Source organism: Anolis sagrei, chromosome 6, assembly GCF_037176765.1.
Source record: "Anolis sagrei isolate rAnoSag1 chromosome 6, rAnoSag1.mat, whole genome shotgun sequence".
In the NCBI taxonomy this organism is placed as follows: Eukaryota; Metazoa; Chordata; class Lepidosauria; order Squamata; family Dactyloidae; genus Anolis; species Anolis sagrei.
The window spans coordinates 11501327-11625384 of NC_090026.1; the positions used below are offsets into that span (position 1 = coordinate 11501327).

A 124058-nucleotide genomic window follows, 5' to 3' on the forward strand; every position below is an offset into this window, starting at 1 on the left:
GTGCTGTTGAACATGTGCAAAGTGCCTTGTGGACTTTTGGGGCAAGGCTAGGGGTTAAAGGGCAATGCAATGGGATAGAAATCCTCCCCTGCCTTAAGATTAAGCGGCTGAGGTGGGTGGGGTGGGGGAGGAAGGGGTCTGGGGCTGTTAGGAATGGTGGGAGGTGAGGTCCAAAACACCTGGAGGGCCCCAAGTTGGCCCTGAGCGAGTGGGACGACAAAGGAGCGCATCCTCCTTGCCAAACTGGGACAAGTCGGGCAGGAAAGGGCTGCAGTAGAGGAAACAGCCAAGGAACGGGGGAGGAACGGGGGAGGAACGAGGGAGGAACGAGAGAACGCCTTCTCCCCCCGTGAGAGAGGCAAACGAGGCCGGCTCCTTTCCTTCCTTCCATCGCCAGCTCCTTCCCCCTGCTCCTCCTCTCCGCCTCCCATCCGTCAAAGCGGGGAAGAGGCGGATCTTGCTTGGGAGCCCCGCAGGCGTGCGCCTCTCGCCGGACAAAGAGCCCCAGCCCAGCCCCAAAGAAGGAAGGCAAGGCAAGGAAGGAAGGAGGAGAGATCCCAGGCTGGAGGTGAGTTCGGGAAAGAGTCGACCAGAAAGCGGGTGTTTTTCTATTGTTTGCGTCTTTGTGTCGGGTCAGTGAGACTTTCTGCTAAGGTGGAAGAACACACACCACACTTTTCGCCTTGATTGACCACCACCCGAAGATCTATTGCTTTCCAACCCAGAGGTGGATTGATATTGATGGGGAGAGAGTGCCATTGAGCATGTGCAGAGCGCCTTGAGAGGCTGAATGAGTCTCCTCCAAAGGAGAACTACTCAGGCAGGGTCAGGGACTAAAGAGCCACACAGAGGAATAGGAAAGCTCCTCTGTGGCCCCAATACTGGGAAGCTGTACTAGAAACTTGGCTTTTGTGTATCTGTGTTGTTGTTTGTGTGTGTGTTTACTTACTTACTTACTTACTTACTATATTTGTATATACTGCCCTTCTCAGCCCTTAGGTGACTCAGGGCGGTTTACAATGGCAACAATTCGATGCTCAAAAACACCACAAAACATTTAAGAACATTGACACATAATATAAAACCATAACAAGAATACTAAAAGCATACATCATTTGCGTCTGCTAATAAAAACATTGTCCCATCTCGTCGTCCGGACGTTCCAATTCCTATGTCTTTTACGTTGCATTTTCAAATGCTTGCTCAAACAACCAAGTCTTGACTCTCTTCCGAAATGTTAAGAGGGAGGGAGCCAATCTAATGTCCCCAGGAAGGGCGTTCCATAGCCGAGGGGCCACCACTGAGAAGGCCCTGTCTCTTGTCCCCACTAAATGTGTTTGCAATGCAGGTGGGATCGAGAGCAGGGCCTCTCCAGATGATCTTAAAGTGACTTTCTGGCATGGGAGCAAAAACATGCACACAGAGGCACACATGTCTTCTCGCCCTGAATGCACACCAACCAAAGATCTTTCATTTTGTACAGATCTAGTATATCTATATCTACATCTGTATCTATATCTATCTATATATTTGTTTGTGTGTGTTTGATTTACATGACTGTCTGGTAAGGGAGCAAATACACCCACACAGAGGCACACATGTCTTCTTGCCCTGAATGCACACCAACCAAATATCTTTGCACACCAACCAAAGATCTTTCATTGTGTAGAGATCTAGTATATCTATATCTATATCTGTATTTATATCTATCTATATATTTGTTTGTGTGTGTTTGATTTGTGTGACTTTCCAATAAGTGAGCAAACACACCCACACAGAGGCACACGTGTCTTCTAGCCCTGAATGCACACCAACCAAATATCTTTCATTGTGCAGAGATCTAGTATATCTATATCTATATCTGTATATCTATCTATCTATCTATTTGTTTGTGTGTGTTTGATTTATGTGACTGTCTGGTAAGGGAGCAAACACACCCACACAGAGGCACACATGTCTTCTCGCCCTGAATGCACACCAACCAAATATCTTTTGTTTTGTACAGATCTAGTATATCTATATCTATATCTGTATCTCTTTATATATTTGTTTGTGTGTGTTTGATTTATGTGACTTTCTGGTAAGGGAGCAAACACACTCACACAGAGGCCCCCACCGCACATCAACCAAAGATATTTCATTTTGTACATATCTATTAGTATTGTATGTGGAAAGTGCCCTTGAGTATGTGTAGATTGCCTTGGGTTGGCTCCAGTCTGCACTCTGCACATGCTCAATGGCACTCTGCCAGTGTTTGGATTACTAAGCCAGGGCTAGGGGCTCACATTAGGCTTCTAGATTTGCAGTGGAGCATCTAGACTTGCAATGAAGTATCTAGGCTTGCAAAGGAGAAACTAAACTTGCAGTGGAGCATCCAGACTTGCAATGGAAGACCTAGACTTGTATTGGAGCATCTAGATTTGCGTTGAAAGCATCTAGGTTTGCATTGGAGCATCTAGCCTTGCAGTGGAGCATCTAGACTTCCAATGGAGCATCTAGACTTGCAATGGAGCATCTAGAGTTGCAGTGGAAGAACTAGATTTGCAATGGAGTATCTAGACTTGCAATGGTGCATCCAGACTTGCAGTGAAGTATCTAGACTTGCAATGGAGCATCTAGACTTGCAATGGAGCATCTAGACTTACAATGGAGCATCTAGATTTGCTTTGGAGCATCTAGACTTGCATTGGAGCATCTAGACTTGCAATGGAGCATCTCGACTTGCCATGGCACATCTAGAAGAAGATCCAAACAGAAGGATGAGTGGGTTTACCATAATCCTGACTTGTGTGTGTGTGTTTGATCAATGCATTGACAGGAATATTAGTTAGGGAGAGTGCTGTTGAACATGTGCAAAGTGCCTTGTGGACTACTGAGGCAAGGCTAGGGGTTAAATGGCTATGCAAAGGGATATAAATACTCCCTTTTCTTCTTGGTACTGGGTAGCTCTATTTGAAACTTGCCTTTTGTCTGTGTGTGTGTGTGTATGTATGTATATATATATGTGTATGTGTGTGCCTGTTTGGCCTGTTTGACACATACATACATGTCTCCTTACCCTGACTGCCCATCACCCAAAGATATCTTGTTTTGCAGCACCACCGTTGGTTGATATGGAAGGGAAGATGGCCATTGAGCATGTGCAGAGTGGCCTTAGTGAGGCTGGGCAGATCTGCATTGGTGGGAAATTACTGAGCCGGGGCTAAGCTGCTAATCTGTGACTCTTGGTACCTTGCAGTGCAACCAGATGGGTTGGGCGAAGCTACCATAAACCTGACTTTTCTGTGGTTGTATATATGTTGATGTGTTTGATGTATTTGAGTTTTTCCTAAGGGAGAGTCCTCTCGCTCCGATTTCCTACCTCCCAAAGATCTCTCCTTTCCGGCACAGCAATGGGTTGACATTGGAGAGGGAGATAGTGCTGCTGGGCATGTGCAGAGTGTCCAGGCTGGCCCTAGTGAGTCTGCACTGAAGGTTAATGCCTGTCTTCTGGACCTTGCAAGGTTTAAACACAAGGACGGAAACATTCCTGCAAAGTAATATTTATCTATCTATAGTTATAAGTAGATATATAGATAACAGGAAGTGGTTTTGCTAGTTTAGACATAAGTGTACTAATCATGAAGTGGGGCTAGAGGTTGATGCCTGTCCCCTGGACCTTGCAAGGGCCATACAAAGAGCCGGAAATGTTCTCACAAAATAATATTTATCTATCTATAGATATAAAGTAGATATTTCGATACCAGGAAGTGGTTTTGCTAGTTTAGACATAAGTGTACTTGTGTTCACAATGTTCAACCGCGCAAGGACTCTGTTTTAATGCGGTTTGACACCACTTTAACTTCTATGGTTTAATACTGTGGAAAGCAGGGAGATGTAATTTGGCAAGACACCACCACTCTTTGCTAGAGAGGGCTAAAGACCTTGCAAAACATCCAACCCAATGTCACTTTTTTGCGGCTACTGAGCATGTCAAATTTTTACTGAGCGGCTTTGTGTAGGAAGGTTGGCTATGTAGACCAAATGTATCAAAACCAAGGCCCACGGGCTGCATCCAGCCTGTCATGTCAATTTATTTGGCCCTCCAGATCTTGGACAACAAGTCCTGTATTTTTTGTCATTACACTGATGTGGTAAAGGTAATGGTTTTTCCCTGACATTAAGTCCAGTCGTGTCCGACTCTGGTGGTTGGTGCTCATCTCCATTTCTAAGCCAAAGAGCTGGCATTGTCCATAGACACCTCCAAGGTCATGTGGCCAGCATGATGGCATGGAGCCCCATTACCTTATCGCAGAAGCAGTACCTATTGATCTACTCACATTTGCATGTTTTTGAATCGCTAGGTTGGCAGAAGCTGGGGCTAACAGTGGGAGCTCATGTTGCTGCCTAGATTCGGACCTGCGACTTCTCAGTCAGCAAGTTCAGCAGCTCAGCACATTAACCCATTGTGCCACTGGCAGTGATGTAGGCAGTGATGTAGACTATGCTTTTTAGAGGCTGACTTTCCACATCTCCAAACATTGAGATTCTATGAATAGGCTACAAACTGCTCCTCTGTTTCGCTGGTTTGGCTTTGACACAGCTTCTTGTTGACTTGCTATGTTTTGCTCTCCATACTTCTCTTTGTTGATAACCACAAGCCGAGTCTTCCTTGTTTGAAATGCTTGCGACCAGCTCTCATAATCTGCGAAACAGCGTTGCCAGCAACCAAGGGTGCCTCTGCACTGTAGAATTAATGCAGTTTGATATCACTTTAACTGGCATGGCTCAAAGGCTGTGAAATTATAGTAGTTGTAGTTTGGTGAGGCACCCGCAACCTTGTGTAGAGGAGGCTAAAGACCTTGTAAAGCTACAACTCCCATGATTCCATAGCATTAAGCCATGGCAACTGAAGGGGGAATCAAACTGCATTAACTCTACTGTGTAGATGCAGTCCAAGAAGGCTGGTGTGGAAATGAAATCTAACCCTAAACAGTATGATTTTCTGTGTTGTTGTAGGTTTTTTCAAGCTATATGGCCATGTTCTAGAGGCATTTCCCCCCTGACGTTTTGCCTGCATCTATGGCAAGCATCCTCAGAGGTAGTGATTTTCAATGGTCACCATTCAGTACATTGGCAATTCCAATCTTTATCTTCCTGTTCAGATTAGCCATTTGCCACTTGGATAATGCTAGTCCTGACTGGCTGCTGCGTCATTCACTGGGTCCCTTTGCTAGTCAGCTGGATGCCTGATAAAATCTAGATGACTTTGCCCTGCAGTTGCAACTTGCTGTGCCTGGTCATAAAACACATGAGCCTTGGGGGCAAGTTCCTATTGCGACTTTACTAGAGGCCCTGAAATGTGTTCTGAGAATCACAAAGTCCCCTGGATGTTCTTGGGCTGGAATTCCCAGCAAGGAGATTCCATCTGAACATGAGGAAGAACTTCCTGACTGTGAGAGCCGTTCAGCAGTGGAACTCTCTGCCCTGGAGTGTGGTGGAGACTCCTTCTTTGGAAGCTTTTAAACAGAGGCTGGATGGCCACATGTCAGGGGTGCTTTGAATGCAATATTCCTGCTTCTTGGCAGGGGGTTGGACTGGATGGCCCATGAGATCTCTTCCAACTCTTTGATTCTATGATTTCCCTAGGCTATGTTAGTTAGGGGATGCTGGGGTTTGTAGTCCAACAAGATCCAGAGGCTTGCAAGATTCCCTATCTACCCTAAGCAGAATGATCAGTTCTGAGTTCGGGGAAGTGTGTCAGCCAATTCCTTTTTTGTATTGTCGAATATTATTTGAGAACACAGAAATGCTGGATCACTCTCACAACCATCATGTCAGACTACAAAGAGAAGCCATTGAAATCCACAAGCAGGTGGACAATTTCAACAGAAAAGAGGAAACCATGAAAATGAACAAAATCTGGCTACCAGTATTAAAAAACTCAAAAATTACAATAGCAAAACAACAGAGAGGAAACAAACAAGGACATCTAATCACCTCTCAACAAAAGACTGCCCCAGGCACTGCCAGGCCATCAAATGCTAATCAAGGTGGTCACACCTAGCTCCAACAGACAAGAGTCCTTTGTCCCACCCGGGTCATTCCACAGATATATAAACCCCTTTTCCTAGTTCCAGCAGACCTCACTATCTCTGAGGATGCTTGCCATAGATGCAGGCGAAACATCAGGAGAGAATGCCTCTAGAACATGGCCATATAGCCCGAAAAAACCTACAACAACCCAATTCCTTTTTTGAAAGCTACGACATCCAGCATATCATGTACTGTCTGTCCACAATGGATTCTGTATACACGATTCCACCATCCATGAAAAAAAAAATCCAAAAGCAAATCTTGGTTTTGCCATTTTATATAGTGTACATCATCTCACTATTGTATGAGGGTTATCCAGAAAGTAAGGTTACAAGGCACGTAGCTCTTGTGGGCAATTTTCTCGGGGGAAGTTGGTATAACTGCTGTGTATGTAGTGGGAAGCCAGTAGAAGCGAACGAGCAGTGCCAGTCGTCAGTAGCTCATCAACTGGCATTGTGGCGAAGGTTAGAGATGAGCGTCCTCATTCTGTTTCCCTCCAAGTGCGAAATTAAGCGGCTGAGGGGGGAAAGGAAAGGGCCTGAGGCTGTTAGGAATGGTGGGAGTTGAAGTTCAAACATCTGGAGGGCCAAAGTTTACCCATGCTGGTGTAGATGCACGTGGTGAAGGTAGTCCTAAATTGCCTGCGGGTCTGTGCACACCCTGAAAGTCCCAAAACATAACATTTCCAACCTTTGGCTTTAGGAAAGGAAAGAGTGGTCTGAACTGTTTGAGGGTGAGAGTTCAGATTTGAGGGTTAAGAGATCAGATGAAATGACAGGAAACCTGGAGGCAAGACATGAGTCACTTTCTCCTGGACTAAAAGCAGAAACACGCAGGAGAAAAGCCTTCTTGCTGCAACTCTGGTCCTGAGCAGGTATTGAAACCAGGAAATATTGGTGACTAGTCATGGGCAGTGGCGCATTTGCAGGTTCCAAAGTTGCTAGTCTCGCTGTGTGTTTTATTTCGAGGAAGCAAAAGCAGAAAAACAGCTGAGCAAGTGCTGGCAGGACACATGTGCCTTGGAAACAGGTGGCATTAGTCTGTGGGTGTTGTGAGTGTGTGCATTTGCCCAACCGTACTGGCTTTTTGCTCTGCTTATGAGCTTTGCTTTGGAATGTGGTTGGATATCGTAAAAAACAGAAAGCAAAATCAGAACTGATCTGACAGGACTCTTGTTTACACTACATTACTGTTATTTAAATTCAGTTTTCCTGGATGTATTCACTGAAAGCACGTGATCATCCAGGTTGGTTGTGAACAACCATTATGACATATCAGCTTGCAGTTTCAATAAGATTGTTATGATGACCTTTGTCCATCATCCAAAACCTTTGGCCATAAATCCCACATTTATTGCGGAGTTATGTCTGCTTAGAGATAAGAGACAAATTTCTGTTTGGTATTCTCCAGACACACATAAAAGTACAAAGCAAGGGTGGGAGGGTAAGACTGCAATCTGGTGCAGAATTATAGACTCTGGGATGGTGAAGTGGCTTAAGAGTTGAAGTACAAACTCTGGAGACCAATGTACATTAGGCTTGTGCAATCTGGGTAAACCTTGACCCATTTCGTGTCCCGGCTTTCGGTGGGGGCCTCAATCCATTTTTGGGAACAATTTTGAGAGATATCTCTTTTTGCTTTGGTGTGCCGAAAGAGCAATTAAACCCTTGTGCTGGCAGGACTGACGACCAACAGGTCACAGGTTGGAATCCAGGGAGAGTGCCGATGAGCTCCCTCTGTCAGCTCCAGCTCACCTTTTGGGGACATGAGAGAAGCCTCCCACAAGGTTGGTAAAACATCAAAACATCCAGACATCCCCTGGGCAGCATCCTTGCAGACAGCCAATTCTTGAACTGTGGAATTGATGCCACTTTAAATGCCATGGCTCTATGTTAAAGGAATCAAGAGAGTTATCATTTTATAAGGTCTGCCAAAGAGTTATGGATCCTTCACCAAACTACACCTCCCATGGTTCTATAGCACTGAGCCATAGCATTTGAAATACAATACCGCCTGAGCTCTGTGAGTGCAGCATTTTTCTGAATGAAGCAGAGAGTGTTTGAGGACCGGGAAATCCGTAGGGATACCAAGGTGCTTGTTTATAAAGCTATTGTCCTCCCAAACCTGCTATACACTTGCAAGACGTGGACTATCTACAGATATCACATGCAACTCCTAGAATGATTCCATCAGTGTTGCCTCCAAAAAATCCTGAAAATCTCTTAGTAAGACAAGCGGACAATGTCAGCGTGCTGGAAGAAGCAAAGACCACCAGCATTGAAGTGATGGTCCTCTGCCACCAACTCTGCTGGACCGGCCACGTTGTCCGGATGCCTGACCACCGTCTCCCAAAGCAGCTGCTCTACTCTGAACTCAAGAAGGGAAAACGGAATGCTGGTGGGCAGGAAAAGAGATTTAAATATGGCTCAAAAGCCAACCTTAAAAACTCTGGCATAGACACTGGGAACTGGGAAGCCTTGGCTCTTGAGCGCTCCAGCTGGAGGTCAGATGTGACTAGCAGTGCTGTAGAATTTGAAGAAGCACGAATGGAGGGCAAAAGAGGGAAATGTTCCAAGAGGAAGCAGCATCAAGCCAACCCTGACTGGGACTGCCTTCCACCTGGAAACCAATGCCCACACTGTGGGAGAATATGCAGATCAAGAATAGGGCTCCACAGTCACCTATGGACCCACTGCCAGTGCACCGATCTTGGAAGACAATCCTACTCGGACTAAGGGATTGCCTAAGTGGAAAAGCGAGCCATAGCTTTTGTAGTGATGGTCTATTCTACAGTGGAGGTGGACCCTAGTAATTATCTCAGTGCTCTTTGTTTACTTTGAAGGGATTTTATACCCAGGGAAAGTTTTTGAAAGTGGCATCTCTTACTTCCACCTCGACTTCGTACTGCTATAAAACACATTGGCCAGTGTGCCTAACTTCACCCAGTGGTATGCCAACGGTTTCCACCCTTTCCGCTCTTCCATTTCATGCAACAGGTAGAATATTTGTTTTGGACGGAGGGAGATCCAGACGCACATTCCTGCTCAGACATGAATCTGGGTGGGTGCTCTTAGGTTAGGCCGCGCCATGGTTTCTTAAGATATCTCATGAAAGTATAAGAAGTGAACGAATTGCCCAATCCCGTCTCAAAAGAGCTTTAGAAATGGTTGCACCCTCCAGCTTGCATGAAAACACTTTCTCAGTCCTTGCAGAGAGATTTAAGTATGTGGCTAAAAAAAATCAGCTGGGTGTGAATAGGTTACCTAGGAATGACTCTCAGTGAACCTTTGGATGCCTTGCTTCCAAATCAGACTGGATCTACACTGCGATATAATGAAGCTGCCTACTCAATGGGTGCATTTACACTGTTGATTTAATGCAGTTTGGCATCACTTTAACTGCCATGTCTCAGTGCTGTGGAATCTTGGGAGTTGTAGTCTGGCGGGCAGCAGCCTTGGCAGAGAAAACTGAAGACCTTGTAAAACTACATCTCCCAAGATTCCATAGCCTTGAACCAAGGCAGTTAAAGTGCTATCAAAATGTATTAATTCTACAGTGTATCTGCATTATTTATTTATTTACAGTATTTATATTCCATCCTTCTCACCCTGCAGGGCACTCAGGGCAGATTACAATGTACATATTCATGGCAAACAGTCAGTGCCACTAGACATACAACATATATAGACAGACACAGAGGCAATTTAACATTCCAGCTTTCCAGCTTCATGAGGTTATGCTCGATTCTGGTCACAGTGGGAGCTGCCACTTCACCATCTATTTGTGACACCGAGTCCTTGATGGAGTACTTCCTCATTCTTACACATGCTGCTGGAAGGTTTTATGGTGTCGTAAATTAGTTAAATTAGCGTCCCTGCATAAAGCGGTACCTAAATTTCCTACTTGATAGATACAACTGTCTTTCAGGCTGCATAGGTCATCAGCAAGCTAGACTATTAATGGTCGGGAGCTCACTCCAACCCGGGCTGGCTTTAAACTCATGACCTCTTGGTCAGTAGTGATTTAATGCACCTGGCTACTAACTAGCTGTGCCACAACCCGGTCCATGATACTTGAGGTGAGATCTGGGAGATCTAACCCAGAACAGATTATTCTCAAATTATTATTGTTGTTGTATTGTCAAAGGCTGTCATGGCCAGAATCACTGGGTTGATGTGAGTTTTCCGGTCTGTATGATCATGTTCCAGAAGCATTCTCTCCTGACGTATGGCAGTCATCCTCAGAGGTTGTGAGGTCTCTAGGAAACTAGGAAAGTGGTGTTTATATATTTGTGAAATGTCCAGGGTGGGAGAAAGAACACTTGTCTGCAGCTGGCTACTAACTAGCTGTGCCACAACACGGTCCACGATACTTGGAGTGAGATCTGGGAGATCTAATCCCGAAAAAATTATTCTCAAATTATTATTATAATAATTATTATTGTATTGTCAAAGGCTGTCATGGCTGGAATCACTGGGTTGATGTGAGTTTTCCGATCTGTATGGCCATGTTCCAGAAGCATTCTCTCCTGATGTTTCGCCTGCATCTATGGCAGGCATCCTCAGAGGTTGTGAGAACTGTTGGAAACTAGGCAAGTGGGGTTTATATATCTGTGGAATGATGTCCAGGGTGGCAGAAAGAACTCTTGTCTGTTTGAGGCAGATGTGAATATTGCCATTGGCCATCCTAATTAATATTTAATGGCCTTGTAGTTTCAAGGTCTGGCTGCGTCCTGCCTGAGGGAATCCTTTGTTGGGAGGTGATTAGCTGTCCCTGATTGTTTCTTGTCTGGAATTCCTCTGTTGTTGTTATTATTTAACTGATGTGGAAGGTAGAAAGCAGGAGAACATATGGCATGTTTGAAGTTAGTTTTGGTATTTCTTTTCTGGCTTTTTGTATTTGTTAGGATGTTTGTCATACGATAACAATGTAATCCTTTTCAAAGACAATATTTTGACACTGCAAGAAAGCAAGTTTTAACTTGATGAGAGCAGCCCTCCCTTAAATAGACTCTGGGATGGAATTTGCATGTTTAATCAAATCTGTAGTCCGGGGAGTGTGTTTGCATCATTCAGTCTGCCTTTAGCCAGCTTGTTGGTGGCCCCTTCTGGCTTTCCGGGTAGCAGCAAACTCCTTCCTAAACTCTAAGTACATGTGTACAGCGCCTGCCTTCCTGGCTGCCACTCCCTTCCTTTCAAATGAATGTGAAAGCCCCTTTTTCCTTTGCTCTCCTTTGCCTTTCTGCCTGCAAAGGCATCTATCTGTCTGCCCATCCCTTCCTGCTTTTGTGCCGTGACCAAGCCAAGGAAAGGCAAGATCTCCTTCCACCAACACCACCCACCTTCTCCTTTTCCTGCAGCCAACTCTCCATCCCTTTGAAACAAGGAGGGGTTTGATCCATTGCCGAAAGGAGGACCACAGGGAGAGCTGGCTGGGGGCACCTCCGTTGCGGCAGCTTGCCGAATCCACCCCTTCGCCTCATCCTCCAGCAAAGAGAGAAAGCAAAGAGAAGCTGCTTCCCCCCCTCTTCTTGACAACTGTCTTGCTTTTATCTGCTCCTCTCTGGATTTCGGAGCCGAGGATGCAAAAGAGTCTCCGCTCCAAGGAAGAGAGTATTTTCTTGCAGAAGGTCGACTTAGGAAAATGCTCCAGAGGAACATCTGGAACTGAAGGGTAATGGATCTTTCTTGTCATAGGAGCTCAGGGAAAGGTGGGCATAACAAAGGGGATTTTTTGAACAATGGGAAGCTTATTTGGGAATGCAGGGAGGTTCATATTTAAGATCAGAGGAGAAACCAAGCAGGAATTTGGACCCATGATTTGAGGATTAGCAAAAGGACATCAGGTAATTAGTTCTGATTCCCCCCCCCCCCCCCCAAGATCTGTTTGAAGAAGTGTTTCCCAACCTGGGGGTCAGGACACCTGGGGGGGGGGGGTGTGATGTGGAGTTCAGAGGGTTCACCAAAGTACATCAGAAAACACATATTTCTGATGGTTTTAGGAACCCTTTTGGCAGAGAAGCTGAATATCTCTCTTCCTGTCCTTCTCTTCCTTTTTGGGTGTTGGTGAACTACATCTCCTAGAATTCAAAAACAGCCCCCCAACGCCACCAGTATTCAATGTTGGCCGTGTAGGTAGAGTGCCAAGCTTGGTGCAGATACAAGGGCTGGATTGAGAGCGCTCTGATTGTAGGTGAACTATAAATCCCAGCAACTATAACCCCGGTGGCGCAGTAGGTTAAAGCACTGAGCTGCTGAGCTTGTTGATCGAAAGGTCGCAGGTTCGATTCTGGGGAGCGGCGTGAGCTTCCTCTGTCAGCCCTAGCTTCTGCCAACCTAGCAGTTTGAAAACATGCAAATGTGAGTAGATCAATAGGTACCGCTCCGGCGGGAAGGTAACGGCGCTCCATGCAGTCATGCCGGCCACATGACCTTGGAGGTGTCTACGGACAACGCTGGCTCTTCGGCTTAGAAATGGAGATGAGCACCACACCCCAGAGTCAGACATGACTGGACTTAATGTCAGGGGACTACCTTTACCTTTACTATAACTCTCAAATGTCAAGGTCTATTTTCTCCAAACTCCACTGGTGTTCGCATTTGGGCATATTGAGTATTTGTTCCAAGTTTAGTCCAGATCCATCATTGTTTGGGTCCACAGTGTTCTCCGGATGGAGGTGAACTACAATTCCAAAATTCAAGGTCAATGCCCACCAAACCTTTCCAGTATTTTCTGTAGGTCATGGGAGTTCTGTGTGCCGAGTTTGGTTCAATTCCATCGTTGTTGGAGTTCAGAATGCTCTTTAATTGTAGGTGAACTATAAATCCCAGCAACTACATCTCCCAAATGACAAAGTCAATGCCCTCCCCCAATCTCACCAGTATTCAAATTTGTGCCAAATGTGGTCCAGTGAATGAAAATACATCCTGAACATCAGATATTTAGATTACGATTCATAATAGTAGCAAAATGACAGTTGTGAAGTAGCAATGAAAATAATGTTATGGTTGGGGGTCACCACAACATGAGGAACTGTATTAAGGGGTCGCGGCGTTAGGAAGGTTGAGGATCACTGGTTTAAAGAAATCTGCATTTTCTGCCACTTATCAAGCTGGATTTCTTTTCAGTAAATCAGAACATCTCCCCTTGGGCATGTAGATCTGATTTAAGGTTTCTTTAGGAATAGATTATCAAGACAATCTTCAAGAACTCTAGAAATGGTCTCCTTCTACTCAGGGGAAATCTGGGCTTTCAATGTATTGAGATGTAAGTCTCTTTCTTTCTTTCTTTCTTTCTTTCTTTCTTTCTGTTAAGATCTGCACCACAAAGCAAAATGACATGCCGCTTTCCTTTGTTCTTCCACCTTCTCCTGATAATCCTAAACTTCAGTAATATTGAAGGAGGGAGAGGGGAAAATGGATTTCCTTGTTAAGGAAATTATGTTGTGCATTTTCTTAAACTCTCTCCCTTTTCCAAGGCAGCTTAGTTCTCAGTTCTAGGATTGAGTGGGCGTATCAGAACTACCCACTTTCTAGGACAGTATTTTTCAACCTTCCTAATGCCGCAACCCCTTAATACAGTTCCTCATGTTGTGGTGACCTCCAATCATAAAATTATTTTTGTTGCTACTTCACAATTGTAAGTTTCCTACTGTAATTAACCATAATGTAAATGTCTGATATGCAGGGTGTATTTTCATTCACTGGATGAAATTTGGCACAAATACCCGATATGCCTAAATCTGAATACTGGTGGGGTTGGTGGTGGGGTGTGTGTGTGATTTTGGTATTTAGGAGTTGTAGTTGCTGGGATTTATAGTTAACCTATAATCAAAGAGCATTCTGAACTCTGGGCTTTATCGTTATGGGTTATTCTGAATTCAACCAGTGATGGAATTGAACCAAACTTGGCACACAAAACTCCCATGACCAACAAAAAATACTGGAAGGGTTTGGTGGGCATTGACCTTGAGTTTTGGAGTTGTAGTTCACCTACATACAGAGAGCACTGTGGACTCAAACAATGATGGATCTGGACCAAACTTGGCACGAATACTCAATATGCTCAAATGTGAACTCTGGTGGAGTTTGGGGAAAATGGGCAATGGAATTGAACCAAACTTGGCACACAGAACTCCCATGACCAACAGAAAATACTGGAAGGGTTTGGTGGGCATTGACCTTGAGTTTTGGAGTTATAGTTCACCTACATCCAGAGAGCACTGTGGACTCAAACAATGATACGTCTGGATCAAATTTGCCACAGATACTCAATATGCCCAAATGTGAACTTTGGTGGAGTTTGGGGAAAATAGACCTTGATATTTGGGAGTTGGCGTTCCTGGGATTTATAGTTCACCCACAATCAAAGAACATTCTGAACCCCACCAATGATAGAATTGGGCCAAACTTCTCATATAGAACCCCCATGACCAACAGAAAATACTGTGTTTCCTGATAGTCTTTGGCAACCTCTCTGACACCCCTCCCAGGGGCCCCGACCCCCAGGTTGAGAAACACTGTTCTAGGCAAAGGGGAAAGACGTACATTTCATCCCACATAAAAAGGACCATACAACAGTCTCCCATTGCAACAATTCTGGCTTCACCATGATGAAATAGTCACAAAGTCTGCGGACATAAAATATGTCCTGGATGAGACGCATGAGTTTTCTTTTTCTCCTGGAGTTCAATGCTTATTGTGGCTTTGCAGTTTCCCGCTTTATGTGGTTCCCAGTTTCGAATGATTCATCCAAACCGTTGGATTTCTTTCTTTTTTTCCAAATTGGAAAAAGAACACAATGAGTGTGCAGAGACTTCAATGCCAGCCTCGAGGAGAATGGGAATAGTTCCAGGAAGGAGAACAAACTGGATGGGATGTTGAAACCAAGAGTGTTTATGAGCATGTGCAAAGTAGCCAGCCATAGGTAGGCTTTTCCTTCAGTGGAAAAAATAATGTCAGATTTGTTGTCAAAGGCTTTCATGGCTGGAATCACTGGGTTGCTGTGAGTTTTCCCTCCTGACGTGATGTGGGTGAAACATCAGGAGAGAATGTTTCTGGAACATGACCATACAGCCTGGAAAACTCAGAGCAGCTCAATGTCAGATCTATTATCCTGATTTTACCAGTGCAAGAAACCAGTCACTGTTCTGTTTTTGTTTTTTCCTGAGGGGAAAACATTTGGCCACTCTGCGTATGCTCAAAAGCACGCCTGGTTATACCAGCATGCCTTAATTCCCAGATGACTTCTATTTGTGGCATAAGTTTTGGTCTTGGTGGATGCCATCCCTTCTTTGTTACTCTGTTGTCATTGTTGTGTGGCTACAAGAAAATTCTGATTTATACTGATGTAGTGGACAGCCTATAATGGTATTTTTTGGGGCAGAATTATGAAGAATTTTGTTGTTATCTTCCTCTGAGGCTGAGAGAGCGTGACTTTCTGAAGGTCACCCAGTGGGTTTCCATGGATGAGCAGGAATTCGAGTCCTGATCTCCTGAACTGTAGTCCAATGTTCAAACCACTGCACCAGGCATGGGGAAAAAATTGGGCCCTCCAGGTGTTTTGGACTTCAACCCCCACAATTCCTAACAGCCGATACTATGTATGCATATATGCAACTCTTTACAATTCCTCAAAAGAGATGCCACAAAGTTATAATTCCTTCAACTCTAACATGGAAGGAACCTGGGGCTGTTAGGAATGGTGGGAGTTGAAGTCCAAAACATCTGGAGGGCCCAAGTTTGCCCATGAACACAGCACTGGACCATATTATGGCTTTGTGTTAATCATAATTTAGAACCCAAATTGTAACATGCATATTGGGCAAAACCAAGAACTAGAACAACAAGGCACCTTAAACAAGGCTTTGGTGGCATGTTTATTTGACATCAGATGCTAAGAATGCTGTTTCAGTTGCCAGGCAGATATGTCCATATATAACAGGAAAGAAATGTAGAAACCAAATCTGAAGGAGTTGAAATGCAAGAAAGACAGGTTTAAATCGCTTTGTGAAAGCTCAGATATATATAAAATCATGACAGTGACTCTACTTTACTTTACTTTACTTACTTACTTAGGCGATCCCTCGTAGTCAGAGGATGATGGTCCTCCAAGTGTAGGAGGACCATCATCTAAAGCAGAGGACCATCATCTAAAACACTCTAAAGCAGTGTTTCTCAACCTTCCTAACGCCGCAACCCCTTAATACAGTTAATACCATTCCTCATATTGTGGTGACCCTCAACCATACAATTATTTTTGTTGCTACTTCATAACAGTAATTTTGCTACTGTTATGAATTGTAAAGGAAGAGGGACCGACCAGGGGCAAGATGGATGGATGGCATCCTTGAAGTGACTGGATTGACCTTGAAGGAGCTGGGGGTGGTGACGGCCGACAGGGAGCTCTGGCGTGGGCTGGTCAATGAGGTCATGAAGAGTTGGAAATGACTGAACGAATGAACAACAACAATGAATTGTAATGTAAATATCACATATGCAGGATGTATTCATTAACTGGAGGAAATTTGGCAGAAATACCTAATATGCCCAAATTTGAATAATGGTGGGGTTTGGGGGGGGGGGGGATTGATATTGTCATTTGGGAGTTGTAGTTGCTGGGATTTATAGTTAACCTACAATCAAAGAGCATTCTGAACTCCACCAATGATGGAATGAAACCAAACTTGGCACACAGAACTCTCACGATCAACAGAAAATACTAAAAGGGTTTGGTGGGCATTGACCTTGAGTTTTGGAGTTGTAGTTCACCTACATCCAGAGAGCACTGTGGACTCGAACAATGATGGATCTGGACCAAACTTGGCACGAATACTCAATATGCCCAAATGTCAACACTGGTGGAGTTTGGGGAAAATAGACCATGACATTTGGGAGTTGTAGTTGCTGGGATTTATAGTTCACCCACATTCAAAGAGCATTCTGAATCCCACCAAGGGTAGAATTGGACCAAACTTCCCACACAGAACCCCCATAGCCAACAAAAAATACTGTTTTCTGATGGTCTTTGATGACCCTTCTGACACCCCCTTGCAACCCCCCCCCCCCAGGGGTCCTGACCCCTAGGTTAAGAAATGCTGCTCTAAAGCATCCTGACATTGAGAAACTGCATGCAGTAGGTCTCCATTTAGGCTAAAGGTGAATGAATTCAGCGTCTTAGTAAGTGTTTTGCCCGATTTCCTTTTAAAGTAACATAATTCAGCTATGGGAAACTTGGGGCCCGTGATGGAGTGTTTGGAGAGATCGCATAGATATCCTACTAGTCTTTGAAAATTGCTATTTCTAATGTGAAATGGGGCCCATTTATTCTTTTATGGAGAGGCAAATCTATTTGTACTACATATGACTTCATTGCTGGCAGAGGATAGTCTATGACACATTAGACAATAAGATGGTGAATGGGTCTTTTATGTTATTTGGTGCTATGAGATTTGCATCTGGGTTTGTTGCAAAGTTGGTTGGATCTCTGTTGTATGATTTACTATTGATAAGAAGCAGCTGCTTCAGGTTTGCACTTTGAGAGTGGAAATAAGTAAAAGTAAAGGTTTTTACATTAGGTCTCATTGAGTCCAACTCTTGGGGATGGTGATCATCTCCATTTCTAATCTGAAGAGCCAGCATTGTCTATAGACACCTCCAAGGTCATGTGGCCAGCATGACTGCATGGAGCACCGTTACCTTCCCGCCAAAACGGTACCTATTGTTGTCCATAGACACCTTCTAGGTAACGTGGCTGGCATGACTGCATGGAGCACCATTACCTTCCCGCCAAAGCAGTACCTATTGATCTACTCATATTTGCATGTTTTCAAATTGCTAGGTTGGCAGGAGCTGTGGCTAACAACGGGAGCTCATCCTGTCCAGTGGATTTGAACTGTGACCTTCCAGTCAGCAAGTTCTGCAGCTTAGGGATTTAATCCACTGTACCACTGCACCCACCGGAGTGGAAATAGATATATTTCAGGGTGCGTCTACATTTTAGAATTAACACAGTTTGACCTCACTTTAACTGCCATGGTTTAAGCTCTATTTGCCTTTCCTTTAGTTAATGCAAGCTCTATTGAATGCAATGCAGACACCACAGGTATCTGTTCTGCTTCTGTTTTGCCATCCAGGTGTAAATAGTAATATATAAATAATAGAAATCACCACTATATAAAAATCATAATCAGGAAACAATGCTGACTGAATAATCCTTGCCATTTCCCTTCCATAATCCTTGAACCATTTCCTCTCTTCTGTACCAAGAGGATTCTAAGTTAAATTTTCCCATTTCCTGCGTCCGGAAAGACGCATTTCCTTTCTCGGTGGAAAAGGGCTTGAGGGTAGGATTCATGCAGAGACTATAGCCAGGAAGAAACTGGTCCTCACTGCAGGATTTTCCCCAAGGTTGGAGAAACCAGTTTCACCATTATAAGGAGAGAAAATACAGCAGAATTGGTTAAGGTATGGCTGTATCTCCCATCTTTTACATTCTTCAATGTATCTTCCTACTATATTGTCAAAGTCTTTCATGGCCAGAGTCACTGGGTTGTTCTGAGTGTTCTGGGCTGTATGGCCATGTTCCAGAAGCATTCTCTCCTGACGTTTTACCCGCATCTATGGCAAGCATCCTCAGAGGTTGTGAGGTCTGTTGGAAATTAGGAAAATGGGATTTATATATATGTGGAATAATGTCCAGGGTGGGAGAAAGAACTCTTGTCTGAGGAAGGTGTGGATATTTCAGTTGGCCACCTTGATTAGCATTTAATGGCCTAGCAGTTAGAAGGTCTGGCTTTTTAGTTCTTGGGGGAATCCATTGTTGGGAGGTGATTAGCTGGCCCTGATTGTGTCTTGTCTGAAATTCCTGTTTATCTTTCTACTGATGGCTTGGCTAGGGTTATAGAACCATTATATGATGAAGAAGAAGAAGGAGAAAAGGAGAAGAAGGAGGAGAAGGAGAAGGAGGAGGAGAAGGAGAAGGAGAAGGAGAAGGAGGAGAAGAAGATCTACTTTATTTTTCTAACCCCGACTTCCATCTCCCCAAAGGGACTCGGGGCAGCTTACATGCGGCCCAAGCCCAAGGCAGAATACAATTAAAAGCAAAGCAAAAACAATTAAGACAGCATAAAACAGCGTAAAACAACATAACAATAATAGCTAGCAACAACAATAACAGCAGACTAATTTTGGAAGTGGGGATGAAAACCACTACGTGAACTAGTTAAAGGATAAGTGGTTTAGTAAGGTGGACAGCAATGTATAACGGCATAGGAAATATCATGGAAACAGAGTAAATTAACAGGGTCAGTTAATATAGCATAGAATTAAAACAAAAAGTGGCAAAGGACCCCAAAGATCATCCAATCCAACCACATTATGCTAAGCACAATCAAAGCACTCCTGACAGATGACCATTGAGTCTCTGTTGAAAAACCTCCCAAAGAAGGAGACTCTACCATCTTCTGAAGCAACATATTCACAGTGCTTTCTATCAGGAAATGGTTGACTAATATTTGAATGGAATTTCTTTCTCTGTATTGTCAAAGACTGTCATGGCCAGAATCACTGGGTTGTTGTGTGTTTTCTGGGCTATATGGCCATGTTCTAAAAGCATTCTCTCCTGACGTTTCGCCTGCATCAATGGCAGGCATCCTCAGAGGTTGTGAGGTCTCTTGACAACTAGGATCATTGGGTTTATATATCTGTCCAGGATGGGAGAAAGAACTCTTGTCTGTTGGAGGTAGGCGTGAATGTTTCAATTGGCCACCTTGATTAGCATTTGATGGCCTGACAGTTTTTAGATGTAGCTTGTTACTGCCTGGGGAAATCCTTTGTTGAGAGGTGATTAGCTGTCCCTGATTGTTTCTTGTCTGGTGTTCTCCTGTGTTTGAGTGTTGTTCTTTAATTTTAGAATTTTTTAAAATACTGATAGGCAGATTTTGTTCATTTTTATGCTTTCTTCCTTTCTGTTGAAATTGTCCACATGTTTGTGGATTTCAATGGCTTCTCTGTGTAGCCTGAAATGGTGGTTGTGAGAGTGGTCCAGCATTTCTGTGTCCAGGATGGGTCATCAGGTGCTCTGTTATGGCTGACTTCTCTTTCCCTGTAATTTGAAGCCATTGCACATTAAGAAGTTCTGGATTAAGAGACTTGCAGAAAAGACCTACAAACTTTGATTTGCTACTGATAAACTTTTGGTTTTCAAAAAGGACTTACAGAGTTGTGCATTTTGCTGTAAGAACCAGTTGTTTATCCCACATAAGGACATTATTTTGGTTTAGACAATTGCATGAAGTATACTGTGTACAAACTGCTAGTACATTTAATGTTGTTGTACTATGAGCATAAATATGATATACATCCTTATGATTATATAACTGTATTACTTTTTGGTGTATAGTGGCCTTTCACCCTTGTACTTCGGTGAATCTTTGCTCTCTATTATAGAATTGGCCATCTGCAAGGACGTTGTCCAGGGGACGTCCGGATGTTTTGATGTTTTACCATCCTTGTGGGAAGCTTCTCTCATATCTAGGTTCTTGTGGGTTTATTGTGGGTAGGGAGGTCTGTTGGAAATAGGACAATGGGTTTATATATCTGTGGAATGGCAGGGGTTCCACAGATTCCACAGATATATAAACCCATTGTCCTATTTCCAACAGACCTCACTACCTCTGAGGATGCTTGCCATAGATGCAGGCGAAACATCAGGAGATATGCCTCTAGAACATGGCCCTATAGCCCGAAAAAACCCACAAGAACCTAGTGATTCCAGCCATGAAAGCCTTCGACAATACATTCTCTCATGTCCCCTCATGGGGAGCTAGAGCTGACAGAGGGAGCTCAATCCACTCTCCCTGGATTTGAACCGCTGAACTATCGGTCAGCAGTCCTGCTGGCACAAGGGTTTAACCCATTGCACCACCTGGGTATTCTCCTCGAGGTGATATCCTTTTATTTAAACATGCCATCTCGCCCCCTCTCAACTATCTCTTCTCCAGTCTAAACGCATCCAGATCGCTGAACCATTCCAAATAGGGATTCCTGGTTTCCAGATCTTTTACCATTTTGGTCACCCTCCTTTGGAACCCTTCCAGCTCCTCAGTATCCTTCTAGCATCTTGTCCACAGCTGGCTTTACAAGGGCAAGCTGCCCAGTGTGCGCCTGCTCTTTAATTTCCATGACCACAAAGGACTAGCAGCTTGTTCTTGGCAAAAGAGTGTGATATCTGGAGCCTTAGCATTTTGTGCATAATTTGTTTGGCACTGCTTATGTCTTAGGTCTTTTTGCAAACTGTTTTGTGTATCCCATGCTTTACTAGGGTGCATCTACATTGTAGAATTCATTCAATGTATTGTCGAAAGCTTTCATGGCTGGAATCACTGGGTTGTAGGTTTTTTCGGGCTATATGGCCATGTTCTAGAGGCATCCTCTCCTGACGTTTCGCCTGCATCTATGACAAGCATCCTCAGAGATAGTAAGGTCCTCACTACCTCTGAGGATGCTTGCCGTAGATGTAGGCGAAACATCAGGAGAAGATGCCTCTAGAACATGGCCATATAGCTCAAAAAACCCCTACAACAACCCAGAATTCATTCAGTCTGCCGTGACTTGATGTGATGGAATCCTGGGAGCTGTTGTTTTATAAGGCCCTTCGCTGCAAAAGAGAGACAGTGCCTCAGCAACCTACAACTCCCAAGATCCCAAAGCATGGAGCCGTGGCCGTGTAAGTGGTGTCAAACTGTATTGATTAAAAAGTGTAGATCGGTGGTTCTCAACCTTCCTAATGTCGCAACCCCGTAATACAGTTCCTCATGTTGTGGTGACCCAAACCATAACATTATTTTTGTTGCTACTTTACAACTGTAATTTTGCTACTATTAGGAATCATAATGTAAATATCTGACATGCAGGATGTATTTTCATTCACTGGACCATATTTGACACAAATACCCGATACGCCCAAATTTGAAAACTGGTAGGTTTTAGGGGGATTGATTTTGTCGTTTGGGAGTTGTAGTTGCTGGGATTTATAGTTCACCTACAATCAAAGAGCATTCTGAACTCCACCAACAATTGAACTAAACTTGGCACGCAGAATTCCCTCAACCAACAGAAAATACTGGAAGGGTTTGGTGGACATTGACCTTGGGTTTTGGAGTTGTAGTTCACCTACATCCAGAGATCATTGTGGACTCAAACAATGATGGATCTGGACCAAACTTGGCACGGATACTCAATCTGCCCAAATATGTACACTGATGGAGTTTGGGGAAAATAGACCTTGGCATTTGGGAGTTGTAATTGCTGGGATTTATAGTTCACCTAGAATCAAAGAGCCCCTTGAACCTTACAACGATAAAATTGGGCCAAACTTCCCACACAGAATCCCCATGACCAAGAGAAAATACTGTGTTTTCTGATGGTCTTTGGCAACCTTTCTGACACCCCCCCTCGTGAACTCCCCCCTCCCAGATTGAGAAACACTACTTTAGAGCTTCTTTGCAGCCTAGGAGTAAGAAGTGTGCTGCCTTTTGTGCTTCAAATTTCCTACTTAATTGGATCTTTCGTAATATATTTTTATTATGTGAAGTGCAGCAGTGAAAAAAAAAGGAGATGGGTGTGTATAACTCAAGGCAGCTTGCAATGTAATTAAAATTACGCAATAAACCTAGTTATCAAGACAGAATATAGTTGAATCCTTGGGAGATTGATGCTTGGAAAAAGTATATTTTCTTATATATTCCTGACCTAGATCTGCGTCCTGCTGTGTGGGTGCTATCAAGTTGCTTGTTGACTTATGACAACCCCATGAATTTAATAAGGTTTTCTTAGGCAACGAATGCTCAGAGGTGGTTTTGCCAATTCCTGCCTCTCAAATACAGCCAACAGCACCTAATTTTCCTTGGCATCACTGTATCCAAATATTAAGCAGGCCTGATCTTGCATTAGCTTCTAAGAACAAAGAAGGGTATTCTGTTCAGGCCTTTTCTCCAAATGGGGACATTGGAAATTGTTTAAAGGCTTTTTAATTGGTGTTTAAAACTGTCTTGTTACCACTTGTCAAGAGGTTTCCTATGACTTTAGTTTATTTATATTTTAACTGGTTAAAACTGGTTTTTTACATTGCTCATATGCATTCTGTTAATTAATTAATGGTTACTCTTGTAAATAAATAAAATAAAAGACAATAATGGGGAGAGCTATTCCAATGGCACCAGATATTTGTACCTGAAAAGCAGCAGATCTGACTTAGGAAGCTAAGCAGGATCATCTGTGGTTTATACTTGGATGGGAGACCACCCTTGAATACCGGGTGCTCATAGTTCTACACTGTAATATACATACTTACATATGTCTACACTGACACTGAGTTGGAAGAGACCGCAAAAATATTTTGTAAAATGTTGTAATTAATATTTTGTAAATAATGATACATTTAGCTGCAGTTTCCCATTTTTTTTATGTATGGTGCCTTTTGGGACACCCTGTCTAGATAATTATGAGTAGCAGTATATAGAGAGAGGCTGTTCCCATAGAGGAAGTGGGAAATTGTCAATAAATATAGTATTGTCAAAGGCTTTCATAGCCGGAATCACTGGGTTGTTGTATTTTTTTCGGGCTATATGGCCATGGTCTAGACTGAGGCATTCTCTCCTGACATTTTGCCTGCATCTATGGCAAGCATCCTCAGAGGATGCTTGCCATAGATGCAGACAAAAAGTCAGGAGAGAATGCCTCTAGACCATGACCATATAGCCCGAAAAACCCTACAACAATCCAAATATAGTATTATTTACAAAATATTCCTTACAAAATGTTACAAAATATTTACAACTTATTCTTTATGTGTTGGCCACCTCTTTCTGCACATACACACATATACAGTCTTCTCCTCTAACCGTGGCTACAATTTACCATTTCCCCTATGCATATTCCATGTATATATGTATGTTTTCTGGAATCAATGCATTGTGAAAGGAGTGATACTACTACCTATAAATATGATAAACATCCTGCAAATCTCTTGGGAAGACAGGCGGACAAATATCAGCATGCTGGAAGAAGCAAAGTCTACCAACACTGAAGTGATGCTCCTACGCCATCAACTCGTGGTCCGAATGCCCGATTGTCTCCCAAAGCAGTTACTATACTCCCAACTCAAGAACGAGAAGCACAATGTCGGTGGACAAGCAAAGAGATTTAAAGATGGGCTTAAAGTCAACCTTAAAAACTGTGGCATAGACACCAAGAACTGGGAGTCCTTGTGGACAACAAGTTAAACATGAGCCAACAATGTGATGTGGTGGCAAAAAATGCTAATGGGATTTTGGCCTGCATCAATAGGAGCATAGTGTCTAGGTCCAGGGAAGTAATGCTACCCCTCTATTCCGCTTTGGTTAGACCACACCTGGAATATTGTGTCCCATTCTGGGCACCACAATTCAAGAGAGATATTGACAAGCTGGAATGTGTCCAGAGGAGGAGCTGGGCATGTTTAGCCTGAAGAAGAGAAGGATGAGAGGAGATATGATAGCCATGTATAAATATGTGAGAGGAAGCCACAGGGAGGAGGGAGCAAGCTTGTTTTCTGCTTCCCCGGACACTAGGACGCGGAACAATGGCTTCAAACTACAAGAAAGGAGATTCCATCTGAACATGAGGAAGAACTTCCTGACTGTGAGAGCCGTTCAGCAGTGGAACTCTCTGCCCCGGAGTGTGGTGGAGGCTCCTTCTTTGGAAGCTTTTAAACAGAGGCTGGATGGCCATCTGTCAGGAGTGATTTGAATGCAATATTCCTGCTTCTTGGCAGAATGGGGTTGGACTGGATGGCCCATGAGGTCTCTTCCAACTCTTTGATTCTATGCTTCTATGGGAAGCCCTGGCCCTTGAGTACTCTAGCTGGAGGTCAGCTGTGATCAGCAATGCTGCAGAATTTGAAGAGGTACGAATGGAGGGTTAAAGAGAGAAACGTGTCAAGAGGAAGGCACAGCAAGCCAACACAGACTAGGACTGCCTTCCACTTGGAAACCAATGTCCTCGTTGTGGGAGAACATGAGGATCAAGAATAGGCTCCACATGTTGGCTTTGGAGGACCATCATACTCTGGCAATGAGGGATTGCCTAAGTAAAATGATAACCCCTTAAATTTCACAATTCCGTTTGCATGTCTTGCAAGCCATCTGTTCTCAACTTTCACCTGTACTTTATGGGAGGCTGCTTTCTAGAAGTGGTTTTGGTGAGCTGTAACCACACCAAGGAGGCTTTTCTGTTTGCAGTGCATGATCCCTGCAAAAGTGGATGGATCACGCGACGTTTCTAGAGCATGGCCCCAATTTCAGCGAAGGAGAAAGGCCTGTTTTCATCCCTCCCAGAATGAGGTCAGGACAGATTTGTCCTCTGAGAGTTGGAGCAAGCAGTTGAATTTGGGAGTGCCGTGAAAACAAATCTCTGGAGCTCCGACTCATAGCAAAGGCGTCTTTAGATAACTCGGAGTATCTCTTGAATAGGGCCAGATTTTGTGGAAATGCCGCTTTCTACCAGTTCATTTTATTGTTCCAGCCGTTGTCCACATAATGGTAAACAAAGTACACTACAACTCCCAGTATCCATCACTATTGGCCATGATGGCTATGAATGATGGGAGCTGTAGTCCAAATAATATTCTGAAGGCTGCACTTTGCTTGCCATGGTCTACCATGTAGTTTATTCTCGAAACTTTGACACTGGATGCATCTATACCAGGCATGGGGAAAGTTTAGCTCTCCAGGTGTTTTGGACTTCCAACTCCCAACATTCCTAACAGTCTCAGGCCCTTTCCTTTTCCCCCTCAGCCGCTTAAGCGGCTGAGGGGGAAAAGGAAGGGGCCTGAGGCTGTTAGGAATGGTGGGAGTTGAAGTCCAAAACACCTGGAGGGCCAAAGTTTCCCCATGCCTGGTGTAGAGCCAAACAAAAACAGCATCAAAAGAAACCTTAGGACAGTGTTCTCTCTTTTACTGCAACCGTATCAGTGAAAAATAAGCTTCTCATGTTCCCTCTCTATCTTCCCTTCTCCCAGCTAAACATCCCCCAGGAGGAAAAGAGGAAGGAAAAAGGAAAAAAGAAGGGAGGGAGGAAGAGAAGTATGGAAGGAAGGGTGGAAAGGGAATGGAGGAATGGGGGAAAGAAAGTAGGAAGGAAGGAAAAAGAGGGAGAGAGGGAAGGAGGGCGGAAAGAGGGAAGGAAGGATGAAAGGGTGGAAGGGAAGGATGGGTGGAAGGAAGGGTGGAAGAGAATGTAGGGAAGGGAGAGAGGGAGGAAAGACCAAGGGAAAGGAAGGAAAAAGAGGAAGAGAGGGAAGGAAGGATGAAAGGGTGAAAGGGAAGGATGGAAGGAAGGAAGTGGTGGAAGAGAATGGAGGGAAGGGAGGGAGAGAAGGAGGAAAGACCAAACGGAAGGAAGGAAAAAGAGGAAGAGAGGGAAGGAAGGATGAAAGGGCAGAAGGGAAGGATGGAAGTTAGGAAGGAAGGGTGGAAGAGAATGGAGGGAGGGAAGGGAGGGAGGAAAGACCAAAGGGAAGGAAGGAAAAAGAGGAAGAGAGGGAAGGAAGGGTGAAAGGGAAGGAAGGAAGTGGTGGAAGAGAATGGAGGGAGGGAAAGGAGGGAGGAAAGAGTGAAGGAAGGAAATACAAAAGGGAAGGAAGGAAAAAGAGGGAGAGAGGAAAGGAGGGAGGAAAGAGGGAAGGAAGGATGAAAGAGTGGAAGAGAATGGAGGGAGGGAGGTAGGAAGTTAGGAAAGAGTGAAGGAAGGAAAGACAAAAGGGAAGGAAGAAAGGAAAATAGGGAGAGAGGGAAGGAGGGAGGAAAGAGGGAAGGAAGGGGGAAGGAAGAAGGGAGGAAAGAGAGAAGGAAGGATAGCCTGGTGAGAGAGGAGTGCCTGAGAAAAGAGCCCAAGGGGCTGCATCTGGCCCCCGGGCCTGGGTGTGATAGACATTATGATAGAAATTATGACCCTTTAGGAGAGAAGGCTAAAGGCTTTGTAAAATTACTGCTGCCAGGATTTCATAGCAGTGAGCCATGGTAGTTAAAGTAGCGTCAAACTGCAGCAATTCTACAGTGCAGATGTTTGCTCAATTTGCTATGCATTCATCATATCGCTCTTCATATCACTAACAGAGAGGGAAACAGAGCGTGCAAAATGCATTGGGAGGACAAAACACAAGCAAGCGCCGCCAACCATTTGTCCCAGGAGTATTTAAAAAGAAGAAGAAGCAACCGCCTCCTCCCACCTACAGTTTGACAGATTGCAAAACTGCCTACTCAGCAGCTGACACTATTTTGGATTCGTCTAGGATCCCTGGGGAAAGTGGGGGAGAAGGGAGAAAGAGATCCATTTGGGGCCAAGAAGACAAAAGGGAGGGATAATTAGAAGAAGAAGAGGAGGAGGAGGAGGAGGAGAAGAGAGGAGGAGGAGGAACAACAACCATGTTTCAAGATTTAAAAGGCTGTCCCATTAAGGAGGAGGGGGGGAACTGGTTTTCTGCTGCTCTGGGGACCAGGACACAAGGGAGCAATGGTTCCAAATGGCAGTGAAAGAGATTTGACTGAAAAGATTAGGAAGAACTTCCTGAGAGTAAGAGCTGTTTAATTATATTTATTTATTTATGACATTTATATGCCGCCCTTCTTACCCCAAAGGGGACTCAGTATAATATATTGTATACACACATACAATATATTATATTATTAGCATAGTACAATATCAATATTTAATATTACTATATTGTATTATACCATTATGTTGTAATATTATTAGTAATATTACATGTAATATAAATATATAATTATATTATCATATTATTAGTAGTATAAGGAGCCCCCAGTGGTGCAGTGGGTTAAACCCTTGTGCCGGCAGGACTGAAGACCGACAGGTCACAGGTTTAAATCAGGGGAGAGCGTGGATGAGCTCCCTTTTCAGCTCCAGCTCCCCATACGGGTACATGAGAGAAGCCTCCCACAAGGATGGTAAAACATCAAAACATCCGGGCGTCTCCTGGGCAATGTCCTTGCAGATAGCCAATTCTCTCACACCAGAAGTGACTTGCAGTTTCTCTGCAAGTCGCTCCTGACATGACAACAAATTATTACTATTTGTTGGAGAGTGTCATAGGCGGCCTCGGAGTGTGGTGGAGTCTTCTTCTCCGGAGGCTTTTCCACAGAGGCTGTCTATCGGGAGTGCTTTGATTGTGCCTTTTTGCATGGCAGGGGGTTGGACTGGATGGTCCTTGGGAGTCTCTTCCAACTCCAGGATTCTAGGATTATATATCAGGAGTAAGCAGTACGGGGTCTAATGGATGCACTTTCTTTCTCCCATCCACCATCTCCTCCTGACCAAGGTTAACCCTTTTGGGATCCAAAGGTTTCCCATCTTTCCTTCACTTTCTGCCTCCGAAAGAGAAGAGGAAGGGGAGGAAAGGGCAGGGAGGGGGCTTGGGGAGAGCCCCTTCCTCCTGGCCAGCACATCCTACTCCGGCCTGCCATGCGGCCCCCAAGTTAGAAAGTTTGCACCCCAAACCACTGAACCTATTCTGGGAGATAAAGTTGAGAGCCTTAGATAACTTCTTCTCAGCCTGTACATAAACTTGGATTCAGCATCTCAGTGACAGCGGACCCACAGCCTCCCCTGCACGAAGTCTCAGTTCGGGTACGCAAGGTACTAACAGTATAGTGTTACCATAGCAACAATCACACTTTTATCAGTTTTCATGGAGCTAAAAGAAAGAGACTTGCTCCATCCATGATGCTCTTTGGAGGTGTTAATGAGATAATTAAAGGAGACGATCTTTCAGTGAAATATACGAAATGCTGATTGAGTATCCCTTATCTAAAATGCTTGGGACCATATACAGTGAAATATCTGTATATATAAAAGCATGATCAAAACTTTCAGGTATGAATGAAGTATGTATGAAGTATATATATCAGGTTCATATTCTGTATCTGAAGTACTTGGGACGGTGAGTGTTTTGGATTTCGGGATTTGGAATGTCTGTGTTTACATTTATGTGCATAACTAGCCGTCCCCCGATTTATTAAATTATTGTTATTACTAGCCATTCCTTGCCATGCGTTGCTGTGGCCCACATGGGGGTTCTGTGTGGGAGGTTTGGCCCAATTCTATCGTTGGTAGGATTCAGAATGCTCTGTGATTGTAGGTGAGCTACAAATCCCAGCAACTACAACTCCCAAATGTCAAGATTCTATTTTCCCCAAACTCCACCAGTGTTCACATTTGGGCATATTGAGTATTCTTGTAGAGTTTGGTCCAGATCCATCATTGTTTGAGTCACATTTTTATGTTTGCAACCTCCTAGGTTGGCAGAAGCTGGGGCTAACAGCAGGAGCTCACCTCGCTCCCCAGATTCGAATAATCAACCTTTTGGTCAGCAAGTCCTGCAGCTCAGTGGTTTAACCCACTGCACAACTGGGGGCTCTTTTGCAAAGTCTACTAGGGCTTTAAGGGCACTTCTTTTTTGACCTGGATGATGGTTGGAGTTTTTATGTACTGTAGGTACCTATCAGTGAGCATTAGTTTTCTGCAAACTATGTGACTCAATTGTTGATTTGGTTTGCAGATGACTTGGACATCTAGAAATTGCAGTTTTCCTTCGTTTTCTTTTTCCATGGTAAATTGGATGTTTGGGTGGATGTTGTTGATGTGGTCCAGGAACTTGTTTAGTTCTTGTTCTCCATGGCTCCAAATTGTGAAAGTGTTTCCCACATATTGGAATCATATAGTGAGCTTTTCTGGTTCTGTTTCCTGGGCTTGTTCCCCAAAGTATTCCATGTAAACATTTGCTATGACAGGGCTATGCATACGTTCTACCGTACTGATGCACCCATGGTTTGGCTCAAGGGTTTTATCAATCTTGACTAGTTTATGGACCTGGGTTTCCCCCCTTTCCCTGCCTTAATTATGTTCCTTGACCCTGTCTCTCGGCACAAAGCCCGGCTCCTCCACCCACTTGGTGGGCCCAAAATATCTAGCCAGCAGCTGACCTCCCCCAACTGTCTCCTGCGAGGCAGCTGTCATGATTTCATTCCCTCACCCATTTTCCTTGCCTTCATGTATGTGAGTGCATGTTCGCATGTTTACAACACTCCTGTTCCTTTCTGGTTTATAGCAAAAGCTAGGTGGGTGCCTCTGGAGGAACAGGTAAGGGGAGAACGGCGTGAATATCCCAAATTTTGGAATGCTGCAAGGAAGAATGGGATGTGTGTGTGTGTGTTTGCAAGGGTGTGCCAGAACCTGGAATACAGGCAGTCCCTCAATTATGAACAAGATAGCTTCTGTAGGTTTGTTCTTAAGTTGAATGTGTATGTTAGCTTCAGCCATATATCTACATGTTTATATCTATCTCTATATCATTTTGGATAGTATATGGAAGGACTAACACCCTGTGGTGTTTGTTTTGCTGCCTGTACCCCTGCTCAGAAGGTTTCCCCTCACTTTCTGTCCCTGTGATAATTGGATATTTACAAATTTAGCTTGTTGTGGAAACAAGGATTGGCGAGAAAGCCTCAGTGGAGACACCTTTCCCCCACGATAACTCTTTCAGGAGTGAATTTCACTTCCTAGAGGTAGATTCCTCTCACTTCCTGTTGTCTCATCCCCATTCTTAACTATGGCTCATTTGTAAGTCGGATGTTTGTAACTTGAGGTTTGCCTGTATGTCTCATCTGAATTTGAAATCCCAGCCAGGTTTTTCAAAGAAGGGTTGGCTCTGGGAATTAACCTTCTAATGTGGAAAAAGGAGGGTGGAATTTCATTTGCGGAGATGAAAGGCTAATAATTCTTTACTGCCTTACCCAGTTGAAGAGCCGAAGGACTTTATATAGAGCCGATAAAGTCCATTTCCCTGTTTCATGAGTAACAGGAAACTCAGCCATTGGGTTGGAGAATAACAGAAGCTAAACAGGGTTGTGACCACTGCAAAAGGCATTCCAGCCTTTTTCTCCTTCAATATCCTCCTTTGAGTCTTTAGCTGTCAAACCAAATGTGTAAACTTGGTTCAATTCACAAAGAGCACTTGTTCTTTTGGCAAAGTTATGCCTTTCCCTTCAACCTACAAGGCAGTGTTTCTCAAACTGGGGGTCGGGACCCCTGGGAGGGTCGCGAGGCGGTGTCAGAGGGGTCACCAAAGACCATCAGAAAACACAGTATTTTCTGTTGGCCATGAGGGTTTCGTGTGGGTTTCATTGGTGGGATTCAGGATGATCTTTGATTGTAGGTGAACTATAAATCCCAGCAACTACAACTCCCAAATATCAAGGTCTATTTCCCCCAAACTTGACCAGTATTCACATTTGGGCATATTGAGTATTTCTGCTAAGTTTGGTCCATTGTTTGAGTCCACAGTGCTCTCTGAATGTGGGCGAACTACAACTCCAAAACTCAAGGTCAATGCCCACCAAACCCTTTTAGAATTTTCTGTTGGAAGGAAGGCTGAGTCAAGCTAAGCTTGGTCCATTGCTTGAGTCCACAGTGCTCTCTGAATATAGGTGAACCTTCGCAGAAGCATACGAGAAGCTCGGCCTGTCACTGAACATTGAGAAAACCAAGGTGCTGTTCCAGCAGTCACCAGCCAATCCCTCTCCAATGCCAGTAATACAGCTTAATGGTGTAACATTAGAAAATGTGGACCATTTCCACTACCTTGGCAGCCACCTCTCCACCAAAGTCAACATCGACGCCGAAATATAACACCGCCTGAGCTCTGCAAGTGCAGCATTTTCCAGAATGAAGCAGAGAGTGTTTGAGAACCGGGACATCCGTAGGGAGACCAAGGTGCTTGTCTATAAAGCTATTGTCCTCCCAACTCTGCTATATGCCTGTGAGACGTGGACTGTCTACAGACGTCACATGCAGCTCCTGGAACGATTCCATCAGTGCTGCCTCCGGAAAATCCTGCAATGAAGACAAGCGGACAAATGTCAGTGTGCTGGAAGAAGCAAAGACCACCAGCATTGAAGCGATGGTCCTCCAACATCAACTCCGCTGGGCCGGCCACGTTGTCCGGATGCCTGACAACCGTCTTCCAAAGCAGCTGCTCTACTCCGAACTCAAGAACGGAAAGCGCAATGTTGGTGGACAGGAAAAGAGATTTAAAGATGGGCTCAAAGCCAACCTTAAAAACTCTGGTATAGACACTGAGAACTGGGAAGCCCTGGCTCTTGAGTGCTCCAGCTGGAGGTCAGCTGTGACCAGCAGTGCTGCAGAATTTGAGGAGGCACGAGTGGAGGGTGAAAGAGAGAAACGTGCCAGGAGGAAGGCGCATCAAGCCAACCCCGACCGGGACCACCTTCCACCTGGAAACCAATGCCCCCACTGCGGAAGAAGATGCAGAGCAAGAATAGGGCTCCACAGCCACATACGGACCCACAAGGAAATCCATAATGGAAGACCATCTTACTCATCCAACGAGGGATCGCCTAAGTAAGTAAGTAAGTAATAGGTGAACTACAACTCCAAAAATCAAGATCAATGCCCACCAAACCCTTTTAGGATTTTCTGTTGGTCATGGGAGTTCTGTGTGTCACGTTTGGTTCAGTTCCATCATTAGCGGAGTTCAGAATGCTCTTTGATTGTAGGTTAACTATAAATCCCAGCAACTACAACTCTCAAATGACAAAATCAGCACCTCCCCCAATCCCAACAGTATTCAAATTTGGGCATATTGGGTATTTTTTTTGGCAAATTTGGTCCAGTGAATGAAAATTCATCCTGCATGTCAGATATTTACATTACAATTGATAACAGTAGCAAAATTACAGTTATGAAGTAGCAACGAAAATAATGTTATAGTTGAGGATCACCACAACATGAGGAACTGTATTAAAGGGCTGCAGTATTAGGAAGGTTGAGAAACACTGCTACAAGGCAACTCTTCTTGGCAGTGAAGACATTGCTTCCAGTCCAACCTAGAAATCTATGGCTTTGGGACTTCATCAATGGAATTCAGGGCTAGGTACGTAACTTAAGTTCTCACTGTCAGGAATTTCTTCCTAATACTTAGGTAAAATATCTTTTCCTGCAGTTTGAATCCATTCTTCCATGTCCTAATCTCTAAAAATGCAGTGCTGAAGTTGGACCCTAGGTTGCAACATGGTGGCCATAACTTTTATACTGCCCATACTCTTGTTTTGTGCAAAGCAGCATTTTCCGGTACTGGGGTCAGACTCACCCCTCTCCCCAATTTCCAAAAAACGTGTTTCAGAGCAACCCTGTTGTGGTATTTTCCCCAGCTGGCAGCCATGAGAGCCGCACCCAGGCAAGGGTTGCCAAGCTGAAGAGCCTCTCTGGCTGCCAGCCCAGAGGGCCATTTGGAGCCGGCTGGGTTGCCGCGTGTGCGAATTCCCCAGAGGGCAGGATGTGCTGTCTTGCGTGTGGAGCTTGCAATGAATGAAGTTGTAGAGCCTTCGGCCCGGAGGATAGATGACGCCAAAGGCTGGAGTGCCAAGGGCTGTGTGCATGAGTTTGGAATGCTTCCGGAAGGAAGGCTGAGTCAAGTGGCCAGAGAGAGTTTTTTGCCTAACGGAACAAAGAGGTGAGATGGACACAACCGGTTGTTTGGGTTGCCGTTGGGGTTCCTGCATTTGCACTGTGGAGTGAATGCAGTTTGCCACCACTTGAACTGCCATGGCTCAATGCTATGTATTCTGGGATTTGTAATTTGGTGAGGCACCAGCACTCTTTGGAAGAGAAAGCTAAAGACCTTGCATAGCTACAACTCCCATGATCCCACAGCGTCAACCCATGACAATTAAACTGTATCCATTCTACAGTGTAGATGCAAACATAGAGCCATAGTACAGTGATTCAACCTCAGACCATCATCAGATAGGATTGGGAAAGCTGCACTGTGGTCTGGAGAGATGCTGCTAAGGACCTATTCAGACTACAGAATTATAGCACTTTAATTTCACTTTAGGGGCCCCCTGGTGGCGCAGCAGGTTAAACCGCTGAGCTGCTGAACTTGCTGACCGAAAGGTTGGCAATTTGAATCCAGGGTGTGGGGTGAGTTCCTGCTGTTAGGCCCAGTTTCTGCCAATCTAGCAGTTCAAAAACATGTAAATGTGTGTAGATCAATAGGTATCGCTTCGGCAGGAAGGTATCAGTGCTCCATGCAATCATGCTGGCCACATGACCCAGGAGGTGTCTATGGACAACGCTGGCTCTTCGGCTTACAAATGGAGATGAGCACCACCCTTCAGAGTCAGACACGACTAGACTTAATGTCAAGGGGAAACCTTTAGCTTCTCCATTGTAGATACAAACATAGAGCCATAGGAAGTGATTCAACCTTAGACCACCCCAAGATAGGACTGTAAAGGCAGCACTGAGGTCTGGAGAGATGCTGCTAAAGACCCATTCGGACTACAGAATTATAGCACTTCAGTTCCACTTTAACAATTGAATCATGTGACTTTATAGCATGGCAAGGCAGTGGAGCTCTCTGGCCACTGTGACCTAAGAAAGGAAGTAGTCTCTGTGAAGGCTGCATCTCCCTTGTCCAAAATGTTTAGGACCAGAAATGTTCCATGTTTTGGACTTTTTTCGAATGCTGCATATATAGTACATAATGGGATATCTTGGAGATGGGACCCAAGTTTAATATGAAATTCATCTAGCCAAAGATATCTTTATAACCATACTAAAGGGTTCTTCATCCATGGAGCCCCCGGTGGCACAGTGGGTTAAACCCCTGTGCCGGCAGAACTGAAGACCGACAGGTTGCAGGTTCAAATCCGGGGAGAGGCGGATGAGCTCCCTCTATCAGCTCCAGCTCCTCATGCGGGGACATGAGAGAAGCCTCCCACAAGGATGATAACAACATCAAACTATCTGGGCGTCCCCTGGGCAACGTCCTTGCAGACTGCCAATTCTCTCACACCAGAAGCAACTTGTAGTTTCTCAAGTCTCTCCTGACATGACAAAAAAAATATCCATGGATTCAACCAACAACAATTTGAAAATATTCTGGGGTGGGAGGGGATGCATATCTTTAGGCTTTCTCCAGCACTTGTTTGAGCTGTCTGTCATTTTATAGAAGGGATGCCATTTTGCTATGTCAGTGGATATAATGGGACTAGAACATCCACATGTGTTGGTATTCATGGACTGTCTTGGAACCAAACCCAAGTGAATACCAATGGCAATATGGTCTTGGAACCAAACCCGAGTTGATACCGATGACATACTGTATGTTGTTAGCCACCTTAAAAACACCTGAGTGGATACTGATGGCAGCACGGTCTTGGAACCAAACCTGAGTGGATACCGATGGCAGACTGTATGTTGTTAGCCACCTTATAAACTGGGTTGTTGTGAATTTTCTGAGTTGTATGGCCATGTTCCAGAAGCATTCTCTCCCGACGTTTTGCCTGAATCTATGGCAGCCATCCTCAGAGGTTGTGAGGTCTCACACAAGTTCTAAGGATGCCTGCCATAGATTCAGGCAAAACGTTGGGAGAGAATGCTTCTGGAACATGGCCATACAACTCAGAAAACACACCACTGAGTGATCCCAACCATGAAAGCCTTTGACAATACATTTTAAAAACCCTTGGGAGTTGATGATGTTGATGATAATAATGGTGATCCTGATTTCTTCCTCTCTTGCTTCACAGAAAATGAAGTCTCATTGGTGGCACGGCAGCTCTTGCCTATGACCCGCTCTCCATGAAGATGTCCTCCTTGGACCCGCTGCCTCCAGCCACCCCTCCAGCCCAGAAGCCCACCCGCATCATCAAGCCTCGCCCGCCCACCCGACCACGGCCCTATTTGCCCCCCAGGCCGGACTCTGCCAAGTTGAGCCGTGCCCCGACCCCCGCTTTGCCCCCGGAGGCGTCCACAGCCGAAACACCGAGCAAAGGGTCCTCCAAGGTTACTGAGCCCATTTACAGCCACCAGCGGCACCTCCACAAGCTGCAGAATTCAGGCGCCGTGCGGAAGATCGTGGTACGCTTTGACCATCCCATTCCGGAAAAAGAGGAGGCTGGCAAGGCAATCCAGATTGCTCCAAATTGCAGTGAAGCATTGATCCCTATTGCTGAAAATGGAAGCAGGACAATCGTGGAGGAAAAGGAGGAGCTGGAGCAATCCAGTAAGTGGTCAGGATTTTAGATTTTACAGCTGTGTGTTTGTCCAGAAAATAATCACAGGTGTATTGGAGCTGCTAGATGAATGGTTTTGGAGGATGCTGGGTGGGTGCCACTTGGAGATGTGGCTGACCACCAACCATTCATGGCTTTTATTTCCAGGCAGTGGCTTTGACCACCCCACATACTCATTTTATGGTCCACCCCTTTTGATCTAAGGCAGCTTCACTCTTATAGGGTGTTTGTGAAGCCAATGAATCCCATCTTATTTCCAGCTGTATCTCAATGCACCATTTACGTCTGAGCTTGTGATCTGGGGTACCAATAACCATAGTAGGTTTGATGGTTATCCTTGTTTACACAGACAATGTAGAGGCACCCTTAATCTATGAACCTTATGCTACCAACTTAGTTCTCCTAGGATGCACCTACATTATAGAATTAATACGGTTTGACCCCACTTTAACTGCTATGGCTCGTTGTCATGGAATCCTGAAAACTGTAAGGTCTTTATTTGTAAGGTCTTTATCTTTCCCTCCCTAAAATAGTCAGTGCTTCTCTAAACTGCAACTCCCATTTTGTCATTTCTTGTATTTATTTTGATGCTATTTTGTTTCTTTGAATTTTGTTTTGTTGTATTGTTATTGTTGGGCTTCGCCTGTGTTAGTCACCTTTGGGGAGAAGGTGGTGAGGTATAAATAAAGTTTATTATTATTTATTAATAATAATAATAATAATAAATTTTATTATTATTATTATTATTATTATTATTATTTACCCAAAAGCACAGTACGTCACAGCAAACAAGATCTATATGCTGGATTTCGTATCACAAAATCACAAGTTGAACACTTCCCAAGCACCTAGGACTCTGTGATGTATTTTGAATGATGCACGCAGATCCAAGTAAGGTGGCCTTATTATTGTTGTTGTTGTTGTTGTTGTTGTTGTTATTCCATAGCATGGAGCCATAATAGTTAAAGTGATACTAAAGGTAGAGGTAAAGGTTTCCCCTGACATTAAGTATAATCGTAACTGACTCTAGGAGATGGTGTTCACCTCCATTTTAAAGATTTTAAGTTCTACATTTGGCCCTGCCACAGGTTTTAATGCACTGTGGTGTTATTGTTTATGCTTTTTGCTTTGTTTATGAGTTTTTTTTTATTGTTGTACTGTTGTTGTTTTGTTTTACTGATGTATTTGGGCTCGGCCTCTTGTAAGCCGCATTGAGTCCTTCAGGAGATGGTAGCGGGGTATAAATAAAGGTTTATTATTATTATTATTATTATTATTATTTCTAAACTGAAGAGCTGACGTTGTTCGTGGACACCTCCAAGTTCATGTGGTCAGCATGACTGCATGGAGTGCCATTACTTTCCTGCAGAAACAATAATAATAATAATAATAATAATAATAATAATAATAATAAACCTTTATTTATACCCCGCTAACATCTCCCGAAGGAACTTGGTGCGGCTTACAAGAGGCCAAGGCCCAACACATCAATAAAACAACAGCATAACAAAATACAAACAATAAATAAACTCATAAAACAAGCAATAAACATTGAAACAATAGCAATAAACATTAGACAATATGACACATTTAAAAACTAAGGAAACTAAGTACCTATTGATCTACTCACATTTGCACGTTTTTGAACTGCTAGGTTGGCAGAAGCTGGGGCTAAGAGTGGGAGCTCACCCCCGGTCCCTGGATTTGAGCCGCCAACCTTCCAGTAAGCAAGTTCAGCAGCTCAGCAGTTTAACCTGCTGCGCCACCAGTGGTTAGTTTGTAAGGTGGTACCAGATCCCTTTACATATAAGAACTTGTTTGTACATAGATGCAAAACTACTAGAAATCTCCATGCTGAACTGAGAAAGCATCCTGTCCAAACCCTGCTATCTGTCCAAATTATCAATATGGAGCTCGATGTGCTAATGTTCCGACTCCATAAAAGACTGCTTCCTGTCTTCCTAACTTTCCTGATCTCTGTCTAAAAGTAGTATCTCAAGCTCCCACTCCACCCACTCATGACGACATCTCCATCGGTTTTGTATAAGGCTCAATGTGTTTTGTCTCTGGTTGTTTCCGTAGATCCTTCAGAAGACGCCCAGCCTCCTGTTTCCTGTGGAGGGGAGCAGAATGGTGTAGAGTTGACCACTTCCTGCCCCTCTGGTTGCCCCTGCATTTGCCACCAACACCGGCCCGGCATGGTTTTGGCCTGGGTCGCGGCACCATCTCTGCCGGCCGAGCAAGAAGATGAAGACGGTCCTGCCTCAGACCTCTCTTCTTCCGCTGATGAAGGAGGACCCTTCTTCCAGCATCTCCTGGTGCTCAATGCTCCACCTGCCAACTCCTCCACCTCCTCCTCTTCCTCCTCATCCTCATCTACTGGGGGCAGGTCCTCCAAAACTCGCCATTCTCCCCGGAGCAAGAAACCCCTTGATCTACCCCCTTCTGCCAATGGACACCCCGAAGGGGGAGTGGTGTTGACCGGGTACCGCTCCACGGCCGAACCCCTTCCACCTCGTTGTCCCCCTGTGATGCCCAAACCACCCCGGCGTAGTAAAGGGGGCTCCACTGCCTCATTCGATGGTGAAGCCTTGCCCCCTGCCATCCCCCCGAAAGCTCCTATCAAGCCGCCTCGCAATGCCTTGGGTCCGTTGGCCTTCTCCCGACGGAGCTCCCTCCAGTACCCGCTAGAGGCGAACCATATTCCCAGTGATGTGTCCCTCATTTCTATGCGCCAAAGCCTGCTGTTGCCACCTCCGTCCCAGCCTCCACCACCACCACCCACTTTGCAAACCCCTCCACCTTTCTCCGTTTCCCAACCCCCAACATTGAATTTCCCGACTCCCCCTCCTCCTTCGCAGCCCCCTCCTCCACTGCCGCAGGGCCTTCCTCCTCCACCAGCGCAGCCACCACCACCGCTGGAGAGCTTGCCCCTGGGTGAAGACCCATGCCAAGGTATTATTGACTGTACTCTGTGCAAAAAATGTCAGAAATATTAAAAAATTAACGAGGTATTTTTAATTACCAAAATGTGAGTCAAGCACTCAAAAGCTGCAGTTCAATATAAGCAGCTTAGTAGGCTGCTGTGTTAGTTTGCCTCAGTGGGAGAAAGGTGTCTGTGAAAAGGCCTCACAGTGAGGTAGACCTTAGTCTGAGAGAAGTCTCTGTGTGAGATAGGCCTTAGTCTGTGAGAGAACCCTCTGTGTGAGATAGGCCTTAGTCTGCGAGAGAAGCCTCTGAGTGAGATAGCCCTTAGTCTGTGAGAGAAGCCTCTGTGTGAGATAGGCCTTAGTCTGTGAGAGAAGCCTCTGTGTGAGATAGGCCTTAGTCTGAGAGAATCCTCTGTGTGAGATAGGCCTTAGTCTGTCAGAGAAGCCTCTGAGTGAGATAGGCCTTAGTCTATGAGAGAAGCCTCTGTGTGAGATAGGCCTTAGTCTGTGAGAAAAGCCTCTGTGTGAGATAGGCCTTAGTCTGTGAGAGAAGCCTCTGAGATAGGCCTTAGTCTGTGAGAGAAGCCTCTGAGTGAGATAGGTCTTAATCTGTGAGAGAACCTCCGTTCTTGTGGGTTTTTTCAGGCTATATGGCCATGGTCTAGAGGCATTTCTAGAACAAGGAGGCATTTTCTAGAACAAGGAGAAATGCCTCTAGAACATGGCCATATAGCCCGAAAAAAACCCACAAGAACGGAGTGATTCCAGCCATGAAAGCCTTCGACAATACATTGTGAGAGAACCCTCTGTGTGAGATAGGCCTTAGTCTGTGAGAGAAGCCTCTGTGTGAGATAGGCCTTTGTGAGAGAAGCCTCTATGTGAGATAGGCGTTAGTCTATGAGAGAAGCCTCTCTGTGAGATAGGCCTTATTCTATGAGAAGGCCTCGTGTGTGAAATTCCTGTGTGAATGTTGAACTTTATTTGTGTTATGGAAAGCTTGTTCTTGTAAATAGTGCAACCACATTATTTTGCTATTAAAAAAAGCCTCCCATGGAAGAGCAACATATTTACAATCATGTGATCAGTTGCATCGACTCACATAATGTCCTTTTATGAGAGATTTAAAATGGTATTTCTTTGTCCACATGGATAATCTCCTTCAGCAGCTCATGAAGCAAGAGCACACTCCAAGCTCTCTCTCTCTGCTTCTTTCTCCTTCACTCTCCAAGCACCTGCATAGCTCAAGCCTGAAAAATGTAACAGTATCCAAAAGTCCCAGGCTCAGCCATCTCTCTGGGCATTGCCCAACCAGCATCATGCATCTTATTTTACAATTGACACACACACACTAACTGATTTCTTACATGCTCCAACAATATTTTATGTCATTCCTCTGGAAGCTGAGGAAACAGTTGACTTTTGTATTCTGTGTGGAGTTTCTGACATTCTTGAGGGTTTTCCAAACGTATCTTTATTTCATCCAGGAGGGGTAATAATTGGATTTCCTCTTGTTCACAGCACAATACTTTCCTCAATCGTTTCCCCTGCTTCACCAACTCTGCAAAATCTTTCTCTTTTTAGGTGGCTGTGAAAACGAGTCCTCTGTTTTGGAAGACTCAGATACAGGAACCCCAAATGACAGGTGTGTTTTTAATAATTTTTTTGCACTTTCATCAGCTGGTATTTAGAATCTGAGAGCCGTAACGCCTCATCTAAACTATAAACCCTAAGATTCCTTAGGATGCAGCCATGGCCATTCAAGTGGAATCATAGCACAACAGTTGTGTAATGTGGAAAGGCCCTTGGAGTCCTTATAATTGTGTATTTTTAGTTTGATCCCGCTGTTAAGGGTTGCAGGAGAGCTGTTTAAGGATGGCTTACCATCTCATATTATATTTCCTTTTGTTTCCTCTTTTGTTTCAGTGGCTGCGCAATGTTATCCCCCAAAGGCCCTGATTGGGGACTTTACCTCCAGGATGGTGAGTTGGAAATGGGGAAAAATGAAAACAGGCAGTTTATTAAAGTATTGTCATGGTTTGCAACCTTCCTTTTTTAATGCACAGTAACTCCCCTAATAGGCATTCTTACTGGGGTATGCTGGGAGCTGTGTTCCTAAAAATGTAACTTTTCCAGGCCTTCTGTAGATCTGTGGCTTTATGAACACAGCCTTCACTATATATGGAGCATAATGGATTGAATACAGGAACACTATATGGGATCCTGTCTAAACACATCTATCCCATTTAGGCTTTTTGAATAAATTGAGCAAATACAGTTTTTTCTGCAAAATTTTGCAGATTTCATTATTCATGGATTTGGTTGAAATGTTCTCTTGAGGAATGTCTAGGTCCTCCAGGGTGACGTTATGGTCAAGTTGACCATAGATGCTTGTTGGAGGACATCAACATTGTATTGTCGAAGGCTTTCATGGCTGGAATCACTCAGTTCTTGTGGGTTTTTTCAGGCTATATGGCCATGTTCTAGAGGCATTTCTCCTGACGTTTCGCCTGCATCTGTGGCAAGCATCCTCAGAGGTGACCTCACCTCTGAGGACGCTTGCCATAGATGCAGGCGAAACATCAGGAGAAATGCCTCTAGAACATGGCCGTATAGCCCGAAAAAACCCACAAGAACTGACATCAACATTTCTAGATAGAATATCCCTTATGGGATCTCTTAAGTCCTCCAGTGTGATTCCAGTGAAAATTGGCCATAATTCTGCAAACCTTAGACATTCCTAGAAAGGTGATCTCTTAGTTATAAAAAATATTGCAATTTTTCATTTGCAGTTTTTCATTTTTATGGCGATTCTATGTCCCTATGTCCAGGAAATGTATAGAGATGACTGTGGATGTGCCTATATTGTAGAATTAATGCAGTTTGATATCTCTTTAACTGCCATGGCTGATAATAATAATAATAATAATAATAATAATAATAATAATCTTTATTAATATTCCACCCTATCTTCCTTTAGTGGACTTAGGGTGGATTCCAACAAACAAAAAGGCAACCATTCATGGTCTCAATGACAATAAGTCCAAACAGAATAACCCACATAAAAGACATCTTAAACATAACAACTATAACTTAAATAAAACCTGGTGGTGCAGCGGGTTAAATTGCTGAGCTGCTGAACTTGCTGACCAGAAGGTTGGCAGTTTGAATCTGGAGAGCGGGGTGAGCTCCCGCTGTTAGTCCCAGCTTCTGCCAACCTAGGAGGTCTAAACTTGCAAATGTCGGTAGAAAAATAGATACCACTTCTGCGGGAAGGTAACGGCACTCCATGCAGTCATGCTAGCCGCATGACCTTGGAGGCGTCTATGGACAACACCGGCTCTTCGGTTTAGAAATGGAGAAAAGCACATCCAAATTAATGTACAAAAGCACCACAAAGGTTATGGATGCTATGGAATCATGGGATTTCTAGTTGTACAAGGTCTTTAATCTTCTGTGCTAAAGAGGGTTGGTGCTTCACCAAGCTACAACCCCCCCCCCCCCCCCCCCCAGGATTCAATCATATTTAGCCATGGAAGTTAAAGTGATGTCAAACAGCATAAATCCACCCTGTACTGGCTTTGGTGGCCATTTGGGTCAAGTCATTGGCCTTTTGAAAAGCAAGACTTCTTAGTCTATTGGTTTTGATGTTTTGAATTTTATCCTATTTTTTAAATATATGCATTTATATATAATATTGTGTTTAATGGTATATTTTAACTATTGTGTACCTATCTCAAGCCAAGCGGAGAGGCAAATAATACATAAGTTGTTTTTGTTGTCTGTTTCTCATTGAAGCACTAATCTTTCTCTTCCTCAGAGCCTCTGTACCAAACATATCGGCAGGCAGTCATCTCTAAGGAGATCAAGAGGCAAACGGTTCCCCGCAACAGCAGTTTCAGCAGCTCGGATTACGGGGCCCCTTCCCCAGGTGAAGGGCCCTCGGGGCCCCGGGTTTCCACCCCTCATTGCACTCTTTGGCAGGAGCTGCCTGCCGTAAGAGAGAGCGGCCTTCTGGGAAGCATGAGCCCCGAGGAGAGGAAGTTACAAGAGGTGAGTTAGCCAAGTTTCCCCATCTCATCCTATGTTACCTGGTCATCGTTTGGCAAGAGTTTCCAGAAAGTGATGATTGGCAATACACTCCAATTTCTGTGACTCTTGTTCCATGTCTCCAGAGCCTTTTTGAGGTGGTCACTTCTGAAGCCTCATACCTCCGCTCGCTGACCCTTCTGATCGAGCACTTCATGGAGTCGCGGGACATGGCGGGCACCATCCTCCTGCGTGAGCACCGGATCCTCTTCTCCAACATCCGCAAAGTCAAGGAGGTCAGCGAAAGGTTAGCGTTACCTCTTTCTCCTTGTCCCCGTACTAGAGATAGAAAATTCCTACTGGTCAGTCGTAAGGCCAAACAGAGCATAGGGTTACAGCCTGTGTTAGATGGGGTTACACTCCCCCTGAAGACGCAGGTTCGCAGCTTGGGAGTGATCCTGGACTCATCGCTGAGCCTGGAACCCCAGGTCTCAGTGGTGGCCGGGAGAGCTTTTGCACAATTAAAACTTGTGCGCCAGCTGCGCCCGTACCTTGGGAAGTCGGATCTGGCCACGGTGGTCCACGCTCTTGTTACATTCGGATTAGATTACTGCAATGCACTCTACGTGGGGTTGCCTTTGAAGACTGTTCGGAAACTCCAACTAGTCTGGCGGGAGGCAGCCAGAGTACTCACAGGAGCATCATACAGGGAGCATACCACCCCCCTGTTGTGTCAGCACCACTGGCTGCCGATCCAATTCCGAGCACAATTCAAAGTGCTGGTTTTGACCTACAAAACCCTATACGGTTCCGGCCCGGTGTATCTGTCCGAACGCATCTCCCTCTACGTCCCACCTCGGAGTCTAAGATCTTCTGGGGAGGCCCTGCTCTCGACTCCACCTCTATCACAAGTGAGATTGGCGGGGATGAGGAGCAGGGCCTTTTCGGTGGTGGCCCCTCACCTGTGGAATTCATTCCCCAGGGAAATTAGATCAGCGACATTCCTCCTTGCCTTTAGGAAAAAATTGAAAACATGAATTTGGGACCAGGCATTCGGACAATCTGGCAGATAAAGAAAGGACTTTGATGATGGACAGGAATTAACTAAGTGGAATGGAATTATGGAACTCTGAAAGACGAACGCTGAGCATGAGATTAGTTTTTTATTGATTGTGTTATATACCGACTATTTTAACTGTGATAATTGTTTTAACTGCTATTTTGTATGTATGTATATTTTGTGTAGGCATCGAATTGTGCCTTTTTTGTAAGCTGCCCTGAGTCCCCCCTCGGGGGTTGAGAAGGGCGGGGTAGAAGTACTTGAAATAAATAAATAAATAAATAAATAAATAAATAAATCATCCTTTGCCATTAATTGGTCTGCAAGGAATTGCAGTGGAACGAGATCTGAAGGTCTGGAGATTGCCCTGATCTTGAGATGAAGCTCTTTTGATCCCGTGCCTCAACCGTTTTGATCCTGTAGATCAGTGGTTCTCAAACCTGTGGGTCCCCAGAAGTCTTGGCCTTCAACTCCCTGTAATCCGAATAGCTGGTAAACACCTGGAGACCCACAAGTTGAGAACCACGGCTGTAAACCAAGCTTATCTTGAAGGTATCACAGCACCGGGACTGTGGCGCAGCTGTCTGAGTGTCTACTGCATTAAGATCACTTCTGACAACAAGGTCATGAGTTCGAAGCTAGCCCGGGTTGGAGTGAGCTTCCAACCAATTGTGTAGCTTGTTGTTGACCTTTGCAACCCGAAAGACAGTTGCATCTGTCAAGTAGGAAAATTAGGTACCACCTATGTGTGGGGAGGCTAATTTAACAAGGCCATAAAAAAGACTCCAGCAAAAACATGCGGGGAGTGCGGAAGTACTTCATCAGTGTCACAGATGGACGATGAAAGTGACAGATCCCCTGGCAGCCAGAAAAGTTAAATAGACTCTGACTGTCTGTCTATATGTGTTGTGTGTCTTTGGCATTGAATTTTGCCATATATGTGTACATTGTGATCCGCCCTGAGTCCCCTGCGGGGTGAGAAGGACGGAATATAAATACTGTAAATAAATGTAAATAAATAAATAAGATGATGTAACCAAATGTTCCACCACTGGGGAATGCTGAACTTTAACCCAAGGTTAAGTTTGTTCTAGGTGGAGTAGGGTCAGTTTGGATTTGATCATATATAGATATAGGTATGCATAGGACTTCTAATCTAAGGTGTCATCGAGTGTAAGAAGCTTTTTTGAAGCTTCAATATTGAAAGAAAAAATTCTTCAAATTCTTGGAATAATTTTAATTTCATGGCTCACCATAGTCCCAACTCATCCTCTTGGCAGATTCCTGCAAGACCTGGAAACACGCCTGGCAGAGAGTTTGCAGATCTCAGACGTCTGCGACATCGTGGAGGATCATGCCCAGCAAAGTTTCTCCGTCTACATTGACTATGTGCGCAACCAGCTGTATCAAGAGAAGACCTACAGCACCCTCATGTGAGTAATGGGGAGAGCTTAGAGCAGGGGTCCCCAAACTTTTTGAACAGAGGGCCGGGTCGCAGTCCCGCAAACTGTTGGAGGGCCGGATTATAATTTGAAAAAAAACCATGAATGAATTCCTATGCACTCTGCACATATATTATTTGCAGTGCAACCCCCCCCCCCAAATCAAAAAACAAAAACCCACACTTCTATATAAATAAAAATTTAATATTTGTTTGTGGGATTAACAGAACTCAAAAACCACTGGACGAATTGACACCAATTTTGGACACATGACACCTAACAACCCAATTTATGTCCTTCACACAAAAGATTGACTTTGTCCTTTGGGAGTTGTAGTTGCTGGGATTTATAGTTCAACTACAATCACAGAGCATTTTGAATCCCACCAACGATGGAATTGAACCAAACTTGGCACACATTTCTCCTATGACCAACTGAAAATACTGGAAGGATTTGGTGGGCAGTGTCCTTTCGTTTTGGAGTTGTAGTTCACCTACATTCAGAGAACATTGTGGACTCAAACAATGATGGATCGGGATCAAACTTGGCACCAATACTCAATATGCCCAAATTTGAACACTGATGGAGTTTGGGGAAAATAGAATCTTGACATTTGGGAGTTGTAGTTGCTGGGATTTATAGTTCACCTACAATCAAAGAGCATTCTGAACCCCATCAACGATGCAATTGAACCAAACTTGACACAGAGTTCTCCCATGACCAACAGAAAATACTGGAATACTTGGTGGGCAGTGTCCTTTGGTTTTGGAGTTGTAGTTCACCTGCCTCCATCAATCACTGTGGACTCAATGATAGATCTGGACCAAACTTGGCACTGATACTCAATATGTCCAAATGTGAACACTGGTGGCATTTGGGGGTTGTATTTGCTGGGATTTATAGTTCAACCAAAGAGCATTCTGAACTCCACCAATGATGGAATTGAACCAGTCTTGGTACACAGAACTCCCATGAACAACAGAAAATACTGGGTTTAGTGGGCATTGACCTTGAGTTTTGGAGTTGTAGTTCACCTGCCTTCACCACGCTGGCATTCCCTGGCCACGCCCACCCAGCGCCGCTCCGTCAATTGTGGACACCCTGCTCCAGCTGCTCTGCAGAGGACCCACCTGGGAGGCTTCTCCATCCCACACAGGCAGAGCGGCCAGAGCAGAGGGTGTCCGAGTGGGCATGGCCCAAAGTGCACCGGCGCAGGCACACGCGTTCCTCCCCCCCCCCCCGCCCCTTCTCTTTCCCTGCCCACCTGACTGGGCCCGCGCTGCATGCTTTCTCGCACACTCCTCTCCAACTACCCAGAGACCTGAAGAAAACCTCTTGTCCCAGGCACCCGCGCGCGGCCGAGCATGCGCCCGACGTCGCCAAGCCGAGACTACATTTCCCAGAGGGCCCTCGTTCTGCGCCTGCGCTGTCCGTCCTGGCGCTCGGGCCATTTAAATGTGTGTGACAGCGAAATGGCTGCGGTGCGCGCTGTGTCCCAAGGCACGGCGGAGACACCTTCGCTGCCGCTGGGAGAGCGGCCCGGCGTTCTCTGGCCACGGCCACCCGGAGCGGCGCCAGGTGGGTGTGGCCAGGCCAGGCCGCGCGGGCCGGAGAAATGGCCTTGGCGGGCCGCATACAGCCCGCGGGCCGTAGTTTGGGGACCCCTGGCTTAGAGGGTCTGATCTGAGTTGTTGTGAGTTTTCTGGCCTGTATGGCCATGTTCCAGGAGCATTCTCTCCTGATGTTTCACCCACATCTATGGCAAGCATCCCCAGATGTTGTGAGGTCTGTGGGAAACTAGGCAAGTGAGGTTTATATATCTGTGGAATGTCCAGGGTGGGAGAAAGAACTCTCGTCTGTTGGAGGCAAGTGTGAATGTTGCAATTGGCCACCTTGATTAGCATTGAATGGCCTTTCTCCCACTCTGGACATTCCAAAGATATATAAACCTCACTTGCCAGTGGCGCAATGGGTTAAATTCTTGTGCCGACAGGTCGGAGGTTCAAATCGGGGAAAGTGGGTTGAGCTCCCTCTGTCAGCTCCAGCTCCTCATGCAGGGACATGAGGGATGGTAAAACATCAAAACATCTGGGCATTCCCTGTGTAACGTCCTTGCAGATGGCCAGTTCTCTCATACCAGAAGTGACTTGCAGTTTCTCAAGTCACTCTTGACACGGAAAAAAAACTTGCCTAGTTTCCAATTAGCTACCTTGATTAGAATTTAATGACCTAATCAAAGTTGCCAATTGCAACATTCACACTTGCCTCAAACAGACAAGAGTTCTTTCTTCCACCCTGGACATTATTCCACAGATATATAAGCCCTATTTGTCTAGTTTCCAACAGACCTCACAACCTCTGAGGATGCCTGCCATAGATGTGGGTGAAACGTCAGGAGAGAATGCTTCTGGAACATACAGCCCGGAAAACTCACAGCAACCCAGTGATTCCGACCACGAAAGCCTTTGACAATGTCTTGAACTTTCCGAGCCAAAGAGTGCTTGTGCCCCACCAAACTACAGCTCCTAGGATTCCATAGCATTGAGCCATGGCAGTTAAAGTGGTGTCAAACTGTGTTCATTCTACAGTGCAGATGCACTCAGAGTGAGAGAAACATTTTAAAGCATCAAGCTGCATTCCAGACAGGTTGGTTCTGGATCACGGAAGAATGCAGTTAATTGCTTGCATTATGTGTCTTAGCGCAGTGACTAACACACCAGAAATAATTGAGGTCGCAAATACACTTTGGAATATTCCATTCTCTCTGCACTATTCCCATGGTTACAATAGCTTTCTTTGACTTATATTGAGCAGCTCAAAGAGGAAGAAGCATTTTACAGTCAGCAATCCACATTCGTAGGGGTTAGGGGCACAGGGCCCACGCAAAAATGGAAAACTGCAAATAAAGAAATTACTAAGGCTGCTTCCTGCCTGAGGGAATCCTTTGTTGGGAGGCATTAGCTGGCCCTGATTGTTTCCTGTCTGGAATTACCCTGTTTTTTGAGTTTTTGTTCTTTATTTACTGTTGTAATTTTAGAGTTTATTTAATACTGGTAGCCAGATTTTGTTCATTTTCATAGTTTCCTCCTTTCTGTTGAAATTGTGCACATGCTTGTGGATTTCAATGGCTTCTCTTTGTAGTCGGTAAATAAAAATCAACACTCAAAGATGGAAATTCCAGACAGGAAACAATCAGGGCCAGCTAACACCTCCCAGCAAAAGATTCCCCCAGGCAGGAAGCAGCCAGGCGCAAGACCAATCAGTATAAGAACAGTAAATAATAATCAAGCTGTGCAGTTGCAACATTCACACTTGCCTCAAGCAAACAAGAGTTCTTTCTCCCACCCTGGACATGATTCCACAGATATATAAACATCACTTGCCTAGTTTTCAACAGACCTCACAAACTCTGAGGATGCCTGCCATGAATGTGGGTGAAATGTCAGGAGAGAATGCTTCTGGAACATGGCCATAGAGCCCAGAAAACTCACAGCAACCCAATTCTTCTTCCTAGTATTAAATAGTGGTTTGAGTGATTAGGGTTCAAATCTCCTCTCAGTCATGGAAATCCATTGGATGACTTTGGGTGGATCACACACTCTCAGCCCAATAAAACCTTGCGATATGTTTTCTTTTGAGTCATCATAAGTTTGAAATGACTTGAAGGCACACAACAACAACAATAACTAGGGTGAATAAGGGAATGTCAGGATTTGCAGCAGTCCAAAATTAAATCTTGGTGGAAGGGGGTAAAGAAGCTTTAAGAGGGAAATTGGGCATGCTTGAAATGCAGGCTGGCAGAAGGAAGAAACAAAGCAGAATATCCTGGAAGGAGCATTCCACGCTGCAAGATTTTGTTGCAGTTTCCCCTTGGTAGAGTTCCGAATCCTCTTTCTTGACGCTGCCACTTCTCTTCTCTTCTTAGGGAGAAGAACCCACAATTTGCCACCATCGTCACCCGCCTCCAAGAGCTGCCCCAATGCCAACGCCTTCCCTTCATGTCCTTCCTGCTGCTCCCTTTCCAGAGAATCACCCGCATCAAGATGCTCATCGAGGTAAGACTTTGGAGTCAAGGGCAAAGTTATTATTTTGTCTGTTACCCTTATAACCCACCTTCTTTCCAGTGGACTCTAGATTGTGTTCCCTCAGAAGTTGACCATACAGCTGTGCCGGTGGAGCTAGAGATGTCTAGAGATAACGTTTATCTATATATTCGTAGGTCCTCCAATACAATTCAGTGGTCAACTTCCAGCCATAAAGTTGTGCATAAAGAAAACCTAGATATTCTGTTGGAAATAGCAACCATTTCCAAGCCTCCACTAGTAATTTGTTTGTATATTATTCTGTTTGCTTACTGTATTGTATATGCATGTTCGTTTGTATATGAATCTGTTTGCTTGTATATGTATGCTTTGCTATTCAGCTTTCCCTATACTCTATGTTTCTTGAGCTTATGGAAGGAGCTGCAGACCACTTGATCAGATCTGGGACTGCTCAGATCTCAGACTCCATTTTAGAACTCAGAAATGCTTTAGCCATGGGATGCCTTAGACTACAGATTCTATTGGAGTGCGGGGTCCATGAGATGCCATTCTACTTTGGACTGTTAAGAGCAGAGTCATGTTGCTCTTGATCATAAGAAAGATGCCCTGTGTTGCTCTGCACAGACCAACTACTTCAAATCTATCTATAACTCGATTTACAAGTTATGTACCTGTATGCTGAATACATGAAGGTTGTGAGTAAACCAAATATGTTACTTGTTGGAGCATGCAAGGAATCAGCTAATGTGTGTGTGTCAACTGTAAAATAAAATGCATGAAGCTAGATCAATTTATTTGCTAGATCATGGTTGGGCAATGCCCGGGGAGATGGCTGAGCCTGGGACTTTTGGATACTGTTAAATTTTGTTCAGGCTTGAGCTATGTAGATGCAGAGAGAGAGAGAGTTTTGAAGAGTGAAGCAGAGAGAAACAGAGTTTGGACTGTGCTCTTGATTCATGAGCTGCTGAAGGAGTTTATCCACATGGACAGAGAAAAAACTATTTTTAGTCTCTCATAAAAGGATATTATGTGAGTTGATGCAACTGATCACATTGTACATATATTGTTCTGAATTAAGAAGAGTAAACAACTTGTTGTTTACTGTCCACCTACGTAGTGTATTTTCTTTCTCTGGCAAGGCAGTGGGTGGGCTGATCAAGCATAAACTACACGTGGTTTATTTTACATTGAGCCACATTACTTTTAATGAACTCTACTTTATTTTGTCTCTTGAGAGCATGATATAGAAATAAGATATTTTATGGGAGAGTAGATGTACTGAAAATAACACTCTGCTGTTTTGGTGCATTGGCATAATCTCTGCTCCTAATAGATCAGAGAGAGCTAGAATACCTTGCATAACTAAATGTGGATATATACCACTGAAGAGAAGATATTACTCAAATAGGTTTTTGGCTCTTCTCTGGAAGATCATACTTTTACAAAAAGTTATGATTTTATGATTTTCAAATGGTTGTGAATGTCATTTTTCTCCAAACGTTATGGAGATTCTGGCTTTCCAAAAGGTTAGGTAAAGGTAAAGGTTATCCCTTGACATTAAGTCCAGTTGTGTCCAACTCTGGGGGTTGGTGCTCATCTCCATTTCTAAGCCAAAGAGCCAGTGTTGTCCGGAGACACCTCCAAGGTCATGTGGCCAGCATGACTGCATGGAGTGCTGTTACCTTCCCACTGAGGCGGTCCCTATTGATCTACTCACATTTGCATGTTTTTGAACTGCTACGTTGGCAGAAGCTGGGGCTGACAGCGGGAGCTCACACCGCTCCCTGGATTAAAACCTGCGACCTTTTGGTCAACAAGCTCAGCAGTTCAGCACTTTAACTCACTGTGTCACCGGGGGATCCTCCCAAAAAGTTAAATTATCTCTAAAAGGTCACGCCTTTCCAAAATATTCTTATGGAGGTGTTCTCTGAGGTTTTAAAAAAGTAGCATTTTTTAAATTAGTTGATTTTTCACTTTGGTGAAAGTGGAGCACCTATTGTATTCTGGGGGAAGTTTTGGTTAGGATCACTGCAGAATGTATGACCCAAAATCTTCAAATTTTATTTCTCTTTCCTTAGAACATCTTGCGTCGAACAGAAGAAGGCTCTCCGAGAGAGCAAAACGCCATGAAAGCTTTGGCATCTGTTTCCAAGGTGAGGGTAACGCAATATATGAATCCACGCGGAGTTTCTTTCTGGAGCTGGAAATCCCAGAACCCCTCGGGAAGTAAAGCTAGATTCTGGAAATTACCCAAGAAAGAGTATTTCGAAGTTTTGAACTTCCAAAGCTGCCTTTAGACCAGGCATGGGAAACCTTCGGCCCTTCGGGTGTTTTGGACTTGAACTCCTACTTAGGAATAGTGGGAGTTGAAGTCCAAAACCCCTGGAAGGCCGAAGTTTGCCTGTGCCTGCCTTAGATTGAGCTGAAGCCAGTCCAGATAATGTAGTGTTGTGTGCTTCAGTTGGCAGCTGCTGTCAACCGGCGTTGTCCATAGACACCTCCAAGGTCATGTGGCCAGCATGACTGCCTGGAGCGCCATTACTTTCCCGCAGAAGCAGTACCTATTGATCTACTCACATTTGCATATTTTTGAGCTGCTAGGTTGGCAGAAGCTGGGGCTAATGTCAGGAGCTCACCTCACTCCCTGGATTCGAACTGCAAACCTTTTAGTCAGCAAGTTCAGCAGCTCAGCAGTTTAACCCGCTGCACTACCAAGGGGCTCCTAGTAAACGGAGTCTTTCTTTTCTTATTTTCTCCACCTCTCTTTAAGATTATAGAAGAGTGCAACTCCGAGGTGGGACGCATGCGGCACATGGAGGAGCTGATCCTTATCGCCAGCAAGATTGAGTTTGACAAACTTAAGGTCAGTAGGTTTTCAGGCTTCTACCTTTATGGGATCGTGCCAGTATACCAGGGCTCTTCTTTTCTTTTACCACCCATACAAATAAACAAAGTAGAGAATTCTGGGTTGTTGTAGGGTTGTAGGGTTTTTTTGGGCTATATGGCCATGTTCTAGAGGCATTCTCTCCTGACGTTTCGCCTGCATCTATGGCAAGCATCCTCAGAGGTAGTGAGGTCTGTTGGAACTAGGAAAATCTGGGACATCTAATCACCTCTCAACTGCCAGGCCATCAAATGCTAATCAAGGTGGTCAGTTGAAAGATTCACACCTAGCTCCAGCAGACAAGAGTCCTATGTCCCACCCTGGTCATTCCACAGATATATAAACCCTTTTTCCTAGTTCTAACAGACCTCACTACCTCTGACGATGCTTGCCATAGATGCCGGCGAAACGTCAGGAGAGAATGCCTCTAGAACATGACCATATAGCCCAAAAAAACCTACAACAACCCAGTGATTCCGGCCATGAAAGCCTTTGACAATACAGAGAATGTATTGTCGAAGGCTTTCATGGCTGGAATCACTAGGTTCTTGTGGGGTTTTTTGGGCTATATGGTCATGGTCAAAAACCCACAAGAACCTAATACAGAGAATTCTGCCTTCCCCAAACCCAGAGTTCTCCAGATGTTTGGGCCTACCGTTTCCATTACCCCCTTGAAATAGCACCAGAGTTTGGAACTTTTTTTTTTGGAATACAACTCTCAGAATCCACTCGGCTGACACATTCTGGGAGGTGAAGTCCCTAAAAAAACCAAAATAAAAACATTTCCCAACTTGTCTCAGAACTGGAGACTCGTTTCTGAACATGTGAGCCTTCTTCAAAGAGCACACACAGTCCATACGGTTGGCCAGCTGGACAATTTATTTGCCAGATCATTTATCAACTGATTGTTTATTATTGGATCACAGTCAAGTATTTCTGGAGGTCATGATGAGGATGAACCTCAAATTGCCTTGTAAACTAGTTAAAACAGCTGCCTGCAAAAGCTGCCATGATTTAGAATAGTTTTGGGTTATTTGTTGCCTGCTGCACACCTTACTTTGTATAAATCGAAAGGCTGCCCCCTCTTTTCCCAGGATTAAAACCAAAATGAACTGTTGAATAAATATTTCTCCCTTATTATATGCGTCTTCATTATCACCTTCTTTCTGGTTTTAGTGAAGTCAATGTTTAGTAAAAGAAGGGATCTAAATCTGCATGATCTGGATCTATGTTTCCCAGCAACCAGGGATTAGGATTTTTGGGAGTTGAAGGTCAAAACACCTGGGGACCCACAGGTTGAGAACCACTGCTTTAGGGCTTAATAGGCTAAAGCCAGCACTCTTTGGCAGTGAAGGCTAAAGCTCTTGTGAAACTACAACTCCCATGCACTCCAGACCCATGAGAGTTGAAGTAGTGCCAAACTGTGTTGATTCTACAATGTGAATGCTCTCTTTCTGATACATGACCTCCTGGCATTCATAGGTGTGTATTTCGTGGACCTTTGAGTCTCTACCTTGAAGGAAGGGGGTCAGATAATCTTGAGGAACCCTTTTCTCAATGCCTTTTTCCATTCTGATTCAGGCAGTCCCCATCATCTCCCAGACCCGGCAGCTTCTGAAGCAAGGGGAGCTGCTAGAGGTAGTTCATCGGGGCACCATCTTTGGCACCAAACCCAAACTGGTGCCCATCTACTTGTTCCTCTTCAATGATCTTCTGCTCATCACTCAACGCAAGAGGTGAGCTGGAAAGAAATCAAATATAGTGGGTTGCTGTGATTTTTCCGGGCTGTATGGCCATGTTCCAGAAGCATTCTCTCCTGATATTTCACCCATATCTGTGGCAGGCATCCTTAGAGGACGTGAGGTATATTGGAAACTAGGCAAGTTAGGTTTATGTATCTGTGGAATGTCCAGAGTGGGAGAAAGAACTCTTGTCTGTTGGAGGCAAGTGTGAATGTTGCAATTAATCACCTTGATTAACATTGCAAAGCCTTGCAGACTTCAAGGCCTGGCTGATTCATAGAATCATAGAATCAAAGAGTTGGAAGAGACCTCATGGGCCATCCAGTCCAACCCCATTCTGCCAAGAAGCAGGAATATTGCATTCAAATTACCCCTGACAGATGGCCATCCAGCCTCTGTTTAAAAGTTTCCAAAGAAGGAGCCTCCACCACACTCCGGGGCAAAGAGTTCCACTGCTGAACGGCTCTCACAGTCAGGAAGTTCTTCCTCATGTTCAGATGGAATCTCCTCTCTTGTTGTTTGAAGCCATTGTTCCGCGTCCTAGTCTCCAGGGAAGCAGAAAACAAGCTTGCTCCCTCCTCCCTGTGGCTTCCTCTCACATATTTATACATGGCTATCATATATCCTCTCAGCTGTCTCTTCAGGCTAAACATGCCCAGCTCCTTAAACCGCTCCTCATAGGGCTTGTTCTCCAGACCCTTTATCATTTTAGTCGCTCTCCTCTGGACACATTCCATGCTTATGGGAATCCTTTGTTGGAAAGTGTTAGTTGAATGTCTGGAATTCCCCTGTTTTCAGACTGTTGGTCTTTATTTACTGTACTGATTTTTGTTTTTTTTTTAAATACTGGTAGCCAGATTTTGTTCCATTTCATGGTTTCCTCTTTTCTATTGGAATTGTCCACATGCTTGTGGATTTCAATGGCTTCTCTGTGTTGTCTGACATCATGGTTGTTAGAGTGGTCCAGCATTTCTGTGTTCTCAAATAATATGCTGCCATAGATGTGGGTGAAACATCAGGAGAGAATGCTACTGGAACATGGCCATACAGCCTGGAAAACTCACAGCTACCCAGTAATTTTGGCCATGAAGACCTTCGGCAACAAACTGAATATAGTTTCATATTTAAGGGAGAAGTGACCCCTCATATGCCTTTCTGTGGACTGAGGTCTGCTGAGGGTGCCCACCAGCAATCTGAATGATACATAGTGGGAGGACATGGGAGGGGGGCTTCCTTTGTGTTAGCACTCCACTTGCGAATAGACTCCGCATGGAAGCCTGATTGAGGCTTCCATAGCACCATATTTAATGGTTTTACCTAATTCTCTATACATGTTTGGTGTTAAACCTTTGAAACGTTTACATTTTTCATCCCTTGCCCTTTGTTTCCTATGCATTCAGCTCTATTGCCTCTGAAGTTTTTTTCTCCTGTGCTTAACTCATTCCCCTTTTGCAGTTCCGAACGCTTTGTGGTTCTGGATTATGCCCACCGTTCACTGATCCAAGCCCAGGGCTGTGGGGAAACCCACACGGGCCAAGCGGCCGACAACAGTTTCTACTTGACGCTGATGGAGAACCACCAAGGGCGGAGTAGTGACCGCCTCTGCCGGGCCCCAACACAGTGAGTCATTTTGATTTATGGGAGACATGTGGGACAAGATAGGGATGGAGAGGAAACACCCAACTAATGTTTATAAATGGTGAGGAGGGACCAAGTTGGGAGCACGATTCTCTTTCAAGGTGGAACCACTTCTGAGAAACAGAAAACTCGGAGTATTATAGGGTTGTTGACATGGGAAAGTAGGGAGGACTAAAGCAAAGTATTGTGGAAGGTCCCAGTGGATTTCAGCTGATGTAGTCATTTTCCATCATACTATTGAGACAAAGCCACAAAGTTCTCCGATCCTAGGTCTTCCAACATGACTCTATGATCAACTTCTGCTAGAAGCTGACCATAGAAGCTCAGAGGTTTCTAGAGAAGTTCCCTCAAAAGTCAAAACTGCAAATGTGGAGGGATGTATTGTCGAAGGCTTTCATAGCTGGAATCACTGGATTGTTGTAGGTTTTTTGGGTTATGTGGCCATGTTCTAGAAGCATTTTCTCCTGACGTTTCGCCTGCATCTGTGACAAGCATCCTCAGATGTTGTGAGGTTTACTTCAGATGTTGTTGAAGGATGAGTGTACTATGTTGCACAGTATTGGGGCTAATTGGAGGCTTTTAAACAGAGGCTGGATGGCCATCTGTCAGGGGTGATTTGAATGCAATATTCCTGCTTCTTGGCAGGGGGTTGGACTGGATGGCCCATGAGGTCTCTTCCAACTCTTTGATTCTATGATTCTATAATATCCGTGCGTATGAGACTGCACAGGTTGGAAGATCCTCAAGGGATTACTTTCTCTCATTCCCACAACTGTAATTGTGGACTCAGTCAGGATTTGGTGAGGTTGCTTTCTGTGTTTCTTCCAAAGCACTGAACTAACATCCCCTTCCTGAAAATCTACTGCTGGAACATTTCTGATCATGAGTCTTGCCTCTACTTCCAGGTCAGATATGCACCGCTGGATCGGTGCCTTCCCCTCTCATGAATCTCAACCCAGTGGGAAGCAGGAGATCATCTATGAGGATTGGGGTGAGAGCTTTTTGATTTTTTTTCACCCATCAGCTCCACTATCACTACTACCACTTGCTAACCCCAGCTGACAGAAAGGTCGCAGGTTTGATTCCAGGGAGCGGTGTGAGCTTCCACTGTCAGCCCTAGCTTCTGCCAACCTAGCAGTTCAAAAACATGCAAATGTGAGTAGATTAATAGATACTGCTCCAGCGGGAAGGTAACGGCACTCCATGCAGTCATGCCGGCCATATGACCTTGGAGGTGTCTATGGACAACGCTGACTCTTCGGCTTAGAAATGGAGATGAGCACCAACCCCAGAGTCTGACACAACTGAACTTAATGTCAGGGGACAACCTTTACCAACCTAACCCCAGCTTGGAAACATTCCTTTTTTGTATCCTGATTCCCAAAATCCCCTCCAAGCAGTATGGCTTTTGGCCATGAGGCACTTTGGTATATGTAGTAGTAAAGGTAAAGTTTCCCCTTGACATTAAGTCTAGTTGAATCCAATTCTGGAGAGTGATGCTCATGTCCATTTCTAAGCTGAAGAGCCGGTGTTGTCCATAGACAACTCCAAGGTCATGTGGCCCACATGACTCCACGGAGTGCCGTTACCTTCCCATCAGAGCGGTACCTATTGATCTACTCATATTTGCATGTTTTTGAACTGCTAGGTTGGCAGAAGCTGGGGCTAACAACAGGAGCTCACCCTGGCCCTTAGATTCCGGTCAGCAAGTTCTGCAGCTTAGCAGTTTCACCTGCTGTGCAAACACAGCCCCTGGTACTTGTAGTCCAATATGCTAAACACTGCTCTGTCCACTATTGAAAACAGCAGGTGCTAGGTATGGAATCCAATGGAAGATTCTGGGAATTGCAGTCCAAGGTGTCTGAAGGGCAGCAACCTGAGGAGGGCTTACCTAGGTAAATGTCCTTCATATATTTTCCTCTCTCTCCCTGTTTTCTCCTTATATAGATTGCCCCCAAGTGCAATGCACTGAGGCCTACACTGCCACACAGGCAGACGAACTGAGCCTTGAGCCGACAGATATTGTGAATGTGCTACGCAAAACCAACGAAGGTGAGTTTCTTCATGATGGAATGTATTTTTTTATTTTTTTGGCTTTTTAAGTCCCTTCTGCTGTGTTTTCTAGTGTTTTATGAGTGATGGTCACTTGTTGGCCTGATAGGTGTCTTGTGTCCAAATTTGGTGTCAATTTGCCCAGTGGTTTTTGAATTATGTTAATCCCACAAACGAACATAACATTTTTATTTATATCGATGGACATAAAGACTGGGCCTTCGGAACCATTAAGAAGCTTTGGGAGCTATGTCCCTTAGAACTTGGGGAGTTCGGTGAGCGTTAGGGCCCTTCCACACAGCCCTATATCTCAGAATATCAAGGCAGAAAATCCCACAATATCTGCTTTGAACTGGGTTATCTGAGTCCACACTGCCATATATTTCAGTTCAAAGCAGATATTGTGAGATTTTATTCAGCTGTGTGGAAGGGGTCCCAGTCTCTCCAAAAGATCATTCTATAGTTCATGCAAGAATATTTCCACCACAGTAACTTCTGATGGAGAACATAGAATTCTGTTTCTGAATATAGAATCCTTGGCAGTTCTTATGCAAACTAAGAACTTAAGAGATCCCTGGTTCTGTTTTCCTCCTTCTCTCCCTCCCTTGCAGGCTGGTATGAGGGGGTTCGCCTGGCGGATGGCAAGAAGGGCTGGTTTCCCTCGCGCTACGTGCAAGAAATCACCAATGAGCACGTGCGGCGGCGCAACCTTCGCGAGCGCTACCGTGTCCTACAAGCTGCACGCCAGCTCCAACTGACCCGCACTAGCCACAGCAAGAGCAAGTATGGTTCAGCCTGAGACCACAGGTGCGGGACCACGGACGGGGACACAAGAGAGACTGATCTGCATGCATGCGTTCCCTGAATGCTGGGCTCAGAACCAGATCGACTTCTGCTCTGTCGGGTGCAAGACAAGCACTGCCACAGAAGGGTGTGAAGGATGGGTGACAACACTGTAGTACGGTTTTCAGCATGATGGAAGACCACTGGTGGAAAGAAGGCAAAGAAGAGCAACGTTGCTTCGTTGTGTTGAGTTGATAGCTACTGTAATGCCATAAACAAGGCTCTGGGGGTGCTAGAGACACACTTCCTGAGCTGATAGCTGTTGTAATGCCAGGAGCAAGGTTCTGGGGGTGCTAAAGGCTCATTTCCACTTCTATCTTCCTTGCTTCGTGTTGTCAGAAGGGGGTGACAGAGTGTCAAGATTTTCAACTTCATTGCACACATTCAACTGAACCCACAGTATCAAAAAAAGACAGAAAGGAAAGCGAACAAGAGCAATGCTTCTTGATCATCTGGATCCTTAGTTGCTGTAATGCCATAAACAAGGCTCTGGGGATGCTAGAGACACACTTCCTGAGCTGATAGCTGTTGTAATGCCATGAGCAAGCCTCTGGGGGTGCTAAAGGCTCATTTCCACTTCTATCTTCCTTGCTTCGTGTTGTCAGAAGGGGGTGACAGAGTGTCAAGATTTTCGACTTCACTGCCTTCAGGGGTGCTAAAGGCTCATTTCTACTTCTACCATGCTTGCTTCTTGTTGTCAGAAACAGGTGACAGAGTGTCATGATTTTCGACATTCACTGCACACATTCAACTGAACCCACAGTATCAAGAAAAGACAGAAAGGAAAGCGAACAAGAGCAATGCTTCTTCATCATCTGGATCCTTAGTTGCTGTAATGCCCTAAACAAGCCTCTGGGGGTGCTAGAGACACACTTCCTGAGCGGATAGCTGTTGTAATGCCATGAGCAAGCCTCTGGGGGTGCTAAAGGCTCATTTCCACCTCTACCTTCCTTATTTCTGGTTGTCAGATAGGGATGACAGAACGTTAAGATTTTCAACTTCGCTGCACTTATTCAACTAAACTCACAGTATCAAAAAAGACAGAAAGGAAAGCGAACAAGAGCAATGTTTCTTCATTGTCTGGATCCTTATCTGCTGTAATGCCATAAACAAGCATCTGGGGGTGCTAGAAGCACACTTCCTGAGCGGATACCGTTTGTAATGCCATAAACAAGCCTCCGGGGGTGCTAAAGGCTCATTTCCACCTCTACCTTCTTTGCTTCTTATTGCCAGAAGAGGGTAATAGAAGATCCAGATTTTTGATTTCGCTGCACATAGTCAACTGAACCCACAGTATCAAAAAGACAGAAAAGAAAGCAAGCAAGAGCAATGTGTCTTCGTCGTCCGGATCTGATAGCTGCTGTAATGCCATAAACATGCGCATGGGGGCGCTAGAAGCACACTTCCATCTCTGCTTCCCTTCCCTCTTGTTATCTGAAGGGGTCGACAGAGTGTCCATATTTTTGACTTCATACATTTGACTGGTCTCAGTATCCAAAAAGAACGACAGCAAAAGGAGAGGAGTGATGGGATGTGCTATCTCCAGCCTTGCTATTTGGGGAGCCTTTTTTTCAGTTGCAACAGTTAGATGATCTAGGGGGTGTGAAGTTGTGGCTCCTCTTTTCATCGGCACAACTTAACTACAACTTTTTTCTTTACTTATCCAGCCAGTGTTTGTCTTCAGACTGCAGAAGGGCAGGATGAGTCTTCCTTTGGTCTTCAGATAACACGAGGGATGCTCACTTCCCTATCATGATCACCTGGCCCAGGTGTTTGAATGAATTGCCCAGCCTGGGAAAGTTCCTTTTTTGAACAGCACCTCCCAGGACACCTTCACCCAAACTTAGTCCAAGTTGCAAGCTGGCACTGGAGAATACATATGTCTATTTAGCCTGGCACAAACCTATCTGGACCTGGTTTCTGCTCACAGGGGATGCCGTTTCCAGCCCTGGGTTCAAGAGAGTGTTGTAACTTCTGGGTGTGCCTTGTGTTTTTCCAAGCAGATATACTACGCGGTTGACAGTTTCCACATTTTACAGATGGGTAAATGCACATACTAGTTGCCATCTTGGTGCCCTTTCTGCCAGTATTCCACAAGACGCCCCAGCTTGGGGACTTCTCTACCTCAGCCAGAATATTACAACTACCACCCTTTTGCCCCCCTTCTGGGGATATCTAGGGCTACTTTCCCCCCTTTGGGCCTGGACTTTCCCCCCAATGGTGCTGGGCATCCATCTGCTGCCATTCCTCGAGTATTTTCTCCCCAATGCCAACTTGCCCAGAACCACGGCCAACCAGCCCATTCGTATTTATTAATTCGGATAGCCTCTTGCTTCCCATTTTAGAGGAGGAGATTCCACATCCACTTGCTGGGGTTTTGAAAGGGGAATAATGGTTTAATTTATTCTGTATCATAATTGCCTGCATTGTTGTCTTTATTTTGTGTCTTTTTCTATCACAATTGCTTGATGTTGTTTTTTAAATGAGTATGACGATGATGGAAAATTATCTGTGTGTGACTCTGTTGATCTTCTGCCTCAAGGTTCCTGCTCTGGGTTTTGGGGATAATAGTCACAGACTGGGTATTTACAGACTACCACTTTTGCCTTGTATTAAGGTGTGAGAAAATTTAAGCACCACTACAAGTAGTTTCTATTGTCCTTAAGATTTGCAACTTGATGCTCAAGATGAGCATGGTGGGTTAAGTATATTATAAAAGGTAAAGGTTTCCCTTTGATATTAAGTCCAGTCGTGTCCGACTCTGGGGATTGGTGCTCATCTCCATTTCTGAGCTGAAGAGCCGGCGTTGTCCATAGACACCTCCAAGGTCATGTGGCCGGCATGACTGCATGGGGCGCTGTTACCTTCCCGCCGTAGAGGTACCTATTGATCTACTCAAATTTGCATGTTTTGAACTGCTAGGTTGGCATAAGCTGGAGCTAACAGCGGGAAGTTGCCCTGCTTCCTAGATTCAAACCGCCAACCTTTTGGTCAGCAAATTCAGCAGCTTTGTGGTTTAATCCATTGCACCACCATAGCTGGAGCTAACAGCAGGAACTCACCCTGCTCCCTAGATTCAAACAGCCAACCTTTTGATCAGCAAATTCAGCAGCTTTGTGGTTTAATCCACTGCACCACCATAGCTGGAGCTAACAGCAGGAACTCACCCTGCTCCCTAGATTCAAACCGCCAACATTTTGGTCAGCAAATTCAGCAGCTTTGTGGTTTAATCCACTGCACCACCATAGCTGGAGCTAACAGCAGGAACTCACCCTGCTCCCTAGATTCAAACCGCCAACCTTTTGGTCAGCAAATTCAGCAGCTTTGTGGTTTAATCTGCTGCACTACCATATTGTCCTTAACAATACCTTTTTCATTCTATACAACTACAGCATTTGTACTCCATTTTATATGCAATAGCAACATCTTGTGGAATCCTGGGATTTGTAGTTTTGGGAGATCTTAAAGTTCTCTGACAATTCTAATCATCTTCCATTGATCTGGAAATCTTCAGTAAGGTGTTGCCACATCTATAAATGTGGAATTATAACATCGTAATTATATGGGATAGAAGGGATGTTAGATGTGGCCCAGAGCAGATCGTGATAAGATAGACAAGCGTGATTTAATAATTCTGAAAAATCCAGGGTGCTATACAAAAAAACCCAGGTTGTCAAAGGCTTTCATGGCTGGAATTGCTGTGAGTTTTCTGGGCTGTATGGCCATGTTTCAGAAACATTCTCTCCTGACACCTGCATCTATGGCAGGCATCCTCAGAGGTTGAGAGGTCTGTTGGAAACTAGGTAGGTTTTTTTTCCTGTCAGGTGCAACTTGAGAAACTGCAAGTCGCTTCTGGTGTGAGAGAATTGGCCGTCTGCAAGGACGTTTCCAAGGGGATGTCCAGGTGTTTTGGTGTTTTACCATTCTTGTGGGAGGCTTTTCTCATGTCCCCGCATGGGGAGCTGGAGCTGACAGAAGGAGCTCAACCCACTCTCCCTGGATTCGAACCTCCGACCTTCAGTCTTCAGTCCTGCCGGCACAAGGTTTAACCCATTGTGGAATGTCCAGCGTGGGAGAAAGGCCATTCAATGCTAATCAAGGTGGCCAATTGCAACATTCAGATTTGCCTCAATCAGACAAGACCGGGTGGGACATTCCACAGATATATTAACCTTACTTGCCAAGTTTTCAACAGACCTCACAATCCCTGGGGATGCCTGTCACTGATGCAGGCAAAATTTCAGGAGGGAATGCTTCTGGGACATGGCCACACAGCCCAGAAAACTCACAGCAACCCACTCATAATAATTCCAATTGTTATGCCAGACTCGAGTCCCCAGTTGAAACATTCACACCTAGCTCCAGCAGACAAAAGTCCTTTGTTCCACCTTGGTCATTCCACAGATATATAAACCCATTTTCCTACTTCCAACAGACCTCACTACCTCTGAGGATGCTTGCCATAGATGCAGGCGAAACATCAGGAGAAAATGCCTCTAGAACATGGCCATATAGCCCGGAAAAACCTACAACAACTCAATCCCCAATATTAGTTGTGATGTCAAAAGTTTAATTTCTTGGATCCAGTTTTACTCTGTACCAGAAGTGCAATTTACCATGAGTTTGTTGCTTTCTAATTGTTTTAAAAAGCAAAACAGCCCCTAAAGCAACATTTTAGGTGGGACTCACAGGGTTTTCATGGCAGGAATTATTCAGAGGACGTTTGTCATTGCCTTCCATGGAATTCATAGTGTGACTAACTTAACATCATCCAGCGAGTTCCCATGACCAAATGGGAATTTGAACCGTGGTCACCAGAGCCAGAGTCCATTACTCAAACCACTAGACCATGCTAACCCTCTGCAGATGTTGGTGGACTATAATCCCCATCAGTAGGTTGCTGTAAGATTTTTCGGGCTGTATGACCATGTTCTAGAGGCATTCTCTCCTGACGTTTCACCTGCATCTATGGCAAGCATCCCCATGAGACTTAGCCAATTGTAAGATATGCAGCCATAACTATTTGAAGAATCATATTTGGCTGAATCATATTAAGCAGCTGACGGGGGAAAAGAAGGAGCCTGAGGCTGTTAGGAATGGTGGGAGTTGAAGTCCAAAATACCTGGAGGGTCCAAGATTGTCCAGACCTGATCTAGCACATCTCCCTCCCTTCATACCCTGCTTTCTCACATATTATTCTCATGCATCCAATTTAAAATGTACCATTTATTTGACATACTTTAAAAGAGCAATGCCAATAAGTTAAAGGCAGCTGACGCGCATCATCCACCCCATCAACCAGGCTGGGATTATGGAAGGTTATGCCAGGCTCCTCGCCATTAAGCGCCTGCGGAGGTTCTCCTGCGGCCTTGCAGGCATTCTTGGCTCAAGGGCATTGACAAATTCAGAGAAACGCCCCCACAAAGGATAATCCCCACATAGGACCGAAAAACACACACCTTAAATAGCTCTCGAGATAATCTTTACACTGAGTACTGTACACAGCATCTGTTGAACTTCTTGATCATGAAGTTGGAACAATTCTTGACAAATTGGACATCGATTTGGCACGTCTGCTGCAGCTTAGCGGTCTGAGCAGCTAAACATTGGTTATATCTTGCACTTAACTCCCATTACATCCTGTTCAATCTTATCCCCGTTCCAATGAATGAAATACCGGGATATATTTCCATTCTTACATGCCCCCCAATGGCTGATAACCAACTTCAAATTCATTCAAAGGCTCCAAATGATAGTTCGCTTCCCTCTACACCAGGCATGGGGAAACTTCGGCATTCCAGGTGTTTTGGACTTCTAGTCCTACAATTCTTAACATCCGGTAGGATGTTAGGAATGGTGGGAGTTGAAGTCCAAAACACCTGGAATGCCGAAGTTTGCCCATGCCTGGTGTAGAGGGAAGCGAACTATCATTTCTTTCTGACTGTTCTCTCTTGTTTTGCCAAATTTTCAACTTTGAGAGAATCCCCATTTTTCTCTAAACTAGCACTCCTCAACTTGGAGGTTTGGGACCCCCGGGGGTCATGAGGGGGTGTCAGAGAGGGCACCAAAGACCACAAGAAAACAAAGAATTTCCTGTTGGTCACTGGGGTTCTGTTTGGTTCAGTTCTATCATTGGCGGAAGTTTGGCTCAATTCGATTGTTGGTGTGGTTCAGATTGTTGTTTGATTGTAGGTGAACTATAAATCCTCGCAACTACAACTCCCAAATATCAAGATCTATTTCCCCCAAACTCCACATTTGGGCATACAGAGTACCCATGCCAAGTTTGGTCCAGATCTATCATTGTTTGAGTCCACAGTGCTCTCTGGATGTAGGTGAACTACAACTCAAGGTCAATGCCCATCAAACCCTTCCAATATTTTCTGTTGGTCGTGGGAGTTCTGTGTTCATATTTGGGCATATGGAGTATTTGTGCCAAGTTTGGTCTAGATCCTTCATTGTTTGACTCCACAATGCTCTCTGGATGTAGGTGAACTACAACTCCCAAGCTGCCCACCAAACCCTTCCAGTATTTTCTGTGGGTCATGGGAGTTCTGTGTGCCAAGTTTGGTTCAATTTCATCACTGGTGGAATTGAGAATGCTCTTTGATTGTAGGTCAACTATAAATCCCAGCAACTACAACTCCAAAATGACAAAAACAATCCTCTCCCTCAACCCCACCAGTATTCAAATTGGGCATATTGGTTATTTGTGCCAAATCTGGTTCAGTAAATGAAAATACATCCTGCATATCAGATATTTACATTACGATTCAAAACAGTAATTCAAAATAGGAATGGAGAGACCTGAGGAAAAGTGAAAATGAAAGGTACACAGCACAATTCTTTGGAAATTCAGTGTGGTTTGGTTTGCTGATTAATGGTGCTACCTACCGCTTACACTGAATAGTTTGAGATACAACTGCATTCATGTTTTACAGAAAGTATACTGCCTTTCTTTGGTATCCCTCCCCTGTTTTCCTGTGTTTATTCTTCCTTATCAGAGGAAAATCTGTTAAGGTTAAAAGAATACCTTCGTAATACCTTTGAAGACTGAACTGTGGAGTGAATGCAGCTTGAGACCATTTTAATTAGCTCAGTGCTGTGGAAGTCTGGGATTTGAAGTTTGGTGAGACATCAACACTCTTGGGCAGAGAAGGCTAAAGGCCTTGTTAAGTTACAAATCCCATGATTCAATAGCATTGGCAATAAAAGCGGGGTCAAACTACATTCTGCATTGTAGATCAGGCATGGGCAAACTTTGGCCCTCCGGGTGTTTTGGACTTCAACTCCCACAATTCCTAACAGCCTGCCGGCTGTTAGGAATTGTGGGAGTTGGAGTCCAAAACACCTGGAGGGCCAAAGTTTGCCCATGCTTGTTGTAGATACTACTCTAGAGTATCTAGAACAGGGGAAGCTTTGCTGGTAAACATCTTTGTTGACATTTGGAGAGAAGACGTCGAGCTGATTTTCCTCTGCTTCAGGACAATGTGATTATCCCCCTGCCACCAATAGTATATGGATGGAGGATTAATGGACCCCACAAGGCAGCAGCGGTCACTCCAGGATTTATAGTGACCCAAAGTTCAGTGCTAGGCAAGGACCATATCTTCCCAAAGCCTGGCATAAAGTCGTCTATCCCTATCCATTGTTTTGAAGGCACCAAGGCAGATGGCAGTGGAAGGAAAAGAAGAGACCGCTGTCCCCCGTCCTGCAATCTGCTTCTCCATAAGTTTCTGGCTTTCAGTGTGCTGACCGCCACAGCCCCTAATGGGGAGTGGAAGAGCTGGGGTTAGGGATCCACAAAGGAGACCATGATGTAGCGGGTGCCGCTGGTGGTGGGCAAGCCTTCATGGTAGTGGGTCAGGCGCCCGGGATGCATCAGGCTCCAGCCTTTGCGGGGAGATTCCACTTGACAGTTATAACGGATGAACCGGCAGCCACCGCCCTGAAAAAAGAGAATGATATTTGGAGATGCAGGGAGAGAATAATAATAATAACAATAATAATAATATGTGTGTGTGTGTCAGTGGGCCAAAGCTAGTGTCGTCCTGAGAAGAGAGTGAGTAGGACGAAGCCTGTTAAGAGTCAATGCACCAAAGCTAGTGTCTTCCTGAAGAGAGTGAGTAGGCCGAAGCCTGTTAGTGTCAATGTGCCAAAGCTAGTGTCGTCCTGAGGAGAGTGAGTAGGTCGAAGCCTGTTAATGTCAATGTGTCAAAGCTAGTGTCGTCCTGAGGAGAGTGAGTAGGCCAAACCCCGTTAGAGTCAATGCATCAAAGCTAGTGTCCTGAGGAGAGTGAGTAGGCTGAGGCCTGTTAAGAGTCAATGCACCAAAGCTAGTGTCCTGAGGAGAGTGAGTAGGCCGAAGCCTGTCAGAGTCAATGCGCCAAAGCTAGTGTTGTCCTGAGGAGAGTGAGTAGGCCGAAGCCTGTTACAATGTGCCAAAGCTAGTGTCGTCCTGAGGAGAGTGAGTAGGCCAAAGCCTGTTACAATGCGCCAAAGCTAGTGTCGTCCTGAGGAGAGTGAGTAGGCCGAAGCCTGTTAGTGTCAATGTGCCAAAGCTAGTGTCGTCCTGAGGAGAGTGAGTAGGCCAGACCCCGTTAGTGTCAATGCGCCAGAGTTAGTATCATCCTGAGGAGAGTGAGCAGGCCAAACCCCGTTAGAGTCAATGCGCCAGAGTTAGTGTCGTCCTGAGAAGAGAGTGAGTAGGCCGAAGCCCGTTAGAGTCCATGCGCCAAAGCTAGTGTCATCCTGAGGAGAGTGAGTAGGCCGAAGCCTGTCAGAGTCAATGCGCCAAAGCTAGTGTTGTCCTGAGGAGAGTGAGTAGGCCGAAGCCTGTTACAATGCGCCAAAGCTAGTGTCATCCTGAGGAGAGTGAGTAGGCCAAAGCCTGATACAATGCACCAAAGCTAGTGTAGCCCTGAGGAGAGTGAGTAGGCCGAAGCCTGTTAGAGTCAATGCGCCAAAGCTAGTGTCGTCCTGAGGAGAGTGAGTAGGCCGAAGCCTGTTACAATGCGCCAAAGCTAGTGTCATCCTGAGGAGAGTGAGTAGGCCGAAGCCTGTTAGTGTCAATGCGCCAAAGCTAGTGTCATCCTGAGGAGAGTGAGTAGGCCGAAGCCTGTCAGAGTCAATGCGCCAAAGCTAGTGTTGTCCTGAGGAGAGTGAGTAGGCCGAAGCCTGTTACAATGCGCCAAAGCTAGTGTAGCCCTGAGGAGAGTGAGTAGGCAGAAGCCTGTTAGAGTCAATGCGCCAAAGCTAGTGTCGTCCTGAGGAGAGTGAGTAGGCCGAAGCCTGTTAGAGTCAATGCGCCAAAGCTAGTGTCGTCCTGAGGAGAGTGAGTAGGCCGAAGCCTGTTAAGAGTCAATGCACCGAAGCTAGCATCGTCCTGAGGAGAGTGAGTAGGCCAAAGCCTGTTAGAGTCAATGCACCAAAGCTAGTGTCCTAAGGAGAGTGAGTAGGCCGAAGCCTGTTAGAGTCAATGCGCCAAAGCTAGTGTCGTCCTGAGAAGAGAGTGAGTAGGCCGAAGTCTGTTAGTCAATGCGCCAAAGCTAGTGTTGTCCTGAGGAGAGTGAGTAGGCCGAAGCCTGTTAGAGTCAATGCGCCAAAGCTAGTGTCGTCCTGAGGAGAGTGAGTAGGCAGAAGCCTGTTAGAGTCAATGCGCCAAAGCTAGTGTCGTCCTGAGGAGAGTGAGTAGGCCGAAGCCTGTTAGAGTCAATGCGCCAAAGCTAGTGTCGTCCTGAGGAGAGTGAGCAGGCCAAAGCCTGTTAAGAGTCAATGCACCAAAGATAGTGTTGTCCTGAGGAGAGTGAGTAGGCTGAAGCTTGTTAGCAGCCTCAGCTGGGGGAAAAGGGGCCTGAGGCTGCTAGGAGTTGTGGGAGTTGAAATCCAAAACACCTGGAGGGCCGAAGTTTGCCCATGCTTGCTCTAAGGGACTCTCACCTCATAGTCGATTCCTTTGTGATTGAGAGCGACGTTGATAGTGAAAGTGGAGGAATCATGGTGGGGCCGGAGCGAAGGCTGCTCATCTGGACGGTACCGGACCATGAAGTTCATGATTGCCCGAGCCTGAGAAATGGACGACAAACAGACCTTGTGATGATGAGGAGGAAAACTGCATCCATATGCATATAGCCAAGACTGGGGAATAATTGTCTTCTTTTGGACTACAAAAAATAGCTGATACTTGGTTTGAAAACAGAACATGTAAAAGGGATCTAAGAGTCTTAGCAGGCCACAAGCTGAACATGAGTCAACAGTGTGATGCAATAGTTTCAAAAGCAAACATTCTAGGCTATAATAATAGGACATAGTGTCTACATCAGGGGTCCTCAAACTAAGGCCCGAGGGCCAAATACGGCCCTCCGAGGTCATTTACCCAGCCCTCTCTCGAGGTCAACCTAAATCTGAAATATCTTGAGAGCACACAACAACAACAATCTTATCTCATCAACCAAAAGCAGGGACACACTTCCCATTGAAATACTAATAAGTTTATATTTGCTAAAATTGTTCTTCATTTTAATTATTGTATTGTGCTGGAGGAAAGTTCTGAGAGTGCCCTGGATAGCGAGAAGATCCAACCAGTCCATATTTCAAGAAATAAAGCCTGACTGCTCATTGGAGGGAAGAATAGTAGAGGCCAAGATGAAGTACTTTGGCCACATCATGAGAAGAAAGGGAAGCTTAGAGAAGTCAATTATGCTGGGGAAAATGGAAGGAAAAAGGAAGAGGGGCCGACAAGGGCAAGATGGATGGATGATATCCTTGAAGTGACTGGATTGACCTTGAAGGAGCTGGGGGTGGTCACGACCGACAGGGAGCTCTGGCGTGGAGTGGTCCATGAAGTCACAAAGAGTTGGAAACGACTGAACGAATGAACAACAAATTGTTTTTAAGTGTGTGTGTTTTTGCACTACAAATAAGATATGTGCCATGTGCATAGGAATTCATTCATTTTTTTTCCAAATTATAATCCGGCCCTCCAACAGTTTAAGGGACTGTGACCTGGCCCTCTGTTTAAAAAGTTTGATGACCCCTGGTCTATATCAAGGGAAGACATAATGTCACTCTCTTCCAGCAAGATATTGAGAAGATGGAATTTGTGCAAAAAAAGGGTACTGTATATGCGATATATATATATATATATATATATATATATATATATATATATATATAAATGAAAACATATTGAGTATAAATCAAAGGTGGGAAATGCAGCAGCTACTGGGATATTTCAAAATAAAATAAATAGTATGAGCGAAGGAAGACAGATGCTTTTGAACTGTGGTGTTGGAGGAAAGTTCTGAGAGTGCTTTGGACCATAAGAAGATCCAACCAGTCCATCCTCCATGAAATAAAGCCCGGCTGCTCACTGGAGGGAAGGATATTAGAGGCATAGATGAAGTACTTTGGACACATCATGAGAAGAAAGGAAAGCTTAGAGAAGACAATGATGCTGGGGAAAATGGAAGGAAAAGAAGAGGGGCCTACCAAGGGCAAGATGGATAGATGATGATAATAATAATAATAATAATAATAATAATAATAATAATAACAACAACAACAACAACAACAACAACTTTATACCTCACCACCATCTCCCCAAGGGGACTCAGGGCGGCTTACATGAGGCCAAGCCCAACAACACATCAGTAAAAACAAAACAGCAAGCAAATAAAACAGTACAATTAATATAACTTACATATAAACAATAACACAGAGAATTTAAAACCTTATGGCTGGGCCAGATGTAATAAATTATTTTTTTTTAAATAAACACTGGGCGTGAACAGAGGTAGGATGTATCTAAGCAGGAGGGTTTTAAAACATAATGTAGGGAGACCAACCCAACAGGTAGTAAAGTGCTTCTGAGGACAATTGCAGAGAACGAATCAGAGCAGGGCATTGTTTCCTTATTCAGGGAAGGCACACTGGAACAGCCACGTTTTCAGGCTCCTCCTAAAGACAGCCAATGTGGGGGCTTGTCTGATATCCTTGGGGAGTGAGTTCCAGAGTCGGGGGGCCACCACAGAGAAGGCCCTCTCCCTCGTCCCCAAAATAGCGGCTGCGAAGGGGGCGGGAGCAAGAGCAGGGCCTCTCCAATTTTGAAGTGACTGGCTTGACTCTGAAGGAGCTGGGGATGGTGAAGGTCGACAGGGAGCTCTGGCATGGGCTGGTCCATGAGGTCACGAAGAGTTGGAAGCGAATGAATGAATAAACAACAAATGCTATAATTGCATAATGTGAACATGGCCCTTAGTCTCCCTATAAATTTCACAGTGGGAATACTATTAGTTTCCCCATTTTGCTCCCGTTATGCCCAACTTTCCACAACCATGATACTTTGATCGCAGAGGCAGCCGCTTGCCCACCTCTTGGGTGCAGATACCTTGGTGTAGTAGCCTGGGTAGAGTTTCTCCGTGACGGGAGCAATGTAGTCTCGCAGGAACTGCAGCCACTCCTTCTCGAAACCGATTTGGTTCATGTGGATGTCCACGGTAGGGACGTTCTCGTAGCCACCAGCCAGCCGGGTATCCTAGAAGAAATACGTCCAAGTTACAATCAGGTGAGGTGGGGATGCTCTCGGATCCGCCAATCTATCCCTTACCAATCTATCTATATCAGTGATGGGTAGAATGTGGCTCGTGGGTCCATGACCCCCTTGTGTGGCATTGTGTGCTTACCTCGTGCTTCCCTCCAGACCACTGACCAAAATTTTCAGCCTCTTCTATAAGCTCATCACACATCTGATCAGTGAACACTGGGAACCAGTAAACATCAGGACAGGGCTGGAAAAGGAGGAATGGGACAGTGAGGGTCTGTAAAAAAAAAGGCCACAAGTGAGGACAGATGGCTGGGATGCCAAAGGATCCTTTTACCTGCTCATGATATTCCCCTTCCAACACCCGGGAGTAGTTCTCATGGATGTATTTGTCCTGCCAGTCCTGAAAAAAAGAGAAAGAAAAATGGAGAGATGTTGAGAGTGAGTGATCAAGAGGGGGTGCATCTGCAGTGTGCAAATAATACAGTTTGATAACACTGTAACTGGGTTGCTGTGAGTTTTCCAGGCTGTTTGGCCACGTTCCAGAAGCATTCTCCCCTGACGTTTCACCCACATTGATGGCAGGCATCCTCAGATTTCATGAGTTCTGTAACTAGCATGGCTGAATGCTATGGAAGCCTGGCAGTTGTAGTTTAAAAAGGTCATTAGCCTTCTCTGCCAATGAGTGCTGGTGCCTCACCAAACTACAACTCCCAACGATACCATAGCATTGAGTTATAGCTGTTAAAGCGGTGTCAAACAGTATAATTTGACATTAATTTGACAGTATAAATGCAGCCGGAAAAGCTATTTTGGTTTTTGGGTTGAGCAGGTTTCTAGTCCTCATGGATGGAGAAATAATAGTTTTTCACAAATCAAAAAATTTGAGGTCATCCAAGGTTGAAACAAAGCATGTGTGAATGTGACAAAGTTGATATGAAGAGCTAGGTGAGGATTACAGTATATTTGCTGTTGCATACTTTCTGGCCCTTGGTGGCACAGTGTGTTAAACCGCTGAGCTGCTGTACTTGCAGACAGGAAGTTCTGTGCTGTACTTGCAGGTTGGAAGTTCAAATCTGGGGAGCAGGGTGAGCTCCTGCTGTTAGCTCCAGCTTCTGCCAACCTAGCAGTTCGAAAACCTGCAAGTGTGAGTAGGTCAATAGGTACTGCTTCTGCGGGAAGGTAAGAGCACTTCATGCAGTCATGCCGGCCACATGACCTGGAGGTGTCTACGGACAATGCCAGCTCTTTGTCTTAGAAATGGAGATAAGCACCAACCCCCATAGTTGGAAAGCTTAGAGAAGACAAGGATGCTTGGGAAAAATGGAAGGAAAAAGGAAGAGGGGCCGACCAAGGTCAAGATGGATGGATAGTATCCTTGAAGCGACTGCCTTGACCTTGAAGGAGCTGGGGGTGGTGATGGCCGACAGGAAGCTCTGGCGTGGGCTGGTCCATGAGGTCACAGAGAGTCGGAAGCGACTGAACAAATAAACAACAACAAACTTAAAATGTCAAGGGGAAACCTTTACCTTTTCTTTCTGGCCTGCAAAAAAACGCCTTCTAGCTTTGCAAACCAGTGCACTTGTACTATGCAAACTTTCCCATAATTAATGCAGTTTCATCCCACTTTAACTTCCATGGGTCAATGCTATGGAATCTTGGGAGCTGAAGTTTCAGAAGGTTTTTAAGTTTTCTCTGCCAAAGAATGCTGGATCTCACTAAGTGATAATTCTCATGGTTCCATAGTTCTGAATCATGGCAGTTAAAGTGGGGCCCAACTGCATTAATCCTGTAGTGTAGACGCACCTCCAGTGTGCAATCTTAGCTCAAAATATTTCCTAGCTCTTAGTGATCAGAGGTGGGAGCAGAAAACCTCCAAAAGGTTAAATGCAGGATCTCACAGCTGCAGTGTATTTGGGGATGCCACTCACTCACCAAAGGGTTCTCTGAGATCTGCCAAAGGTCAGGATGCAGGCGGGATGTGTTGTATCTGGAAGTGGAAAGAAGGTGCCCAAACTCGTCCCGGTTACTGATGTGAAGGAAGATGCCCTGAAAGAGGAAAGAGGGGTGTTTACATTTGGGTGGAAAAAGAGGATAAGCTTCATATTGATTCTGTGCCCAATAAATCCAGACACACATTGTCCGGACCTGGAACTGCTTCCCAAAAAGAAAACAAAACAAAACAAAACAAAACAAAATCATCACTCAGTAGTTTCAGGTATGGCTGGGCATAATTAGCAAATCTGAGGGAAGCTTAAATTTCAAAGAATCATGGCAACAGAAGAACACCTACACTATATAATTCAGTGGTTCTCAACTTATGGGTTCCCAGGTGTTTTGGACTACAACTCCCAGAAATCCCAGCCAGTTTACCAGCTGTTAGGATTTCTGAGAGTTGAAGACCAAAATACATTTGGGGAACCACAGGTTGAGAACCCTGGTCATTCCACAGATATATAAACCCATTTTTCCTACTTCCAACAGACCTCACTACCTCTGAGGATGCTTGCCATAGATGCAGGCGAAACGTCAGGAGAAAAATTGCCTCCAGAACATGGCCATATAGCCCGGAAAAACCTACAACAACCCATAATTAATACAGTTCAAGCCCACATCAACCGCCATGGCTGAATGTTATGGAATCCTGGGAATTATTTATTTTATTTATTTATTATTTGAACTTATATGCCGCCACTCCCCTGGGGCTCGGAGCGGCTTACAAGAACAGGCTAAAATTGAACACAATTTAAAAGCAATTTAAAAACAGCAATATCAAACATTAAAAGCCTGTCGAAACAGGTATGTCTTACATGCCCTGCAGAAAGCTGGTAAGTCCCGCAAGGCACGGACTTCAGGTGGCAGAGTATTCCAGAGTGATGGTGCCACTGCTGTGAAGGCTCTGCGTCTGGTTGCTGTTAGACGCAAGGTCTTGACACTGGGGACTTCCAATAGATCTTGGTCCTCAGAACGGAGGGATCTCTGGGGTTGGTAGGGGGTGAGGCGGTCCCTCAGGTACATCGGCCCCAGACCATGCAAGGCCTTAAAGGTGAGTACCATCCCTTTGAAAGTGATCCGGTGCTCAATTGGTAACCAATGCAGCTGCAGTAAGATTGGTGTTATGTGGCATCTCATCGGAATTCCCGCAAGAAGCCGAGCAGCTGCGTTTTGTACCAACTTGAGCTTCCGGATCACCGACAGAGGAAGGCCAATGTAGAGGGCGTTACAGTAGTCCAGTCTTGAGATGACTGTGGCCTGGATCACCGTAGCTAGGTCATCCCTGGACAGGTAGGGGGCCAGCTGTCTAGCCTGCCGCAGGTGAAAGAAGGCGGTTCTGCTAACAGCGGAGACCTGGGCCTCCATCGTCAGCAGAGGGTCCAAAAGGACTCCCAGACTCTTTACCAATGATGACGGGCGTAGCGCCTTGCCATCCAGGGTAGGCAGCTAGATATCCCCACTGCCCGGTCGACCCAGCCATAGGATCTCCGTCTTTGCTGGATTCACCCTCAACCTGCTGGTACGCAGCCATCCAGTAACGGCCTCGAGGCACTGATGGAAACAATCGGGTACAGAGTCCCGTCGGCCTTCCATCTTCAGCACCAGCTGAGTGTCATCGGCGTACTGGTAACACTCAAGCCCAAAACCTCAAACCAGCTGAGCAAGTGGTTGCATATAGATGTTAAGCAACAGAGGGAATGGCCCCCTGAGGAACCCCACAAGATAGAGGGGACCTCTCAGAGACCAGGCCTCCCCTCTCCACTCGCTGTCCACGGTTGTGAAGAAAGGAGGACAGCCAGTTTAAAGATGTCCCCCTGACTCCAGCAACAGCAAGGCGGTGGGTCAAAAGATTGTGGTCAACTGTGTCAAATGCTTCTGTGAGATCCAATAACACAAGCAGCGCTGACCCACCCCGGTCAAGCTGGCATCGAAGGTGATCCGTGATGGAGACCAGCACAGTCTCTGTCCCGTGCCCCGCATGGAAGCCGGACTGGAAGGGATCTAGTTCGGCTGTGTCGTCTAGGAATTGCTGCAACTGCTCCGCTGCTGCCCTCTCAATCACCTTGTCTAGTCTAGTGAGGCGCCAGCACTAAGGCCCCTTCCACACAGCTGTATAAAATCCACAGTGAACTGGAATATATGGCAGTGTGGACTCAGATAACCCAGTACAAAGCAGATATTGTGGATTATTTGCCTTGATATTCTGGATTATATGACGTGTGGAAGGGCCCTTAGAGACCTTGGGAAACTACAACTCCCAAGAACCCATACCATTGAACCATGGCAGTTAAAGTGATCTCAAACTGCATTCACTCTACTGTGTACGTGAGCCCACAGATTTGGAAGAGACAAGAGCCATCCAGTCTAATCCCATTCTACAATGCAGCGATACACAATCAAAGCACTCCTGAAAGATGGCCAACCAGCCCTTTAAAATAATTTAAAGCATGCTAAGTTATCAGATATAGAAGATCACTAACTGGAACTGGTCTACAGACCACTACTTTGAGCAGCATTGGTGTTGTGATTGTGCTTACTGTAATCTTATATCGCTATGTTTTCATTTGTTTTATGTAATTGTGTTATTATTGTTCATTATTTGCGTTTTCAGATTTATTTTATGTAATTGTTGTTTTGGGCTTGGGCTCATGTAAGCCGCACCGAGTCCCCATCGGGGAGATGGTGGCGGGGCACAAATAAAGTTTACTATTTATTTATTTATTATTGGTGGATCCCTTGGTGGCGCAATGGGTTAAACCCTTGTGACACCAGAACTGCTGACCAAAAGATCAGTAGTTCGAATTCGGGGAGCGGGGTGAGCTCCCATCTGTCAGCTCTAGCTTCTCGTGCGGGGACATGCAAGAAGCTTCCTACAGGATGGTAAAACACCCTGGCGTTCCCTGGGCAATGTCTTTGCAGAGGGCTAATTCTCTCATACCAGAAGCGAGTTGCAGTTTCTCAAGTCACTCCTGACATGAAAGAAAAAAAAAAGCAGCATTGGTTTCTAGTCCTTAAGGTGATCAATCTGAATGTATGTTGGGTCTGGTTTTATTTTATTCCCCACAAAACCCCCAATGGGCCAGGTCTTGATTGGATCTTTGTCACCTATGTAAAGTAGAATGCTGTGTAAACAAAGGAACAATTTGCATAGCCCTTGAGAGACGCTAAACATATTTTCCAAAACACACACAAGTTTGGCTTAACAGTGTCCTCTAGAAAGGCTAAAGGTCTCTCACCTTCTCCCTCACGCTCTTGCAAAAGGCCATATCCGGATCTGTGTCGTCCAAGGTGAAGATATTGCGCTGGGGCAGCTCTTGACGTAAGGTCTCCCCTCGCAATAAATAGGCCTGGGAGATGTAGGGGACGTTCCACATCCCACTGCCATGGTGAAAAAGGAGAAGAGGGTTATGAATGTGAAAAGCAGTAGTCCACTGGGCAAGGGATGGGGGTTATCTCATAATCCACGGGTCAAAACTCTGGGAGAAAAGTGGGTTATTCTTGTCGTTCCTATAATCATCATCATCACCACCACCACCATCATTATTATTTCAGAGCTGTTTTCAAGGACTCCATTCCAGTAGTGGGCAGAACTTCCATCAGAACTTGATCATGGAACTGGACTACAGGAACTAGAGATTTCTGGAGATGCTTTCTCTCAAAGAATCTCTAGGTCCACTACTATGACTCTATGGTCAGCTTCTGCCAAAACTATTTATTTATTTATTTATTTATTTACGTCACTTTTATCCCACCCATATCAGCCCAAAGGCAACTCAGGGCGGCGTACAAATTGGCACAATTAGATGTCATATAAAAATACATACATTGATTAAAAGCAAAAAAAAATCACATTACAATACATTTAAAAACTGTAACAGCAATAACAATACAAATTATAAAAACTATGTCTTCTTGTTCAAATCCTCAACCGTTCCATCGTCTTGGCCGTTCCTAGTTCATATTCCAGTTTGAGTTTATCTAGTCATGCTGAAGTTCCAAACGCTTGCACAAAGAGCCAGGTTTTCACTCTTTTTTGAAAGGTCAGGAGGGAGGGGGCCGACCTAATATCCCTAGGCAGGGAGTTCCCCTGCCGAGGAGCCACCACTGAGAAGGCCCTGTATCATCCCTGCCAGACGTGCCTGTGAAGCAGGCAGGATCAAGAGCAGGGCCGCCTCAGATGATCTCAACTTCCTGGAAGGTTCATAGGGAGAGATGTGTTTGGATAGAAAGTCCATTGAGTCATGCTGGAGGACCTAGAAATTCTTAGAGAAAACACTGGTGACATTGGTCTAATCTGTGGGTAATTAAATGTGCCAATGGGTCCCGATCAAGAGGAGTATAAATAACAACAACAGTAACATTAAGAAAAGTAATGTTAAACTTGCAAATATGAAAGACTGACTACATATAGGCAAATTAAAAGCTGGGTTGCTGTGAGTTTTCTGGGCTGGATGGCTATGTTCCAGCACCATTCTCTCCTGATGTTTTGCCCACATCTATGGCAGGCATCCTCAGAGGATGAGGTGTCTGTAGGAAACTAAGCAAGTGAGGTTTTATCTATCTGTGGAATGTCCAAGATGGGAGAAAGAAGTCTTGTCTGATTGAGGCAAGTGTGAATGTTGCAATTGGCCACCTTGGTTAGGCCATTCAATGCTAATCAAGGTGGCCAATTGCAACACTCACACTTCTTTCTTCCACCCATGACAGATATATAAACCCCACTTGCCTCATTTCCAACAGTCTCTGAGGATGACTGCCATAGATGTGGGCAAAATGTCAGGAGAGAATGCTTCTGGAGTATTTATTTATCATAGGTTTTTAAATGCTGTATGTTATTATTGTTATTGTTTATTGCTTATTGTTTATTGCTTTTTGAGTTTTATTTTTTTAACTGTTTGTATTGATTATTTGTTACCTTTGTTTATTGATGTGCTGTGGGCTTGGCCTCATGTAAGCCGCACCGAGTCCCTTGGGGAGATTGTAGCAGGATACAAATAAAGTTTTATTATATATTTATTTATTTACTATATTTATAGCCTGCCTTTCTCAGCCATATGGTGACTCAAGGCGGGTTACAGATTGGCACAATTCGATGCCAGGCATTCATAAAAGTGCCATTAAAAACAATCAACATTACAATATAAAACACAAATAAAAACCGTTAAAGCATATAATCATCGGTGTCATCTTGTGTATGGAATATGGCCATACAGCCCGGAAAACTCCAGTGATTCTGACCATGAAAGCCTTTGACAACAAATTAAAAGGTTTTACTGCTGGTAATTAAGCTGGAGGAGAGTTTTTAAATAGGGGAGAGTAAATTAATGCAAAAGCATGGAAAAGTACTAAACTGAGGCACTTAATTCAAGTGCCGCAGGGGCCCAATCCTTTGTCCCTAAGACTCATAGGAGACTTTATTCATTGCAGAAAAAGCAAAAATGACATAGATATTGCCAGAAGTCCACTTAGGGGTACACTGTGCCCACCACCCCAACAAAGGAACTTTTCTTAGCTCTAGGTATGCTTTTCCACCCACATATGAACCTGCATCCAAAGCCAAAGCTCTTTTTTCTCACCAACACAACTCACATTCTCTTGCCCTGGACCAACTCCACATAGTCCTCCGAACGGGCGTAATATTCATCGGGGCTCAGAGCACCCCAGAAGTTAGACCAAAGCTTGCCATGCCGGGACATCATGGGAGCAATCACTTTCCTGGAGTTTGGGGAAACCAGGGAAGGTGGGAAAGGAAAAGGTAGGTTGGTTAAGAGGGAGACACTCCTATGATCTTGTCTTGAAAGCTCTGTAAACAGGGGGAAGAAAGAGCAAGGAATGTTTCTCACTTGTTCTCCTGGATAAGGATCTGTAAGATTTCGGGGTTTGTCACAACCACGTCAGCATCAAGGCTGAAGTAATAGTCACAGGTGGCGTCCTGCCGGCAAAGATCCCTATTGCAGAAATGTAAGGGAGAAAGTTATTAAATCTTAGGATTAAATAGACCCAACCCAATGGTGTAAGACAGAATGGCCCATCAGAATCTTATACTCCGCCTCCACATTCGTAGGTTTCACTTTTGCAGATTTTTGGATTTGATTCACATGTCTTCTCCAGGAATCTCTAGGTCAGTGGTTCTCAACTTTTGGGTCCCCAGATGTTTTGGCCTTCAATTCCCAGAAATCCAAACAGCTGGTAAACTGGCTGGGATTTCTGGGAGTTGTAGGCCAACACACCTGGGGACCCACCTATTGAGAACCACTGCTCTAAGTCTTCCAGTGCAATCATGGTCAAGCTGTGCTGGACGATATAGTAAATTTCTAAAGAAAACACACCTCTAAGGCAGTGGTTCTCAACCTGTGTCCCCCCAGGTGTTTTGGCCTACAACTCCTAGAAATCCCAGTCAGTTTACCAGCTGTTAGGATTTCTGGGAGTGGAAGGCCAAAACATCTAGTGACCCACAGGTTGAGAACCACTTTTCTAAGGCATTTGTAGGTTGTCCAGCACAAATCTGTAGTCAACTTTCCCTGGACCTTAATGAAAGTGGAAAAGCCACGAAGAAGAAAAGAACACTTGAGGATGCAGAGATTCATAGAGACCATATTACCGTATATACTCCAGTATAAGCGGAGTTTTTCAGCACTTTTTTAAGGCTGAAAAAGCCTCCCTGGGTTTATACTCAAGTCAAAGTTATTTATTATTTTACTGGGTTATTATTATTACATTTTTTTTACTCTATTTACTACTATTATGATTACATTTACATTATTTTACTCTATTGTTTTTATTACATTTATTATTTTACTCTATTATTATATTTGTTATTATTACTTTTATTATTTTACTCTATTATTGGAGCCCCCAGAGGTGCAATGGTTAAACCCCTTGTGATGGCAGAACTGAAGACCAATAGGTTGGAGGTTCGAATCTGGGGAGAGCACAGATGAGCTCCCTCTGTCAGCTCCAGCTCCCCATGCCGGGACATGAGAGAAGCCTTCCATAAGGATGGTAAAAACATCAAAACATCCAGGGCGTCCCCTGTGCAATGTCCTTGCAGACGGCCAATTATCTCACACAGAAACAACTTGCAGTTTCTCAAGTCACCCCTGACATGAAAAAACCCATTATTATTCTTATTATTATTACATTATTTTACTCTATTAGTATTGTTATGATTACATTTTGATTATTTTACTTATTATTTGATGGCCGAAAGTGAAGAGGAACTGAGGAGCCTTCTAATCAAGTTGAAAGAAGAAAGTGCAAAAGCTGGGTTGCAGCTAAACATCAAAAAACCAAGATTATGGTAACAAGAATGATTTATAACTGGGAAATAGAGGGAGAAAACGTGGAGGCAGTGACAGAGTTTGTATTTCTAGGTGCAAAGTTTACTGCAGATGCAGACTGCAGCCAGGAAATCAGGAGATGCTTACTTCTTGGGAGGAGAGCAATGACCAATCTTGATAAAATAGTGAACAGTAGAGTGCCTTGGACCATAAGAAGATCCAACCAGTCCATACTTCAGGAAATAAAGCCCGACTGCTCATTGGAGGGAAGGATAGTAGAGGCCAAGATGAAGTACTTTGGCCACATCATGAGAAGAAAGGAAAGCTTAGAGAAGACAATTATGCTGGGGAAAATGGAAGGAAAAAGGAAGAGGGGCCAACCAAGGGCAAGATGGATGGATGGCATCCTTGAAGTGACTGGATTGACCTTGAAAGAGCTGGGGGTGGTGACGGCTGACAGGGAGCTCTGGCGTGGGCTGGTTCATGAGGTCACGAAGAGTCGGAAGCGACTGAACGAATGAACAACAACAACTCATTATTATTACATTTATTATTTTGCTTTATTATTATTGGAAGGATACATATGCATATGTACATTGAAGAAGGTTAGAATAATGGTTTAATCAGAGCTGGACAGTCTTACCTTAAATTACAGTTTTATGTAAACATTCAAAAACATTTAACCTACTGATGCCTCAATTAATGTTAATTTTATTGGTATCTATTTTTATTTTGAAATTTACCAGTAGCTGCTGCATTTTCCACCCTCGGCTTATACTCGAGTTTATATGTTTTCCCAGTTTTTTATAGTAGAATTAGGTGCCTTGGCTTATATTCGAGTTGGCTTATACCCAAGTATATATGGGTAATTGAATCTGCAAATAATCAAATTACAAAAATGAAACCCACAAATATGGAGGGGCAACTATGCAGACAACAGGGAATGGCTTAGCCGTGAGTGTTGCAAAATAGGATCTGGTGTGTAAGAATACTCTGCCACAAAAGTTCTATCTCCTTTTGCACTTGACTATTTTTTTTCTTTCAAGAGATGCAATTTTTTCAAGTCATTCAAGCTCAAGCTGGAGCATTTGTTGTGTTTAGCCTAAGGCCAATGTTGAGCTTACCTGGATGCCTATCCAATCAACCCACAGCCACTCTAGGCTTGCCAGATTGAAGACATTTGGGGTGTTTGTGCAACCCATTTATCAACTCTATAGGGCAGAGATGTCAAACTTATGGCCCTCCAGATGTTTAGGCTTCCAGCTCCCAGAAGCCCTAGCCAGTTCTTCCAATAGCCAGGAATTCAGGGAGCTGAAGTCCAAAACACATGGAGGCCACAAGTTTGATACCACTACTGTAGGGTAAAGTAGCACTATTAAATAGCAAAAGAGGCATAGAGAGGGAATTGGTTATCTGTTCAGTGTTTCCCCCATTTTGCTGCCCTCACCAGATTACATTCCAACTTTTTGACTTACATGGCTATATCTCTGGCTTCGCCCTCACTTAGGTCTTCCTCTGGTCCCACTAGTTTAACGGTGTCAAAGGCTTCACGGAGCTGTTCCCATTCCGCTTGGATATGCTGCTCATGATACACCACCTGGCACATAAAGTCAGGACCAATTAACATCAACGGGCAAGCAATGGGTCATATTTTTCTGTCTTTTGGGCTACTATATTCCCATATAAAAGGGCCTATAATACAACATAGGAGAGCAATATATGAACCAATGCTTGGCAGCTGTGATGGTCTGGACGAGGACAAACAAATTGAAATTGAATCCAGACAAGAAAGAGGTACTCCTGGTCAGTTGCAAGGCCGAACAGGGCATGGGGTTACAGCTGGTGTTGGACGGGATTACACGTCCCCTGAAGATGCAGATTCACAGCTTGGATGTGTCCCTGGACTCATCGCTGAGCCTGGAACCCCAGGTTTAAGTAATGGCAGGGGAGCATTTGCACAATTAAAACTTGTGTGTCAGTTGCGCCCGTACCTTGGGAAGTCAGACTTGGCCACAGTAGTCCACACTCTGGTTATCCCAAATTGTCAACTACAATGTGCTCTACTTGGGGTTGCCTTTGAAGACTGTTCAGAAGCTTCCAACGGTCCAATGGGTGGCAGCCAGATTGCTCACCGGAGCATCGGAAAGGGAGCATACACCTCCCAGCATACAGCCAGCTCCACTGGCTGCCAGTCTGTTACCGAGCACAATTCAAAGTGCTGGCTTTAGCCTATAAAGCCCTAAAGGGTTCTGGCCCAGTTCACCTATCTGAACCTATCTCCCTCTATGAACCATCTTGAAGTGTAAGATTGTCTGGGGAGGTCTTGCTCTCGGTTGTGCCTTCTTCGCAAGCGTGACTGGCAGGGACAAGAGACGGGGCCTTTTCAGTGGTGGCCCCTCAACTGTGGCATTCCCTCCCCAGGGATATTAGATCAGCCCCCTCCCTTTTGACCTTCCGTAAGAGAGTAAAAACGTGGTTTTGTGACTAAGCCTTTGGAGTACTTGGGGCAATAGATAGATATGAAATTATGTGCAATGACCATAGGAATGGCCTGGATGACGCTTGTGGATCACGTGACTAATTTCAAATATATTGTTTTAAATGTTTTAATATATTTTTTATTCTATTTTAATTGTACATTGTTTTAAGGCATCAAATAGTTGCCTATGTGTAAAGTCGTCTTGAGTCCCCTCCGGGGTTGAGAAAGGTGGAGTAGAAATGTAAGTATGTAAATAAATGCAGACTTTCCTTACTTTTACTTAAGATAACAGAGTTGCTCATCATACAATGGACTTTGTTAGACCTGAGGAATGAAAGACTGCACCATACATTTCTAGGTAAAGCAATTCAAATATTCCGTAGGCTTTCACCCCATTGGTTAATACGCAATGCTGATCCTTTTTGTATGCCCCCCCCCCTCGATTACTCTCATCATAATACCCAAATATTTGAGATAGTTCCAGTGCCACAGTAATTGCATTGGACCCATATATCTACCAGGCATACACGAATCCTTCCTTTTAGTGCAGAGTACAACTTACACGATTGTGGATGAAGAGGTTGAGGTGCGAGTAAGGGTAATCAAAACTCAGGAGGCGCTGGAGAAACTGAGGGAAAAAGGGGGTGGGCTGCTCTATGAACACCCCCACCAGCACACGGGGGTATGATTCATCCTGTACAAAAGAAAGCATATGGAGAGAAATAAGCACATTCCTCCCAAAATGTCCATCTTGATTCCCCCGATCGCCAAAATCCACATAGGACTCACTCCTCTCTATCAAAACCTTTTTGTATCTGCTTCCTTATAATAATCAGCTTTCCAGTTCCTGGGATTAGGGATGAAGGACGCCTACAAAAGTGGGGACCACACAAATTTAAAAAATCCAGCGAAAACATCTTTCTTGGAATCTCTAGGTCCTCTGACGCAACTCTAAAGTTAACGTCTGGCCACAGAATCATGTTGGAGGACTTTAAAATGCCTATAAAATGGACAGGTAGGGTCAGGTCCTTCTTGGCGGTGGCCCCACGCCTGTGGAATTCGCTCCCTAAGAAGATCAAGTCGACTTCTTCCCTCCTTTCTTTCAGGAAAAAACTTCCTGTGCCGTGGGAAGTCAGATTTGGCCATGGTAGTCCATGCTCTGGTTACATCCCGAATAGACTACTGCAATGCGCTCTACCTGGGGTTGCCTTTGAAGACTGTTCAGAAGGTTCAAACAGTCCACCGGTGGCAGCCAGATTGCGCATTATACAATGGACTTAGTTAGACCTGAGGAATGAAAGACTGCACCATACATTTCTAGGTAAAGCAATTCAAATATTCCGTAAGCTTTCATCCCATTGGTCAATATGCAATGCTGACCAGGCCTTTGGGCAGCAGGCATGACAGCACTTTGAATGATGATCCAGACCGGAAATGACTATATGATTTGACAATCTTGTTTAAATATTGTTTTTAATTCAATTGTTTTATTTATGGTATTTAAATTGTTGTTATAATTGTTTATTTGTTGTGGCATTGAATCGCTGCCGATGTAAGCCACCCTGAGTCCCCCTCCGGAGGTTGAGAAGGACAGGATAGAAATACTGGAAATAAAATAAATAAATAAATAGATAAATGTTTGCTGTAGAAAACTACAGCTTTTAATGCAAATCTAGGGCGGAGGTTGACGACGGAGTCATGCTATAGGACCTAGAGACCATATTAAATCTGTGACCAATCAAATCCATAAATGTGAACTGTCGACTGTAAAATTGTGCCTCCACATTGGCAGTTTTGTCTTTTGAAAATCTGATTATTCGGAGATATGATTAAAAGGGTTCTTTCTAGGAATCTCTGGGTCCTCAAGTCAACTTCTTCCTGTCATGCTATAAGATCTAGAGATTTCCAAAGAAACGTCTCTTTAGGAATCTGTAGGTCCTCAAATATGATTCTATGGTCACCTTGCAGTGGAAGTTGACTATAGATTTGTATTGGAAAAACTAGAAATTCCAAAAGAGGTGTTCTCTCAGGGTTTTTCTCCCCAGTGTCAGGAGTGACTTGAGAAACTGCAAGTCGTTACTGGTGTGAGAGAATTGGCTGTCTGCAAGGACGTTACCCAGGGAACACCCAGATGTTTTGATGTTTTACCATCCTTGTGGGAGGCTTCTCCCATGTCCCCACATGGGGAGCTGGAGCTGACAGAGGGAGCTCATTTGCACTCTCCCTGGATTTGAACCTCCAACCTGCCAGTCTTCAGTCCTGCTGGCACAAGGGTTTAACCCACTGCGCAATCGGGGGCTTCTCTCAGGTTAAAAATACAGCAATTACTTTATTTGTGATTTTTCCCCTTTGCGGGGCTCCTCTGCCTCTAACCCCAGTGAATGTGGAGGGCTGGCTGTAATGTCACATCCATTCTTATCCATCAACTCACCGGCAAGTCTGACAGATCCAGAAGGCCTTGGTCGCATGTCCCACAGCCTCCCTCGTATGTCCAGGCATTGGGGACGTAGTTACCCAGATAGTTTAACTGCAGCTGCAGAAACAGAAGAAAAAGAAAACAACCCAGGTCATGACAAGGAAGATGAGGATGGTGATTCTAAAGCCTCAAAAACGTGGCTCCCCCATGAGGACTGGAAACTTTATTTTAAAAAAAGAAGCATTTGGACATTAAAGTCTCAAACCATGATCAAGATCCTGTTGTGAGCAGGCAAGAATTTCTGAGTGTGAGTCAACACATAAGTCAGTCTCTTTGATTGAGTTACGTGTTGACTCACCACTCAGAAATTCTGATTTGACAAGCCTTCTCTAGTCAGGTAAAGGTTTTCCCCTGACGTGAAGTCAGTCATGTCTGAATCTGGGGTGTGGTGCTCATCTCCACTTCTAAGCCAAAAAGCTGGCATTGTCTGTAGACTCCTCCAAGGTCATGTGGCCGGCATGACTGCATGGAGCGCCGGAGCGGTACCTATTGATGGAAAGGAGATTCCACCTGAACATTAGGAAGAACTTCCTGACTGTGAGAGCCGTTCAGCAGTGGAACTCTCTGCCCCGGAGTGTGGTGGAGGCTCCTTCTTTGGAAGCTTTTAAACAGAGGCTGGATGGCCATCTGTCAGGGATGATTTGAATGCAATATTCCTGCTTCTAGACAGGGGGTTGGACTGGATGGCCCCTGAGGTCTCTTCCAACTCTAAACAGAGGCTGGATGGCCATCTGTCAGGGGTGATTTGAATGCAATATTCCTGCTTCTAGACAGGGCGTTGGACTGGATGGCCCCTGAGGTCTCCTCCAACTCTATGATTCTATTGACCTACTCACATTTGCATGTTTTTGAACTGCTAGGTTGGCAGAAGCTGGGGCTGGCAGTGGAAGCTTGCACCGCTCCCCGGATTCGAACCTGTGACCTTTCAGTCAATAAGCTCAGCAGCTCAGAGCTTTAACCCACTGTGCCACGGGGGGCTCCAAGTCTATCTAGTTGATACTAAATAATAGGATTGGAATCCATGTCTATAGTGCTCAGAAAGATGGCTTTTCCCAGGTTACAACTCAAGATTGCAAATTAGGGAAAAATAATCTTTCCAAACTCTATTTGCATTTCTAGGCACAAACTGAGCATCCCTAATCCCCAATGCTCAGCACCAGATGTGCTTTGAATGATAGGATTTCTTTTAAAATGGAATACCTATATTCACATATATTCACGCAATGAGAGATCTTGAAGATGGGTCTCAAGTCTTTCATGTTCCATGTTCACTTTATAAACATAGTTTTAATACAACAAAGTTTGAAACAAAGTTTGAGTATGCCGATCCATCAGAAAGCAGAGCTGTCACTATTTCAGTGACCTATGTGGCCAATTGGATTTTGTGTATTTTGTAAGGAGAAAGGATTCCCCTTGACATTAAGTCTAGTCGAGTCTGACTCTGAGGGGTGGTGCTCATCTCCATGTCTAAGCCGAAGAGCTGGCGTTGTCTGTAGACACTTCCAAGGTCATGTGGCCAGCATGACTGCACGGAGCGCCATTACCTTCCCACCGAAGGGGTACTCCCTGCAAATAACCTGCTCCTATTTTTATCTCATTAGAGTTTTTAATCATTTTATCCTGTACATGTGGCCCGCCCACTGTTATCGTGATTGTGTTTATTGGAATGTTATTTTGTTACTGTGTTTATACTTTCTTTTTCTATGTAATTTTGATGATGTTGCTTGTTGTTTATATTCTGGTTTTATTTTGCTGTAACATGTTGTCCGTGCTTGGCCCCATGTAAGCCTCTCCGAGTTCCCATTGGGGAGATGGTGGCAGGGTATAAATAAAGTTTTTATTATTATTATTATTATTACTTATTACTTATTGATCTATTCACATTGGGAAGGAATCCCACTGGAGCATTGCAGTGCACCCAAATACTTGGGAGTCACTCTGGACCGTGCTCTAACCTACAAGAAGCATTGCCTGAACTTCAAGCACAAAGTGGGTGCTAGAAACAACAACATACGAAAGCTGACTGGCACAACCTGGGGATCACAACCAGATACAGTGAAGACATCTGCCCTTGCGCTGTGCTACTCTGCTGCTGAGTATGCATGCCCAGTGTGGAACACATCTCACCACACTAAAACAGTGGATGTGGCTCTTAATGAGACATGCCGCATTATCATGGGGTGTCTGCGCCCTACACCACTGGAGAAATTACACTGTCTAGCAGGTATCGCACCCCCTGACATCCGCCGGGAAGTGGCAGCCAATAGTGAAAGGACCAAGGCAGAGACATCTCCAGCTCATCCCCTGTTTGGGTATCAGCCAGCACGTCAACGACTTAAATCCAGACATAGTTTTCTAAGATCTACAGAGACACTCGCTGGAACGCCTCAGCAAGCAAGAGTCCAAAAGTGGCAGGCTCAAACCCAGAACCTCAACCAATGGCTGATACCAAATGAGAGACTCCCCCCTGGGCACACAGAGGACTGGGCAACTTGGAAGGCGCTGAACAGACTGCGCTCTGGCCCCACGAGATGCAGAGCCAACCTTCAGAAATGGGGCTACAAAGTGGAATCCTCGACATGCGAGTGCGGAGAGGAGCAAACCACAGACCACCTGCTGCAATGCAACCTGAGCCCAGCCACATCCACAATGGAGGACCTTCTTGCAGCAACACCAGAAGCACTCCAAGTGGCCAGATACTGGTCAAAGGACAACTCATACATTTTGTATTTTCTCTGTTTGTTTGCTTTGTTCTGTTAGAAATGTAATATAATTGACTGGCTGCCCTGACACGAGAAATAAATAAAAATAAATAAATAAATCTATTTACATTTGCATGTTTTCGAACTGCTAGGTTACAGAAGCTGGGGCTAACACAGAGAGCTCACCCCACTCCCCGGATTTGAACCGCCAACCTTTTGGTCAGCAAGTTCAGCAGCTCAACTGCGCCACCAAGGTCGCCACTGGGCATACTTAGTATTTTGGAATTCTGGATAGTATATATTCTAAAATATGGTAGCCTCATTGGTCTATTAGGTCCCTGGGCCCTTTAGATAGCTCCTTTAATGTTCAAACCTTGATCCAAAGTACTGTATTTTCTAGCGTATAAGACTACTTTTTCACCCAGGAAAATCTTCTCAAAAGTTGGGGGTCATCTAATACGCCGGGTGTGGTCTTATAGGGCGGATGCTGAAACTTCCAAGCTGGACTGGAGAATCTGTGGTTGCCACATATGGTGGTGGGAGCTCAAAACGGCCACGGTCACATCCCCGCTGTGTGCGGTGACCATATGAAAGCAGCAAGAGCGGCGCTGTCTAAGTACGGTAGAAGAAAATCCGCTCACCAGGATTCATGGAAAGAAGGGACTTAACGCAGTCCCGATGATGAGGTGAGGGGGTGCCTCATCGGGAAGGTGTAAGTGAAGGGCGGAGCAAGCTGCAGGCATCCAGGATGTCCAGAGTATGGGAAAAAGCGATAGAGCACCGCTGTGCCCAGAAAAACACATATCTTTCATCCGTCTGGCCCGCCCTTGTATCCTATTACCGTACCTCCTTCTCTGCCTCTCAGATCTCGCTCTTGAGATCTGAGAGGCAGAGAAGGAGGTACGGTAATAGGAAAATGACCATATTGAAATCAAATCTGATGTTTTTTAAATTTTTATTTGGTGTGCGTTGGAGGGGTAGTCTTATACAGCGGGTATATCCCAAGCTCTATATTTTAACCGGAAAAGTTGGGGGTCATCTTATGTGCCCAGTCGTCTTATATGCCAGAAAATATGGTAAATATACCGCCCCTATGTCATGAGCAGAGTTCTTCAAAGATTAATACCCTGTCATATATACAGAAACGGGTTACCTTGGTGGGTCCATTGCCATGGATAACAACAGGAAGGGTGTCGTAAGCCACATTGCGGGCTCGGACTCGGGTCGGCTCAAATTTCAGAACTACTTCCTCTGTTAAACAAACAGACCAAAAAAACAACATATGCAACATATTAATTCTTTCTGATCAAGAAACTATTGAAAACACAAACTGCATTGATTGTATAGGAGAAAAGGGTGTCCCCAAGTGGTCTTCTCTTTCACATCTTTCCAACTTTCCTCTCCACACCAATGATTCATTTGCTCACACTCTATTGGAATGACATTTGGAGAAAGAGCATCACTCACCAATGGCCCCATTCAAGTTTTGGAAAATTTTCGACTTGTGATCGAGGGCGATCCCATGTTTCTCCTACAGACAAGGAAGGAGAAAGTGGTAAAAATAAAACAAAAAACTATATACATAATAAAAGTGAAAATATGTACGTGTGTGTATGTGGCTGGGATGTCCACTTACACTGACAAGCTCCTTTCTCCACAAACAGCTAAAGCTCCCACTGCTCAAGAGACACCAATGGCCCTCCTTCGAATGACATTGCAGGTGATAGCGAGTGCCATGAACATGTCCAAGAGTCCTGCCAATGTCCTCCACCAACACCATATTGCCCACCACCCGAGTGAAGGCTTTCATATGTGGACCATTTCATCCTAGATTCCATGTGTTTCCTCCACCACAGACACCCCAGTGTTTCTTACACTCTCCATTGGTGTGGAATTTGCATGATCCCGCCCATTGCCTCTCCCTTAACCCTTTCCTATTCTTTTCTATGACAGAGCAAACAGAAGAATTGATCAGCAATTGAACGTAATAGAGAGATTTGGGAAGAATTCACTGTGATTTATAGGAGTTGTAGGCCCTGGGATGTATAGTTCACCGGAAATCTTAGAGCACTCTGAACTCCACCAATGATGGACCTGGAACTGACTTGGTACACAGAGCTCCCATGACTAAGAAAAAATATTGAAGGTCTTTGGGAAAAATTCACCTTGATTTGGGGGAGTTGTAGTTCACCTACATTCAGAGAGCACTGTGAACCCAAATACTGATGGATCTGGACCAAACTTGGCACACATACCTGATATGCCAAAATTTGATTATTGGAGGTGTTTAGAGGGAACTGACCTTCCTTTCTGGGAGTTGTAGTTCACCCACAACCAGAGAAACTGCAACCTCCACCTGGACCAAACTTGGCACATAGGGTCCCTGTGACTAACTCAACGTACTGGAAGGGTTTGGGGGGGGGGACTGACTCACCATACTGGGAGTTGTAGTTTACCCTACAGCCAGACAGCACACTGAACCCCAACAATGATAAATCTAGAGCAAACTTGCCCAACATAACAAACTTTAAGTACTGATGGAGTTTCTCAGGATTAACCTGCCATGATGTAAGTTGTAGTTCACCCACAACCTTATGCATTTTGGACAATTAAAAAAATTTTTTTTCAAATAACCCAGACTACAATAGACCAATATCACCATCATTCCTCTAAACAGGAAACTCTGTGACTGGAAGGAGGATATAGCATCGTGAAGAGATTGTTGTCTGTCTTCAAGCCATTTCCAACTTATGGTGACCCTAAAGAGAACCAATTGTGGGGTTTTCTGAGAGTATGTCACTTACCCAGGGTTACTCAATGGGGTTTCATAGCCGAGCAGAGACTCGAATCCAGGTTTCCAGAGGTATAATCCAATGCTCAAACCACTAAATATTCATCCCGTAACTTTCTCATGGTCTCCACTCACCCTTAAGCCTGGGTCCAAGTAAATGCGCGTATAGAAAAGCTGGTCATCATCATCATCCTTGTATTTCCACATCTGGACAATGCGATTGATGGTGGAGGCATAACCGATAAACCCTAGGAAAAAGAGATGTAGCCTTGGTTTTTTGGGGGTTGTGCATTATTCGAGACTAACCTTGCATTCTTAAGGGGAGAATGCATAACTCTGTGGTCATGGGATGACACTGGCATACACAAAACTCTTTGGGAGAATTATTATTGCCAAGATGAAAGGGAAACCATAGGCAAAGTACAGACCTTCAGCATGCTGCAGAGATCTCATTCCTTGCTTGCATTGATTTTTCTCCTCTGTCTCTACCCTCCAATGCCCATTATCCATTCCTCCAAGTCATTGTTATCTTTCACACCATAGCCTTTTAGTACCAGTTTAATTCCATGGCTGATTCCACTGAATGACATCCTGAAATCTGTAGTTTGGTGACCCACTACAGCTCTCTGGCAGAGAATTCTACCAAAACTACAAATCCCATAAGATGGAGCCATGCACTTATAATGACATCAAAGGGCTGAATGGTGTACGGTCAGCCTTCCATATTTGCAGATTTTACTTTTGATAAGTTGATTATTCATGGATTTGATTAATATGGTTTTTAACTGTAAATGTTTAATACTGTCGAAGGCTTTCATGGCTGGAATCACTCAGTTCTTGTGGGTTTTTTCGGGCTATATGGCCATGTTCTAGAGGCATTTCTCCTGGCTTATATTCAGGTTGGCTTATACTTGAGTATATACGGTGATTCTGTTTTAATGTTTGTATATTTGTATATTTTAAATTGTGTAATAATGTTTTTATGCTAACTTGCTTTGAGACCCCTTCAGGAGAGATAATCAAGGTTATAAATAAATGTAATAATAATAATAATAATAATAATAATAATATTTTCTGGGGGAATCACTAGGTCTTTCAGTGTGGTTCAATTTCCACCGGACATTGATCACAGAGTTACCTTGGAGACCCTAAAGAGATTGCCTATAGAAAGTGTTTCAGGGATAGGATTCAGCACATAAGCTACCCTCTTGAAAGACCAAACTAAAACACAGAGTGGATTCACTGCCCCCTATTGACATGGATCACACATAAACCATCACTGCCCACATTTAACCTTTTACCTCCAGAATTGAGGAATCGCTTCCCAACAGCGACTGGTGGATATTTTTCAGCCAGGGACCATTCTGGCCAGCAAAAGCTTTCCGCTGAGAAAACCACCTTGCTCTTGAAGTGCTTGAACTTCCATAGAAGTTCGATGGGGCTCCCGGCCAGGATCACATCATAGCTGGAAATGAAGACAGACAGAGAGTTTGCATGTGCTTGAAATGTTCCACCTCCCTTGGAGTAAAGGGGCCACAGGTTAGATAAACTAAACATTTTTCATCTGGAAATGGATCTCCTCATTATGTCAGAACGTGCAGATCAAGAATGAGTCTCTACAGCAGTGGTTCTCAACCTGTGGGTCCCCAGATGCTTTGGTCTTCAAATCCCAGAAATCCTAATAGCTGGTAAACTGGCTGGGATTTCTGGGGTTGTAGCTTGGCCTACGTTCAAGAAATCACAACAACAAAATCACAGAGCCTACCTGTCCACAAACATGACAATCAGATCCTCCTCACTGGCATATTTCTTCATTTCAGCCTTCAGCCATCGGACCTTCTGTCCTCCACCGACGGTCCGTGCCACATCTCCTCCTTTCCAGTCTTCACCTAAGCCAAGAGTCTGGGGAAGGGGTAAACAAGGGTAATAAACAAAACGGAAGCAAAATGGCTTCATTTAGGGGGCAAAAATTCATCTTTATCACAGACTGCAGATAAGCACGAGTGGCTCTGAATATAGCAATATGAATAGTGTGCTGTGTGTTCAAGACTAGCTCCTCCAGCACCACATCTCAAGTGAATTCACATTTACGGGTCTTACTTTTGCAGATTTGATTATTCACTGACTCTTTGGTTTTAGCTGAGTCATAATGGAGGATCTAGACCAGTGGTTCTCAACCTTCCTAATGCTGCGACCCATTAATACAGTTCCTTATGTTGTGGTGACCCCCAACCATAATATTATTTTCATTGCTACTTCACAACTGGAATTTTGCTCCTGTTATGAATCATCTTGTAAATATCCAATATGCAGGATGTATTTTCATTCATTTGGCACAAATCCTCAATACGCCCAAATTTGAATACTGGTGGGGTTGAGGAGAGGATTGATTTTTGTCATTTGAGAGTTGTAGTTGCTGGGATTTATAGTTCACTTACAATATCAAAGCACATTCTGAACTCCACCAGTGATGGAATTGAACCAAACTTTGGACCCAGAGCTCCCATGACCAACAGAAAATGCTAGAAGGGTTTGGTGGGTATTGACCTTGGGTTTTGGAGTTGTAGTTCACCTACATCCAGAGAGCACTGATGCATCTGGACCAAACTTGGCACGAATACTCAATATGCCCAAATGTGGACACTGGTGGGGTTTGGGGGAAATAGACCTTGACATTTGGGAGTTGTCATTGCTGGGGTTTATAGTTCACCTATAATCAAAGAGCATTCTGAACTCCACCAATGATAGAACTGGGCCAAACTTCCCACACAGAACTCCCACGACCAACAGAAAATACTGTGTTTTATAATTGTCTTTGGCAACCCCTTTGACACCCCCCTCGCGACCCTCCCCAGGGGTCCCGACCCCCAGGTTGAGAAACACTGATCTACAATCAAAGAGCATTCTGAACCCCACCAATGACAGAATTGGGCCAAACTTCCCACAGAGAATCCCCGTAACCAAGAGACAATATTGTGTTTTCTGATGGTCTCTGGCAACCCGTCTGACACCCCCTTGCAACCACCCCCACGGGGTCCTGACCCCCAAGTTGAGAAACAGTGATCTAGAGATTCTTAAAGAGGTGTTCTCACCAGAAAAAAACAATATTAATGATAACTTATTTGCAGTGTTTCACTTATGTGGTGGTCCTCTGCCTCTAAGGCCCAGCAAATGTAGAAGGATGACTGTTTTTCCCCCTTATCTCCTTTTTTCAGTGTTGAGCTTTCACAACCATATTTAGAGCATATCTACACTTTAGAATTAATGCAGTTTTACACCATTTTAACACTCATGGCTCAATGCTATGGAATCCTGGTATTTATAGTTTGGTGAGGCATCAGTACTCTTTGGAACAAAAGAAAAAAGACCTTGTAAAACTACAACTCCCAAAATCCCATAATGTCGAGCCATAGCCATAGGTTTTTAAATGCTGTATGTTATTGTTTTTGTTTATTGCTTGTTGTGTATTTTTGTTTTTGAGTTTTATTTTTAACTGTTTTGTATTGATTATTTGTTATTGCTTTTGTTTATTGATGTGCTGTGGGCTTGGCCTCATGTAAGCCGCACCGAGTCCCTTGGGGAGATGGTAGCGGGGTACAAATAAATTATTATTATTATTATTATTATTATTATTATTATTATTATAGCAGTTAAGGTGATGCAGTGGGTTAAACCACTGAGCTGCTGAACTTGCTGAACAAAAGTTTGGTGGTTTGAATCGGGGAGCGGCGTGAGCTCCCACTGTTAGGCCCAGCTTCTGCCAACCTAGCAGTTCGAAAACATGCAAATGTGAGTAGATCAATAGGTACCGCTTCTGTGGGAAGGTAATGGTGTGCTAAGCAGTCATGCTGGCCACATGACCTTGGAGGTGTCTATGGAGAACGCCGGCTCTTCGGTTTAGAAATGGAGATGAGCACCACCCCGCCAGAGTCAGAGACAACTAGACTTAATGTCAGGGGAAACCTTTACCTAGAAGTTAAGGTAGTGTCAAGCCACATTAATTCCACAGTGTAGATGCACCCCTTGAAATGTATGGGTTAAAAGACCAAAAGAGAACTGTATATTGACCACGCTGCTTAAGAAAAGAGGCATTTTCCATTTTTCTGGGTTTCTTGGGAAGATAATGAGAGGGAAGATTGACAACTACCTTGACGGTGTAGTTTAAATATTTGGCAGTCCGGAGGAAACGCTGGTAACCTTCTGTCTCGGCAGTGGCTGCCGTCAAGACCAGGAGTTTGCCTGAAAATAGGAAGACACAAAGAGAGAGTCAAAATAATCCACGGTCAAGCTTTCAGACCTTTTATCACTTGGTATGGAAGTGATTATATTGTAGACAAGACATCTCTTCCTCTGCTACCAAGGGCAAAACAGCAGCAGGTCTGGATACACAGGACTTAGGAATGTAAAGCATGGACTTAATATTTTCCAGACAAAAGAAACTCATGCCTAGAAAGCACAACACGCTGCCAATTAATTCCTGGGTTTTTTCCCCCTTCAACTCCGAAAGATTTAAAATTTCCCAAGGACAGATGCATGAATAGGAATGCATACAATTCAGCTTGAACAGGTCTGGGCCTGGAAGGTCTAGCAAAAATTCTTGCAGAGAGGTGAAAGCACCAAGCTGGAAATTATATTTACTTTATCCTACCTTTCTTCAACCCAAGAGCATTAATGCAGCTTGACGCCACTTAGGACCCTTCCACACAGCTGTATCAAATCCAGATAATGTGGATTTTCTGCTTTGATATCCTAGATTATCTGGCAGTGTGGAAGGGGCCTTAAGCTGCCAAACACTTGGGAGTTACAGACACTCGGGAGTTATAGTTTGGCCAGGTCCCAGACCACTTTAGCAGAGAAAATTAAAGACCTTATAAAACGACATCTCCCACGATCCAATAGCACTGAGCCATGCAGTATACGAGAAGTGATGTCAATCTATATTAATTTAATTAGTGTTTCTCAACCTTCCTAATGCCGCGATCCCTTAATACAGTTCCTCGTGTTGTGGTGAATGACAACCGTAACATTATTTTCATTGCTACTTCATAACTGTCATTTTGCTACTGTTAAGAATAGTAATGTAAATATCTGATAATGCAAGAAGTATTTTCCTTCACTGAACCAAATTTGGCACCAATACCTGATACGTCCAAATTTGAATAATGGTAGGGTTGCGGGGAGGATTGATTTTGTCTTTTGGGAGTTGTAGTTGCTGAGATTTATAGTTCACCTACAATCAAAAGGCATTCTGAACTCCACCAATGATGGAATTGAACCAAACTTGGCACACAGAACTCCCATGACCAGCAGAAAATACTGGAAGGGTTTGGTGGGCGTTGACCTTGAGTTTTGGAGTTGTAGTTCACCTACATCCAGGGAGCACTGTGGGCTCAAACAACGATAGATCTGGACCAAACTTGGCATGAATACTTAATATGCCCAAATGTGAACACTGGTAGGGAAAATAGACCTTGACATTTGGGAGTTGTAGGGACTTATAGTTCACTCACAATCAAAGAGCATTCTGAACCGCACTAACAATAGAATTGGGCCAAACTTCCTGCAGAGAACCCCCATGACCAAGAGAAAATACTGTGTTTTCTCATGGTCTTTGGCAACCCCCACATGGGTCCCGACCCCCGGGTTGAGAAACGCTGATTTAGATGTAGATGCATGCTAGATTATTCAGATTTCCCGGTCAAGGAAGCTCTTTTTTAAAAAAAATGTTTGACATCTCAATCAAGAGATAAAAGCTGGATATAAATAAATATATTAAGCGTTAGAATAATAAGTCTGCATGTTTATATAATGTACGCACAAGCTGAGTATCCCTCAACTGGAATGCTTGGTGCCAGAAATGTTCAGATTTCTGATTTATTTATTTTGATTCTGGAATATTTGTATATATAAAACTAGATATCTTACAACAAAATTCATCTATGTTTCATATCAATATGTATGCATATGTATATGCTAGCCATCCCCTGCCACGAGTTGCTGTGGCCCAGTCTGATGATCTGGAAAATAAAGTAATGGTTTCTAATATATGCAATGTCTTTCTGCTTGTGAGTAAACAGTATTTCTTGTTGTTTCTTTGTCAGTGTTGATGTGGTGAGTGTCTGGTTTGCCTATTCTGGAATACGGAACATATAATTGTCCTTCTTTAGGGGTCCCTTTCAAATCTATGACATTATATCTGTGTGTGTGTGAGAATCATATATGTCTATCTATATTAATGGCTGGATGGCTCTTTGTCAGGAGGGCTTTGATTAGATTTTTCTTGCCCTGGTGAAGAGAGTTAGACTGGATGGCCTTAAGTATTTTCTGTTGGTCATGGGGGTTCTGTGTGGGAAATTTGCCCCAATTCTGTCGTTTGTGGGGTTCAGAATGCTCTTTGATTGTAGGTGAACTATAAATCCCAGTAACTACAACTACCAAATGTCAAGGTCTATTTCCCCTAAACTCCATCTGTGTTCATATTTGGGCATATGGAATATGTGTGCCAAGTTTGCCATCATTGTTTGAGTCCACAGTGGGAGTAGGTGAACTAGAAAACCCAAACTCAAAAGTCAATGCCCACCAAACCCTTATCTTTTCTGTTGGTCATAGGAGTCCGGTGTGTCACCTTTGGTTCAATTCCATCATTGGTGGAGTTCAGAATGCTCTTTGATTGTTGGTGAACTATAAATCCCAGAAACTACAACTCCCAAATGTCAAGGTCTATTTCCCTTAAACTCCATCTGTGTTCATATTTGGGCATAAGGAATATTCGTGCCAAGTTTGGTCCAGATCTATCATTGTTTGAGTCCACAGTGCTCTCTGGATGTGGGTGAACTACAATTCCCAAACTCTGTTGGTCATGGGAGCCCTGTGTCCTAAGTTTGGCCCAATTCCATCGTTGGTGGGGTTCAGAATGCTCTTTGATTGTAGGTGAACTATAAATCCCAGCAACAACAACTCTCAAATGACAAAATCAATTTGTTGAGTGATGGACATACATTGGGTTCTTAGGTGTCTTGTGTCCAAATTTGGTGTCAATTCGTCCAGTGGTTTTTGAGTTCTGTGAATCCCACAAACGAACATTATATTTTTATTTGTATAGATTATACATATACACATATGTCTCCAGCAAAGGATCACCGCCTTGTCGGGGCGCTGGAGCTTGAGCACCTCAATGATGTCATGAGCGACCAAGCGTGATCCCTGGGGAAGGCAATGGCAAACCACTCCAGTATCCTTGCCAAGAAAACTAAATGGACCAGTACAACCAGAGATATGTCGGTATGCCATTGGAAGATGGGACTCCCAGGTCAGAAGATGGCCAAAATGCTACTGGGGAGGAGCAGAGGATAAGTTCAACTAGCCCCAGATGTGATGACGCAGCTAGCTCAAAGCCGAAAGGAAGGCTAGCGGCCGACGGTACTGGAGGCGAACGACGAATCCGATGCTCTAAAGATCAACACACCATAGGAACCTGGAATGTAAGATCTATGAGCCAGGGCAAATTGGATGTTGTTATTGGTGAGATGTCAAGACTAAAGATAGACATTCTGGGGGTCAACAAACTGAAATGGACTGGAATGGGCCACTTCACATCAGATGACCACCAGATCTACTACTGCGGACAAGAGGAACATCGAAGAAATGGAGTAGCCTTCATAATTAATAAGAAATTCGCTAAAGCGGTGCTTGGATACAACCCAAAAAATGACAGAATGATCTCAATTCGAGTGCAAGGAAAGCCTTTCAACATTACAGTGATCCAAATATACGCCCCAACCACAGCTGCTGAAGAAGCAGAAGTAGATCAGTTCTATGAGGATCTGCAGGACCTACTGGATAATACACCAAAAAGAGACATTATTTTCATTACAGGAGACTGGAATGCCAAGGTGGGAAGTCAAATGACAACTGGGATCACAGGCAAGCATGGTCTGGGAGAACAAAATGAAGCGGGACGCAGGCTGATAGAATTTTGCCAGGAAAACTCGCTGTGTATAACAAACACTCTCTTCCAACAACCTAAAAGACGGCTTTATACATGGACCTCTCCAGACGGTCAACACCGAAATCAGATTGACTACATCCTTTGCAGCCAAAGGTGGCGGACATCCATCCAGTCGGTGAAAACAAGACCTGGGGCTGACTGTAGCTCAGATCACGAACTTCTTATTGCCCAATTTAGAATAAAACTAAAGAGATCAGGGAAAATACACAAACCAGTTAGATATGATCTCACTAACATTCCTAGCGAATATACAGTGGAAGTGAAGAACAGATTTGAAGGACTAGATTTAGTAAACAGAGTCCCAGAAGAACTATGGACAGAAGTCCGCGACATTGTTCAGGAGGCGGCAACAAAGTACGTTCCAAAGAAAAAGAAAACCAAGAAGGCAAAATGGTTGTCTGCTGAGACACTGGAAGTAGCCCAAGAAAGGAGGAAAGCAAAAGGAAACAGTGAAAAGGGGAGATATGCCCAGTTAAATGCGCAATTCCAGAGGTTAGCCAGAAGAGATAAGGAACTATTTTTAAATAAGCAATGCATGGAAGTGGAAGAAGACAACAGAATAGGAAGGACAAGAGACCTCTTCCAGAAAATTAGAAACATTGGAGGTAAATTTCAGGCAAAAATTGGTATGATAAGAAACAAAGATGGCAGGGACCTAACAGAAGCTGAAGAGATCAAGAGAAGGTGGCGAGACTATACAGAAGATCTGTATAGGAAGGATAATAATATCGAGGATAGCTTCGACGGTGTGGTGAATGAATTAGAACCAGACATCCTGAGGAGTGAGGTTGAATGGGCCTTAAGAAGCATTGCTAACAACAAGGCAGCAGGAGATGACGGGATCCCAGCTGAACTGTTTAAAATCTTAAAAGATGATGCTGTCAAGGTGATGCATGCCATTTGCCAGCAAATATGGAAAACACAAGAATGGCCATCAGACTGGAAAAAATCAACTTATATCCCCATACCAAAAAAGGGAAATGCGAAAGACTGCTCAAACTTCCGTACAGTGGCCCTTATTTCTCATGCCAGTAAGGTAATGCTCAAGATCCTGCAAGGAAGACTCCAGCAATACATGGAGCGAGAGTTGCTAGATGTTCAAGCTGGGTTTAGAAAAGGCAGAGGAACGAGAGACCAGATTGCCAATATCCGCTGGATAATGGAGAAAGGCAGGGAGTTTCAGAAAAACATCTACTTCTGCTTCATTGACTACTCTAAAGCCTTTGACTGTGTGGATCATAATAAATTGTGGCAAGTTCTTAGTGGGATGGGCATCCCAAGCCACCTTGTCTCTCTCCTGAGGAATCTGTACAAGGACCAAGTAGCAACAGTCAGGACTGACCACGGAACAACAGACTGGTTCAAGATTGGGAAAGGCGTACGGCAAGGCTGCATACTCTCACCCAACCTTTTTAACTTGTATGCAGAACACATCATGCGATGTGCGGGGCTGGATGAATGCAAAGCTGGGGTGAAAATTGCTGGAAGAAACATTAACAACCTCAGATATGCAGATGACACCACTCTGATGGCCGAAAGCGAGGAGGAGCTGAGGAGCCTTCTAATCAAGGTGAAAGAAGAAAGCGCAAAAGCCGGGTTGCAGCTAAATGTCAAAAAAACCAAGATTATGGCAACAAGAATGATTGACAACTGGAAAATAGAGGGAGAAACCGTGGAGGCCGTGACAGACTTTGTATTTCTAGGTGCAAAGATTACTGCAGATGCAGACTGTAGCCAGGAAATCAGAAGACGCTTACTTCTTGGGAGGAGAGCAATGTCCAGTCTCGATAAAATAGTGAAGAGTAGAGACATCAGACTGGCAACAAAGATCCGCCTAGTCAAAGCCATGGTATTCCCTGTAGTCACCTACGGATGTGAGAGCTGGACCTTAGGGAAGGCTGAGCGAAGGAAGATCGATGCTTTTGAGCTGTGGTGTTGGAGGAAAGTGCTGAGAGTGCCTTGGACTGCGAGAAGATCCAACCAGTCCATCCTCCAGGAAATAAAGCCCGACTGCTCATTGGAGGGAAGGATACTAGAGACAAAGTTGAAGTACTTTGGCCACATCATGAGGAGACAGCAAAGCCTAGAGAAGACAATTATGCTGGGGAAAGTGGAAGGCAAAAGGAAGAGGGGCCGACCAAGGGCAAGATGGATGGATGGCATCCTTGAAGTGACTGGACTGACCTTGAGGGAGCTGGGGGTGGTAACGGCCGACAGGGAGCTCTGGCGTAGGCTGGTCCATGAGGTCACGAAGAGTCGGAGACGACTGAACGAATGAACAACAACAATACACATATGTACACTAAAATCCCAGATAAAGGATGTTCAACTTATACACCTAAAAGAATATTTTTCAAGCTGAGAGCTTTATCCAATTGTATCAGCCACACCCTACAAGAAAGCACATTCCTAGAGTGCAAAGATCTGACACATGCATGCATCCTTTCCGCCTCCCCCCCAGGGTAACTAACTCCTATGCAATCTAAATGTGGGTTGGAACAACACAGGAGTTTTAAAGGAGAGCAGGGGAAGAACGGAGGAAGATACACCAGCCAGAGTCCTGCTAAAAGGTGTGAACATTTTGCACACTCGGGCAGAAGTATTCAGATGGTACCGGAGGCACAAACCGCACGTATTCCAGGCAACTTAAGATTGGCACAAAAAGGTCCAAAAACAACATTACTTGCATAAAGAGGAGTACAGAAGGTTGGGTTTGATATTCCTTCTCACTCTCTTTCTCAAGCACAAACTTACACACACACATATATACACAGAAAATAAATCCAGCATTCACTTTATGGCTGAGCACTTGTTCTCCCCACTTTTCAAAGGGAAAGGGGAGGGGGATGGTTTTACAAACTCTTACCTTTATGAGAAGAGTATTTGCAAAAATATTTGGAGACATACTAGTTTTAGTTTGCACATTTTATGAGGGGCTGGGCGGAGAAACAAAAATAATCAATTGGCTGGTGCTAACTGCAAATATGACAACAGTTCAGACTGAAATACTGCAACACCTTCTGGTCGCTTCTGGGGTCACTCTGGACCGCGCTCTGACCTACAAGAATTACTGCCTGAACATCAAGCAAAAAGTGGGTGCTAGAAACAATATCATACGAAAGCTGACTGGCACAACCTGGGGATCACAACCAGACACAGTGAAGACATCTGCCCTTGAGCTATGCTACTCTGCTGCTGAGTACGCATGCCCAGTGTGGAACACATCTCACCACACTAAAACAGTAGATGTGGCTCTTAATGAGACATGCCGCATTATCACGGGGTGTCTGCACCCTACACCACTGGAGAAATTACACTGCTTAGCTGGTATTGCACCACCTGACATCCACCGGGAAGTGAAAGGACCAAGGCAGAGACATCTCCAGCTCATCCCCTGTTTGGGTATCAGCCAGCATGTCAACGACTTAAATCTAGAAATAGTTTTCTAAGATCTACAGAGACACTCGCTGGAACACCTCAGCAAGCGAGAGTCCAAAAGTGGCAGGCTCAAACCCAGAACCTCCACCAATGGCTGATACCAAATGAGAGACTCCCTCCTGGGCACACAGAGGACTGGGCGACTTGGAAGTCGCTGAACAGACTGCGCTCTGGCCCCACGAGATGCAGAGCCAATCTCAAGAAATGGAGCCACAAAGTGGAATCCACAACATGCGAGTGTGGAGAATAGCAAACCACTGACCACCTGCTACAATGCACCCTGAGCCCTGCCACATGCACAATGGAGGACCTCCTTGCAGCAACACCAGAAGCACTCCAAGTGACTAGCTACTGGTCAAAGGACATTTAATCAAGTACCAAACTCGCAAATTTTGTATTTTGTCTGTCTGTTTGTTTGTTTTGTTCTGTTAGAAATGTAATACAATTGACTGGTTGCCCTGACATGACACGACTGCAACAACTGATCTGTAATTTCCTGAGCCAGTCTTCCTGTTTGGCTTTTCAATTGGGGCATTACAATTCATATCTCTTATCTATCTATGGCCACATCATGAGGAGACAGGAAAGCTTAGAGAAGACAATTATGCTGGGGAAAAGGGAAGGAAAAAGGAAGAGGGGCCGACCAAGGGCAAGATGAATGGATGGCAACCTTGAAGTGACTGGATTGACTCTGAAGGAGCTGGGGGAGGTGACGGCCAACAGGGAGCTCTGGCGTGGGCTGGGCCATGAGGTCACGAAGAGTCGGAAATGACTGAACGAATTAACAATAACAACATCAAAGAATGCTGGTGCCTCACCAAACTGCAAATCCCAGGATTCCATAGCATTGAGCCATGATTTAAAGTGGTGTCAAAGTGCATTAATTCCACAGTGGAGATGCATCTTTGTTGTTGTTGTTTATTCATTCAGTCGCTTCCAATTCTTTGTGATATCATGGACCAGCCCACGCCCAGAGCTCCCTGTTAGCCATGGCCACCCCCAGCTCCTTCAGGGTCAAGCCAGTCACTTCAAGTATACCATCCATCCATCTTGCCCTTGGTCGACCCTTTTCCTTTTTCCTTTCATTTTCCTCAGCATTGTGATCTTCTCCAAGCTTTCCTGCCTTCTCATGATGTGGCCAAAGTACTTCATCATTGCCTCTAATATCCTTCCCTCCAATGAGCAATCAGGATTTATTTCCTGAAGTATGGACTGGTTGGATCTTCTTGTGGTCTAAGACACTCTCGGAATTTTCCTCCAGTTCAAAAGCTGATGCACCTTTAGTCTGACCGAAAGTCTTTGAGGACGAAGTGGGAAAGAGGAGAGCCACTGAGTGCTCCTCTGGGCCATTCACTGAAGAAAAGGTTAATTTTCAGCTGGCTAGGACTGTTGAGACCTGCAGTCCAGCCATCTCTGGAGGACGCATCTTTCCCATCAGTTGTCCAGCTCGTGGGATCCTATACTTAGGTGATCCCTCGTTGTCCGAGTAGGATAGTCTTCCAAGATATGTATACATGTGGTGGGTCTATAGGTGACTGCGCGCCCTATTCTTGATCTGCATCTTCTCCCACAGTGAAGGCATTGGTTTCCAGGTAGAAGGTGGTCCCGGTCGGGGTTGGCTTGACGTGCCTTCCTCTTGGCACGTTTCTCTCTTTCGCCCTCCATTCGTGCCTCTTCAAATTCTACAGCACTGCTGGTCATAGCTGACCTCCAGCTGGAGAGCTCAAGGACCAGGGCTTCCCAGTTCTGTGTCCATGACAGTTTTTAAGTTTGGCTTTGAGCACATCTTTAAATCTCTTTTCCTGCCCACCAACATTTTCCGTTCTTGAGTTTGGAGTAGAGCAACTTCTTTGGGAGATGGTGGTCGGGCATCCAGACAACGTGGCTGGTCCAGTGGAGTTGATGGCGGAGGACCATCACTTCAATGCTGGTGGTCTTTGCTTCTTCCAGCACGCTGACATTTGTCTGCCTGTCATCCCAAGAGATATGTAGGATTTTTCAGAGGCAGCGCTGATGGAATTGTTGCAGGAGTTGCATATGATGTCTGTAGACTGTCCACGTCTCGCAGGCATATAGCAGGGTTGGGAGGACAATAGCTTTATAAACAAGCACCTTGGTATCCCTACGGATGTCCCGGAGGTGAGATGTATTCCACATTGGGCTTGCAGATCCTCCAGTGTCACTCTTATGATAAATTTCCACTAGAAGTTGACCCTAGAGCCACATGGAGGACCTGAAACATCTAGGAATTTCTACATCCTCTAATGTGATTCTATAATCAATTTCTAGTGGAAGTTGACTATAAAGCTATGCTCAATTCTAGAGTAGTGTTTCTCAGGTTTAAAAAAGCCATTCTGCTAATCTCTTCATCCCAAGAGATTTGCAGGATTTTTTGGAGGCAACACTGATGGAATCGTTCTAAGAGTTGCATGTGATGTCTGTAGATAGTCCACGTCTCGCAGGCGTAAAGCAGGGTTGGAAGGACAATAGCTTTGTAAACAAGCACCTTGGTATCCCTATGGATGTCCCGGTCCTCAAACACTCTGTGCTTCATTTGGAAAAATGCTGCACTCACAGAGCTCAGGCAGTATTGTATTTCAGTGGCAAGCAAGCCCCCTCACCATGACAAGATGACAGTCCATTGAGTGGGGTGGGATCCTATAAGGTTCTGCTCAAAAGCAAGCCACGTTTGAGCTCCACTGAGCATACTTTCCGGCAAGTGAACTGGAAGACAGGCTTTCCTTTGTCTCTCACTAATAAAGGGCTAGCCAGAAAAGCAACCTTGACTCCTGCCCTTGCCAATAAACATGACTGCACAAATTATACTTTTCTAAAATAAGCGGTTGTCTTTCTATGAATGTAAGCCTACTCACATTCATGGAATATTTCGACAGTATTTGGCCTAAGTCAAAAAAAATAGTATTGGACTGGGCAACCGGTTGGGGTGCCAACGCACTTTCATTCACCCTCCATTTCTCAACCAACAGATCTAAGACTTTTGGAGGTGAGAGAATTTATTTACATTTCCTTGCATGAACAATTGGAAAGGAGAGGGAATGCAGCAATTTTATGGAGCGAATCCATACAGCTGCAACATTGGCTGGAACACCAACCATCATACTAAAACTATTAAATCTTCCTTGTTTCCCCATGGCATTTTTCAGCTGAAAATACAAGGAAGGTTTGGTTCACAAGCTGATCAACAAGAATGCATCTACATGTAGCTTTAACAAATAATATAATATAATATATTGTATATACATATAATATTTATATTATAATGTAATACAATACAATATAATAATAATAATAAAATATTATTATTATTAATAATAGTATTAATAATAATAATAATAATAATAATAATAATAGGAGGCGCTGAGTCCCCCTTGTGGGGAGAAGGACGGGACATAAATATATGAAATAAATAAATAAATAAAATAATAATACAATATTATAATTATATATTTTATATTACATGTAATATTACTATTTTATTTGTCGTGTCAGGGCAACCAGTCAATTGTATTACATTTCTAACAGAACAAAACAAACAAATAGACAAAATACAAAATTTGCGAGTTTGGTAGTTGATTAAATGTCCTTTGACCAGTATCTGGCCACTTGGAATGCCTCTGGTGTTACTATAAGAAGGTCCTCCATTGTGCATGTGGCAGGGCTCAGGGTGCATTGCAGCAGGTGGTCAGTGGTTTGCTCCTCTCCACACTCGCATGTCGTGGATTCAATTTTGTGGCCCCATTTCTTGAGGTTGCCTCTGCATCTCGTGGTGCCAGAGCGCAGTCTGTTCAGCGCCTTCCAAGTTGCCCAGTCTTCTGTGTGCCCAGGGAGGAGTCTCTCATTTGGTATCAGCCATTAATTGAGTCTCTGGGTTTGAGCCTGCCACTTTTGGACTCTCGCTTGCTGAGGTGTTCCAGCGAGTGTCTCTGTAGATCTTAGAAAACTATTTCTAGATTTAAGTCGTTGATGTGCTGGCTGATACCCAAACAGGGGATGAGCTGGAGATGTCTCTGTCTTGGTCCTTTCACTATTGGCTCCTACTTCTAATAATATTACAGTATAGTGATATAGTACAATATAGTAATATATAATACTAATATTGTCCTGTGCTAATAATATAACATATTGTATACACATATATTGATAGTATTATAATTTAATACAAAAGAATTCTAGTAATAATACAATATAATAATTATATATTTCATATTACATGTAATATTACTAATAATATTACAGTATAGTGGTATAATGAAATATAATAATATATAATACTAATATTGTGCTGTGTTAATAATATAACATATTGTATACACATATATTGATAGTATTTTAATGCAATACAATAGAATTCTAATAATAATACAATATAATAATTTTATATTACATGTAACATTACTAATAATATTACAGTACAGTGCTAATAATATAATATATTGTATGTATATATCTCCTGTAAGCCACTCTGAGTCCCCTTCAGTGTAATTATATATTTTATATTACATGTAATATTACATGTAATATATTACATGTAATTTATTTATTTAAATGTTGCAAATAAATAAATAATAAACAAACACAATTCCATAACATTGGACTACAGCAATTCAAGTGGTGTCAAACGGAATTAATTCTATGATGTAGAATTGAATGTAATCTATGATTCTTTCTTGGTGCTCTTTGTTTTCCCAGCTGTTCTTTTTCTGGCAAAGACAGAGTAAACTAGATGTCACCAGAAGCAATGATGTACTTTCTACAACCTCATAGACCCATCCGGTAGATTTTGTAAAAGGCAATTTTTTTCAAACTCTAAAGTAAACCTTCAACCATTTTCAGTTCACGTCATTTTATGAAGGGTTAGGAGGCATGATCATCAAGCTTGCAGATGACACCAAATTGGGAGGGATAGTCAATACTACAGAAGACAGGAGCCCAAGCAAATCACAATGCCAGAGAACCCTGCAAAGTCACACTCCTTCACTATAGCTCCCAGAATCCTTCTAGCCAGTATTTTGGGAGCTGTAGTCTAAAAATGAGTCTATAACTTATCTGGAATTATGGAGCCCCTGGTGATTCAATGGGTTAAACCTTTGTGCCGGCAAGACTGCTGACGGAAAGGTCAGTGATTTTAATCCGGGAAGTGCGGTGAGCTCCCATCTGTCAGCTCCTGCTTCTCATGTGGGTACATGAGAGAAGCCTCCCACAGAATGGTAACACATCCTGGGCAACGTCCTTGCAGACGGCCAATTCTCTCACACCAGAAACGACTTGTAGTTTCTCAAGTTGCTCCTAACATGAAAAAAATTAAAAATCTGGGATGATGGAGAAAGGCATCTGGTGTAAATGGTGTTTCTTTGGGGAAGTGTTGGTAGATTGTGAGATACCATGTGAATGATTACCAGACAGGATAAAACACAAGCTGGTATGCTGAAGGGAAGGAAACCACTCAGCAGAAATGGGAAATACATTATGGGCTGCTTCTTGCAGCGAGGTTTCCATGCTCCTTCTTCCAATGTCCCGTCCCTTTCTTGGCTCTGCCGTGCTCAGACAGTCGCCAAGTGGTGGTCAGGTCTTTGGTTCCTCAAAGAACCTTTTAGAGAATCAGGAATGTAGTCTTGGGAGCCAGCCAAGGTTTCTGCTCTGGCACCAGAAAGTTCCTCTTGATTTACAGACGAGTCCTGCATGGGAGTGGACAGAGCGATTTGGGGAATCTGGGTACAGAAAGGAGGAGGAAGAGACTTCAAGAATCTTTCCCATATTGCAACATATTGCCAATCTGTTTAGACTCAGATTGGCAACTTCCTCAAAGTCAAGGGGGTAACTAGCATCTCTTTAATACTACCTTAAGATCACGAGAACTATTTTTGCTTTTACAAAAATGAACTTTTTTTTTTTTTTTTTTTTTTTTTTACAAAAAAAAAAAAAAAAAAAAAACCCACCCCCCTTAGTTCCACCTCTGTATGAGTTCTCCCCATTTGCAGGATTTACTGGTTTTATTTATTTCATATCAAAAGCATTGCATAAATTAGTATAAAACTGATTAAAAAAACAGAAGGAGCACAAGCGGCTACATATCTTTTGGACAAAACCCCCTCGATGGACTGTCACCTTGTCGTGGTGAGGGGGCTTGCGTGTTCCGATGAACCTGTGGGCACAACAACTGGAGTTGTGCACTCCCAGGAGTGGCCGCGGGGGAGGTCCCAGACCAAGCACAGTCCGAAGACCCAAAGACCTCAACGGCGGAGCAGGCGGAGGATAACATGGCACATGTTACAACGGCTGCGAAGGCGGAAGAAGGCTGCAACAGACTGAGAAGCCACGGTCATTGTGTTAAACTACATCACCAGTGGAACCTCACTCTGTGAAGTCTGTGTGTTGATCAGTTGTGCACTGACCTCCACACATTAAAAAAATCCACGCACAGGCGTCTTCCACAGAAAATAAAAACCAACCAACCAAAGTCCCATGGCGATCAGCGAGTGGCGACGGGGGCAGGACTGTGAAATCTGGAAGCCCCTAGTCACAGACTGGCACATGGGCGGTGGGTACGGACTCAGTCGTTCTACCTCAAGGTCCGAGGCAGTTGAGTAGTTCGGCAGCTGTATCCACGACTGAGCAGCCCTATTGAGGACCCACTCTGCTCACCCCACATGGGGAGGGGGCTAGAAAAGGTGCCCCAAACATAGTCTGCCTCACTCATCCCTGACTGGACTGCCGCGTCCAGTGGGGTCACCACCCTGCGGCCAAAAAAGGAAAATGAACTTCGGTACGTGGAACGTACGGACTCTGATGGACAACAGTGGCAGTGAACGCCCCGAACGCAGAACTGCCATCATCGCAAGGGAGCTGGGACGCTTCAACATCGACATAGCAGCCCTTCAGGAGACCCGGAGAGCAGGAGAGGGACAGCTGAAAGAAGAAAAAGGAGGCTACACCTTCTTCTGGAAGGGACTGCCCAAAGAAGACCAAAGAATGCACGGAGTTGGCTTCGCTATAAGAAATGATCTGATGAAACATCTGACCGAAGCACCCACTGGTATCAACGAACGTCTCTCCACCCTCCGAGTTGATCTTGCCAAAAACCAACGGGCAACCATCATAAGTGCCTATGCACCAACACTAGACGCTGATGAAGACATCAAGGAGAAATTCTACTGTCAGCTGGACACCGTCCTATCGGGGATACCTAAGGAGGACAAAATCATTCTCCTGGGGGACTTCAATGCAAGAGTCGGGCGAGACTTCGACCTGTGGCCAGGCACCATAGGAAAAGACGGGGTTGGAAACAGCAACTCAAATGGCATCCTGCTTCTCACCAAATGTGCGGAGCACAACCTTGTCATCACCAACACGCTCTTCCGCCAGAAAAACAAGTTCAAGACATCATGGAAGCACCCCCGGTCAAAGCATTGGCACCTCTTAGACTATGTAATCACACGCGCCAGAGACCGCCGTGACGTGCTCCTCACAAGAGCCATGATAGGTGCTGACGACTGCTGGACTGACCACAGGCTAATTCGATCCTCGATGGCTATCAAGATCGCCCCCAAGCGCAGACTCCAAGGAAGGAAGACAAGGCGCAAAATGAACACCCAAGCCCTTCAGGAGCCCTCCAGGCGAGCCCATCTCCAAACAGCACTCAAGGACCATCTACCCACAGAACACCCCGAAAATGTTGAGGAACATTGGAACAAACTGAAGACCTCCATCATCCAAGCCTGCGAAGAAACTATTGGATACCAAGCCAAGAAACATCAAGACTGGTTTGATGAAAATGACATCGAGATCCAACAGCTAATTGACAAGAAAAGGAAAGCCTTCCAAGCATGGCAGAGAGACATCAACTGTGCTGCTAAGAAAAAGATCTATGCTAGTGCAAAAGCTGAGGTCCAAAGAAGGACAAGAGAACTCAAGAACATCTGGTGGACAAAGAAGGCCGAAGAAATCCAACACCTGGCAGATACCCATAATGCTCAGGGATTCTTCAAAGCCACAAAGGTCATCTATGGACCAAGAAACCATGGCATACAGCCTCTACGCTCATCAGATGGAACCAAACTCCTGAAGGACCAAAACTCAATTGCACTACGTTGGAAAGAACACTACCAAAGCCTCCTGAATCGCAGCTCCAATGTGGCCGAAGAGGTCCTCTCACAAATCCCGCAACAACAAACCAGGGATGAGCTTGCAGCACTGCCTAGTTTGGAAGAAGTCAGCAATGCCATCAGCCAACAGAAGAATAACAAAGCCAGTGGACCAGATGGGATCCCTGCTGAAATCTTTAAAGAGGGAGGACCTGAGCTAACACACCAACTCCACCAGCTCATAGAAAAAGTGTGGGTGACCGAGAAAATCCCAGCAGATTTCAAGGACGCCACCATCATCACCCTCTTCAAAAAAGGGGAAAGAACAGACTGCGGAAACTATCGAGGTATCTCCCTTCTAACCTCTGCTGGGAAAATCCTCGCAAGAATCCTTGCAAACCGCCTTCTGCCCCTCTCAGAAGACACCCTCCCAGAATCCCAGAACGGCTTCCGCCCCTCCAGAGGAACCGTGGACATGATCTTCACTGCACGACAACTCCAAGAAAAATGCAGGGAACAAAACCAACCCCTGTACATGGCATTCATCGACCTTGCAAAGGCATTTGACACAGTGAATCGCAGCGCTCTCTGGACCATCCTCCACAAAATCGGGTGCCCTAACAAATTTGTGAACATCCTGCGGCTCCTCCATGATGACATGATGGCAACAGTCTTGGACAGCAGTGGCTCCCAAAGTGACCCATTTAAAGTGGAATCCGGTGTCAAACAGGGATGTGTTATCGCCCCAACTCTATTCTCCATCTTCATCGCTATGATACTTCACCTTGTTGATGGGAAGCTTCCCACCGGAGTGGAAATAATCTATCGGACAGATGGCAAGCTATTCAACCTCAGCAGACTGAAAGCCAAAACCAAGGTTACAACAACATCTGTTATAGAACTCCAGTATGCTGATGACAATGTCGTCTGTGCGCATTCAGAAGAAGATCTACAAGCCACTCTAAACACCTTCGCAGAAGCATACGAGAAGCTCGGCCTGTCACTGAACATTGAGAAAACCAAGGTGCTGTTCCAGCAGTCACCAGCCAATCCCTCTCCAATGCCAGTAATACAGCTTAATGGTGTCACATTAGAAAATGTGGACCATTTCCGCTACCTTGGCAGCCACCTCTCCACCAAAGTCAACATCGACGCCGAAATACAACACCGCCTGAGCTCTGCAAGTGCAGCATTTTCCAGAATGAAGCAAAGAGTGTTTGAGGACCGGGACATCCGTAGGGAGACCAAGGTGCTCGTCTATAAAGCCACTGTCCTCCCAACCCTGCTCTATGCCTGTGAGACGTGGACAGTCTACAGACGTCATATGCAACTCCTGGAACGATTCCATCAGCGCTGCCTCCGGAAAATCCTGCAAATCTCCTGGGAAGACAAGCGGACAAACGTCAGTGTGCTGGAAGAAGCAAAGACCACCAGCATTGAAGCGATGGTCCTCCAACATCAACTCCGCTGGGCCGGCCACGTTGTCCGGATGCCTGACCACCGTCTCCCAAAGCAGTTGCTCTACTCCGAACTTAAGAACGGAAAACGGAACGTTGGTGGACAGGAAAAGAGATTTAAAGATGGGCTGAAAGCCAACCTTAAAAACTCTGGCATAGACACCGAGAACTGGGAAGCCCTGGCCCTTGAGCGCTCCAGCTGGAGGACAGCTGTGACCAGCAGTGCTGCAGAATTCGAGGAGGCACGAGTGGAGGGTGAAAGAGAGAAACGTGCCAGGAGGAAGGCGCGTCAAGCCAACCCCGACCGGGAACGCCTTCCACCTGGAAACCAATGCCCTCACTGCGGAAGAAGATGCAGAGCAAGAATAGGGCTCCACAGCCACCTACGGACCCACAAGGAAACCCATCATGGAAGACCATCTTACTCGTCCAACGAGGGATCGCCTAAGTAAGTAAGTTTGGACAAAAATGGGCAACAGCAACGGCATTGTCTGTAGCCTCCAACAATCCTTCCTCTGTACATGAGGCAGGGCATAGTGGACAAGCATACAGATGCGGAGTTGTCTGTTCTGCTCCACAGTCACACAAGGTGGAGGATTCTTTTAGGTAGTGCCATTTTGCCAGGTTGTCTTTTGATCTGCTCACTCTGCTTCTGAGCCTGTTCAGGGACTTCCAAGTTGCTAATTCTTGGTTTGTCCCTAGAGGAAGACCCTCGTGGGGGTCATCCAATTGGAATTGCCTGGTTTAGCTGCCCAGAGGGACACCCTTGCTGTTGCTGGAGGGACGTTACGAAGAGTGGTGGTTCTGATGAAGCTTTTCCTTGATTTGAGTCTACTGGGAGGAAGCTGATAGCAATGCAGTGGATGGCTTTCACAGTGTTCAACCTTACTTCTCTCACAGTTAGCAGCAACTTCCCATCACACATCACGCAGGGCAGTGCCAGCTAGCTTGTAGAGTTTATCAATAGGTTGATTTACTGGTGAAAAGCAAATCAAAATTATTTTTTTAACCTGAGGAACACTATTCTAGAATTGAACATGACTTTATAGTCAACTTCCACCAGAAATTGACTAAACAATCACATAGGATGTAGAAATTCCCAGATGTGCTCTTTTTAGGAAATTTTAGGTCCTCCATGTGGCTCTAGGGTCAACTTCTAGTGGACATTTATCATAAGAGTGACACTGGAGGATCTGAAAGCCCAATGTGGAATACATCTCACCACATTAAAACAGTGGATGTGGCTCTTAATGAGACATGCTGCATTGTCATTGTCTACATCCAACACCACTGGAGAAATTATACTGTTTAGCCAGTATTGCACCTGACATCCTTCGGGAAGTAGTAGCCAATAATGAAAGGACCAAGGCAGTGACATCTCCGGCCCACCATTTGTTCAGATATCAGCCAGCATGCCAACATCTTAATTCAAGAAATAGTTTTCTAAGATCTACAGAGACACTCGCAGGAACACCTCAGCAAGTAAGAGTCCAAAAGTGGCAGGTGAAAACCTGGAACCTCAATCATTGGCTGATACCAGATGAGAGACTCCTCGGGCACACAGAAGAATGGAAAACCTGGAAGGTGCTAAACAGGCTGCACTCTGGCAGAGATATAGATCTAATGTTAAGAAATGGGGCTACAAAGATGAGTCCACGACAGGTGAGTACGGAGAAGAGCAAACCACCTACTAAAATGCAACCTGGGCTCTGCCACATGTACAATGGAGGACCCTCTCACAGAGACACCAGCGACACTCCAAGTGGCCAGCTACTGGTCAAAGGACAACTAGTATAATGCCAAGTTTAACTTTGTTTGTGTTTTTAAATACATTATAAGTGTACTCCCAATTCGCTTTTGACACGATAAATAAATAAATACTGGAGGATCTGGAGATTACTACAAAGAACACATCTAGGAATTTCTAGAATGCATCTACACTGCAGAATGAATGCAGTTTGACACTACTTGAACTACAAAGCCTCAATGCTCTGGAATCCTAGGAATTGTAGTTTCCCAAAGTCTTTAGCCTTCTCTGCTAAATACTGCTGCTGCTTTTCTAAACTACATTAAGCCATGACAGTTAGAGTGGTGTCAAGCTACATTAAATCTATAGTACAGGTTAAGGTAAAGGTTTTTCCTTGATATTAAGTTGTCGTGTCTGACTCTGGGGTTGGTGCTCATCTCTAAGCTGAAGGGCTGGCATTGTCCATAGACACCTTCAAGGTCATGACTGCATGGAGCACAGTTATAGATGCATGGGTGCATCTATAGTATAGGTGCACCCATATTCTGCCAATGCTATTTTATACTCCATTTTTGAAAGAAGTCAACCATAAAGTTGCCCTGGATGACCTAGAGATTCCTAGGGAGAACATATTAACCAAAACCCACAAAAGTTAAACCCACAAATGTAGGAGACTGATTGTATTCCCATCTTCAGAACTAGCCACCGATGCAACTCAAGACTAGAAAATTGCATCACACCATCTGTGGTCCAAAAGCAGGATCCAATGAGGATAAACCATGTTAACACATCAAAACGAACTCTTCCTGAGACAGGATTTCCCTTCTTGGGTGTCTTCCCAGTCTCTGCTCAACCCACGGTCAAATTCCCTCTGAGGCAAAATTTCCACACTGCTATTTTTTGCTCTGCAAACTTTGGAAAGTCTAGCGGCACGTCTCCACAAGTGTCCTGGACCGGTCACCAGTGAATTCTCGAAGCTGCCAGAAACTTCTCAAATTGTCCAGTGTGGGCTGAGAAAGATGAGCTCAGAAAAGAAGGGAGGAAAAAAGGTCTTTTGGTTTGGAAAGGAGAAAGGGAGGAGAGAGAGGAGGAGAAGAACTAGATGCGAAGAAAGCAGGTTATTAACAAGCAGCTGAAGAAATTATCTAGAAGGTTGGGGAACAGAAGGGAAACAAGGCAGGGGAGGAACTCTAAAAGACCAGGCAAAAGGGGAGCTTGGAAAATAACTTTTCTGGGATCACATCTCCACCAAATCCCTTAGTTGAAGGGAGGCATTAAAATACCGGTACTTCTTTTTTTCCAGTCACATCCTCACTAAAATAAGGTGGTATGGGGTGGGGATACCAGAATGAAAATAAATGGAATGATCCTGAGTTGGTAAGCTTTTTTACACTGAGGAATCATGTTTTTGGCCTACAACTCCCATAAATCTCAGCCAGTTTATCAGCTGTTAGGATTTCTGGGAGTTTGAAGGCCCAAAACATGTGGGGACCCCAGGCTGAGAACCACAACGGATGCTTGCCATAGATATGGGCAAAGCATCAGCAGAGAATACTTCTGGAACATGGCCATGCAGCCTGGAAAACTCAAAACAACCCAGTGATTCCAGTGATGAAAGCCTTGACAACACATTGAACATCTACTTACATCCCCTCCACAATCATTAAAATACAATGGACCTTTGCTATCCACTGTGGCTTCATTCCAGGACTCCTGTGGATACTGAAATCTATGGCTGCTCACGACTAATTGAATATAATGGTATAGTAAAATGACATCCTAAAGCAGTGTTTCTCAACCTGGGGGTCGGGACCCCTGGAGGGGTCGTGAGGGGGTGTCAGAGGGGTCACCAAAGACCACAAGAAAACATAGTATTTTCTGTTGGTCATGGAGGTTCTGTGTGGGAAGTTTGGCTCAATTCAATCGTTGGCAGGGTTCAGAATGCTCTTTGATTGTGGGTGAACTATAAATCCCAAATGTCAATGTCTATTTTCCCCAAACTCCACTAGTGTTTACATTTGGGAATATTGAGAATCCGTGCCAAGTTTGGTCCAGATCCATCATTGTTTGGGCCCACAGTGCTCTCTGGATGTAGGTGAACTACAACTCCCAGAACTCAAGGTCAATGCCCACCAAACCCTTCAAGTATTTTCTCTTGGTCATGGGAGTTATGTGTGCCAAGTTTGATTCAATTCTATCGTTGGTGGAGTTCAGAATGCTCTTTGATTGTAGGTTAACTATAAATCCCAGCAACTACAACTCCCACAGGACAAAATCAATACCCTCCCCCAATCCCAAAGGTATTTAAATTTGGGTGTATTGGGTATTTGTGCCAAATTTGGTCCAGTGTATGAAAATACATCCTGCATATCAGATATTTACATTACTATTCATAACAGCAGCAAAATGAATGACAGTTATGAAGTAGCAATGAAACTAATTTTATGGTTGGGGGTCACCATAACATGAGGAAGCGTATTAAGTGGTCGTGGCATTAGGAAGGTTGAGAACCACTGTCCTAAAGGCAGAGAAGGTGACAGACCTTGGAAAAAGGTAAAAAATCAAAGTTTGCTTTTTGGAATTTTGGGAATATTTTCAAGCCACAGATGGTTCACTCCGCAGATGCAGAATCTGTGTCCACGAAGATTCCCAAACAGTGCCCCTGCTGTCACCCAATGCCTGAGTCAAAGAGCTAAAAACTCCTTTTCAGAATCAGACAGCTGTCTCCATGGGCAAAATAACCCCCCTCTTCCAGTCGGCTAATATTTCACAAAGCCGGAAAGGACAACCCATCGAGAAAGTTTATCCAGCGACTTCTCTAGAGACAATTACAAGCATTTAGGGGGTGGAGAGATTCACTTCCCTGGAACGTTTATTGTGGAACAAAGCACATTTTGTGCTATTCAAGTTGGCCTAAAATTGCTGGGATTTGGGATTGTTTTCCCCTCCTCTTCTGGCCAAAATGGACACCTCTGCTTTGTTTTTACCTACTTGGAGCGTCTTAAAGTATTAAACTAGTATCTCATGATCCAACTCCCTTTCTAGATTCATCTGTGTGTGTCAGTATACTAGCAGGGGATGCTGTGACCCCTTAAGTTGTGGTGCCAACCGTAACATTATTTTTGTTGTTACTTCATAACTGTAATTTTGCTTCTTTTATGAATCGTAATGTAAATAGCTGATATGCAGGATGTATTTCCATTCACTGGACCAAATTTGAGTTTGTCAATTGGGAGTTTGGTTTGCTCCTGACACGATAAATAAATAAATTGGGAGTTGTAGTTGCTGGGATGTATACCGTAAAAACTGGCCTATTAGACGACTTTCTAAGCCTTTAAAATCCTTTGAAAAGTTGGGGGTCGTCTAATCTCCCGGATATAGCAGATGACAAATGGTAGCGACACTGGAGCCGAAGCAGCCGAGGCAGCGGATGAGAACCTCCGCTCGCAGCGGCCTGCTTGCCTGACTTCCAGGGCTACGCAGGCCAGCGCTGGTGAGCGCGCCCGCCCGCCCCTGGTGCTGCCAGCGAGGCTTCCAGCCTCTGTCTTCAGCCTCCAGGAGCAGCGTGGCGCAGGCCTGACGCTCCGTCGGGCCCCAGCTGGGCTCAGTGAGGAAAGAGGCAGCGTGAGGAAGGAGGCTGGAGGGCAGCCTTTCTCACTCTGCATCCCTCCTTCCTGGGCCAAATTGGGGCCAAGGGAGCGTCTGGCCTGCGCTGCGCTGCTCCTGCTGCTGCCTCCAGCGCCGAGGAAGGCATCCGCGGGGTGAGGGAAGTGGAGGGAAAGGTGCACACCTGCGGAGACCTGCACTGGGGTAAGCAGCAAGCAGACTTTAGCCTGTGCAGGCCTCCGCAAGTGTGCACCTTTCCCTCCTCTTCCCTCGCCCCGCAGATGCCTTCCTCAGTGCTGCAGGCAGGAAAGGTGTGTGAGGGAGGGAAAGGTGCGCCCCTTTCCCTCCTCTCTCACCCCATGAGCACCTTTACCCTCGCTGCCAAGGAAGGCATGCGCGGGGTGAGAGAGAAGGGGGAGAGGTGCGTGCCTTTCCCTCTCTTTCCCCATGTGCAGCTTTTCTGCCTCCTCGCACCGTGGTTGCGCAGGGGCCGAGAGAGGAGGATAGCAAAGCCGCCGGGGCTCCCTTCTCCTCTGTCGTCGCTGCTGCTGCCGAGGAAGGAGGCGGGGGGGGGGGGAGGGGGGAGCAGGGAAAGACAGAAGGGGGTTGGAGCAGATGGCCCTTGGGATCTCTTCCAACCCCTTTATTAATGTTGTTGTTATTTTTGAAGCTGGGTGGCAGTCTGTTGGGTGCTTTATGCATTTGCTGCATGAAGGCAGAAGGGGGCTGGACTAGATGGCCCTTGGGATCTCTTCCAACTCTTATTAGTATGATTATTATTATTATTATTGAGAAAGGTTGGCTATCTGTTAGGGGTGTTTTGATTGTGCTCCTGCTGCATTAAGGCAGAAGGGGGTTGGACTAGATGGCCCTTGGGGTCTCCTCAGACTTATTAGTATGAATCTTATTGTTGTTGTTGTTATTATTATTATTATTATTATTATTATTATTGAGAAAGGTTGGCTGTCTGCCAGGGTTGCTTTGATTGCGCTCCTGCTGCATTAAGGCAGAAGGGGGTTGGACTAGATGGTCCTTGGGGTCTCTTCCAACCCTTATTAATATGAATCTTATTATTATTATTATTATTATTATTATTATTATTGAGAAAGGTTGGCTGTCTGTCAGGGGTGTTTTGATTGTGCTTCTGCTGCATTAAGGCAGAAGGGGGTTGGAGTAGATGGCCCTTGGGGTCTCCTCAGACTTATTAGTATGAATCTTATTGTTGTTGTTGTTATTATTATTATTATTATTATCGAGAAAGGTTGGCTGTCTGCCAGGGTTGCTTTGATTGTGCTCCTGCTGCATTAAGGCAGAAGGGGGTTGGACTAGATGGCCCTTGGGGTCTCTTCCAACTCTTTATTAGTATTAATGTTGTTGTTGTTGTTGTTGAGGCTGGGTGGCCATCTGTCAGGGGCGCTTTGTATTGTATTAAGGCAGAATGAAGGGTGTTGGACTAGATGGCCGTTAGAGCTCCCTTTCAACTCTATTATTATTATCATTATCATCATTATTATTCATGTTAATATTAAGGCTGGATGGCCATCTGTCAGGGGTGCTTTGATTGTACTTTCCCTCCATGAAGGCAGAATGAAAGGGGTTGGACTAGATGGTCTTTAGAGCTCCCTTCCAACTTTATTATTATTATTATTATTATTATTATTATTCATGTTAATATTAAGGCTGGATGGCCATCTGTCAGGGATGCTTTGATTTTGCTTTCCCTGCATGATGGCAAAATGAAGGGGGTTGGACTAAATGGCCTTTAGAGGTCCCTCCCAACTTTAGGATTCTGTGAAAGAGATCTTCGTTGACCACAATCCAATAGTGTGATGCTGCAGCTGAAAAGGCCAATGCCATTTTAGGCTGCGTCAATAGGAGAAGCCTGAGAGAAGGCAAAAGGGAACTGATAATGGCACTTTACCTCGCCTAGTTTTTTAATTGCTTTAAATGAGTATTATTTATTGCAACTGTTTATTTTAACTTATTGCCAGCATGATGTAAAGGACCCAGAGTGTAAATGAAATTCAAGGAGAAAGAGCAACTGTAATGTACAATGTAAGGTACAATGCCCCTCTCATAGGAACCTGCTTCTCATAAGCATTTGAATTAAAATTACCATCTTGAATTCAAATCTGATTTTTAATTTTTTTTATTTAGTGTGCATTGGAAGGGGGGTGGTCTTATACGGCAAGTATATGCTAAACTCTATATTTTAACTGGAAAAGTTGGGGGTCGTCTTATACGCCCAGTCGTCTTATATGCCGGAATATACGGTACTTCACCTACAAAGAGCATTCTGAACTCCACCAATGATTCTGAACTCCACCCAGCAATTACAACTCCCAAATATCAAGGTCTGTTTCCCCCAAACTCCACCAGTGTTCACATTTAGGCTTATTGAGTATTCGTGCCAAGTTTGGTCCAGACACATCGTTGTTTGAGTCCACCGGGCTCTCTGGATATAGGTGAACTACAACTCCAAAACTCAAGGTCAATGCCCACCAAACCCCTCCAGTATTTTTTGTTGGTTGTGGGAGTTCTGTGTGCCAAATTTGGTTCAGGTCCACTCACTGGTGGAGTTCAGAATGATCTTTGATTGTTGGTGAACTATAAATCCCAGCAACTACAACTCCCAAATGACAAAATCAATCCCCCTGTCAACCCCACCAGTATTCAAATTTGGGTGTATCGGGTATTTGTGTTAAATTTGGTCAAGTGAGTGAAAATACATCCTGAATATTAGATATTTACATTACGATTCATAACAGTAGCAAAATTACAGCTATAAAGTAGCAATGAAAATAATGTTATGGTTGGGGGTCACCACAACATGAGAAACTGTATTAAGGGGCGGCGGCATTAGGAAGGCTGAGAACCACTGATCTAGACCAATTCCCTGTTATTTTCAGAATACTCAATGAAAATACTGTCCAAAATTGTCCATTTAAGCTCTATCTTTGCAAAGAGATACCATTCCTTCCTTGGTTGCCTATCCCAATTTTTTTCCCCTTCATGTTAATGTGGAATTCTTTGGATGCTTGCCATAGATGCAGGTGAAACATCAGGAGAAATGCCTCTAGAACATGGCCATATAGCCCGAAAAAACCCACAAGAACTGAGTGGAATTCTTTGATTGGAATTTGAATCCTTTCCTATTTGTTCTGGCAGCAGAAAAATAGGTGCTTTGTCCTTCAGAAATGATGACTAGCCTATCTGTGAAGTAATCTGTGAAGTCATGTTACATTTAATAAATCCTCTTTTTTTTTGCATTATAATAATATAAAAAGGTAAAATTTTCCCCTGACATTAAGTCTAGTTGTGTGTAACTCTGGGGGTTGGTGCTCATCTCCATTTCTAAGCCGAAGAGCCAGCATTGTTCGTAGACGCCTCCAAGGTCACGTGGCCGACATGACTGCATGGAGCGCCATTACCTTCCTACCAAAGCGGTACCTATTGATCTACTCACATTTGCATGTTTTTGAACTGCTAGGTTGGTGTATATATTATATTATACATAATAATAATAATAATAATAATAATAGCAGAAGAGAAAACTGGCAAAAGAAGGCTCTCCATGGACAGTTCCTGGGAAAAACTGAGTGCCAAATTGACAAAGAAAAAACATGGCTGTGGCTCACAAATGGAACTCTGAAAAAGGAGACAAAGGAGAGCCTGATTCTGGCAGCCCAAGAACAAGCCATTAGAACCAATGCCATCAAAGCCAGAATTGAAAAGTCAACAACAGATCCCAAATGTACTCTGCAAGGAAGCAGATGAAACTATAGATCATAGCTGCAAGAAGATTGTGCAGACAGACTACAAGCAGAGGCATAACACCATTGCTCAGATGATTCATTGGAACTTGTGCCACAAATACTATCTGCCTGCGACAAAGAACTGGTGGGATCACAAGCCGGAAAAAGTTACAGAGAATGAACACGCCAAACTCCTCTGGGACTTCTGGATTCAGACAGACAGAGTTTTGGAGCACAACACTCCTGACCTCACAATCGTGTTAAAAAACAAAGTATGAACTGTCGATGTCGCAATCCCAGGTGACAGCAGGATTGCAGAGAAACAACAGGAAAAGCTGACACGATATGAGGATTTAAAGATCAAACTGCAAAGACTCTGGGACAAGCCAGTCAAGGTGGTCCCAGTGGTGATCGGCACACTGGGTGCAGTGCCTAAAGACCTTGGCCTGCACTTAAACACAATCAGCACTGACAAAATTACCATCTGCCAGCTGCAAAAGGCCACCTTACTGGGATCTGCACGCATTATTCGCCAATACATCACACAGTCCTAGACACTTGGGAAGTGTGTGACGTGTGATCCCATACAACAGCCAGCAGAGTGTCTGCTGTGGACTAATCTTGTTGTGTTTCAATTAATTATAATTATAATAACTTGATTTATAGACCATCCTTATCTCCCCGGGGAGACTCAGACCAGTTTACACTTACACAAAAAGCAAACATTCAATGCCTTGGAACAAATACAAACATTATACACTTGAGCCCCTCGATTCCTAGCCTTGGCTGAGCAGAAATCTCCTTTCACATGTATCATGAATTCCAGGACATTGAATATATCGACTTCAAGGTATATATACAAAGGCTGAGATTCCCTTTCTGATGCTTCACTGTACACAAATTTCGTCTGAGGTACAAAGTTATTGTAAAATATTGTATACAATGACTTTCACCCTACGTATATAAAGCAGGCAAGGCCAAACTTCAGCTCTCCAGGTGTTTTGGACTTCAACTCCCACAATTCCTAACAGTCTACCCGGGGGGGGGGGGGAGTTCCAAAATCCCAAACATTCCATGATTCTGAGCATTTATGGCCTCTTCTACGCTGTCCCTATATCCTAGGATATGATTCCAGGTTACCTACTTTGCACTGGAGTATATAAGTCTCCACTGCCATATAATCTGGGATAAGCAGATAATCTGGGATCTGATCCTGGGATATAGGGATAGTGTAGATATATCTTACAGATATGGGATTGTGGTTGATACTATATCCTGGGATATGATTTTAGGTTACCTGCTTTGCACTGGAGTATATGAGTCTCCACTGCCATATAATCTGGGATAAGCAGATAATCTGGGATCAGATCCTAGGATATAGGGATAGTGTAGATATAGCTTACAGATATGGGATTGTGGTTGATACTATATCCTGGGATATGATTCTAGGTTACTAGGCTTTGCACTGGATTATATGAGTCTCCACTGCCATATAATCTGGGATAAGCAGATAATCTGGGATCAGATCCTGGGATATAGGGATAGTGTAGATATAGCTTACAGATAGGAGATTGCGGTTGATAAGGAATACTCTGCTTGGTTTACTTGGTTATATTCTGCTTCTCCTCCAAACTGATTGCAACTGAGCATGCAACTACACTGTAGAATTAATGCAGTTTGACACCACTTTAGAATCATAGAGTTGGAAAAGACTTCACGGGCCATCCAGTCCAACCCCCTGCCAAGAAGCAGGAAAATTGCATTCAAAGCACCCCCGACAGATGGCCATCCAGCCTACAAAGAAGAAGCCTCCACCACACTCCGGGGCAGAGAGTTCCACTGCTGAACAGCTTTAACTCCCATGGCTCAGAGTTATGGAATCCTGGGATGTGTAGTTCATAGAATCATATAATCTAGTCGACTGTAAAGCTACAGTTCCCATGACTCTATGAGCCACAGAAGATAAAGCGATGTCAAACTGCGTTAATTCCACAGTGTAGATGCTCCCAGAGATACTCCATCTCCCTTAGCCTTTGTCCTTCCCCTCCACATTCCGGATCAAGCCCTCCTCCCTCCTCTTGTTGCGCGATCATACCGGGATCTACAGAGCCGGGGTCTTCCTCTCCTGGGGAGGCTGCAGCAACTGCAACCACCATCATCCACAGAGCCAGCATTGCAGACGCGGTCCACGGCCGAGCCATGACGGTGGGGAAGGAATCAGGGAAGAGGCTGGGGTTGGAGGAAGCTCTCGCGATCAGCGGGGCTGGAGGGATCTCAAGCTCCTCCCTGTAGATATATATATTGGGAGGTGGGGAGGAAGAAAAAGAGATCCATCCGAGAGGAAAGCACTTTTTCCACTTTCCCCCTCCTTTAGCCCGCTTTAAACCCCAAGAGCTCAAATAAGGACCATTAGAAAAATATTCCAAGAATGTGTTGACTGCTGCACCACTCTGTGGATTTCTTGATTTTTTTTCACAATGAGAGCCCGTGGGAAAGTGGCTTCCCGCTTTGCCCAATCAGAACGCAGCTCGGGAAAGCCCCGTCCAATCAGAACGCGGCGCGGGGACCTCCCTCTCCCGGCCAATCAAGACTCTGGAAAGTTCGAGATGACGTCAGAAAGTTGTAGAAAAAGGGAGAAATTGATGTTTATTATTAAGACTAGCTGTGCTGTGGTCAGCCTTCCCGCCCTCTTTCCTTCCTTCTCTCTTTCCTTCCTTCCCTCTTTTTCTTTCCCTTCTTCTTTCTTCCTTCTCTACCTGTTTCTTTTCTCGCTTCCTTTGCTCTTTGGTTCC

General features: G+C 44.6%; 2 protein-coding genes across 6 annotated transcripts; one reads left to right on the plus strand and one right to left on the minus strand.

Annotated features, from left to right (window-relative positions):
- The first annotated feature begins 392 nt into the window (after window positions 1-392).
- On the plus strand, window positions 393-61397 carry ARHGEF15 (Rho guanine nucleotide exchange factor 15). 4 transcript variants are annotated; one of them, XM_067469774.1, is made up of 17 exons: window positions 393-568; window positions 11435-11748; window positions 35744-36219; window positions 38312-39184; window positions 40741-40801; window positions 41083-41138; window positions 42977-43209; window positions 43332-43492; window positions 45526-45678; window positions 49613-49742; window positions 51809-51883; window positions 52501-52593; window positions 54196-54350; window positions 55812-55976; window positions 56900-56985; window positions 57942-58046; window positions 58658-61397. In XM_067469774.1, exons 3-17 carry the CDS (start codon window positions 35796-35798, stop codon window positions 58843-58845), a joined length of 2958 nt encoding a protein of 985 aa, XP_067325875.1. In that variant the 5' UTR covers window positions 393-568; window positions 11435-11748; window positions 35744-35795; the 3' UTR covers window positions 58846-61397. The 4 variants fall into 4 exon arrangements, with proteins under 4 accessions (XP_067325875.1, XP_067325874.1, XP_060636075.2 ...); XM_067469773.1 differs by lacking the exon at window positions 11435-11748; XM_060780092.2 differs by lacking the exon at window positions 393-568 and having other exon boundaries at window positions 11208-11748.
- A 5267-nt stretch (window positions 61398-66664) lies between these two features.
- PLOD3 (procollagen-lysine,2-oxoglutarate 5-dioxygenase 3) lies at window positions 66665-123737 on the minus strand. 2 transcript variants are annotated; one of them, XM_067469777.1, is made up of 20 exons: window positions 123674-123729; window positions 123362-123552; window positions 95301-95392; window positions 92919-93055; window positions 92455-92618; window positions 91289-91401; window positions 89830-89893; window positions 89516-89613; window positions 85616-85717; window positions 83747-83878; window positions 82181-82302; window positions 79269-79373; window positions 79015-79140; window positions 76662-76803; window positions 73366-73479; window positions 71768-71833; window positions 71573-71677; window positions 71278-71424; window positions 68829-68954; window positions 66665-66837 (listed from the first exon to the last, which is right to left on the minus strand). In XM_067469777.1, exons 2-20 carry the CDS (start codon window positions 123465-123467, stop codon window positions 66682-66684), a joined length of 2217 nt encoding a protein of 738 aa, XP_067325878.1. In that variant the 5' UTR covers window positions 123468-123552; window positions 123674-123729; the 3' UTR covers window positions 66665-66681. The 2 variants fall into 2 exon arrangements, with proteins under 2 accessions (XP_067325878.1, XP_067325877.1); XM_067469776.1 differs by having other exon boundaries at window positions 123362-123737.
- Window positions 123738-124058: the final 321 nt, after the last annotated feature.

Coding starts and splice junctions, on each gene's coding strand:
- ARHGEF15 (XM_067469774.1), top strand. CDS start 35,796: ATGAAGATGTCCTCCTTGGACCCGCTGCCTCCAGCCACCCCTCCAGCC. Junction 56,986..57,941: donor GATCATCTATGAGGATTGGG/GTGAGAGCTTTT, acceptor CTCCTTATATAG/ATTGCCCCCAAGTGCAATGC. Junction 58,047..58,657: donor GCTACGCAAAACCAACGAAG/GTGAGTTTCTTC, acceptor CCTCCCTTGCAG/GCTGGTATGAGGGGGTTCGC.
- PLOD3 (XM_067469776.1), bottom strand. CDS start 123,467: ATGGCTCGGCCGTGGACCGCGTCTGCAATGCTGGCTCTGTGGATGATG. Junction 89,614..89,829: donor AAACTTGAATGGGGCCATTG/GTGAGTGATGCT, acceptor TTTGTTTAACAG/AGGAAGTAGTTCTGAAATTT. Junction 83,879..85,615: donor TGGATCTGTCAGACTTGCCG/GTGAGTTGATGG, acceptor TCTTTTGTACAG/GATGAATCATACCCCCGTGT.